Below are 144,179 nucleotides of genomic sequence, written 5' to 3' on the forward strand. Positions count from 1 at the left end.
AACTCCTATTAATTCTAAAGAATTGGTAGTTGTTCCTCAAAATAAATATGCACATGATGATGAGTGGTACAACACTTTTAACATTGATCATTATTAGCTTGATTGTGCACATGCACTTGAGGCAAGAAAACCATATATTCTTAAAGGATAGCAAATAACAAACAAAGGAGAAGTTCATCATGATCAAGTGCAGTAACAAGGTAACCCAGATGCTACTCTAATGAATTTTAGTAAAGATGAGGCTTTTATAGCAACAAATTTTGATTAAAACCAAGTTTGGAGACCTATATCAGTGGGAACAAGGTCAAAGACCCAAGCTACAAATGTACAACAACAAGTTGATAAGGAAAAAAAAATAGCAGGTTAATGCTGATAATACTCAACCAAGACCATCAAATGTGCAAAAAATGCAATATGTGCCAAAAGGATAGCAAGGACAACAAGTTCAAGCACAAAAGGCAAGTTTGCAGCCATCAGAATAGCCAAAGGAGCCTATCGTACCAAAAAACTAGTCTAAGGTTAGTACACAAAGTTTTAATATTGTTGAACATTTGAAGAAGACTCATGTTCCTGTTTCCATGTGGGACATTTTAGCACTCCCAGGTCAAAAGGATATGCTACAAGAAGCATTACAGTCACTTACCTTATCTGATAACACTTTAGCACAGCAAACTCCTATAGTTCTAATGGTTGCAAATGCTAATAAGTCATAACAACCATCCAAGATAGTAAAACTACCACCTTTTTACGTTATAGTCATAATAGGCAAGTACCTTGTTCATAATTGCATGACAGATTCAAGTGCCACTACCTCAGTTATGCCAAAGAAGATTATTGACCAACTAGGCCTTAAATATGAACCAATTGAAAAGGAGGTAGTTTAGCTAGATGGGACAACTATTGAGACAATTGGAGTTATAAAGAACACGGATTTGACCTTGCATGCTTGTCCTAGTTTTTTGGTCCCTATGGATATATACATCATCGACTTACGTCCCTATTTTTCCATATGTTTATCATGTAATTTCACTGCCAAAATAGGAGGTTATGTATCTGTAGATTGGTCTCATATGCTTTGCTGGACTAGGTATAGTACTAAGATAACAATTCCATTTGAACCTATTGCTAAAGATTGCCTTGAACATAATGTTGTTGCTACTAAAAATGAGATAGCAACTATTTCATTTGACCAAGAGGAAATTAATGTTTTAATTAACAGTAATAGATTTCTACAATCCATTTGTAAAATGCTAAGTTTTCTGGATTCGATTGTGTTTGTTTATTTCATCAACATTTCGGATCACACTACATGATCCATCATCAGGATTTAAAAAAAAAAAAAAAAAGAAAGAGTGCAGGATAGTAAGATATCTTACTATCCTGCACTTTTTTTTTTAATCCTAATGATTGATCATGTAGTGTGATCCGAAACATTGATGAAATAAACAAACACAATCAAATCCAGAAAACTTAGCACGAAATTAATGTTGTTCATGAGTCCAAAATGAAGATAGACAATGTTCCTAATATATTATTAGATGAGTGGGCTGCTGAAAATGTTGAAACTACAGAAGAACAGGTTGAAGAACCAAGTTTGGGCAATTATGTCATTCATGAAACTATTGATTTTCTGCCAAGTGTCATGAAAAGTGCAAATTTAAGTTCAGAATAGCAAGGCAATGAAGTGTGTAAACTATTTTTTGATGGTTCACATAGAAAAATAGGTGTGCGAGGAGGTTGTATGCTGATTTCACTAGCAAATAAAAGGTATTATGCTTCTTTTAGATTTACTTTTAGTTGTACCAATAATGTTGTTCAGTATGAAGTGCTTGTGAATGGTGTAAAATGGGCCATAAAGTGAGGTATCAATTGTTTGCAAGTTTATGGTGATTCTAAATTGATTGTTAACCAAGTTAGAGGCATTCATGCTACTAAAAATGATCTGTTGAAAAGTTACACATATGTGGTGTGGAATTTAATTGAAGGTTTTGAAGCATTTAATTTGCAATCTGTACCTAGAAATCAGAATAAGCATGTTGATAGACTTGCTGCAATTAGTGCACAATATGATATCCCATCTGAAATCAATAAAAATAAAGCAAATAATCATGTAAAAGTGACTATTAGGCCTGTTGTACTAAATAATGTTGAAAGTTGGCAAGTTTTTGAATTTGATAAATATATTGTTAATTTTAAGAGAAGAAGTTGAGTTTTATTAGTGTAACTAGTAGAAATTATAGGAACAATATGAGGACCAGATTATTCAATTAAGGACAAACAAGATGCCTAAGGGTTTGGTAACTTTAGAATTCATTTTTAATACTGATGATTAGTTTTAAAAGGATAAATCCAGCTTCCAAAGCAAAGAGGAACATTATGAAGAAATTGAAGTTGCAAAGGATAAGAACCTCAAAATTGGAAAGGTATGTACCCCTGAAGAGCGTCAAACTTTTGTTAATTTGTGTAATGAATTCCAAGATATTATTGCATGGAGTTATTCATATTTGAAGGGGTTTGATCCTAATATTGCTCAACACACCATTGAATTAGAACTTGGTGCAAAATTAGTTAAACAAAAATAGAGGCCAATAAATCCTAAATTAGAACCTCTTATGATCAAAGAGTTGAATAAGTTAATTGAGAGCAATATTATATTTCCTATCAAACATACTTCTTGGGTTTCAAATTTGGTCCTACTTAGGAAGAAAAATGCAGAAATCAAATTGTGTGTTGATTTCCATGATTTAAATAGAGCTTCATTGAAAGATAGACATCATTTTCCTTTAATGGAAAAAATTTTACAAGTTGTTTCAGGTTTAGAATGCTTCTCATTGCTGGATGGTTTCTCTAGTTATAATCAAATTTTGGTCAATGAAGAAGACAAATTTAAAACAATGTTTAATACCAAATGGGGAATTATGGCTTATCAAAAGATTCCATTTTATTTGTCAAATTTAGGTGCAACTTTTTAGAAAGTAATGGATAAAGCTTTCTTGAACTTAATGTATATCTTTGTGCTAGTTTATCTTGATGATATTACTATTTTTTCAAAGAATGCATCAGATCATTTTCAACACTTAAGGGTAGTATTCAAGAGATGCAGAGAATATCATGGTATATCATTGAATCCAAAGAAGAGTTCTTTTTTTGGTTCATGAAGGAAAACTATTAGGATTCATTGTATCTAAAGAGGGTATTACTATTAAACTTGAAAGAGTAAGTGCAATTCTCACTCTACTACTTCCAGCACATAAAAAGGGACTTCAAAGTTTCTTAGGTAGAATTAACTTTGTAAGGAGATTCATTTCAAATATTATTGAATTATTAATGCCATTAACAGCTATGCTAAGAAAGGATATAGTTTTCATCTAGACAAAAGAAGATAAACATAGTTTTGAGCTGATAAAAGAAGCATTAGTTGCTGCTCCTACATTGTTAAATCCAAATTTTTCAAAAGATTTCATATTATATGCCTATGAAAATATTGATTCCATTGTTGCCATGTTAGTACAATAGGATGATGAAGGTTTTGAATAGTCATTAGGATTTTTTAGCCAAAGGCTTAAGGATTATGAACTACATTATAGATTTTTTGAAAAGCATGTTCTTGTTGTTATTAGAAGTTTGAAAACATTCAGGCACATGCTCTCAAATAATAAGATCAAACTAATGGTTTCTCACCCTTCTATTAAGGATTTCCTACTCAACAAAGATCTGAATACTAAAAGAGCAGGTTGGATCACAAAAGCCATGGAATATGACATTGAAATCAATGTAACCAAGCTAGTAAGAGGCAAGGGTTTATGTGAATAGCTTGTTGGAAATGGAAATAATGATTTAAATCATGATGATAATGCTATTTTGACCCTATTAGATGAGGAACAACCTAATGTCCACAATATTCAAAGTGATTGGGTGGAAGATATGATAAAATTCTTACAAATAGGATGTTGTCTTGAAGGTTTGGGAAAGTCAAAATGAAGGTACTATAGATTGCAAGCCATTCCTTACTGTTTAATGAATGATATTTTATTTATGAAAGATTTGTAAGGTGTGTTGTTGAGATGTATTAAACTAGATAATATTGAACATATTTTGCATCAATTTCATGAAGGGCCAGCTAGAGGTCACTTCTCGCCAAGAGCTACAGCTCTTAAGGTGATGAAGGTAGGCTATTATTGGCCAAGTGTGTTTAAGGATGCACATATTTGGGTAAGAAAATGCAAGGAATGTTCAATTTTTCCAAGTAAAGAAAAGTTAGCAGCTCTGCGTTTATAGCCTATTCATGTGGACAAGCTATTTATGAAATGGGGTCTAGATTTTATTGGCATCATTAACCCACCATTAAGTGTAGGCCATAAGTGGGTTTTGATAGCTACTAATTATTTTACTAAGTGGACTAAAGCGGTAGCTCTTAAAGATGCAAATGAAACTATTGTTTTGAATTTCTATGAAGATTTAGCTTGTAGAATTGGTGTACCAGATTCAATTATTTTAGATAACACACTTGCATTCAAAGGAAACAAGATTGTAGAATGGGCTATTAAGAAAGGTGTGTATCTAAATACTTCATCAAATTACTACCCATAGGGTAATGGGCAAGTTGAATCCACTAATAAGAATCTGATTCGTATTATAAAAAAGACATTAGAAGGGAATTAGTGTTCTTGGCATGAAAAGTTGAAATCAGCACTATGGGCTGATAGAATAACTCCTATAAGATCAACTTGTATGTCTCCTTTTACACTAGTTTATGGTAAAGAAGCTAGATTACCTATCTCAATTGAGTTTCCAGCATTAAATTTTATGCATCAATTAGATATGATTGATGAAGAGCCTATGACTGTAAAGCTCGCTCAACTCACTAAATTAGAAGAGAAAAGAAGAGGTTCTTTACAAACAATTGAGCATCATCAAGCTCAAATGAAGAGGACATTTGATAAGAAATAATCTCCAAAAAAAAGTCAGCTACAAGACGTAGTATTAAAATGGGATGAATTGAAAAGTAGACCTGGAAAGCATACGAAATTCAATGCCATGTGGGCTAGTCCATATATCATAATGAGAAGCACACAACATAATGCTTTTCATCTATCTACACTTGAAGGAGAAGAATTAAAAATCCTAGTTAATGGGATTCACCTCAATTAGTGCTTTTGAGGTACTTTTTAGATTACAGTAAGTGCTTTGGCACAGTAGAATAGAGGTGTGATTTAGTTTTCAAATTTCAATAAGTGTTGCTTCAACACATTCATATTCAAGTTTTAGAATGTTAATTGTTAGTTGTTAGTTGTTAGTAATAAAATTGGAAACTACAATAGATCATTATCAATTGACCATCAATACATGAGGTGCATATCACACAAAGCATGGAATGAATTATGATGCCTTGAATCATACATACTCCATGGGTTCATAATAGGTTCATGATGACATGGTGTAGTTTTTAGCCATTCAACTCTAAGGAAATCAGAGAACATTCAAGCATACTACTAGTACAAATTCTTTTGCAATATTTTCAAAAAAAATAACAAGTATACATTTTGATTTTGAATTATGGTTGACTTGAATAGCATCTTGCCACACAATAGAAATATAATGTATTATCCACCATCATACTAGGTTGATATACCGCTATATAAAAAATAAAAATATGAAAAAAAATAGGAGGTATGGTCACTCCAAAATAGCTAGTATATCACCCTAGTACAATCATAAATAACACACCATATTGATGTTATGATGCAATGTACACATTCAAGCTTTGCAGTTGAAGTTTTGCAGTTGTTTTCAATAGTTTTTTAGCCAAATTTACAAGGTGTCATAACAGCCAGTAGCAATTAGTCCTCACAAGCATGATACAATTGTTTTGCCACATAAAAGAGATCATAAAAGAAACCATATTTATCTCTTTGCTATGGGGTTAGTGCAAGAAGTTGGGTCTCACTTTTGGCCAAAAAGTGGAAGTGTTTTTCCTTTTTTTGAAATTTTTTGTCAATTGATGTCAAAATTTGAGGTATTTAGAAATTGAATATAGAAAAACTCCAAAAATAAAATTTTTAGTGTTTGGAATCTAGTTTTTGAATATGTAATTTATTTGTGTACCCATATGATAGATTTTTTTTTGGTATGGATCTTTAAAAACCACTTTTTCAAAATGCCTATTTTAGGACCATACCACGCTCATGTACGAACATCATAATTTGACACAAATAAATGAATTTTTGCAAATCCTTTTAAAAAGAGTTACCTATTACACCTAAGATTGATGACAATTTTTTTTTAAAAATTTTTATTGAATAATTTTATTATTATTAATTATTAATTGGCTATAAAGGTAAATTTTAAAACCTCTCGTATACGGACCACATAATTTGATCAAAATCTCACTTTTTTCAATTTTTTTTTTTAAACATCAAAAGAATTGTATGTAGATTGATGACATATAAATTAATTTAAGAAAAATTATAAAATAAAAAAGTTATTAAAGTTTTAGTGAATGCCACTTTTCAACGTTTAGGAGATAGTTTTGATTAATAAATAATGGAAAAATAGAAAATAAACTAATAACACTATAAAATTTACATTTTTGAAATCAAAACAGTAAGACCTATAATGGGTTTTTGTCTCATCAAAAAATTCAATGAGAATGATTATAAAAAAATTACGACAATACCAAAAATTGTCGATTAAATGCCTTAGAAAAAAAAAGGATCATAAAGGCATGGCTTGGTGGGACCAATCCTATGCCATGCCTTTCCCCAAGGCAAAACCCCATGCAAAAGTTGGGAGCCATACCAAATTCCTACCCATGTCTCAAGAATCGGGCACCCGATTGCTTTCAACTATTGTACTTGGCTGTTTAAAAATTGGGTACCCATTTTTAATGTACCCATTGGGCCCCAAAAACTGCCCCACAGACCAAATTTCAATGATTGAATAAAAATTTCAATCTGCAACAACGAATTCTATCATGCTTATTCTATTTTCTTGTCCTCTTATACAATTTGCAAGCTACTGATTCAAATTCAAAATTGGTGCAAACATGGGATCAAAACAATGAAGAAAGAAGAAAGCAAAAGTTCTGACAGATGAGGAGATTGCAGCAAATAAAGAGAATGAAGCATGACATCAACGAGAGAGAAGATAGAGAATTAGAGACTTAAACAATGTTTCAAAGCAGAAAGACATTGAGGATACCATGATGGATGAAGAGGTCAAAGAAGAGAACCCAATACAAGAAAATTCAAGTGCACACTCTAATCATGCATTCAATACAAGTGTGTCTCCAAACCCTCAAATTTTCCCTCGTAATGAAATTGGTGATTTTTTAGAAGCAGGTTATGATTTAAATGATTTAAATTTTCTTCATGAGAAGCAATTGTCAAACAATCATGCACAAAACACTCCAATTGAAATGCCTGCCCAGAAAGAAATACCAAGAAAATTTGAAAATGATATTCAAATCTCAAATAATAGTGAAAATAGTAAAGTGTCTGAAAATAAAAATTGCATGAATGTAGACATAGAAACACCAACTACTGAACAAACATGTCAGGATGATAGTAAAGTGTCTGAACATAATTTTCATATTCCTAATGATGTGTTAGATAATCTTGAGGGATTGGTTTCATGGAGACAAATTAGGACACATGCTAATAGATTGTATAGGCATTTTTTTTTTAATAAGAAATTTTGGTTTCAATGTCAGCTAATGTTGCAACTAATTAAAATGTCTAAAATGTGAAAAGTAATGAGAAGATTGGGAATGTATGCAAAACCTAAGAATAAAAATGAGTCTTTAAAACAAGTTGTATCCACTGTTGGTAGTGTTGATGTTATCAGAAAGAGAAGTCAGTCTAAAGATAAGAATGTAGCACGACAAGCAATAACAACAACTTTAGTTAACAAATCAATATCTAACAAAAGATTGATTAGCAACATAAGTGGATATCTTAATGTGAATCGTAAGACTTCAGAAAGAGCTGTAAAGAGAAGGGTTAACTTTGAATGTGATTCAGCAAATATTATATGGACTTCTAGTGGTAGACTCCTGAGATGTGATATGAAACTTACTAGTGAAGTCAAAAGTTTGATTGAAAATTTTTGGCATGATAATAAAAGAGTATCACCTAATTCAAGAGATGTTCTTAAATTTATAATTGGGTCAAAAATACATGATCCACATCCTAAACACCTTTTGGGCATGACTCAAACTGAATTGTTTAAAAAATTGGTAGATGGTAAGGTATTAAATATTACCATTAGTTAAAGATCTCTTGAAAAGTGTAAACCATGGTATGTAAGGATTAACAAGGAACGAATCACATGTCATTGTAAAACTCATATTCAATTTCATTACCATTATGATGTATTTCGATCTATACATGGTACCATGCATAGTAAAAAAATGTTGCAAGAATGTGGTATAAAAATACCACCTCAAACTATAGAAGATTTCATATCAGGTTTGTTTTGTAAGCCACCTAATGATCAATACTTTCTTTTCAATGCATGTCTTTCTAGTACATGTGATATATGCGGCAATCTTTCTTTGTTAGATGAATGTTTGCATGAAAATGTTTTGACTACTTTTGGACAAAAATTAGTTGAGGTAAAAAGATTCAAAACTATTGAATATCCATTTAAGGATGGGAAGATTGGAAGAAGGTGTGATATAGTTACAGATAAAGTTAGTTTTCATGCATTTATGGATGAGTTTAAGAGTGTGATCATACCAAAATATGTTAAACACTCTCAATATTCTAGATGGCTTGATGGACAATTTTCCATATGTAAGAATACATTTCCAATTGGTACTATACTTTTAGTTGTTGACTTTGCAAATAACTACATGCTTGCACCGCCAAAAGAGGTACAACCATAATATTACAATTCAGTGCAAGTAACAATTTATGTTCATATAGTTTATAGGCATGCACCTGATAGTACAGAGGAGGATCAAAAAATATTAAGAGAGTACCATTTTTATTTAAGTGATAATAAAATCCATTCATCTAAGTTTGTCCAATATTGTTTCAATGTCTTTTATGATAATTTAAAAGAGAGACAAATTCAAATGACACAACATTGGATATGGTCAGATAATTGTACAGGACAATTCAAGAATTCTAGAATGTTCTATTGGTTGAGTAGGACACATAGGCAAACTAACATCCAACATGTGTGGAGTTTTTTTGAGGCTAGAAATGGTAAAGGAGAACATGATGGTGCTGGTGCATGTCTGAAGAGAGCCCTTAGTAGAGAGCAATTAAAATTTGAGGAAAAAGCTAAATTCAAAAATGCACATGAGATTGTCGAATGGTGTAACAAATATTTATACACAGGATCAAGCCAAAACTCTACAATCAAACATTTCTTCTACCTAGTTGAAGAGGATAATATCCCTTCAAGATATGATTGTGATACAATTAGTGGATCAGCTAAATGGCATTCATTTAGGAGTTCGGATTCTAACACTTGGACTATATGGACTAGGGAGCTTGCTTGTTTTTGTCAATTTTGTCTTGTAGGTGAATGGGAAGAATGTGAGAATATAGAATGGGCTGAAGATTGGCAACAAATATCATTAGCACCTATTGACATGCATTTTGAAGATGATATAGTAAATGAAGGCCAAAATGTTACTTTTGCATTAGAAGACTATGATCGTATTTCAGACCTCATAGTACCTGGTATGCACAATTTAATTAGATTTTTTTGTGATCTCATGCTTCAATTTATATAATTTGCATATGTACACTCATGTGATTAAAGTGTTTTTATACTTTATCTTATCTTGTAGGACATGTTTATGCTATTATTGCACCTAGTGATAATGATGAATAGACTGAGCATTGGCTAGCTAGATGTGTGGAACTTAAGAAAAAATTGACATGTCATCGAGTAGATGATGATGATTTTGAGTATCCAATCGGGCATGTCATTGTAGCTGGTACCTGGCTATGTAGATACCTAATAAGAAGAAATGGTTTGCTAGCATTTGAAGACTACCAAACCGAAAAGAAGATTTTACACTATTCTCATTTGGTTGTGGCAAAAAATATCAAATTTGAAAGATATAAAGGGAGACCTGCCAATAAGGTATTATGGACAATTTCAATGGATGAGCATGATACAATCATATGCATTGCAAAAAAGGGAGGATGAAGATGGTACAGTGGGATGACTACATTTAAATCAAACACATGTAAGTTTTTTCGTTATTGTATTATTTTTATATATATGTTCTTATATAAGTTAATTACATGTATGTTTGTGTTGTCAATACCAATTTAGAGAACTTATATACCTCTTATTTAGTTCTCAATTACAATTTATGCAAATTTAAATGTTAAAGTGGATCAAACATCAACATCTCGTGCAATTTCACATAGTAAGTACATACAAATTACACATATATTTACATAGTTCAGATACCTTGAATATTAATTTATGTGTTTATTAACATGTGTGTTTTTGTTTTATATTTTTATTTTATAGGACCTCATTTGAAGAGATGTGTTGAACCAATTTCAGTTTTGAGTTCACTAAACTATAAATATATCATTGAAATTGTCTTACATATATTGTGAAATATGTTGCACAAACTAATTCAAAAATGAGAGTTTACTTCTATTTGAAAGTTAAAGGTATGCACTTGATAAATTATAAATTAATTGTCAATTTAAGTAATGACCTCCTATTTTGTTCCATTACTTTTACATTCAAGCATGTTTAAATTAATGTTTGTTTGAAGTTTCAAATTACTATTGATTGTAATATTAAAACAAGTCACTTGCACATGATAATTTAAAGATCATTACTCATTGTATTGATTATATGTTTGATCATTACTCATTGTATTCATTGTATTGATTATATTTTACATTACCAAACAACACATTAAGATCACTTATGATACATCGTTAGGTACGTTATCCATACATGTGTGTCTTAAGGGGACATGGGAGTCCTAATAGGTCATTATGTCTATTATAGGTTATGATAGGTATTCATATGTTTACTACCACATAATAGGTCTTATTAGGTGATAATGAGTCTTACATCACCAAACAACACATTAAGATCACTTATGATACATTGTTAGGTACATTATCCATACATGTGTGTCTTAAGGGGACATAGGAGTCCTAATAGGTCATTATATCTATTATAGGTTATGATAGGTATTTATATGTTTACTACCACATAATAGGTCTTATTAGGTGATAATGAGTCTTACATTACCAAACAAAACATTAAGATCACTTATGATACATTGTTAGGTACGTTATCCATACATGTGTGTCTTAAGGGGACATGGGATTCCTAATAGGTCATTATGTCTATTATAGGTTATGATAGGTATTCATATGTTTACTACCACATAATAGGTCTTATTAGGTGATAATGAGTCTTACATTATCAAACAACACATTAAGATAACTTATGATACATTGTTAGGTACGTTATCCATACATGTGTGTCTTAAGGGGACATAGGAGTCCTAATAGGTCATTATGTCTATTATAGGTTATGATAGGTATTCATATATTTACTACCACATAATAGGTCTTAGTAGGTGATAATGAGTCTTACATTACCGAACAACACATTAAGATCACTTATGATACATTGTTAGGTACGTTATCAATACATTTTTTAATCTAGTAGGTCAATTTTACTTGTATGAATCTCAATGCATAAATTTGATGTGATATTTATCTAATAATTCTCTATAGATAGTTAAAATTATTGTATATATACTTACAAAATGTGTCATATGTTCATGAATAAAATATGTCAGAATAAAGAAAATAGTTTGAATATACTTAAAACATGGTGAAACATAATAATATATACTACATACACAAGTATGATAAGAAGTCATAAACAAATAGTACATGGTCTAACATACATCATAGCATGATCTATGAAGTGAAAAAATACATGGTCTAACATATAGTTTTAGCTATCCTAACACAAAGTGTGTACATCATTAATAATATACATCATAAAAATGCAATCTACAAATGCCAACAAGACCTAATCTATCTGATCAAATGTCCTCTTTACTCCATGCAAAGAGGAATTAGATGGATCATCATGTGTAATATGAGCCATCTCGTCATGTCGGACACCCTGTGAGGTAGATGGATCACCCTGTGTAACATGAGGCATGTCTCATCATGTACATGCTTAATTGAAATGGGTCTCAAAATCTAGCTTGAAAATAAATTAAATATTCACTACATAATGAAATAAATACCACATGAGATGGGTGTCCCTCAGTAATGGGAGGAGGCACACTATCAAAACTACCAAATGCAGCAGTAGTGAGGTCCTGTAATTTACAATACATACATTTTTTAAATTTGATTTTAGAGCATAATGAACTCTACATTATGTACATAAATCACAATACTGACCTCAAATGATGATGTAGGTACCTCCATCTGGCTAAGTCTTGTGCTCTTAGCAACACTCGTGGTGATGTAGTCCTAAAATTATGGATACATTTAAACGTTTAGTCAAAATTAAATATACATAAATAATTGCAAATTACATAATTTGTATACTACATTTTTTATAACTATAAATTTAACATGTATATATAATATATATATCATCCCTAAGTGGTAGCCAATGTCACAGATGTGTCTATAGGTATGCTAGCATGATAATCATAAGATGGAGTCAAAAATAGACTATACCAGGGCTTGTATGGATGAGTATGATATGACTCCTGTTCATCAAATCAAAACACATAAAATATATATACATGTGAGTCAAAATTGTTCAGATTATAAGTTAATAATAATGTACATACATAAAAATAATACAAATTATTTTTTTCAGTCAAAAGTTCATACTGCATGTATTTGAGGCTATGCCTCAGTAGTAACTAGAGTAGGACTTGTACTAACATCAATTTGTGTAGATGCAGACAATCCCTACAAAATTAGATAAAAAGAACATATGAGCACATGTTATTAAATTCAAATTTGAATGTACATTTTTACAGTGTAATTCAAAGTGCATACCATATAAGGGATGCCAACGTTTGTAGGTCTCAAAAAAAGACTAAACTACCTCCTAGGAGGAATAGTATCATCCATCCTCTATTATTTCAACATCCTCTATTATTTCAAAAGTACAAATTAATTTAGTTAATGCAATTACACATGTATGTAGAAAGTAAATAATTAGGTGTACTTTATATTTATATTAAAATTAAAATTTTACCTGCTGCTCTTGACTCTCTCTCCAGGCTCTCCTTGCTGCATGAGGTCAACAAATGATGACATGTCTATCTCGTCACTACCATCACCATGGGCAGCATATACATCATCATCAAAATTTTCACCCTTAGCATAATGGCCATCATGTGCTACATCAAGATCACTCTGGGGGCCTTACATATGCCTCCATAGCTAGTACAAACATGTCCAAGTGGAGGAGCATGAACCACCTGTGTCCACTGTTGTACTAAATTGCCCGAAAGGGCACTCAAATGGTTAAAAGCAGATGAAATTGCTTGATGATGGTAGGGAGTAGGCACAACATGCGTAGGAAGAGGTATAAGAGGCTTAGCTTGCTTGTGGTGTCTCATTCTATGATCTGATGAACGAATCTAGACTAAATGCAGTATTGAATGCTTAATTAAAAACACAACTCAACAGAAGTCTTGATACATTTAACATAAATGAAATTAAGCATCACAAACTCAAAAGCTTGAGGTGAAATAAATAGAATTGAGAGAGAGAAGAAGATAGAAAGTGCAAATAAAGTTTGATTTCGGAGTTCACCACAAATGTGACTACGTCTCTAGGTTGGCTCCAATAGAGTATGACCGATCTGATTAATCTCCAAAAATCAATTACAAATGCACCAAGTCCATTCCTTCGAGCACTTTGACAACAAAAAAACTCTGACATACAAGAATGGCTCAAAAATCTCCTTACAAGACCTCTCTATTCTTTCAAAACTTCACCAAAACCAATTTCTCTACAAGTCTCCTTCAAGAATTACAATAATTCTCCAACTTTGATTGCCTTCAAAATGACATCCTACCCCCCCTTTTTATACAAAATAATTTACCTAAATTGGCTCAAAACCAATTAATCCATAATTAGACATTTTAACCATAAGACACCTACGAATAACCCCTTTGCCATTTTTATATTTTGGCATTACATTCATATTTGGGGTTAGCTATTAATAGAATAACAAATAAATCCTATTTGAGAAGTGGGCAGTTTGATTGTTTCAAAAGTTAAATAAAAACTCTGCCAAATGTCCTTCAAGTCCAACGCATGGCACAATGGCAAGGATAATTTTTCTATACCTGCAAGGTCATGGGTTAAAAGCTTATCAAGTGCTTTGGCACAATCCATAGGTTAAAGAACAAATCAGCTACAAAGTTGTTAAATGCTCCATGTGGTCTAGTGGCAAGGAGGGAAAGTAGGGAATGAGAGGTTGAAGGTTCAAACCTCTTCAACAAATTTTTAAACCACCAAATTTGAGATTGAGGTGCCATGTGGCACTATTTTATTTGCTCATATTTTTGACATGTGTCATCACCTGAGCTGCTAATATCATGATGATGTCATCACTATTACATTTTGCTTCCAAAATTCACACGGCCATAACTTTCACATATGAAGTCCATTTTTGACAAAATGAACATCGTTGGAAAGCTCTCATTAGACTCTTCATTTTGAAATCCATTGTCGGCCACTTGTGAGATGGTTTGATTTTTCCCCTTATCTAGCCCTCTAGTCTACCTATTGACCAAAACTTTGACCGAGCTTAACTTGCATGAACGAACTCCTTTTTGCTCCGTTCAAGTTGCATTGGAATCAAGAGGCTGAGATCTTTTTGATGGTGCAAAAATCTAGAGATTTGAAGACACTTCAATTTTAACTAAAATTATCCACCAGATCAGGCCTCCCCACTTGTCTTGTAGCACCTGTACATCTGAATACTTGACTCACAAGCACAATGCAGATTGCAACAACATTGTTGATCATAAAAATTATTCTATCACTTCCATAAGCATCTACATCAGTTGTTATAGCCACTAACCAACAAACATTGACCAGCATCAAGCTGAACAATAATGTAGAAATGAAAGAGAATAAATCAACAACATATCGATCCTTCACAATAGGAACAATTTTACACAAGGAACCATCAATGCTTTCAATCATCATTCCCTCATGCTATACTATGGGTGCATCCTACAACATCTGGCCTTGGTTAGCTACTCCAAGTTCAAGTGTAGAACCACTTGTACTGATAGAAATAAGAGTTAACTCTTTACTTGCATTAATTACCCTCTTTAACTGCCCCGTGTTTGCAAAAGAACAATCAGTCTTAATCTTGTGAGAATGTACAATAAACTAAATGCCATCTTTAAACAAGTGATAATGATTCTTCTCCCTGTAGGAAATTTCTTTTTTGTCATAAAGATAAGGGCTACCAAGCACTATCCCACAGATATCCAGTGGAACCACATCAAACTGTACTTCATCCACAAACTTACTAGTGATTACGAATCTTAAGGTGCATTGTCTTCTTACTTGCAACTTATCATTTTCACAAATCTAGCCTAGTGGATAAGGTTTCTTATGTAATGTAGTTTTCAATTCCAAGTTTCTTATAATACTTTCAAAGATCAAGTTCACTTGAGAACCACTATCTATGAGTCCATCAATTTTAGTGTTCTTAGCAACAACCCTTAAATGAAATAGCTCATTCCTTTTCTTATCTTCAGATAAATCATTTCCTATAGAAGCACAACTAGCAATAGAAACACTAGAAATAGGAGCTTTACCTTTCAAACCCATAGCTGTTATCTTAGTCTCATCATTTGAATATGAACCAAGATCCATAACAACATTTTTTTCTTTCTCCTTACCTTTCTATTTTTGATCAAATTTCTGAGCCCACTTAGGCTTCAATTCGGGATGCGACTTCCAACAATGTTATTCATCATGACCCTTCCTATCACAATGAGTGCAAGAAATTTTCTCATCCTTCTTGACTATGGCTGCCTTCTTTCCTTTCTCTATCTCTACATTCTTAGAAGATTTCTTTACATCATTATCAAAGTTATCAATAAAAGATCCCTTACCCCTTGACTCTAAGTGTGTAGCTTGAACAGACACTTCATCCAAATTACAAGGGTTCAATACTAAAATAGAATGCCTAAGGTAGGCCTGAAGACCTCCTATGTACTTCAATGAAGTGTCATGGGTGTAGAAAGGAACATTCAAAGCAATAGCCCATTTCCTAAATTCATGGGTGTACTCTTGGATAGTTTGATCCTTCCCTTGCCTAAAAATTTGTCAATCCATCATTAACTATTGCATATGTCCTAGGGGATAAAACTACTTCTTAAGAGCATTAAAAAACTCTACCCAAGTTAAATTGACTCTACCATGCAATGAAACTTCTTCCTTAGTCTTATTCTCCCACCAAGTTAAAGTTGTACCTCCTAACCAAAGAGTAGCTAATTGAATCCTATCAACATAATCTAATAGGTTTTGGAATCTACAGTAGACTTCTACTTGCTGAATCCAATCATCCAATTTTTTAGCATTAAGTTCACCACTATACTTAGGCAAGTCAAATTTTACATCCAGTTTGATCTTAGGCTTATACCCACTCTTAAAAGGGTTGAAAGAAGTAAAATGAGGAGAAGATGGAGAAGAAGGAGAAGAGGGAGGAGAAGAAGAAGAGGGTGGATCTTGTTTCTTATCACCATCTCCATGATGTTTCCCTTTCTTGTCTTCATGATCTCCTTGCTTCAATGAACCTCCTTCACGTTCCTTTTGTTCTTGTCTCTCTTGAAAAAGAATGTCCACCTTATCCTTCATCTCGAGGAATGCTCTTCAAAATTATTGCTCACTGATCTCATCAGGAACATCCATTCAAAAATAGACATCTTTGGAAATTTTCTACGCTTCCCGATCTCAGGATTAAATTCTTCAAGCTTGCCTTCACCCTTCTGAATTTTGGATCTTGTTAGCATTCAAAAAAACAACTACAACAATAGTCAACTGAGCTTTGATACCACTTGATCTAATGGATGGATCTAGACTAAATGTAGTATTGAATGCTTAATTAAAAACACAACTCAATAGAAGTCTTAATACATTTAACATAAATGAAATTAAGCATCACAAACTCAAAAGCTTGAGGTGAAATAAATAGAATTGAGAGAGAGAAGAAGATAGAAAGTGCAAACAAAGTTTTATTTCAGAGTTTGCAACAAATGTGACTATGTCTTCAGGTCGGCTCCAATAGAGTACAATCGATCCGATTAATCTCTAGAAATCAGTTACAAATGCACCAAGTCTATTCCTTCGAGCACTTCGGTAGCAAAAAAAACTCTGACGTACAAGAATGGCTCAAAAATCTCCTTACAAGACCTCTCTATTCTTTCAAAACTTCACCAAAACCAATTTCTCTACAAGTCTCCTTCAAGAATTACAATAATTCTCCAACTTTGATTGCCTTCAAAACGACATCCTACCCCCCCTTTTTATACAAAATAATCTGCCTAAATTGGCTCACAACCAATTAATCCATAATTAGACATGTTAACCATAAGACACCTACAAATAACCCCTTTGCCATTTTTATATTTTGGAATTACATTTATATTTTGGAATTACCATATTTACTACACAAGGTAGGGGATACAATATTTAGCCCCAATAAGATAGATGTAGAGACATAAATCTTACTACCCGATACAAAGAAAAGAGGTCCAATTTGATCATTAAATGACTCATTTTGCACTCTTCTAGCTTAAAAAGAATACAAATATTATCAACAAACTATATGTTAGATACTTATTAATTATTTGGAGAGTAGATCCTCTAACTTTTAGAGACAACTGGTTACCTCTAAGGAGATAATGTAATGAGTCAACAACAATAAAAAATAAAGAGGATGCAAGAGGACACCCTTTCATAATTGATCTAGAGAGTCCTAAAAATTATGATCTAACCCCATTAATTTCTTTACTAAAACCCTGACACCGATCATAAGAGAGGACACCATTTGACATAATATTGGATGGAATCTTGGGCGTGCAACATCATCATAGTGAAACTCCATTCCACCCTTTTGTAGACATTTTCATAATCAATTACTTGAGCATGCCTACACTCTATCCTAGAAATGTTTTCCAATCCAAAGTCTTCCAATAGGTTATCAAGTTCTCCAATATGCATAAATATCCTTAACAAAACACTTTTGTGTAGGGTTAATGATTTTGGGTAGGATATCTTCTAGTCTAGAGGTTAAGACCTTGGCAATAATTTTGTATGATATGTATTTAGGAGTTTCCTGTCTCTAATTTTTAATGAGATTCTTATCTCCCCTTGGGGATCAATTTTATGATCCCTCCATTGATTACTTGACCTAGGGATTTTATGAGCCCTCCATTGATTACTTGACGTAGGGATTTCTCATTACTAATTTTTTGGATGGAGGAGCTGATTTATGATAGAAATGGGTTTATCAAGGAATAATGCATCTTCATTCTAGGAATGATGGTTATCATTTTATCCCTATCTTCTAAATCATTTTGAACTATCATCGTCTTCTAACCAAAAAAATTGATAGTAAAATTAGGAAAAAGATCTTACTATATATCACTAGGGGGTGGGTATTTCTTTGTATAGAATAAGGCAATATTTTGTTATGTGGCCTTCCATTCTAAAAAGGCAATAAACATTTAGGCTACCCATATAGGAAAATAGGAAACAAATAGGGGAATCTCCAATCTCCAAAAAAAACTTTTAGGCACGTCCAACCCAAGATAAATAGAAATTAGTCCACCCTAACATAATTATCTAGTTAGGGATTGGGGTTTTAGAGTGCTTCAATACCCTCCTAATTAGTTATTACATGATGAATACTCACTTAGGATATAAAGGTTTAGGCATCCAATGGAAAGACAAGTTATTCACTTCTTTAGATATATTCTTATGCATCCAAGGGTGTAGCCCAGGCTCCTACTCACACTGATGTGGACACCTCCACCTCTTGATGGTGAGGGAGGGTTACTTAATTAGATGCTTGATTCATTCAAGTCTCTTCTAAATTTTTTATGATGTATCATTCTGAGACCTTGATATCAATGTTTACTTAGTTTTAGGATTAGGGTTCAATTTGGTTTGTACTGTTTGATTAGGTTTACATGCTTAGGTTTCAATTAGGACAAGAGTTAATAAATTGAATTAAGTTTTAAAGTGATAAATTTGGTTTTAGATATAGAATTATAGTTAGAGCTTTTAGATTAAAAACCAACATTAATTCAAAAAAGTTAGGTTTGAATTTTTTTTTAAAGTATTGAATATATTATTGAGTTCTAGTTTAGGGTGATTTGGTTTAGTCTTAAGGTCATCATTTAACTTGGTTCAATCTTAGGATAACGGTTCAATTTGGTTAATGGTTGGGGAAAGGATTTAAGGTTAAATTCAAGGTTTCTACTATTAAGTTGGGATATATAATTAGGTTTATGATCATGGTTTAATTCAATTTGGTTTATAAGTATAATATTAATTAGTTAAGGGCCAGGGTTACCTTTCAATCTAGTTTGATATATTCAATTTGGTTTAGGGTTAACCCAGGGGTTAGTTTATTTTAGTGTTAAATATTAAGATATAATTCTTTGATATCACTCATTTTTTGATATTTTGATTATATCACCCCTATATATGTTGATAACTTATATGCGATGAATCTTACAAATATTATTTGATCTCATACATGTGTCATGGTAATTTTATTTAGTTTATGTACATGAGATGCTCCTATATATGGTGTTTTCCTTTTCTTATAATATATAGTGTTAAATATATATATAAATTTATCGAAGTACCCTTCTTGATTATCTATGATGGACATGTCATAAATGACATATCTCTATATGATTCTTTTGATATGATATGCATGGATAATATATATAATGAAAATTTTAAATCCTTCCTATGCAATAAATGATGTAATTAGATATGTACAAATGTTTTTAGATTCACATGTACATGACATGTAGATGTAGATATGATGCTCCTCTAGGATAATTTAGTTTAAATCATAAATAAGGTTACAATTTTAGGGTTTGACATTTATAAAATTAGTACTCAAGGTAAGAGAGGAAAGTTATTTAATTATTTATATATTACCTGGTGTAGGTTTTAGAAAATTAAGATTAAGGTTAAGATGATGGTAAGGGTTATGATTAGAGTTAAATTCAACACAATTTGACATTATAGTTAATCCTAAATGACGCCCAGCCAAGGGATCCAAAGAACTAATCAAAATTTTTACTAAGCAAGCAATAACATACATATAATAATTTACATTTATAAAAAACATAAGAGATTGCATTCTTTAATGAGCACATTTACATTTCATTTTTAAATAATTATAAGTACTAAAAGTAAAATAAATAACACATCCACATGAAAGAATATTAACTACTTTAGTTCGTTCCATTTAAATAATTTATATACATTTGTTCCAAATGCCACTTGGAAAATTAATTCGGAATGCACAATCATCCACTGTACATGTCACAGGGTATGAAAGGCTGAAAGAATATACATTTATAAAATAGTTTACATCATCCATTTTCGATCCATGAAACAAAGTACAATACAATTTAAGTAAAATCATTTTAAATACTAGAAGTTTTTAGTTTGGATCCCTTGGCGGGCTATTATGTGATTAAGTACTTAGTTATATATGTTTAGGGTTTATTGTACATAACTATATAGTTAGGTCGAGATTATAGTTTAAACAATGAATTTAGGTTGAGTTTATATGGTTCTAGGTCGAGGTTATATTTATTTGTAAAATTACATGTTTAAAAAATGAATTTACATCGAATCTAATCATTCAACATTGTAATAAATACATAAATTAAATACATTTCAAAACATCTAAAATAATAATTTTTTAAATAAACATTTACGAAACTATATTTTAATTAACAAATACAAAAATTTAAACATCTACTCATTAACAATGTAAATTTACAATTTTACATATATTAAAAATCAAAAAAATAATAAATTAACATACATATTAAATTGAAAATTGAAAAAAAAATTAAAATAGTACAAAACATATTAAAATACTTGGTATATCGAAAACTAGCAATAAGGGGGTGGTCGGAAATTGGGCTCCTGTATGCATCTCTAATCAGGCTCCCATTTTTGAGGTCATGAAAATGACCTCAAAAATGCCAAAAAAGAGGGTTAAGTAAAGTCTTCCAAATCAAGTACTTGATTTTTAAAAGTAATCAAGTGCCCGATATTTGAGTGCCTCGAGCACCTAATCTACTTTTGAATACTGGGTACCCGATTTTTGAAATTCAGCTCAGCTGCCTGACGCTTAATTTTACGAATGGGTACCCAATTTTTTTTAAATCGTGTACCCATTTTTTAAAAGATTGGGTGCCCATTTTTGAGAACTACAATTCTGCGGATCTGACTTCCATGGAATTGTGACCCAACTTCTTGCGGTCACCCTATGATACAATTCCATCCTAGTTATCAAAATGAATAGCTATGGGATCCTATGGAAACTAACAAATTTGTTTTCAGTTTCCAATTTTTAGTTTTTAGTTTCAGTTTTAGATTGGTGTGCTTAGGTGTGTTTATTTCAGCAATGTTTTTAGTATGGTAGTTTTCTAAAAATCTGAGAAGGTTCAATTTTCTAAGTGAAAGAAGACTATGTGCCCAATGGATATGGATAAGGTAGCTGATCTATTGTTGTTTGGTAGGCAAACATCCCTGAGAGGTCGCCAAAAATGTTACCAATTTAGTCTACACCTAAATTGCTAAGTACAAAGTTCCTTTTTGGATTAAACTCTATGTTTTCAATTGTAGATATTATACATTACAAAGTTATTTGAATGTTGAAATGTAACTACAAAAGTGTTGATGTTATGTAAATTTGATCACTATCAACTCAAAATTGATATACAGATATAAAATAGTATAAGAATGTTCAGCAAATATACAAAGTGTTCATATTTCATATAGAGAATTTTACAATACATTTAGAATCCACATAGCCTATGGTGGCATAAAACATATAAATCTGAATAAACACATTATACATGCATGAAATGGAGAAAAGATAAAGGGAAAAGTCTCCATTGCTTGAGCATGAGGTTGGTAGGCTAAACTTTGATGAAGACCCAAGCCTGCATCCAGCTTAGATATATCTTGCAAAAAACATGATAAGAGAGGGGTCAGTTCACATGAACTAAGCAATGAAGACTTTTCTATCTATCTCTACTACATGCCATCCAAGTACAACATGCAAATTCAGAAAGAACATTGAAAGATACAAGGAGAGTGAAGAAAAGAATAGAAAATAGTTGGTTTTTTATACTAATTAGGTTTGTTCCATGTGCAAATACAAGTATGAAGACTCAAGGCTATGGAAGGATCATGTGTAAATTACATGCATGAAGCCTTCTAGCTATTTGTTAAAGAAAAGACAAAAGATTTTGGGGAGACTATTGAGGGGGTATACACAAGTTTTAGGTATGGGACCTTCTAGTTAAACCAAAGTAGCTGATTGAAGACACTAAGGAGATCAAAGAAAGGACATGCATAAAGCACAAAGCATGAAACTTTTTGGTCAAATTAGTAGAGGTGAAGACTAAAGACAAATTCAGAGAGATATGAAAAGAACAAGTTTTAGCCAACTTGAAACATTTGGTTTTATTAAAGTACAAGAAGAAAAGTGCATTAGAGATATCATCAAAGGTGGTCTAAAGTATAATACTAACTATTTAAGCAAAAAATTCTCACTAATTTGAAACCTTACCATTAAATATAAGCCAAGCCACATAAAAGCATAAGTGGGTGAAAGTACAAGTGATGATAATTGTGTGCTGATGAGTGCAAAGCAAATGACAAGGCTGCCCATGGAACTTAGTTTTTTTCTTTTTTGGTGTTCATAAAAGTAGAAATTCCTAATGAGAAAGAGCTTAAAGCATTGAAACTAAGAAAGAAAGTTGTTCAATTTGCCAAGGAAGCTATTAATAAAAAAAGGAAACCATTCAAGAAATTTTATATCATTTTCAATACTGAAGGTTGTATGTTGTTTCCAAGGTTTTGTGTTGTTTTCAAAGTAAAGGTTTTATGCTATTTTCAAAGTGAAGTTCGAGCATGGGCTGTCAAAACCAACAACCCCATGGATAAATCTTAGAAATGTTGTTTTTATAGTAGTAAGGAACTAAGTTTTATTGTTCATCTAGTTAAAGACTGTTACTATTGTGCATATGAACAACTTGGTATGGTAATATATGAATCTAGGTTATTTGTTCTTAGGATGCTAGTTTTTACCTACTAGGGATGGTGTTCTAGTTGAGGTTTTTTCACAATATTCTTCAACATTTAATGAACTCTTCATAGCCACTATTGGGTATCAGCATAATAAGTCGGCTTACACAGTAATGCAAATAAAAACCTTATACATTATCATGTATACAAAACCCATGAAGGAGAATGTTATTTATAGCAAGTGTGAAAAGGAAACCCTCTACATTTTCATGCACACAAAGCCATCAAATTTTATGCATACCCATTAACCATTCTCATGGCATGAGGAGGGAGAGATAACAACATGTAAATCTCAAGCATTCATAATGGAGAAACCATGGTAAAAAAAACATGCCTATCTGTAGCCTCATGAAACCTCATTTCTCTCAACCATGGTCAAGCTCAGCAAGGCAATCATATATGCTACCAAAGATCCAAGGAACACACCCAAAATTGAAATAGGAAAACATTATGGCATCCAAGAAACAAACACCAATAAGCTTTCATGGAACATTCATGAAAATCTGCTACCATGAAAGGAGCTCATGCATACAAAAGTAGTCATCCAAGAAAAAAAAGTCATGTAAAATAGAAAAAATGACATTCCCTCAAAGATATGGCATTTGAATCATAAGAACTAGCAAATAATGGCATCCAACATCAATGGCGTCTAAAGCAAAGAAGACAAAAATCACAGGAGTAGGAAAAAATTGCAGCAAGTGAACGTATGGTGGCTAGGGTTTGAGAGAAACCTAATCCTCTTCCTTACATGAAAGCAAATGTCCAAAACTAAAACAAAGTCTGCCCTTTTTTCCTTCCAAAATCCCTTTGCTATATTTCATAAAATTTTGGATCCATGCAATAGGGTTGAGATTATTTATTTTTGAAAACTCCATTGTTCATAAAACTTAAGTTTCATATGCATTAAATTTTTATAATTAAAATATCATAATGCATTTTAATGCATATAAAACTTAAAATAAATAAAAATATTATCTCAGTGTTATATATATTAAATGAGTTTTACAATATTAATCATTTAATATATATAAAACTTATAAAATATACTTTAGTTTCCCTTTATTATATTTATTAATACTAATGTGTTTAAAATTAATAGAATTAACATTAAACACATTAATATTAATAAATATAATAAAAAGAAAAGTATCATTTTAAGGTTAATATATCATATGGTTACAATTATAAAACTTTTATTTTATTAATTAAATAAAGGGAATTAAGTGGAGTTAACAATTTTTTTACCTAAATGCAAGGGGAGTCTTTAATGTCTATTTTTAAACTCTAAGGGGACATTCAGTTAATACTTTCATAAGGAGCTATTTTTGGAGGTTAAGGGTAGTTCAAATTTCTCATGTAGTGATGGAGCATAATAGTGCTATTTTTAGTGATTTATGGAGTAGTTAAGGCCAATTTTGCATGTAGTTCATGATGAGAGCCTATTTTATGCATATTTTGCATAATTATGAGGATTTTTACACTATATTTTTGGGTTACTTAGGGGATCTGAATCTAGGTTTGATGCATGATTTTGAGGAGCTAGAGGCAGTTTTCTAGTTATCTATCAGTTGGGCAAATTGTTGAGGGTAGTTTTCAGAGACTTCTTCATAGTTTCTATTATTTTTGACTTATTTTTTCTAGGCATGATCCTGGAATCCAAATTAGGGTTATTAGTTCTATATATTGTATATTCACCTCATTATGAGGCATATTCTTTTGGGTTTAGATTTTTGCATTGTAGATTTTGAGTTGATTGTAAGAACAAATTTGTAGCTGAGATTTTTTCAGCATTAGTTATAGAGATTCAATGGTTACTTCTCATTGATTCTTCTGCAATATTGTACATTTTTTACTTTAATGTTGTGTTTTCCTTTATTTAAGTTACATTCCTTATTGCAAATTTGAATCTTGATACGTGTAATTACAAGTCGTTGTTCATGATCATTGTTCTTTTTGCAAAAAAATGGTAAAAGGGGTTTTCCTTCCAAAGCATAAGATCTCAGTCCTTGCATAGAAACACTTTTGTTATTGCATGTTTGTCTAAGTATTGTGAATCAATTATGTCTTTCATAATTTGTGTTGATTTGATTAAACAAAAATGCTTCATAAAGCATCCATTAATACTTGAAATTCATTACAATATTCTCCACATGGAAGAACTTCAAACTCTTATAATATAAGAGAGATTCCTCACTAAGGGCTTCCAACTAGAAGAGCTTACAACAAAAGAGCTTGTTCGCTACACCTTGAGAGCTTCCTTACAAGAGATTACATTCGAAGAGCTTACACTTGAAGTGCTTAATTACAAATGAACATAAGCCTTCCTTAAATAGGCACTTACCAACCAATGCATGATTTATCCACAACATTCTAGAATATCCACAACCTTCTAGAATTTCCACCTAAATACAACTAAGCACCACCATGTGGCCCAATTAGAAAATTACATTTCTTTTGTAGATCACAAAAAATATTAAATGCATGATTTAAGGAACTTTCCACAAACTTCTAAAATGCCACCTACACACCTCGATTAATGGAATAACAACTTTTTTTTTTTTCTATTTATGCCACCTATGCACCTTGAAAATAGAAATTCCTCTTTTCTCCTTTTTTCCTATTTTTCAATTTTTTATTATTTTCTTTCTATTTTTGTCACTTTCTCTCTCCTCCACAATTTATTTATTTATTTATTTATTTTTTAATTTTAATTTTTCCATGCAAGATGCTCCTGCATCAGACTCCCCTGGTAGATAGAAAAGTGTGTCCCACAATTTGATGCCAAAAGAAAGATATACAACCATCTTCATCTTCACTAAAGGCTTCCACCTCAACAAGGAAAAGAAAACCAACATGAAAATCTTTCCACATTTTTTTATTTTTTATTTTTTCTGATGCATGATGCTCCTGCATCCAACTCCCATGGTAGGAAATTTTTTTTGTGAATATAGATTCACAAAATGAAGTAGCCACTATTGACATTTTTTTTTTCTTCCTCCAACACATAGCTAGAACAAGTATCTGGTGCTGATATATTTCCTTCTTTCTTCTTTTCCAACACCTAGCTAAAAACAACTGTTTGCTGCTGAAAATACTCCTTCGCAATGAACTCTATCCAAGTATAACTCTCATCCTCATTCAATCTTGTTGAACTAATCACACCTGTAGTAAACCTAGCAACACCATACCAATCTTCCTTTGCATGCCACACATCACTAACAAGATTCTCATGCAAACCATATCTTTTAAACTCATCTCAAATTCAACATCATATAATTCATAGAAATTTACCTCTTTGACATAGTCATATTTGCTTGCCTCTTTCATGTCGTCAACAATGCATGTAACTACTTCACTTGCTTTATCTCCAATTAAGGCACTATACGTTTCCTCCATTGCTGCAATCTTCAAATTATCTTGATCTACTTTCGGTGCACAAATATGGTTATCTTCATGCTCTTCCTCTTCTCGTTCATCTTCTTCAACTTCTGGTTCACAAATAAATTCCTCTTCATCCTCTTGCTCTTCTTTTGTATCACATGTCTAATACTCCACTAGATCTTCTATCTTTTCTGCATTCAAGGAATTATCAACATCTCATTTCTGGTGACATGCTCTTCATTTTCATAACTCAACTTCTAACTCATTCACTTGCTTCTGCAAATCAACTAGCAATGACTGTTGATTTCTTGCTCTAAATTTCTCGATACTAGGAATCCTCAGAATCCATCCAATCAAAAAAGTCATCTTCTTCTTTCTCTTCTCCATAATCAAGTCTTTAGAAGACAAATCTAGTGCAACACAAGAACCTTGTGCAAAATGCCTCACAGTCAGTGATCTGTCGACACAATCAAGAACTTCTTGACAAATTTCACCCAACTCAATGTCCTGATGCAAATTGCCTCACGTTCGATGATCTGTCCACATGCTTAGGAACTCCTGCTCTGATAAACTTCACCCAACCAAGGTCCTAGTACAAACTACCTCACACTTCGGTGATCTGATTGTAAACTGAGGAACTCCTGCTCTGATACCACTGATGAAGGTATGCTCTACTACCATTGACAAAGGTATGCTCTGATACCACTGATGAAGGGCCAACACCACCCTTACAAACTCACAACCAAAAATGCAACAATATGGAGATAGAGAGATGACAAAAATGCTTTAAAGGGAAGAGAAAAATATTCATGCTTTGCCCAGTCATCAAGATAGGAGGACAATCCTAAGTGGAGATAATGCAAGGTCCATTATGAGCTAAGACAAATCTTTGTGCTTTATCATGTCAATAAAGATGGTTACAACTTAATGGAGTTCACTTTCCAAGTGCTTTATGAGTTGTAGTTGGATTAAAAAGAAAATACGAGTGAACCATTATGATAAAGTTGATGGGGAATGACTTTTGCAGCACTAATACACCTTTTTGAAGTGCTTTGAGGGGTCTCAAAAGTGGCCTAATTATGAAATTCGACAAAGGAAGTTAGTGCTCTGCCATATGCAGCTAGTTCAAGCTATAAATATGAGTGAAAGGCTCATTTGTAATTAGTTTTGGGTTATGCAAATTCACAAGACTTTGTAACCATTTTTTGGTCCTTTTCTTCATTTTCTAGTATACTCTTGTAACTCATTCTCATGATATATAGGAATGACCTTGGATACCATCTTTTGATAGTATTTGTTACCCTTCTTGTCATTTGCAGAATTGTGTATAAGTGTGATTTGATCAAATTGTTAGTGAAAAGTTTTATTTTTCTTCAATTATGTCTCACTGATTTGTACCTTTTCTATTATGACTATGTACATGTTATAGATTGTGTCTAGGTTTTTAGATCTTTCTATGAAATATTTATGTACATGCATGACAAGTTTAGCACTATTATTTCTTGGTATCTAGAGTGTTTTAAGTTTTGTTGAATATCACAAGTTACATTTTGGTGCATCACCCTATTTTCTTTTTGATCTCAAGTGATCCTTTAAATTAGTTTCTATCCCTTTCCCTCCTAGGTTTTATTTTCTATTTAAAGAGCAATAGGTGAGCATCATATAGGAACTGGCCTAGAATCTAAAGATCTACTCTATTTTTGGGTAACCCACAAACCTAGGAGTAGTTCCATGTTTCTCAGAATGATTGAATTTTTGAATTCAATCAAGGGTGCAACTCTTAGAGATAACAATTTTGGCATGCATGATGGGAATAGAAAAAGTTGTTTTTACTCTCTCTCTCTCTCTCTCTCTCTCTCTCTCTCTCTCTCTGTGTGTGTGTGTGTGTGTGTGTGTGTGTGTGTGTGTGTGTGTGCGCGTGCGCGCGCGTGTGCATGTGTGTGTGTGTGTGTGTGTGTGTGTGTATTGCTGATTGTTGATGTGTACAGTGACAAATTTAGGTGAAAAGTGTACACATCTAGTGACTCTAAACTATGGGAAGAAAGACTAGTGCATATGACTTATGAGAAGTGTGTAGACAAGGAGTAGTTCTACAAGTTTTGAATATAGGGACCTATCTCCATCTAGTAGGAGAGGTAGAGAAAATGAAAGAGTCTAGCAAACTCTAGCTCATACAAGGAGGGCCAGATCAACTCCTCCAATAGCAAGTCCTATTGTTGCTATAAGATGAATTACTATTTAAAGGAGAAGAAGAATTTTCCAAGCACTAATGGCAAGGAAATATGTATTTATTCCTTTTAATCAAGGAATTCCTCTACTCTTTTCTCAGCACTATGATATTCCTCTAGCTACTTTGAAAAGCTTACCATATTTTATTGGAGAAGGCCAAACAACAACATTTGAGCATATCAGAGATGTTGCAACATTGTGCAATGTACATCATTTTACTAAAGAAGATGTTGTTGTGAAGTTGCTTGCAACCTCATTCAAAGGAAAAGCTTTATAGTGGTTTCGAAGTCTTGTTGTGGGTTCAATTGGTTCATGGGATGCATTGGGAGATGTCTTGACAAAACATTTTGAAGATAAATAAGACTATTTTTCACTTAATGAGAAATTCACAACCATAAAGCATGCTCCTCATGAGCATATGATGGACTTCAATTATAGATTTCAAAGAACATGGAGCAGAATACCGATTTTGGTAAAACCTTTAGAAGACCATGCTTTTCTTTATTACTTGAAAAGTTTAAACAGTGATATTTATGTTATGATACAATCTATGGGGGGTGTTTCATTATCGCAAGGTTATGATATTGCTGTTAGAGCTGAAAATGGTCTTATTTAGGCTGGTAAAATTACACCTAGGCCTCCAATGCCGATATATCTAGATATCTAGCCCAATATACCTTTGGATATATCATCTTTTAATCCTTTGCTCGCTATTCCAAGCCAATAAATTGTAGTTGCAAATCCTTCACAAGAGTTGGAAGAAATAAGAAATGGACAACTTAAGATAGAAAACTTTATGCAAATTTTTAGCAATGAGCTAGTAAATAGTAAAAAGCAACAATACTAGGCTAGGCAACCATACCAAGCTCAAAATCAAGCTACAAATCAACCCTTCCAATAGCAAAATCAAGGTCAATATCAAGCAAATAGGTAGCCTTATCAAGCTAACATTTTCGATAGGCAGAATATTAACCAAAGACCTTTTAGGCCTTATGCTCATGTGCCTTTAAATGTTGTTAGAGATATTGTCCCTACTCAAAATTAATTAGCAACAAAATATGATTGATGTTATCCTTGCAATCAATAACACAATCAAGCTATGTGTTCTAATGGAATCATTAATCAAGCCTTAATGGTTCAAAGTGCTTCTAGGTTGCAACCTATAGCTGAAGTTGAAGCTAAAATAAAACAAGAAGTTCTTCCTATAGATGCTTCTTTCATAAATTGGCAAGAAGAAGAACATTGTGCTATAAATAGAGATGATGTCCCAAATATTGTTTATACTAGAACAAAGAAGAGAGCCCTAGATAATGAAATAGTGACAAATAAGGATTTATCAATTGAAAGGCCTTTTGTACCTCAAGGGTAGAAGGAGTAGCAAAGAAATCCTCCCATTGTCACTCAAGAACAGCAAATACATCTCATTGTTCCTAAAGTCCAATCAAAAGTACATGATACTGTACCATTTAATATTGTAGAAAACATGAAAAGGATGAGCATCACAATGTCTATGTGGGACTCTTTAGCTATTTTGAGGCAAACTGACTTGATGAAGGAGGCTTTATTAGTAGATGTTCCAAATCAAGTTGTTAATGAACCTTGCAAGGCCATATTCACAAATACTATGTTTCATTGATTATAGGGAATAAGTTGGTTCATAATTGCATGGTAGATAGTGGAGCCACAAGCTCTGTTATGCCCATAAAGATTGCAGACCAACTAGAGTTAAGATATGAACCTTTAGAAAAAGGTGTAGTTCAATTGGATGGTTTGTGTGTTAACATAGTGGGTCTCATAACAAATGCAAGTTTGACACTCTATGCATGTCGCACCTTTTCCATTCCCCAAGATATCTTTGTGATAGATCTACCTCAATATTTTGCTTTTTGTCTGTCAAGAGAATTCACAGCCAAGATAGGGGGTTACTTTTTTTTGGATTGGTCATAGATGTTATTTCAAACTAGGTATGGAACCAAAGTAACAATCAGGTCTGAATTATTTGCAAAAAACCACATTGAGCCCTATATTCCTAGTCCAATTAATGCAAGTAGTGTGGTTCTTGACTAAAAAGAATATGTTGATCTTGTGATTCCAAATACTCAAACTAAGGAGATTCCAAATAACCCGTTGTATGAATGGGCAGGCAGCAGAAAATGCTCATGATAGTCAAAGTAGCAATGTTAAGGATGTTGGCTTTGGCAATTATATGACTTTTGAAACTAATTCTTTGTTGCCTAACCTTGTTAAAGACACAAATCAATTTTCTAAATAGCAAAATTAGGTCTGAAAAATGTTTTTTGATGGATCCAAAATCTGAATTGGAGCAGGAGGAGTTGCAATGCTTGTATCCCTAGAAGGGGAGAACTATTATGTTGCATTTCATTTTGCATTTTCTTGTTCTAAAAATACCACTGAGTATGAAGGTTTGATATAGGGACTGGAATGGGCTAGGAGGAGACAAATTAAATGTCTACAAGTTTTTGGTGATAATGAGTTGATTGTCAATCAAGTGAGAGGTTTAAATGTTTCAAGGAATGATGTTCTAAAATCATATAGACATAGAACATGGGATGTCATTAAGGAGTTTGATGCATTCAACATACTCACTATCCCAAAGAGTAAGAATCAGCAAGTTGCTTAGTTAGCAACTGTAGGAGCTCAATATTATATTCCAAATAGCATAAAGGAAAGTTACAATTAGAAACACATCAAGATTATTATCACACCCTTAGTACCTAATAATAATATTAACTAGCAAGTTTTCAAAAATGATGAACAAATTTTACACTTAATGTTTGAAGAGGATGTTTTTGCTATATCAAATTAGGAAAGATATAAAGAACAATTTGGAGATCAAGTGCTGCAATTAAAAAATAATAAGTTGCCTCAGGGATTAGTTATTTTGGAGTGTTTTCAATTCAAACAATCAAGTTAAAACCGGTAAAGCTAGGTTGTTGGTCCAAGAAAACCAATATGAAGATTTGGAGATTGCACCCCAAAAGAACCTCAAAGCTGGAAAAATAAATTCAGTTGATGAAAAACAATCATTTCTTCATTTATTCCAAGAGTTTATGGAAATTTTGCAATATGTGTCAGGGGCCAAGTGCTTTTCATTGTTAGATGGCTATTCAAGGTACAACCAAATCTTGGTAAAGAATGAAGATCAATACAAGAAAACTTTCACTACAAAGTGGGGCACAATGGCATATAAAAGAATGCCATTTGGCTTGTCCAATGCTGGAGCAACTTTTCAAAAGGCTATGGATATGGCCTTTGGTAATTTAATGTATAAATTTGTTCTATTTTACCTTAATGATATCACTGTCTACTCCAATAGGGAAACAAATCATATTGGCCACTTAAGGAAATTTTTTGAATGTTTTCATGAATTTGGAATTTCATTAAATCCAAAAAAATGTGTCTTCTCTATTCATGAGGGTAAGTTACTTGGTTATATTGTATCTAAAGAAGGTATTACTATTGATCTTGAAAGAGTTGCAGCTATTTTGTAACTACCCTTACCATATCATAAGAAAGGGTTAAAAAGTTTCATAAGAAGAATAAGTTTTGTTAGATGCTTTCTACATGATATAGCTATTATTTTGAAGCCATTAACAACAATGTTAAAGAAAAATACAGTTTTCAGCTAGATTGTAGAAGGAAAGTATAGTTTTCAAAAGATCAAAGAAGATTTGGCATCAACCCCCATATTGGTAAATCCTAACTTTAAGAAGAATTTCACTTTATATGCTTATGGCAGTGATGATGTCATTTTGGCAATTTTAGTACAGTAGAATGATGAAGGCTTTGAACATCCTATTACCTTCTTTCATAAAAGCCTTGGGGTTTATGAGCAAAGATATAGCTTTATTGAGAAGCATGTTTTGGCTATTGTGAAAAGCCTAAAAAGGTTCAGACATTTGTTGTCTCATAATATGGTACACTTTCGAGTAGCCCACCCAAGTGTCAAGGAGTTTCTTCTTAGTAAAGACTTAAATGAAAAATGAGTTGGTTGGATAACAAGGGTTATGGAGTATGACGTGGATATCCAAGTGACTGAATTGGTAAGAGGAAAAAGTCTTTGTGAGAAAATTGCTAAGGTACCTATTTCAAAAGATAAAGAAGTGACAAAAACAACTCTGGTTATCCATGGAGCAGCGGTAAATGATCAAACAACAAGCTAGTTGAAAGAGGTCACTTATTTCCTGCAAACTAGAGAGTGTCCTCCTAACCTAGATAGAGCCATGAGAAGGTATTTTAGACTTCAATTTGTTCCTTATGTATTGATTGATAATATCCTATTTAGAAAGGATCACAATGGTATGCTACTAAGGTGCATAGATAATGATCAGTTTGATAAAATTCTATTTGAGTTTCATGATGGACCTTTAGGAGGTCATTTTTCTCCTAGAACAACAACATTTAAAGTTATGAGGGTTGGTTATTATTGGCCAAGTTTGTTCAATGATGTCCATGCTTGGGTTAGAAAATGTGTCAAGTGTGCTATGTTTTTAGGAAAAGAAAAGTTAGCTGCCTTACCACTGTATCCAATACAAGTGGAACAACCCTTTATCAAATGGGGCATTGACTTTATTGGGGTAATTAATCCACCATCTAGGATAGGCCATAAGTGGATAATCACTGCCACTGATTATTTCACACACTAGACAAAAGAAATAGCTTTAAAGGAAGCCAATGAAATTGTTGTTTTAAACTTTTTTGATGATTTGTTTTGTAGGTTTGGAGTTCCTGACTCCATTGTATCAGATAATGCATTAGCATTTGCAAGGGTAAGAGTTGCTAGTTGGGCACTAAAAAATGGTATTTATTTGAACACAAGTTCAAACTATTATCCCCAAGGAAATGGACTTGTAGAGTCCACAAATAAAAATCTGATCAAAATCATTAAAAGGATGCTCCAAGACAATCAAATATATTGGCATTCTAAGCTGAATGGTGCTCTTTGGATGGATAGGATAACACCCAAGAAGGTAATTGGTACATCACCTTATATGTTGGTATATGGAAAAGAAGCACGACTATCAATTTCAACTAAATTACCAACTTTAGATCTTGTTGTTCAGCTAGTTCTATTTGAAGAAGGGAATCCTTTACAAGTAAGACGTGCTCAATTGATGGAGTTAGTAGAAAAAAAATCTAAAGCTATGAAGAATATGGAATACCAACAAATGTTGACTAAAAAAATCTTTGACAAGAAGGCAAGGACAAGAGATTTCATGATAGGTGATCTTGTACTAAAATGGGACGCACTGAAAAGTAGGCCTGGACATCATGGCAAATTTGATAATATGTGGAGTGGACCATTCATAATTTCAGAATGTAAAGAGCATAATGCATATCAGTTGTCAACTATGGAAGGAGATATTATGCCTATCCCTATGAATGAGATACACCTCAAGTGTTGCTTTGAGGTATAATCTAAAAGTCTTACCCTGTATATAGTAGGAGTAGGTTTCTATTTTCAATAAAGTGTTGTTGCACTATAGTTTGGTCATTTTATGTTTCCTAAATACTGAGCCAATTACACAACATCAACGACTTGTGATTTTCAATCTTTTTTTATCAAATGTGAGTGGACTCTATAGCCCAATGGACTATTTAAGGCTACTAGTCTTGATGTCTAGCATGCAAACATATAGCATATGTCACCAAAAATATTACCTAAATTTTACCCCTTGCTAAATTTAGGTAGAGCTATAATTGTGTCAATTAAAGGGGTAGTCTGAAAAAACAAAGGCCTTCAAACATTAAAAAATTAGAAAAAAATGCATGGAAATGGTACAACCAAAGCAACAAAACCCCTTCATATTCTTCATAGCAGCAAGCTTATATGTTGACAAGAGAAAGAGAGATCAAAATAATGTAAGTTGCAGCCACAAAATGACATTAACAGTAGCAACAAACTCTATTTTTTCTTCCTTTATGGCAGCCCAGTAGGCAAAATGATAAAGTAAATGAATGAATAAGTCACAAAACATTCACTTATAGAATTTTTGAATGGAGATCACTCTTTTGAGTGGAGATCACTTTTTTGAGTGGAACTCTACTTTGTTGAGTGGAGTTGTCATTGTGATTTGTTTTAAGGGGAAGAGACAGATATTCATGCTTTGCCCAATCATCAAGATAAGAGAACAATCCTAAGTGGAGATAATGCAAGGTCCATTACAAGGTAAGACAAATCTTTGTGCTTTATCATGTCAATAAAGATGGTTACAACTCAATGGAGTTCACTTTCCAAGGGCTTTATAAGTTGTAGTGGGATTAAAAAGAAAATCTAAGTGAGCCATTATAATAAAGTTGATGGGGAATGAATTTTAAAACACTAATACACCATTTTGAAGTGCTTTGAGGGGCTCCCAAAAGTGGCCTAATTATGAAATTCAACCAAGGAAGTTAGTGCTCTCCCATATGCAGCTAGTTAAAGCTATAAATATGAGTGAAAGACTCATTTGTAGTCAATTCTAGTTTATGCAGATTCGGAAGACTTTGTGACCATTTTTCAGTCCTTTTCTTCATTTTCTAGTATACTCTTATAACTACTTCTAATGATATATAGGGATGACCTTGGATACTATCTTTTGATAGTATTTATTACCCTTCTTATCATTGGTAGAATTGTATATGTGTGATTTGATCAAATTGTTAGTGAAAAGTTTTATTTTCCTTTAATTTTGTCACACTAATTCATACATTTTCTACGATAAGGATGTACGGGTTATAGATTCTGTCTAGTTTTTAAGAAATTTCTATGAAATATTTATATACATGCATGACAAGTTTAGCACTATTATTTCTTGGTATCTAGAATGTTTTAAGTTTTGTTGAATATCACAAGTTACATTTTGGTGCATCACCCTATTTTCTTTTCGATTTCAAGCTATCTTTTAAATTAGTTTCTATCCCTTTCCCTCCCAGGTTTTATTTTCTATTTAAAGAGAAAATAGGTGAGCATCATATAGGAACCAACCTAGAACCCAATGATTTACTCTATTTTTGAGTAAACCACAGACCCAAGAGTAGTTCAATGTTTCTCAAAGTGACTAGATTGGTACAACTTTTAGAGATAACAAGAGCATAGTGAGTTAAAAAACAATTGTAGTTAGAACTTTGACTAGGAGCAATTGTGGTGATACATAGACTAGGAGCTTTGACTATAGCTTGTATTACCATCTCAAATTCACATAAAATAGTTAGAATTCCCTACTTTTGGAAGTCTTTGTATCTCAATGGTAAAGGTTATTCTTATAGAATAGGTTAAAGAAAGACTTAGAGACAAATTGGTATGCTTTTAATTAGCCTTTGAGGTGGTGTTGGTTTAATAGTATCACCATTTCTAGCTACTAGATAGAAGTGTAGTTAGAGGCTTCATCTTGCCCATTAGTCACTCTATGGGTAAGTGGATTCTTTCTTGAAAGTTATGATGAAAAAATATTGGTAACACCCCTCACAAATCTCTCAACTTCTTGATTCCCTTGAGTTGATCCAAGGAATGGTAAGAAGGGGGAGCCTTCCCTTTAATGTAGGATAGACTTTGTCTCATATGTTATTGTTGGTTTACATATTTTGTGGCTGGATTTTCATAAAAGTGTTGGTTGCAAAATATCCACCCAACACTTATATATATATATATATATATATATATTACAAAAATTGTAGGCTCCAACCTCAATTTTATGAGCACCAACTCACTATAAGTTACAACTTCACATTTGTCTTTGTTGCTTTTACAACTGACAATGGAAACTATGCTAGAATTTGTAGAAGGAAAGAACAAATGACAGGTTTTGTACCTTTCATACAAGTTATAGGTTTGTAGCAACAACAAAAATTTATTGTGTTCAAGTTTATAAAAATGCATACACAATAGCTGTGGATGTTTATTTTTAAGAAGTGAACTATGTGCTCAAATTTTCAAAGGGAGGAAGCAAGATCTATGTAGAGTTTCAAAGTAGATTTTTCAAAGATGTTAAATCTGAAAAGACTTAATAGAAAAATAGCAACCAAGGCCATAAAATAGAGCAGATTTTTACTTTTAGTATGAATCCAAAAGATAGTCTTACCTTTCTAAGCCAAGAAATAAGGGAAAGTTGCTGGGAAATGTCATCTTTCAACTCTTAAAAGGCTTTTGTTTGACATCTACAAGCAGTGGCCAAAGCTTCAGCATGGAGGATCAAAGCCAAATGCAAATGTGTGTTGTTGTTCAACCACAAAAATGCCCAGAAATTTGCTTGTTCAAGCCCACCAAATTTTCTTGCCAAAACCCTATTTCCAAAACCTCCATTTGGCAACCAACACAAATATCTCCTTATTTGTGCTCCTTATCTGTATACACCCACACACACTCACATACATTTAGTTTTTTCATCGTCTTTGGGGATATGTGTTTGTAGATTTTTATTATTTTTAATTATATCTTATGTAGCTATTTTTTATTCTTTTCTTTGTTATTATTCATTAATATTATCATGTTTTAATCTTGGTTTAATTCCTATTATTATTATTACTATTATTTGTGTTTAGTGTTATTATCATGTTCACACTTTCATTGGCTTATTCATTCATGTGTTGAGCTATCAATTGTTATTCTTGCTATATTATAACTTATGTATCTTTATTTGTTTTGACTTATTAGTTCCATTTTTAGGAGTGGTTTTCAATCAATTTTTTATATTTTTATAGGTCAGTGTCTTGTCTCATCACTTTGGTACTTTTTTGTCTCTCCTCACCCAAGCTTCTCCCCTTTCTTGTTTCTTTTTAAGTGTTTGCTAGATCTACAACTTATCATTCTTTGTTCTTCCTATTCTCTTGCATCTTGATGATGGATCATGTAGTATGATCCAGAACATTGATGGTAAAAAATTATGCACAATCTAATTCAGAAATTAAAACTCATTGTCATGGATTGTGGAAATCTTATAGATTTGATATCCAATAGTGTGCAAAGAATAGGACAAAAATAGCAAAAATAAATGATAATTGGTCCCAACATTAGCAAAAAATCATAGCAAAGTGCCTAGAAACTCCACATTCAGAGTCACCAATGGCTTCAAAAGTCTACATTTTCCACCCACCAAGTGCGGCCAACATGGGAAGGGTAAAAAATTAGAAATGAAGATCACAAAAATGCTACATTCAGAGCTAGGAGAAATGCCCATAATCACCTGAAAGCTTCTAGATTTCCATCTATCTTCTTTCATGGCAGGTAGGTTTTGTTTTTCCAATAAAGCATGTTTTCTCCATACTCATTATTGAAAAAATGAATATCTTCAGGTCCTATTAGGGTAGTCATGCCTAAGAATTTTCATGAACTTTCTCATGCCAAGTGTGGCTTGTACCAAAAAATGTCTAAGTTAGCCTTTATTGTGCCTTAGAGAAGTAGGAAATATAATAGTTTTGTAAATATTCTATTAGTTTTAAATAATATTGATTATTATATATATAGTTGATTTTTAATAAATGTTAAATATATTCATGATATTATTAAGTGTTATTGTTTTTTCACTTAAGTTAATATTATCATTAATATATTAGCATTTACTACAAATAAACTATAACTATTATAACAAATATTATTTAAAAAATTTCGAAGGGGTATTAAATGTCTTATAATTTATTTATCTAATTAATATTTATGATATTAAATAGATAAATCAATTACAAATCATTTAATATGTGCCAAAAAACATAAGATATTTATTTTTACCTTATATTTTTACCAAAAAAGTGATTTATAATTTATAGTTATTTTAAATAAATGTTATCATATTAATAATATTATTAAGGTAATTGATTCTAAGTTATTACTTATTAATATTACTAATATAATTAAGCATTTATTAAAATAAAATGAATTAAAATCATTTGATAAATATAATTAAGTATAAAATAGATATTTTATTTACTTTTAAAGAGGTCAAACTAGGATATTTTTTAGAGTTATGACAGAGTTCCAAGGATTGTAGTGATGGGATGAAAACTCAGATAGAGTTATTATTTTTTGAAGACTTTTGTGAGTCTTTTTGGAGATATGATAGCATTTATGTTAGGTCTTTATGATGATGTTTTGGGGCCATGCCTTTTGCACTATTTGTACACCTTTTTGAAGACTTTTTATTGGCTCAAAATTAGCCTTGAAGGCTAAATTCGACTAGGGAATTGGTTTTTACATTTATGATGTAGTTGGATGTAAACTGTATAAGTATGAGCTTGAGGATCATTTGTAAGGGTCCTTCATGATATTTTGCAAACTACTTTGTAACTAGTTTTGTGAGGATGTATTGTACTACCTTTGGAGCTTGAATAATAAATAGTTTGGAGGGCATTTTATGTTCACTTTCTTGTGTGTAAGTCACTAGTTTGATAACATTTTTGTGATTTGTTTTAAATCCTTGAGTTAATGTCTCAATTTTAACATTTGCAAGTGAATTTTGGAATACCCATATAGGTTATAAGTTGTAAAATTGTGCTTCATTTTAGGTTGTTAACTGTGAGTATCATTATTCCTATTAGCATCTTGTTTGAAGTCTATCCTTCTTGTAAATGTATGAGTTTTTTGAGATCAGTATTGTGCCAATATTTAATTTTTCAGTAAAGCTTCATTATGTCAAGTCAATAGTCTTCTTATCTTGGTGTTTTGGTGCATCACCTTAAGTTTTAGTTAAGTTTACCTTTTAGTATTTAAATTTCAAGCAAGACATCTTTCTTACCCTTTTCCAACCAAATATTTTACATTCTTGCATCAATATTAGGTGAAGTATCATATAGGAACCAGCTTAGAATCTGAAGATTTACTCCATTTTTTGGGTAACCCACAGATCCAAGAGTATTTCCATGTTTCTCATAGCGTTTGAGTTTGAGAGATCAATTAGGGTGCAACTTTTAGAGATAAAAATTTTGACACACTCGATGGGATAGTTCTTTTGGAACTGATCTTTACAACAATTTTATTTCATATTTTTGGTGCTTTTGATATGTTGTTAGTAAAAAATAGATCTATTTAGAGGTTATTTTACTACATATTTGGTGACTTAGACTCATGGTAATGAAGAGTAGTGTTGTGTGAGAAAAATTGGGAATTGAAGCTCAAAGTCTTTTGAGTATTTAGAACTTTCCTCACTAAAAAGAAAAGGAAAAACACTTTAGAGAACTCCTCGAGAGAGAGAGAACTTAGTCTACACCACCTGGCACAAGAGATAGACCCTTGTTGTCTTACAAAAGGAGAAGCAAGCATTTAGGCATTTAGCCTCACCATCTTTCAAAATAGGGTTCCTATTACAATTTGCTACATCAATTTCAGCAACACAAAATATTACACATTTAGCAAGTGTTGCTACAACAATGTTAAATCAACAAGTACTGGCACCACAAATTGCAATGGAAAGGTAGTTTGCCTTTGTGCCTTTTAACCAAGAAAACCCCTTAAATCTTGTTCAACATGATGATATTCCCCTTACAGCATTAAAAAGTTTACTAGAATATATAGGGGAAGGGAAAACCACAGAATTGGAGCATATTAGAGATGTGGCAAGCCTATGTTACACCCATCATATCACACAAGATAATGTAGCTGTAAGACTACTAGCAGCCTCTTTGAGGGGGAAAGCACTTCAATGATTCAGAGGACTAAACGTGTGTTCTATCACCCATGGGATGACTTAGGAGATGCTTTGAGCAAGCATTTTGAAGATAAGTCAGACTATTTGTCCTTGGTGGAGCAGTTGACTACTATCAAAAGGGCCCCTCAAGAACAAATTATTGATTTCAACATGAGGTTCCAAAGGACATGGAATAGAATTCCAACTCGAGTCAGGCCTTCAGCTAAACATACCTTTTTGCATGATTTAAAGAGCCTAAACACTGATATATCAGTTTTAATCTAGTCTATAGGAAGAATCTCACTACCACAATCATATAACTTAGTTGTAAGGGTAGAAAATTGCTTAATTTAGGCTCGAAAGATAGCACAAATTCCCCCAATGCCTATTTTTCCTAATATTGAGCCAAATATGCCACTAATCATTCCTCCTTTTGCAACAATACCAAGGACAACAACCTTACCAAGAAAAAAATCAAGGTGGAAATCCATATTATCAACAAGAGATAGGAGGACAACAACAACAAAATTAAGGTGTTAGGCCACCTATTAGAATAATTACCAATGCAATAGGTAGAATGTGAACCCAAGGCCATTTCAAACATATGCACCAACACCTTTGAATGTTTCCAAAGACATAATACTAGCTCAAAACAATTTAGTTGTTGAATATGAATGGTGCTATCCATGTAATTAACAACATAATTAAGCAATATGGTCTAATGGGGTCATCGATTAAGCATTAATGGTCAAAAATGTTGCAAATGCACAACTATAAATACCTGGAGATGTGACCAAACAACAACATGATCCAAATCTAATTGATACTACTTTTCTTAAGTGGCAAAGAGGAGTTTCATGGGCTGAATGGTGACACATCAATTGTAACTTATACTAGAGCAAAGAAAAGAGCTTTGGAAATAGAGCTAGCTACAAATAAAGGTAAAGAACCTATAATCAATGAGGCACCATCAAACCAAGCACATATGTCACAAAGAAATCATATCCTTCCAGCTAAATAGCAACTATAGTCACAATCAAATTAGGCTAATGTCAAGGCACATCCCAACATACTTCTAGCTATGCCTTACAACATAGTGAACAATATGAACAAAATGAATGTCACAATGTCTATGTGGAATTCTTTGGCAATCCTGGGACAAACTAATTTTTTGAAGAAAGCTCAATCTAGAGAAAAGAATCCTATGCAAGTGGTTGATGAGAACCCCAAGGTGGTTTTGACAAATGTTGTTCCAGAAGTTAGCTCTCAAGACAACAATAAAATTCAAGGTAAGAATGTGAAACCACCTACTTTTTACTTCTCTTTGATCATTGGAGATAGGTTAGTGCATAATTTTATGGTAGATAGTGGAGCTACCAGTTCAATAATGCGAAATAAGATAGTTGATCAACTAGATTTGGTTTATTAGCCTTTAGAGAAGGGGGTAGTATAGTTAGATTGTTCCACTGTAAATACTTTGGGAGTTATTAAGGATGCCAATTTGACACTCCATGCATGCCCCAACTTCTCCATCCCTCAAGATATCTTTGTAATTGATCTTCTTCCTTATTTTTCCTTGTGTTGATCTAGAGAGTTCACATAAAAAATAGGAGGATATCTTTCCTCTAATTGGTCTCATACATTGTTTAAAACCTACTATGGAACCAAAGTGAATAACAAATCTGAGGGACTCTCCAAAGATCACATTGAGCCATATATTCCTAGTGTGATCAATGTAAATTGTGTTGCATTCCTAATATACTCCTTGATGAGTGGGCAATGGAGGATGCATTTAGAGGTCAAAACAACATTGCTTTAGATGTTGGTTTAGGAAATTATGTACTTCAAGAAGTTGGGTCAGTTATACCAAACCTCATTAAGAGTAAAAATGAGCTTGATGATAATCAATGCAAGGATTGGGAGTTGTACTTTGATGACTCTAGAAGCAATAATGGTCTGATGGAGGACCAATGTTGGTATCTCCTCAAGGGGATAGGTACTATGCAGCTTTTTCATTTAACTTTGCATGTACAAATAATATAGTTCAATATGAGGATTTAATTCAAGGGCTAGAATGAGATAGAATGAGAGGTGTTAATTTCTTGAAATTCTTTGGAGATAGTGAATTAATCATCAATCAAGTTAGAGGATTGCATGTGACAAAAATGACACATTGAAGAGCTACAAGCATAGAGTTTGGAATGGAATTGATAATTTTGATGCTTTTAACCTTATTGTTATCCCTAGAAAATTAAATCAATGTGTTGATAGGTTAGTTGTTGTAGGAGCATAGTTTGATATAGCTAAAAATAGTGATAAAAAAATGTGTAATAGGTGCAACACATCAAAGTTATAGTCAGACCTTCTATACCTGATAATGATGTTAATTGGCAAGTGTTTGATAGTGATGAGCAAATTCTGAATTTTCTTCTTGAAGAGGATATATTCTTAGCGTCCAACTAGCATAAACTAAAGCAACAATACTATGAAAGTCCAACAAACTACCCAAGGGATTGGTTACCCTTGAATCTATCTTCAACACTCCAACAAGATCATTATGCAGATCTTGAAATTACAAAGGGAAAAAACTTAAACTTTGGAAAGATAATTTCTAAAGAAGAAAAATAGTCTTATGTTCAACTTTTTTTAGAATTCATGATATTTTTGCATGGGAGTATGTAGATCTTAAGGGATTTGATCACAGCTTGCCCAAAACACCATTGATTTAGAGCCAAACTCCAAGCCTATTAAGCAGAAGCAAAGACTTGAACTTTTAATGCAAAAGGAATTATTCAAGCTTATTAAGAGGCATAATTTTTTCTTTCAAACATAGCAGTTGGATATCAAACCTTATTCCTATTAGGAAAAAGAATGGGGAACTAAGGTTATGCATTGATTTTAGAGACCTCAATAGAGCATCCTTGAAGGATAGTCATCCTTTATTTTCCATGGAGAAAATACCCTAATGTAGGTTTTACCATTACCTATATATTCAGCTCATGTAGTTTAGTTGCAACTGCATTAGGCATGTAATTGTGAATAAAGTCAAAGTAGTTGATAGGATAAGGATGGGTGGTTAAGGTTGTTCCACTTTTTCCTCCACCTTTATCTCTTCATTTTTCATATATAAAGGAGAGATTTCATTGTAAATAATTATCTTTTTCTATAGATGAGAAGGTTGAGCTTGTGAGAAGAAGGCTTTGTATTTTTTGTTGCAAATTTTTGAAGTGAATATAGAAGCAAATCTTTTCCCAAACTTTGTGTTGAGATACTTGGAATTGATCTTTGTTTCTTATGTTACATTGATTCATTCATCTTTGTTACTTCTCTCTTTGAAAGTACTTGAGCTTTCATTAACGAGATTGATTTAGTTAAATAGTGGTTGCAAGTGCTAAGAATTTTAGACTTTGAGCTTAACTTCTTAGTATATTATTTCATATTTGTATCACTGAATGAAGAATTTGAGCTTTGTTTGTTTTCTCTTTTATTTCAAGAAGATTGTTCGTAGGAGACTTTGAGTTCTTTCTATCAATCACACTTGTCAAGATATAATTGTTTTCTTAAGGTTGTTCTTATGTTAACACTTAAGCCACTAGTATTACCATAGCAATTAATTCCTCTTGTCTAATTGCAAGTAGTAGTTGATAATATAAGATTATTCTTGAAGAAAGAGGAATTGATTTAGTGAACCACCTTGTTATTAATTCTAATTAGGTCTTTATTGTAGCCACCTACAGTAAGAAGGGAGCCTCCCCTATTTCTAAGAAAGGAGATTTATCTCACTACACCATTGCCTAAAAGTCTCATTTTGTAGGCAGTGGTCATAATGGCTTACCAAATATTTAGCCAACAAAACCCAATGCAGAAAAAACCACGACAATAAGTGTTTTTTATATAAACTATTCTTTTACAATGCTTATGAGCACTAACTCACTAGAACCTCCAACTCCCCCACTTTGCAAGCTCTGACCTATTGGTTGATAATGGTAAGAAATGGAAAGAATAAAAATGAGCCAACTATTGGGATCGAACTGATGACCATCGCATTACAAGTATCATGCTCTCACCTCTGAGTTAAGTAGGCTCATATTCATGTAGTATGTAGTCACACTATTTTGGAATGGTGGGGGGGCCTGCATACATGTGGAGGAATGAATAAAGCATTCTTCTAGTGATTCTTATGATGGATATACTCTCAACTTAAAATGATTGGTGCACCTTATTCATGTAGGCTAATAACTCACCCTAATAATTTGATAGTTGGGCACCTAGTTGAAACTATAGACCCATTATCAGGTAATTCATTATTCATGTGTAGGCGTCTAACCAATCCACTACGCACAAACTTCTCTTCCACCTTGGTACTTTTTCTTTACTTTAATTTTTCTAGTGACAAATATTGCTCTTATACTTGATATTTTTCATTTGTTATTTCACATTGGCAATCCTTAATTCTTGTCTTTCCATAACCAAACTATTATTACTTATTGGGTTTCCTTTGCATTTTTCTTTTTTCTCTCCACATTATCTAGACCCTACCATACACATCGCTATTCCCTAACTTGGTCTCCTTGTATTTATCATTATGAGAATAATGTTTAATTATTTCTTTGTTTAGTGTATGTATTGTGCCATCATTCATTTATATATTCATATTAGATATCATTTTTTGTGTTGGCATAGTACACAATATCTTTCTTGTCTCACAAGTATTCTATGTTGGTAAAGAAAAACAACTTCAAGACAAATTTGTGGATCTAAAAGAATTCTTTCTTTCTTGCACCATGATTATCACTTACACAAGGTTCTTTTAAAGTATGGTATCACTTTGATTTTTTCTTCTTAATATAGGTGTTTAACTCTTTCATTCATATTTCTTTTATCAACTTTATATTCATACTTCTTCATCATTGTTTGTTCCTTTGACATTGATGATGCTTATAGTTTTGTTTAGATTCATTAAAATTTTTGACATTGTTGACAATACTTCAATTGAAAAAAAAAAACAGCAACTCAACCAACTTTGGCTCAGTCTAAGTAACAACAAAAATTCTTGGATTACATGTCAAAAGATCATGCAAAACCTATTACATGTAATTGCACAATTTCATGCTATACATCCTCTTCAATCTACAAACTTCAAAAATAGATTGTTCTTAAGTGCCTTAAAATTGATAACAACATCACACACTATAGGAAGATATGAGATTTCCATCGTCTTTGATATAGCTTCTATTTTGACTGTGTCAGCATATGCTAATTTTATAACTATATAATTTTCCAAGAGAGAATCATGTAGGTGCTTTGTTAAGGTTTTTTACGAAGCAAACCTATTCATTGTGTGAGAATCAAAACCTTCAAAATCTAGACCAGCATTAACTTTGATTGCATATTCTAAACTCACCTTGTCTATTGCAATCAAGTTGTAATGCTTAGTAAGAACTTTACCTCCCATTTGTTCTAGGTCACACATTACCTCAGTTTTAATTGATTAGCATTCTTCTAAGGTTTCCTACAACTTTGTTATAAGTTTCCTCAATGTCTCTTCCTTGTAATCCATGAATCCATGACACCAATAAAAAATTTTGCAAGATGGGACATCATCACATACGACTAGGCCATCCAAATTAGAATTGATGATTTCATCCCAGTCACACAAAATTTCATTGAAGGTGTTAGCTTCCTAATTTAGAGATGCAAATAGATTGTGCAACATCTCTTCAATACTTTTGATATGTTCAAGGATTCTAATTGCATCTGTGATGGCCTAAACTCCCTCAAAGATAACCTCTCCAAACCAAGTTTTATCAGTACTAACTATGATCCTTGAAACGATCTTATCTTTTAAAGATTTAGACTTAGTTTTCTTAATAGGAAGATTATCTAGGGGTAGCACAACCTTCCTTCTCTTCATAGTGATCTTTCCCAACCAAGTAGGCAAACTAAAACCTTCACCTGATGAATCAAAGAAAGTAGGAACCATCGACATTGATTCTAATTGTATTTTCGTGGTGACTGAGCATGCTTTACTTTGTACAACTACACCGAGAGGTGGCAAGAAAACTAAAATATTTACCTAATCAATCAAAGAAAGTAGCAACCATTGACATTGATCTTGATAGTATTTTCATGGTGATTGAGCATGCTTCATTTTGTACAACTACACTAAGAGGTACTTGATGAGAAGATTTTGTTATGAATACTTCAAAATCAGTTATTGAAGTATCAAGTTGGGAAACTTGACCTTCCATGAATGTTGGGAAATCTTTAAACATATTCCCTAAAGTCTCAAACTACTCAACTATGAAAATAGGATGAGCCATTGAAGAGATAGGAAGCACCAATGTATTTACTTCAAAGGTAGGGATAGGAGGTGTTAAAATAGTGGAGAATGAGTCCACGTCATTATCTATGACACCTAGAAAAGGTGTTTCTAGAATGGATAAACCTTGTTGATTTATTGGTCATGGAGTAGATATGATCATAACCTCTCCTTCCTCTTCATTCTCCTTGTCAAGTTCTTCTCCAGATTTCTCCTTATTATGTTCTTGAGCTTGTGCAAGTGCTTGTGAGGGCTTTGATGAAGATTTAGATACCTTTCCACCTGACCCTTGTAATGTTCCACCCTAGGAATGTGATAGTTGTACAATCCAACTATAGAAATTTATTTGTTTGTAGGTCATAGAGTTGTATCCATAGAGTGGTAGAGGGTGTATCAAGTGGCTGTACGATGGGAGTTATATGTAGGAGAGGTATGAAAGAGCCCATATGGGAGTTGTGACAGTCATATGCTGGAAAAATGGAGTTTGTATGATATATAAAGAAGAGGCACAAGGACTGTACAATTTCAATTGGAGGGTGAGTCATATGGAGGTGAGTGGAAGTGAGGTGGTCATATGGTGAAGACACCTAGAGGGTCGTATAGTGGATCTTTCATACAACAAACAAGTGTAGGAAGTGTAGAAGGTTGTACAATCAAACTAGATGATCGTACGGTGGTCTTGGGAGGACTACATGATGAAGGAGTGATGAAATGGAGGGTGAGAATGTGAGGTTGTATAGTGTACAATGATGATTGGAGATGGATGGTCAAAATTCATAGTGTGGTGCATAGAGAGTTTTGTAGACTAATAAATAGTGTGAAGAAATAGCAAGATTTTATGTAGATAAACAACAAATAGATATACACTAAACAAAAGAGCAGATCAAACCAACATGGTAGATATTCACAATATGATGATGGTTTGACTTGCCAAATCTAGGTAAAGTGTTATAGGTGATGGAATAGGGTGAGGATTGAATCCCACTGAAACTAGACAAAACCAAATAGGGAAGGTCTTTCACTTCCAAAATGGTAATCAACAAAGAACTCTAGTAGGAATTCATAGTACATAGAAATAATCCAAAAAAAATTGCAAACCCATAGACTAACTACAAGCCATGCTTAAATACCCTTTGGAAAACTTTATGAGGCTATACAAAGGTAGTTGACAGCAACACAAACTATGGAAACAAAAATAAAAATGGGTTTGAGATATATTAAATCAATTGACCCATTAACAATAGTTTGATAATTTATTTATTTTATAATGGGAACATTATAGTCCTCCCATCCCAAATTTTGCTTGTCCTCAAGCAAATGCAATATCGAGTGCTAGAGAATGTGCTCACCCTCCCATGTCATGTCGTCCAATAGCAAGTGTTTCCAATGCAAAAAAAATTCCTTCACCGTGCAGTTTCATAGGCTCTTCTCACACACTTCGATGATCTCGACTGGTTCTAGAATGAGCTTGCCTTCTTCATTGAGTGGTGGAAGGTCTATGGCAACTGTGATATTCTGCCCTATGGCCTTCTTCAGGCATGAAACATGAAAGATGTTATGAATACAACTTCTCTTTGGAAGTTCCAACTAGTACACGACTTCATCAACATGATGAACTACACGATAGGGGCCATAAAATTGTGGCTTCAATTTTTCCTTACCTTTTTCCTTCAATGAGGATTGCCAATATGGCCGGAACCTAAGATAGACGAAGTCCCATACTTTGAAACTCCTCTCTAGTCTGTGTCTGTTGGCATACATCTCCTATTGATTTTGCACCCACTGTAAGTTTTCCTTCAAGCATCTCAATATGTCCTATCCCTCCTGAAGCTAGTTTCTCACCCTTGGTGCACAACTATCACCCAAAACTATGCCAATGAAGGAAAAGGGTTCATACCTGTATAGATCTTTGATTGGTGACATTTTAATGGATAGGTGGTACATGGTATTGTAGCAATACTCCCCTAGATGTATCCATTTGACCCATGCTTGTTGTTGTGCCAAAATGTAGCTCTAAAGGTAACCTTCAAGCCATTTATTCAAAATCTCTATTTATCCATTTGTCTAAGGGTGGTAACTAGTACTTGGTGACAATTATGTCCCTACCAATCAAAACAGTTCTATCTAGAAGATACTGATGACTTACCCATCCCAATCATGGACAATATTTCAAGGTAATCCATGTAGATGAAAATCTTCTCTAAAAAATAGATTGGCAACTTGTGTGGCCTAAAAATATAAGGTGATGGTGAAGAAGTGTGCATACTTAGTCAATCTTTCAACCACCACTAAAACACAATCCTTTTTGTTCACCTTGGGAAGCCCTATTATGAAATCCATTAAGATACTTTCCTACTTATGTTCTGGAATCGACAGAGGTTGCAGTAATCCAATAGGTAAATTATGTTTGGATTTGTTCTCTTGGTAGAACACACACTCTCTTACATACTACAGCACATCCCCTTTGAGTCCTTTCCATGCAAACCTCTCCTAGAGACTTTTGCAAGTTTTGAGAAAACTTGAGTGATTCCTTCAAGATTTTCTACTTCAATTTGGATTTTGGCAACAAAAATATCTAATTCTTATAGTAGATGATACCATCCACCACTCTGTACTGATCATCCTAGGTGTTACCATACATTAGCTCATAGGCAAATGTGTTTTTGGAGTGTTTTACCAATAGATGTGCCTTCTAGTTTGCTAAAATCTAGTTTAGTGAGCAGATGGTGGGTTTCCTAGACAAGGCATCGACAACCACATTGTTCTTCGCTTTCACATATTTAATGTCAAAATCAAAAGCCTGAACCTTGCTTACCATTTTTGTTTTGTTTTGTTCAAGTCTCGTTGCTCCAAAAAATATCTCAAACTATTGTGATCCATACAGTTGATAAACTTGGTACCCACCAGATACTACTGAAACTTGGTTGGTGCATGTACGATGGCCAAAATTTCTTTGTCGTAGATGGAATAAAAGCATTCTATTTGTGTAAGCTTCCTACTCTCATAAGCTATGGCATGTCTATCCTACATCAATATCATGTCAATGCCTTCTCTGGACATGTCGCACTCCAAAATTGATACAAGAGCATCCTAGGTGCAAGGGCAATCTTGCATCACCTAAAAATATTTCATTTTCAATCTTTTCTATTTTAATAAGGATTAGCAGACAAGGTGGTTACTATTTATGGGAACTTACTATTTTTAGTAAGTTTATCATATGAGCTCAGAATGTTCTCATTTTCTGTAGGAAGGTTCATTTTAGAGTTGTAAGCCTACCATAAAAATCTCATTGCTCAAATGAAAGTATCGAAGAAGTTATTGCAGATTTTTGGTGGAAAAAATTGTAGAAAAATCTTCAGGCTCACCATTGGAGGCCTTATAGTGCTAGGATGAGGTCTAAAAACTTGGCAAAAGGGCACTACCACATTTTTGAGTTTGTAGATCAGTTAGCATTTTTGAAAAGTGTTTATAATAGCCAATCACAGTAATGGTTTGTAAGTTATGGCCTTTCAAAGTTGGGCTACTCAAAATATCTAAAATAATTGTCAAAGATGTATTTGGCTAACTCTATATGTATTGTTAGGGAATGTCAGCCATAGGCATTAAGTTTCAATGTCTAGAACCTTCCTAGGTGGCATAAAATTGCCTATTTAAGAAAGGATCGAACATTGTCTAGGAAAGCTCTGGGTGATAGTTCATAGCTTGTCTTGCAGATTACTATAATAAAGGTTCCCATGTTAGTTAGCATATTGCATTTATGAATTTTATAATTCCACATTTGCGATGCAAATAAAAAGTTTATATTTTGTTCTCACATTTTTTGTTGTTTCTCTATTTCTATTATTAGTTTATGCTATTAAGGAGAATTCCCTACATCAAGTGATATCAAAGCTAGAGTTTTTGAGTGTGTGGATAGATTGTCGATTGTGAGGCAGTTCACACTAGGACTGTGGTTTGGGCTAAGCATGTAGATAAACCATATACTTTCTCTTTGCATAATAAAATAGAAATTAACATTTAATGATTCATAATACATCACTAAATATTAATTCTTTACATTATAAAGTCTATGCAAAGTAAAGTAAAAAAAATAAAACCTCCTCTTCAATTGCATTTAGGAAAAACACTATATGCAAATAAGAATAAATTTTTCCTAAGGCAAGGAAACATGAAACCTCACCCCACATTTAAAACACAAATGTTTTTTTTTTTTTAAACATAAAACCCTATATAATGCTCTACCTGTGGACTTCAAACAAGCTTTCAAAATGACAAAGGGGAGATAAAGGGCATAAAATGTTAAAAGAACCCTAAAAGATTTCATTTTTCACATTTTATATGAAGGGAGAATCAAGGGTTTCAATTCTTCTGTGCACCGCCATTGTTGAGGAATCCACTGGTTTGCAATGAAAACATGTGCTGGAGCTTTTCAATGAAGTTGCTATTGGTGGGTCTGATAATCTAATGGAAACTTTAAACAGAACCACCTTAACTATTATTGGCTCGTGAATGGTTAAGCTCGTAGGTTCAAGATGAATCCACCAAGGTGTTGAAGTCATTGCTTTCCAACTTGAACACTTGCAGCTGTAGGGGTTTCTTCTGATTGGTTTTTTACTATGTGTGCACCATAAATGTTGTTGTATATAAAATCTTTTGGATCATGGGTACCAAGTCTCAATCTAATGTTACATAACCTAGTTGTGCGGCTTCCATGTCCTTTTGGTCCAATAATAAGAAATGTGCATGATACTGAACTTCTCTTATTAGCTAGTGCCAAAGTTGCATTATACCATGCACCCCTTGTATTGGTACTCCGCAGGTCTCTTGAATTATTTCATTACTAATGGCTTTATTTAAGGCCTGCTACATTTATGGTAGACTTATAATCATCAAAAGAACTTACAATAGAACCTTCTATGATGCCAAGCAATACAAATGACACAATTTTTCTTGTCAATCTAGTTTGCCTGGATGACCCAGCTGAAGATGGAACCCTTCGTATGTTGTTGAATAAGACACTTGTGAGTACTCCTTTTCTTTCAATACTAGAGTAACATAGGTAAAATGGACTATTTTCATAATCCTGTGAGAAGTTCTCATGCTGATATCCATGGGTTGAAGCTTTTGTTCCAAACCTATATAATTTGATGTCTGAACAACAAGCACAATTGCTTTTCCTTTTCATTACATGGGTGTTAGTTTTTAAATAATATTTGCTTGATTGAAGCCAGAACTTCATTCTGGGTTTGTTGGTCAGATGCATAATCTTCAAAGTTGCCACTGTATCTATTATTTCAGTTCTTTATTAGTCCTCCATTGGTTGCAATCACTGCATGACATCCTTTTCTTGTAAGATCTTCATTCTTCCAACATACCTATTGTGACATCAGTGTAACTCCTGTTGTTGGCCCCTAACTACAGTTTGGTCACTATGATGAGAAGTTTATTATTTACAAGCTTTCTATTTAGCAATTGAAATTTAGATATTGCTTTATTTAGCATAAATGGCAAGTGAATTGATCATTGAATGATAATTGCAATTCTATAATTCATGTAGAACTGATTGCTTCAATTCCAAGTTCTTCAAATCTACACAAGTTGAAGTGGCATTTTGTTTAAGAAGAAACCATAGATTGTTAGGAACTCAAATTTGTGCATCTATTATCATCAAATAATTCTCAATTTCTCATGCTTATCACAATAAAATGATATTGTGTTTATCATTGCGTTTGAATTTATTCCATAATCTAAAGTACTTTTTCTGCTAATGCATTTTTTACTACCAACAGTCCATCTTATTGGTTTGAAACAACTTCCTCTTTTCAAGTCATAATTGCAGATGTTAAAATTGAAGTTGAGATATATTTTGTTGTTGATTTACAACTCTAGTTTCTTAAAAGCTTCATTTTAATTGCAATATTTATCTCGTAGAAAGCTTTTAGTAATACCTCCTCTCATACATCTACATCTTGAGGCTTTGTGATAACTTTTTCCTATAGCATACTTCCATTTCAATAAACATTCCTTAACTCTTAGCATAGCTTGAAGTATTTTCCCTTGATGATCTCTTATGCTTTCCTTCAATAGATACACTCTTGTAATCTATGATGTTAACTATTATTTATTGCTGTAATTCTATAGCATCTTACTCAATGAGGTTCGAGCATGGGCTCGTGACACACACAAAATAACTTTTATTTCTTTCTTTTGATTTTTTTCTCTTGTAACGAATTGCACCAATAGATAGAGTATGTAGTCATAGAGATAAGTAGTCATTGCTTAGATCCTTCAAGATCTAACATCAGTTGCTTTCATAATTTTTGCAGGTGTTGGAGATCATAGAGTTTGGAGCTAGATTCTACTGCACCAAGGAAAGAGTGCATAACCAGTCAAAGAAACAGGCAATGATTGGTTATCTCTACTCTTTATTTCTTTTATTCATATATATCTGTTTATGTATTTTCTTATGAAAGAAATTTAGTACATTGAGCTATATTCACAGCTTGTGTGAGATTTTTTCTGTTCAGAATATCATTTCATTTCATTGTTTGAAAACATCAATGTATATTTGAAAGTAAATAAATACAAAGACACTTCTATTGTTTGAATGAAATGAATGGCACTTCTGTACTTTTATTGCATGTATGATTAAAATTTTACACATGTGAAAAATTTTAGTAACATTTTTTGGCGACTTCTATTGTATGTCTACCTACTTGACATTTGACCAGTTGTTCTTATTTATTGGGCATAGAGTCTGATTATGCATTCCAAGCACCTAGACCTAACACAAAGCGACTTCTAAAGTTGCTAGTTTAGTTTTGAATGTATGCTTGTCAATTTAATAAGACTGGAAATTCTTATTAAATTGATGGGTATGCAGGGTCAAAACTCAAGCATCAACTTTAGAAGTTCAGCTGTTACAATTGACCATTTGATTGGCGTATGTGTAGATGTATGGACTTACAAGTATGTATCTATGCAGCGTATGCATGAATATGAAAATATGTATGGCTGACAGCTAGACATATTTAATGTCAATGATATGTATGTGTGTATGTGTGCCTATGTTGGATATGTGCGTGTATGTAGGCACACATATATATGCATGCATGAATGAAATGGGTGGATATGACAGCAAAACAATGTAAACCAACAACTTAACTAACCTAGACTACCAAACCAAAACAGAGCAGAAAACAAAACTAAACTAAATGCAGATGCATTTATTGAAAACAGGGAAACTAACATATTATATATACAAGGTAGGACTAAAACTCATACCTCAAAACATGGTTTGAGGTGGATCATGTTCATAGGGATCGATAGTACATCTCCTTCCATGGTAGCTAGCTGGTAAGCATTATGTTGTTTACACTCAGCAATCTGAAATGGCCTAGCCCACATGTGATCAAATTTATTGTGCTGGCCTGGCCTACTCTTCAAAACATCCCACTTTAGTACCATGTCACCAACATGGAACTCCCGAGCTTGAGCTCTTCTATCAAAGCTCTTCTTGATCTGCATTTGCTGATACTCCATAGTTTCCATGGCCTTTTTCCTTGCTTCCTCCAACTCCATCAGTTGAGCACACCACACTAAAATAGGGTCACTTTCCTCAAAAAAAACCAGCTATGTAGCAAGGTCAAGTGCAGGTAATTTTGTTTCAATGGATAATCTGGCTTCTTCCCCATAAACTATCCTATAAGGAAAGCTTCCAATAACTTGCTTTGGAGTAATCCTATCAACCCATAAGGTGGCTTTCAGCTTTGAATGCCAATCTCTCTTATTCTCTTGCAAGTTGCACTTGATAATCCTTATAAGATTCTTATTTGAAGATTCAGCCAATTCATTACCTTGTGGGTAATAATTTGAGCTGGTGCTAAGATAAATCTCATAATTAAAGGCCCAATCAGTGACTTTCATTCCAATGAAAGCGAGTGCATTATCTAAGATTATGGAATCAGGTACTCCAAACATGTTTACAATATCATCATAAAAATTTAGGACTATTGTTTCATTTGCATCCTTTAACACTACTACCTCAGTCGAACACATGAAATAATCAGTGGTTGTGATAATCCACTTGTGACCTGCACTTGATGGAGGGTTAATAGGCCCTATAAAATCAACTCCCCACTTTTGAAAGGGCTGTTCTATTTTAATTGGCTGCAAAGGAAAAGCTGGCAGTTGTTCTTTTCTCGCAAACATAGCACATTTAGTGCATTTTCTAACATGTGCATGACAATCCTTGAAGAAATTAGGCCAGTAATAGCCTGCTCTTAGAATCTTATAAGTTGTAGTCCTTGGAGAAAAGTGTCCTCCTGAATGACCATCATGAAATTCGTGCAATATTTGAGCAATCTGATCTCAATCCACACACTTGAGAAGGACTCCATTGAAATCTTTTCGATACAGAATGTCATTAAGTAGCACAAAAGGGATTGATTGCAAGTGATAGTATCTTTGCTTTGCTCTATCTAAGGTAGTTGGACATTGACTGGTTTTGAAAAAATGCATCATATCCTTTAACCAGCTTGCTAGTTGATTATTAGTTCTAGCAGCTCCAATCAGCAAAACTGTATTTTCTTGCTTCTCAAGTTCTGAAATATCCTTATCTACAATTTGTTCACATAATCCCTTTCCTCTAACCAGCTTAGTTATCTAAATATCTACATCATACTCCATGATGCGTGTGATCTAGCCATCTCTCTTTTCATTCAGGTCTTTACTTAAGAGAAACTCTTTGACACTTGGGTGTGTGACATGCACAATAACTTTGTTATGTGTCAACAGGTGCCTGAATTTCTTAAGGCTTTTCACAATAGCAAGGACATGTTTCTCAATGAAATTGTACCTTTTCTCATACTCCTCTAGTCCTTTTCTGAAAAATGTGATTGGCTATTCCAATCCTTCTGCATTTTGCTGTACCAACATGGCTGAAATCACATCATAGCCCCCATACGCATAAAGAATGAAATCCTTACTGAAATCAGGATTAATTAGGATAGGTGCTAATGCTAATGCATTTTTAATGGTTTGAAAATTATTTTTAGCCTCCTTTGTCTATGTGAAAACTGCATTCTTTTTAAGCATAGTTGTTAAAGGCTTGAGAAGTGTTGCAATATCAGGCAGAAACCTTCGCACGAAATTGATATGGCCAATAAAACTTTGAAGGCCTTTCTTGTGTTGTGGTAAAGGAAGCTCTAAAATTGCTACAACTCGTTCAGGGTCCACTGTGATGCCTGCCTTAGATACAGTGTATCCAAATAATTTCCCTTCATGCACAGAAAATATACTCTTTTTTGGGTTTAAAGAAATGCCAAATTCTCTACAGCGCTCAAAAATTTTCCTCAAATGATCAATATGATCTGCTATTTTTTGTGAGTAGATTGTGACATCATCTAAATAGACCAAAACAAACCTATACATCAAATTTTTGAAAGCCATCTCCATAGCCTTCTAAAAGGTAGCTCCAACGTTAGACAATCTGAATGGCATTCTTTTGTATGTCATTGTGCCCCATTTTGTTGTAAACGCTATTTTACATTGGTCCTCTTCCTTTACCAAGATTTGGTTATAACCCAAATAACCATCCAACAAAGAGAACCTTTCAGCCCCTGACACACACTGTAATATCTGCTCCATGGATGGAAGTGGATGCCTATCTTTCAATGAGACCTAATTCAAGTCTCTGAAATCTACACACAACCGTAATTCTCCATTTTTCTTCCTTACTAGGACCAAATTTGCAACCCAACTCGTGTTCTTGATAGGAAAAATTATCTTACTCTTGATTAATCTGAGAACCTCTTTGTGCATCAAGGGTTCCAGCTTTGGATTAATAGGCCTTTGCCTTTGACGCACTAGTTTTGTTGATGGTTCCAACTCTATTGTGTGATGTTCCAATCTTAGATTGAATCCTTTTAAATCAATATATTGCCAAGTGAACACATCGCTGAATTATTGGAACAAGTGAAGAAAATCTTATTTTTCTTTAGCTGAATTTACTTTACCAAATTTTAGGCATTTACCTGGTGCAATTTCTAGGTCTACATATTGGTTTTCTTTAACCAAAAAGTTAGCTTTTTCGGATTTGAGCTGATCATCTGAATTAAAAACACTCTCCAGGGTTACTAAACCCTTTGGCAACTTATTATTTTTTAACTAGATCACCTAGTCACCATACTGATCCTTATACCTTTGCTGATTAGAATTAGCAAAAATGTCTTCTTCCAACAAAAATTGTAAAAAAATTTCATCACTGTCAAAAACTTGCTAGTTAGTATCATTATCAGGAACTGAAGGCCTAGTAATGATCTTGATATGTTGCTAATCAATATGTGTAGACACGTTGTTAACAATATCATACTAGGCTCCTACAGCTGCTAGCCTATTAGCATGCTGATTTTTATGTCTAGGAATAGCCAGTATGTTAAATGCATCAAAATCTTCAAGTAAATCCCAAACACGATGCCTATAAGATTTCAAAATATCATTCTTTACAGAATTCAAACATCTTATTTGATTTACTACTAATTCACTATCACCATACACTTTTAAACACTTAATGCCACATTTTCTTGCCCATTCTAACCCTTGGATTAACCCTTCATACTCTACTGTATTGTTGGTACAAGAAAAACTAAATCTGAAAGCGACATAATATTTCTCATTATCAAGTGAAATCAACATGATACCCCCACTAGCACCTTGTCTACCTCTCAAACCATCAAAAAAATATGCTCCATAGCTGATCTTTGGACTTTGCCGACTGACTTGCTGGTTTGACCAAAGCTGGAATGACTTCATTTTGTTCATGGATAATATAGGTCCCTAAGTCAACATTTTTTATATGATAATATTTATTCTCAAAGGTTTGACTAGAGGCCCATTCGTCGAGAAGAATATCTAGAACGTTATCTAACTCGGTTTGATTTTCAGTAGCTGTATGACACTCCTCTTCATCAAATGCAAGTAGATTTGCATTGACAACACTGGGTGCATAAGGCTCTATGTGGTTTTTTGCAAGTAACTTAGATTTAATGGTTATGTTAGTGCCATATCTAGTCCTAAAAAGTATATGAGACCAATTAGATGACAAATAGCCACCAATCTTAGCAGTGAAATCCCTAGACAAGCAAATAGCAAAATACGGGGGTAAATCTATGACATATATATCCTGTTGAATGGAAAAATTAGGATAGGCATGAAGGGTGACACTTACATCTTTAATTAAACCTATAGTACCTACAGACATCCCATCAAGTTGAACAACACCCTTTTCAATAGGCTAGTATTTCAGTCCTAACTGGTCAGCTATCTTTTTTGGCATTATCGAGCTTCTAGCTCCACTATCTACCACAGAATTATGGACTAATTTATCACCAATGATCAAGGAAAGGTATAAAGGAGGTGGTTTTATTACCTTATTTGATTCCTTGGCAATTTTCTCACTATCATCCTTCTTTTCATCAGCATTGGTTAACACTGCCTTTGTTGAAACATTCATCACCTTTGCGAAATTTGCTTCACCCAAGAGAACCTTTTGCAAGATATCTGTTTGACCAAGAATATCCAAAGTCTCCCACATTAACATAGACACATTCATCTTCTTCATATTCTCCACTATGTTAAATGGCATAGAAAAGCATGATTTCTAATGTATCTTAACAGCAGCATGTTCTACTAGTTTGTGAATGGTTTCCTTGGTGACAAGGACGTGAGTGTCTCCCACCATGTTTGTAGCACTTGATGATGGCTTAGCTGTATTAGTTGCTTTACCCTTGTTTTTTGTTTGGTCTATTTCAAGAGCTCTTTTCTTAGCTTAGGTATTTTCTGATGTTGATGAGTCATTATTTACTGCGCAAAACTCATCTCTCTACTAGTTGAGGAAAGTAGTCTCAGGAGTTGGTACATCATGTTGCTGTTCAGGTGTATCATTTGTCACATTTTGTTGTCTTGCTACTATATTTTGCACCATTGATGCCTAATTTATAACTCCATTTATGCACATAGCCTAATTGTGTGGTTCATTATAAGGGTAACACCACTCAAAGTCCACTGCAAGATTATTTTGCATGGGCACTATGTCTCTCACTGGATTCGCAGAATTAAGAGGAACTGGATTATATGGACGAAAAGGCCTTTGGTTAATATTCTGCCTATAACCCATCACATTACCTTGAAATGGTAGCCTATTTCCTTGAGGTTGACTTTGATTTGGCTATTGGTAAGGCAGATTTATAGCTGGATTCTGCTGTTGGTAAGATGGCCTAGGCTGAAATTGTTGCTTTTTAAGATTAACCAGCTCATTACTAAAGGTTTGCATCATATTTTCAATTTTGAGCTGACTATTCTTAATCTCTTATAGCTCTGGAGAAGGACCTGTGGTATTTGAAGCGCCTGCCATGGTAATTTCTTGACTAAGAATAGCAGGTAATGAGTTAAATGGCAGAATTACCAATGGTATATTTGACTGAATGTCTGAAAAAATGGGCATTGGAGGCCTAGGGGCTATTTTACCAGCCTGGATAAGACTATTTTTAGCCCTAATAGCGATATCATAAGCTTGAGGCAACAAAACACCTCCCATAGATTGAATCATTACTAAAATATCGCTATTTAAGCTTCTCAAATAATAAAGAAAAGCATGCTCTGCTAAAGGTCTTACCACAATAGGAATTCTAGTCCAAGTCCTTTGAAATTGGTTATTAAAATCTATCATTTGTTCTTGTGGTGCATGCTTTATGGTTGTGAGCTACTCTGTAAGTGACAAAAAGTCTAACTTATCCTCAAAATTTCTTGTCAAAGCATCACCCAAAGCATCCCATGAGCCTATAGAGCCAATAGTTAGGCTCCTGAACCACTGAAGTGCTTCTCCTTTGAATGATGCTGCCAGTAGCTTGGTAGTCACATCCTCCTCTGTAACATGATGTACGTTGCATAAAGTTGCAACATCTCTTATGTGCTCATATGCTATAGTCTGATTTTCTCCTGTGAAATCATGCAGACTCTTTAATGCAGCTAGTGTTATATCATGGTGTTGAGCAAAATTCAAGGGACTCCCTTGATTGAAAGGCACAAAAGAATATGCCCTCGCCATTGGTGGAGGTTGTTGTACAGGCTGTTGTATTGGTTGCTGTTGTATAGGTTGTTGTTGAAAACTTGTATTGATTGTACTCGCTGGTATAAAACCAGTACTTGCTGAATTTTTAGTTGAATCAGTAGAAATATCAAAAGAATCAGCTCTTACTGATGGGCTTGTTGAATGTCTAACTTTTCTTTGATGTTTTCTGTTGTATACACGAAGACCAGGGGCTGAAAGTCGCTTCCTTGATGTTGGCTTTGTCCTGGATAAGCTCCTTCCATGTCTTTTTGGAGTTTTCAACTATAGATATTCAAAAGAAGTGGAACTTCATGTTTGAATCTTTCTCATAAATTCATCACCTTCTATTGGCTAGTTGAAAAATGACCTTCAGCTGTACCAACATAGTTATAAAAATGTGCTTGTGTCCCATGGGGCGTGCCAAAATTGTTAAGTTTCAGGATTTGCACCCTACTAAACTAGTAATGTTCAGTAACTCTTACTTAACATGAGAGTCATTTCATTATGTGAGACTGGATAATGAAATAAAACCTTCGGATTATAGGTTGGCTCCTATTAGATTTTCAGCAATAACCTCTAAAGCTTAAAAATATTGTTAGGGAAAAAGGAAGAGAATGTTGGAAGTAAACCTAAAACTTAAAGCTTAAACTAAGGAAAGGAGGTGATACACCAAAGTGATTATGAAGATGTAACTCATATGACAGAGAGGATTATATAGCTCTATAAAATACAGATAAAGCACATCTTCCTGTAAAGGCTTGCACAAGTGATTTATGATAAGGTTTTAATACTAAAACTACAAAAAGAGGATAAATTACTACCTCACTTTGACTAATTTCACCTATGAACACATATCATAACTTGCAAGTAGACTTACTTTTCCACAAAAAGGTGCTGAAATGAGATAGAAAATAGGGAATAATGGAAACATTCACAGGTTAACTTATCAAATCATTCAAAAACACACACAAAATTTGTAGAAGGAAAAGGGCTTAACAATTTACTTCATAAAACATAATCACACTGTTGTCACTAGCATTATTTCTTCAAAATGTACTCCAAAGATGTCTCAAAACTCTGTTATAAAATCAAAACCCCCTCCAAATGAGTTAGAAAACTCATTAAGTACAATGCCCAACTCCTTGGGTTGTATGTAGAATGATAACCCCAAAAAGAGGACTTAATAACTCACATAATGAAGTCTCATAACTGCTAAGACTTTACTAACCCATAATGAACCTAATGAGTCATTGATAACTGCCCTAAAAACACTCTAACAGCCAATAAATCTCCTCCAAATACCAAGGCAAAGTCAAATTCAACCCCAAAGCCTATATTCTCTCCTAGAAGGATTCCTAGTGTTTGCAAAAATAACTCTCCTTAAAGAACCATTGAACATATAGTCAAACCATATACTTTCTCTTTGCATAATAAAATAGAAATTAACATTTAATGATTCATAATACATCATTAAATATTAATTCTTTACATTATAAAGTCCATGCAAAGTAAAGTAAAAAAATAAAACCTCCTCTTCAATTGCATTTAGGAAAAACACTATATGCAAATAAGAATAAATGTTTCGTAAGGCAAGGAAACATGAAACCTGACCCCACATTTAAAATACAAATGTTTTTTTAATTTTTAACATAAAACCCTATATAATGCTCTACCTATGAACTTCAAACAAGCTTTCAAAAGGAAAAAGGGTAGATAAAGGGCATAAAATGTTAAAAGAACCCTAAAAGCTTTCATTTTTCACATTTTACATGAAGGGAGAATCGAGGGTTTCAATTCTTTTGTGCATCGCCATTGTTGAGGAATCCACTGGTTCACCATGAAAACATGTGCTGGAGCTTTTCAACGAAGCTACTATTGGTGAGTTTGATAATCTAATGAAAACTTTAAATGGAACCACCATTAACTGTTATTGGCTCGTGAATGGTTAAGCTTGTAGGTTCAAGATGAATCCACCAAGGTGTTGAAGTCATTGCTTTCCAACTTGAACACGTGCGACTGTAGGGGTTTCTTTTGATTGGTTTTTTACTATGCGTGCACCATACATGCTACTATATATAAAATCTTTTGGATCATGGGTACCAAGTCTCAATCTAATGTTACATAACCTAGCTGTGCGTCTTCCATGTCCTTTTGGTCCAATAATAAGAAATGTGCATGATACTGAACTTCTCTTATTAGCCAGTGCCAAAGTTGCATTATACCATGCACCCCTTGTGATTGGTACTCCTCAGGTCTCTTGAATTCTTTCATTATTAATGGCTTTCTTTAAGGCCTGCTACATTTATGGTAGACTGAAAATCATAAAAAGAACTTACAATAGAACCTTCTGTGACGCCAAGCAATACAAATCACATAATTTTTCTTGTCAATCTGGTTTGCCCGACTGACCTAGCTGAAGATGGAACCCTTCGTATGTTGTTGAATATAACACTTGTGAGTACTCCTTTGCTTTCAATACTAGAGTAACATAGGTAAAATGGACTGTTTGCATAATCCCGTGAGAAGTTCTCATGTTGATGTCCATGGGTTGAAGCTTTTGTTCCAAACCTGTATAATCTGATGTCTGAACAGCAAGCACAATTGTTTTCCCTTTTCATTACATGGGTGTTGGTTTTTAAATAACATTTTCTTGATTGAAGCTAGAACTTCATTCTGGGTTTGTTGTTCAGATGCATACATCTTCAAAGTTGCCACTGTATCTGTTATTTCAGTTCTTTATTAGTCCTCCATTGGCTGCAATCGCTGCATGGCATCCTTTTCTTGTTAGATCTTCATTCTTCCAGCATACCTTTCGTGACATCAGTGTAACTCTTGTTGCTGGCCCGTAACTACAGTTTGGTTACTATGATGAGAAGTTTATTATTAACAAGCTTTCCATTTAGCAATTGAAAGTTAGATATTGCTTTATTTAGCATAAATGGAAAGTGAATTGATCATTGAATGATAATTGCAATTCTATAATTCATGTAGAACTAATTGCTTCAATTCCAATTTCTTCAAATCTGCACAAGTTAAAGTGGCATTTTGTTTAAGAAGAAACCATAGATTGTTAGGAATCCGAATCTGTGCATCTATTATCATCAGATAATTCTCAATTTCTCATGCTTATAACAATAAAATGATATTGTGTTTATCATTGCATTTGAATTTATTCCATAATCCAAAATGCTTTTGCTGCTAATGCATTTTTTACTACCAACAGTCTATCTTATTGATTTGAAACAACTTTCCCTTTTCAAGTCATAATTGCAGATGTTAAAATTGAAGTTGAGATATATTTTTTTGTTGATTTGCAACTCCAGTTTCTTGAAAGCTTCATTTTAACTGCAATATTTATCTCGTAGAAAGCTTTTAGTAATACCTCCTCTCATACATCTACATCTTGAGGCTTTGTGATAACTTTTCCCTGTAGCATACTTCCATTTCAATAAGCATTCCTTAACTCTTAGCATAGCTTGAAGTATTTTCCCTTGATGATCTCTTATTCTTTCCTGCAATAGATACACTCTTGTAATCTGTGATGTTAACCATTATTTATTTTTGTAATTTTATAGCATCTTACTTAGTGAGGTTTGAGCATGGGCTTGTGACACTCACAAAATAAGCTTTATTTCTTTCTTTTGGTTTGTTTTCTCTCGTAATGAAATTCACCAATAGATAGAGTATGTAGTCATAGAGATAAGTAGTCATTGCTTAGATCCTTTGGGATCTAACATCAGTTGCTTTCATATTTTTTGCAGGTGCTGGAGATCATAGAGTTCGGAGTTGGATTCTGCTGCACCAGGGAAAGAGTGCATAACCAGTCAAAGCAATAGGCAATGACTGGTTATCTCTACTCTTTATTTCTTTCATTCATATATATCTATTTATGTATTTTCTTATGAAAGAAATTTAGTATATTGAGCTATACTCACGACTTGTGTGAGATTTTTTTTGTTCAGCATATCATTTCATTTCATTGTTTGAAAACATCAATGTATATTTGAAAGTAAATAAATACAAAGACATTTCTATTGTTTGAATGCAATGAATGGCAGTTCTGTACTTTTATTGCATGTATGCTTAAAATTTTATATATGTGCAAAATTTTAGTAGCAGTTATAATAGCCAATTGGAGCAACAATTCATGAGTTATGGCCTTTCAAAGTTGGGATACCTAAAATATCTAAAATAATTGTCAAAAATTTATTTGGCCAACTCTATATGTATTTTTAGGGTTTGTTAGCCCTAGGTATTAAGTTTCAATGTCTAGAACTTTCTCGAGTGGCATAAAATTGCCTATTTAAGAGAGACTCGAATATTGTCTAGGACAACTCTGGGTGATAGTTCGCAGCTTGTCTTGCAAATTACTATTAATGAAGGTGCCCATGTGGGTTAGCATATTGTATTTATGAATTTTATAATTCCACATATGTGATGCAAATAAGAAGTCCATATTTTGTTCTCGCATTTGTTGTTGTTTCTCTATTTCTATTATGAGTGTATGGTATTAAGGGGAGTTCCTTGCATTGAAAATGAATAGTCAAGTGAAATCGGGTAATGTAAGTATGGGACAAGTGCTCATTGCCTCTTTTAGTTTATCAAAAGTGATTTGTGCCTTTTTGTTCCACTGGAAAGACCACCTCCTTGTCAGATCCATTAAGGGTGCACTAAGCTGAGAGAATCCTTTAATGAACCTTGGTAATAACTGCACAGTCCAAAAAATCCTTGCAAATCTATGAGTGATTTTGGGGGAGGCCAATCAAGGATAGCTTGAATCTTCTCCTAATGCACTTGAACTCTATATTTACTGACAACATGCCCTAGGTACAATATTTCTATCATACTAAATTCATAATTGGATTTCTTGGCAAACAAATATTGTTCCTCCATGATACTTAGGACTTCATTTAAATGTTTCAGGCGCTCCTCCCATGTCTTTCTATAAATGAGAAGATCATCAAAAAATAATAATAATTGCTTACGTAATTGTTTGTTGAAAATGTGATTCATGCATGATTGTAATGTAGTAGGTGCATTGGTTAATCTGAATGACATGACCAGAAACTCATAATGCCCATATTGACAATGAAAGGCCATCTTTTCTACATCTTCCTTCCTCATGTGGATTTGATGGTATCTAGAATAGAGTTCTGTTTTTGAAAATTAGACTACGCCATACAATTCATTCAGCAACTCATCTATCTTTGGAATGGGATATCTATTTTTTATTGACTTTTTGTTCAACACACAGTAGTCCACACACATGCGCATTGTCCTGTCCTTCTTTTTTATCAATACCATAGATGATGCAAAAGGGCTAGAGCTGGGATGGATCCATCCTTTCTCTAGCAATTTCTAAATTGTCTTTTTGATCTGATCTTTGAATTTCTTGGGATGGCAGTATGGTGTGGTTATGACTAGCTTGGCTCTTGCTTCCAACTTGATAGTATGTTCAAACCCTCGATTAGGTAGTATGCCAAGAGGAATATCAATGAAAATTTTATCATGTTCACTCAAAATATCCTAGAGTTCATCCTTCGATAGAGGTGTCCATTGTCCTTTTATAGGTTTTTCCAAAATAAAATAATGTGTAACTCTCACAATGTCATCACACTGAAAAATTGCCTCCATCTGATGCATAGAAACTTCCTTCGGACCCTCATTTGGCATTCTGTGGAGAACAACCTTCTTTCCATCGACAACAAAAGTGAAATCCATCCATTTGAAGCTCTGAGTGTATTCATCAAGTGTCTCCATCCACTGTATGCCCAAAATAACCTCCATATAATCAAGGTCTACTATGAAGAAATCCTTGGTCACTATGTGATTCACCATTGTGATACTTAGTTGAGGAACAAGGTGTGTGTAGGATAGAAGAGTCCCTTCGGCAACCTTGTGCATCTTCATAGGTAGACCTATTCACTTTACCAGAGATGAGTTTATGAAGTTTAGTGTGGCTCTACTGTCAAGCATCACCATAACCCTTTGTCCTTGAAGGGTTCCCCATACAACAAAATGATGTGCCTTGAGCTACTAGCTAGGGCAATAGTTCCTCTATGCCATACCAAAGTTGTAATTCTCTCCGTACAATTTAAACTGACCATGTTGGTGTCATTGTGAGGTTGAGTGTTTTTGGCTGGCATTTCTTCCTGTTCATCCTCATCATTGGACATGACCTCAATGTAATAGATCTTCCCTTTTCTAAGGCCTCTGTGGCCAAGCTCCCAAGGTCCCTTGCAATTGAAACATAATTTCTTCTTTTGGAGTTCCTATTTGGTAGCTTTGTCCAATGATGGCTTCCTAGGTGGAGGTTTGTCCCTTAGAAACACCAGAATTTTGGAATGTGAGAAACTTCAAGAGGATGATTTTATAGTAAATAATTAATTATTTATTCTATTACTTAAGCTTATTTAGGTAAATGCATTTATTTAATATTTTGTATTTAATGCATGTAGTGGTTAGTTGTTGACAACACAAGAGTTTGTTCCCTTCTAGCATGTTCCACCTTTTGTGGATGTGTGGTGAGCTGTCATCCTTATCTTCTACCACCTTCTAGCTTGTTCTAAAAGCTTCCATGAGCTCTTTATAAGTAAGCTCCCTCATTGTATTTTCACCACATCACTTCTTGTATATTGTAAATACATTTTCATTGTGTTTGCATATATGTGGTCTCTCATGTCTGTTTAGGGTTTTTCCCTTGCTCCATGCTCTTCCTCTCCTTGGCTTCTCTTTGATAGATTTTTGCATGTAGGTGATCTTGAGCATCTTCGAAGTTGGATTTCATCAACTCCAACATGGTATCAGAGCCTTCCTGCTACTGCTTCATTGAAGATTTTTTGAAGCCATGATTTGAAGTCACAAACTCTAGTTTGTTTGTGCATTTTTTCTTCAAATCATGGGAATAACAATTTTTTGAAGCACATTGGAGTCAAATGGACATGGCCATTGGATTCGGAAGGCCATTTGTAGTCAGGATTCATATAAAGCTTTTTGTTTTTGGAGACAGAGCTCTGGGAGGCAAAAAAAATTTGCCCATAGGCCCTTCTGTACGGACTGTATGGACATTTTCGGCAATTTAAAAAAAAAATTCACAGTGCCACTAGCTCACCACCGGGTGGCCACCCATGCTCCACTCGTCAGCCACCTCAGCCAGTTGAGCAGCCGCTAGGCAGCCCCAACTCGGGCCACCCCAGCACTACCTATCACCGACGGTGCCTCCTGTATTCTGCGCCCTCCTCCTGCGCTCCACCACGGTCTGACGCCTACCACCAGTTCTCCACTCATTTGTGCCCAGTCTCTGCTAGCTTTGTCAGCGTGTACAACAACATAGTCAGTGCAGTTGAGCACTTGACACATGGCAAGTCTGCCACATGGCACATTGCCATGTGGCCCCTGCCACATCATCTCTTCCGCCACGTGTCGTCCACGTGGCACTGCCATGTGGTGTCCACGTGGCACTTCCATGTGGCTTATTTTTGCTGCAACGGCTGACGTGGCTATCAATTTTAATGCAAAAATTTGCTGATGTCAACATGATGTCATCAGACCTTGCTTGCACTCTCCTTCAAGATCATTTTGGACCTACTTTCAATTTTTTGGCCATAACTTGAGCATACGGAGGTATTTTTCCGATCCAAAAGAAGCATCGAAAAGCTGGTTTTGAGACGGAGACATTGGTTAGGTATTTTTAGGTTTTGATCCATTTTTATTGCCTATTTTTTCAATCAAAGTCCAAAGTTATGTTTTTGACTCCGGTAAGCATATCTTTTGCGTCCCATGCCCATTTTTTGAAAACTTTATATTTTTGGAAAGCTGGTTCTGTCACCTTTTTAAAAATGTGGTCCTTTTTTTTATTTTTTGGCCCATGCTATTTCTATCATAGTTTTGGATTTTTTGCTATATGGTGGATATTTTGAGTGTTTTAGGCCCAAGGATCATTTTCCTAGCACGGTTTCCTTTGTTTTGAGTTGTACTTTGTTTTGTATCAACTTGTTTTTAGTTCTGATCATTGTAGCTATCATTTTGAAGCACTTTTTTGTATTGCACTGAGATAAAGTGCCACTTTTGCATTCTGGGGATCATGAATGTTGTTTTGAGTCAGTTGTACATGCAATATTTTCATAAAGCACCATGGGAGGGATAGTTGTTTGTTGTTTTAGGCATTCTCCCTTTGTCAAGTGAGTGTCCCTTCTACAACATTAGCCCCATGTAGAGTCATTTTGACCGTGTCTTTATAGGTGTCTATACATCTTTCCCTCTCTCGTCGTTCTTGGTTCATCTATAGGAGACTTTGGCCCACCTTCTCAGTTGCTTGTCATCACACCCCATCTGCATTAAGGGGGGGTTATGTTGTTGTTCTAATGCATCTATGGTTCAATGGTTCAATAGTGTGAACTATGTATTTAGTGGTTGATCTTATGTACAAGGCAATTGCAGTGGCTGGCTACCTATGCATTTCAGTGAGATGGATCATCTACCATATAGACATGCTCGGTTCATGCCTTCTTCTTCCATGGAGATTCTTCAGATCAGCAGTTTGGCAGATTTTGCAGCTTCTTCATGCTTTAGTGATGCTTCTTCATGATCACTCCTTGTTCCTATTTTAAGATACATTTCCCTAGTTGGAGACTTCTTCAGTTCTTCACTAGGTTCTTACCTCTTTTTGGGGGAGGGTTTTTCCCATGTGGTTTTCTCTCTTTTCCCATTTTCAGAAGTTGCATCTTTTGCATTGTACTTGGGTACCTAACATGGCCTCGTTGTCGGGACCCATCTTGCATTTCATCTTAATTTTGCGAGCTTAAGGCATTTCCCTAAGTTGCACTTAAGGGGGGGTGTTAGAGTAAATAATTAATTATTTTTTAATTATTTATTCTATTACTTAAGCTTACTTAGGTAAATGCATTTATTTAATATTTTGTATTTAATGCATGTAGTGGTTAGTTGTTGACAACATGGGAGTTTGTTTCCTTCTAGCATGTTCCACCTTTTGTGGATGTGTGCTGAGTTGTCATCCTTATCTTCTACCACCTTCTAGCTTGTTCTACAAGCTTCCATGAGCTCTTTATAAGCGAGCTCCCTCATTGTATTTTCATCACATCACTTCTTGTATATTGTAAATACATTTTTATTGTGTTTGCATATATGTGGTCTCTCATGTTCGTTTAGGGTTTTTTCCTTGCTCCATGCTCTTCCTCTCCTTGGTTTCTCTTTGACAGATTTTTGCATGCAGGTGATCTTGGGTGTCTTTGGAGTTGACTTTCATCAACTCCAACAAATGACACTAATGATGATGCCATAGTCTATGCTTTATTGATAGCTGCTGATAGGGTGGTAGTATTGAACCACTTTACCCAACCTTTCAAAGCTTTTGTCAGTTTGTCCATGAAGAGCACTACTCATCTTCTTTCAAAAATTTTCGTAACCAAAATAGAGAGTTTCTAAAATTCCACAATGTACTGATCAACTAATCCAGTTTGTCTCAACTATGCCAAGTCTTTGAAATTGAGTTTCCTATCTTTACCATCAAATCTCTCTATCAATCTCTCTGTGAATCCTACATAAGTATTTATTTGATCATGCCCTAGTGTGATGTTGTCATGATGCCACCATTCATGCGCAACTCCCTTCTAGTGTAATGCCACAAATTTGATTGCTTCTTCTTTTGGCATAAGATTTAGCTAGAAGTAAATATCAGCCTTCATTACCCACGCTTGCACAGATATGGATCCAGATCCATCAAATGGAGATAGATTTAATTTACTCAACTTTCTTCTGAGATCATCGTTAAAATATCCTTAGTTTCCACCTCCTGAATATCTCATTCTCATATCTCCGTAATCTTTGTAGGATATATCCTCCTCAAAATTTGCATTCTTCCAATCTTCTCTTAGTTGTTCTTACATCTTTTCAAAGGTTGGTTGTTTCACTTCATGTAGTGCTTGAAAAGATAGCATGGAAGGTCAAGAGCATGTTGGATGAGGGTTTTTTTTACCCAACACTGAGTCCATGTTGTGACCATTTTGTTCTCAAGATATTTTATTGTCTACCAACTTCTTGAGAGTCTCTTCCATGAGTCGCTGAGTATCAGTGATCTGTGCTTGATTCTTTACAAATTCTCTCAGTAGTAGCACGAGTTCAGCAGTTGTTGGTTCTAGTTCGATAGCCATTTTATCAACAAAATGGGTTCTTTGTCTCTTCTGGCTATAAACTCTCATTCATTGTTCACAGGTTGGCATGATCAAAGAACTTTAATACCATCGTAATGTTCTGTCCTAGGAATGTGATAGTCGTACAATCTAATTGGGGCAATCTCTTTGTTTGTAGGTCACAGAGTTGGATATGTACGATGGTAGAGGGTGTATCAAGTGGCCATATGGTGGGAATTATATGTAGGAGAGGTATGGAAGAGTCCATACAGGAGTTGTGAGGGCCATACAATGTGTGTATAGTGGACAAATGGAGTCCATACGATATATAGAGAAGAGACACAAGGATCGTACAATTTTTATTGGAGGGTGATTCATACAAAGGTGAGCGAAGCAATGTGGCCATATGGTGAAGACACCTAGAGGGCCATATAGTGGAGTTTCTATACACTAAACAAGCATGGGGAGTATAGAAGGTTGTATAGTCAGACTAGATGGCCATACGGTGGTCTTGGGAGGGTTGTACATTGAAGGAGTGATGAAATGGAGGGGGAGAATGGGAGGCCGTACAGTGTACAGTGATGACTGGAGATAGATGGTCAAAATTTGTAGGGTGGTGTATAGAGAGTTTTGTAGACTAATAGATAGTGTGAACAAATAACAAGATTTTATGTAGATAAACAACAAATGTAAATACATTGAACAAAAGAATAGATCAAACCAACACAATAGATATTCACAATATTATGATGCTTCAACTTGCCAGATCCGAGCGAAGTGTTATAGGTGACAGAATAGGGTGAGGGTTGAATCCCACTGAAATTGGACAAACCCAAATAGGGAAGGTCTTTCATTTTCAAAATGATGATCAACAGAGAACTCCAACACGAATTCGCAGTACATAGAAATAATTCAAATAAAATTGTATATCCATAGATTAACTACAAGTTATGCTTAAATACCCATCGAGAAACTTTCTAAGAGTGTACAAAGGTAGTCAATGGTGGCACAAACTATGAAAACAAAAATAAAAATGGGTCCAAGATATTAAATCAATTGGCCCATTAACAATAGTTTGATAATTTATTTATTTTATAATGAGAACATTACACCACCTTTCACCTTAAACTTGAGGGATTTAGCTGAAATGGAAGATGTACTTGTTATCAATTTAGCCTAACTCCTAAATTGCTATGTTAAAATTACTTATATATTGTGCTATTTTTTTTAAGTTGTTGATCATGCATATTACATAATGGTTTGGATCCAAAATGTGAAGTATAAAAATCAATAAACAAGAGAAATTGATCATTTTTGTTCAAATTACATACAAGTGCCAAAATAGTACACTTTTATTGAAATATATTTCAGAACTATTTTATAAGGTACAAAATGTTCAAATTTTAGATAGTACTTGATACAGTGCATTCAGAGACCACACAAGTTGTGGTAGCTCCTAATACACTATCTAAATAAACAATTACATAAATAGAAAAGTACTAGAGAAATAAGAGGAAAAGCCTTGATTTCCTAAATGGAAGAGTTGTTGATCTGAATTTTGAAGAAGATTTGAGCCCGCATCTCCATCTTTGAATAGACTTACAAAATGTAAAGAAGAAGGTCAGTTCATACGAACTAAGCAATGGGAACCATTCCAAAAATCTCTGCACTACTTAGTGTTCTTACAATATGATTATTTAGATAAATGAATTAAAAGATGCAATGGCAAGAGAAATATTTGAAAGCAAAGCAGGTTTTATGCTAATAAGTTTGTTTCATATGCAGATACAAGTATAAAGACTTGACGCTATGGAAGGATTGTGTGTAAATTACATATATGAAACCTTCTAGCTAAGATTTGTAGAGGCCAAGACTGAAGACTTGAGGAGACTATTGAAGGGACATGCATAAACTACAGGTGTGGAACCTTCTGGTTAAATCATGTAGCGGCAAAGACCTTAGGGAGACCATTGAGAGGGTATACATATGTTACAAGTATGAGACCTTCTAGTTGAACCACAACAATTGACTGAAGATTTGAGGAGATTGTTAAAGAGATGTACATCAATTACAAGTATAAAACCTTTCAATCAAATCATGAAGCAGAAAGAGAACAATCACGAACAAAAGCATTAAAGCGACAAGTCATATTTGATTTGAAACCTTTTATTTTTTAATATCAGAGAAGTCAAACTTTAAAGGGACAAGTCAAATAGGCTTGAAATCTTTTGTTATAGCAAGTAATAATAGGGCTGAAAACATCAGGTTGCAGCAATGAATTAACAAGCGTGCTGAAAAGTGAAAGCCATAGGGGATCTGGATAAGTTCATAAAGAGTGGTGTTGAAATGGGGCATATGGAATTCTTAGTTTAAGAGTCTACAAGCTGAGGGAAAAGAACAGGCAGCGAATAGAGAAATTAGCCAGTCAAAGTTGAGAAAGCATTAGTAAAAGAATGTCTTTATTGCATAAAAAGTAAAAGATCTGAAAGTGTACAGCTACAAATGTAAACAGTAAGGCATACATGTGCAAACAAGTGAATATGAATGATAAGTATCTGATGAGTATCTAGAGCAGTCACTTATTCAAGTAATAACATTTTTATTCAATAGGAAGATGTTACAAAACTGAATAAATAAAAAAGTAGTTGAAGGTACACAATTTCTATAGTGAAACCTTTCAGCTATTTAGTTGCAAATTTTACACATAAGGATTACAGATTTTGGACACAAAGGTCTACATTAAGGCAATCAAAAGAACAATGAACAATGGCTTGTAAAGAACGTGCTACGATTACAATGATGGCTATAAGAATGAAATGAGATTAAGCGATCTTACTGGTGATAAGTTGATAACATAATATAACATCAAGAACTTACAAATGAAGAATGATAAGGAAGTGTCAAACAACCAAGCTTTCATAAGAAAGAAAATGTAGGATAAAGTAAATGTTGAAGATGCCACAACTATTGCGAAGGACTTGAATTCCTCATATAGCCTTTCATCGGTGGATGCCTCTTGGGTGGAATATCACGCATGATTAGTTCAGACCAGGACCTAGTGTTTCATGTTGTGGGCCTCCTTACAAAATGCTTTGGGTTCCTAGCTTAGTTTAAGCTCTTCCTATCCCCTGGAGATTGACAGATAGAATGGAAGAGTTGGCCCAGTTTTTCCTTGGTCCTTCGGATAGGGCATTACACTTAATGCTTTTCCAAGTCAAAAGCCTACGATAAAAGGAAACAGTCACAAAAAAAGTGCCTTAGGCTATTAACTATCATGCTTGTTAATTACTTATCCTAATGTAAAATGATTCTCTTTGGTGACTTTTGGACTGGCAATACTAGTTGGAGGAGTAATATGGGCAAATTCCCTTTCACTTTGTCCAATCATCTACCCATGGGTAAGGAATTGTGCAGTTTAAATTTCTCAAAGTACTGTTATCTTTAAGGACTATTGTAGGACTCTATTCGGTAGTGTTTTTCATGGAAAGGATGCAACTTAGATGGATATCTACATTTCATGAAGAATATTACAAGAAATATAATCCATGTAGTCTGACCTTATATAATAGGCTAAATATGATATATTTAGAGGCATTCATGTTGTATGTCATTTGTCAAGGGTTGTAAAATATTGTAATTTTCTATTTATAAAATATTATGACTTCGTCCATTGAGTTTGATTGACTAGTTGAAACATAATATTGCCAAACAAAAGGTCCCAATCAAAACAACAACATTACTAGGGTCTAAAATGCTTAGTAGAGTTCAACCACTGAAATTGTTGCTCAAAGGTAACCAAGGTCTCACAACTACCCTGGCAAAAGTAAAAACGACACTTACCTTAGCAGAAATAGGAAATGCAATCTTGTAGGGCCAAATTATGTTTAAGCATTTTAAGGATATAAGGCTGCAAGAGTCAACATTGATAAAACAGAACAATATTTAAATATGGGCAGATTTGTAATTTTCTAAACAAGTTACAAGATGCACAACATTTTTCTTTTAATTTGGATATTGACAAGAAGTTCTTGACTAAAAGAAATTCAGACTATCAACTCAAATTTTTTAAATCATGACTACTGATGTTCAAACAACTTATGATAAAAAACAAACTCAGTAACCAATTTCATACAAAATAACTTGCTCCAGTTGCTTTCTAAATGATTATCAAATGTAGATCTCCTCCTCTAACATGGGAAAATGAAAAAGATAATTATCCACAATCAACAAATCAATATTTTACAATTAAGTTATTGATATTAGAGAGGGACAATAATGTAATATGAAATAAATTTTTGATGCCATAAGAACTATGAATTGTGGATAGGGAGTTCTTTTTGGATTTAATTGTCATTTGTAGACAAGTTAAGATTCACCCATACTGTTGGGATTAAAATAAGACATAAAAACTGCAAAAGAAGAGAAAAATGATTAATATTTCTATGTGACAAATCATCATATAGAAAAGATTTCTGCGAGGCAAATGAAAATATCAGGAAAAGATGAGGCTAGTGTGTCCTAAGGCTAATACAAAATAAATTGTCAAAGTTTTCCAAAAAGCAGTAAAAAATGAGCAGGATTGACTGAAATGCGGATTGTATTTTCAAAATTTGTGAAAAAGTCTTTGATTTGCCCCCAAGATAGATTAAACCACACTTTGCTGACCAAAATGTTGGATTGACCAATTAATTGAAGAAACAGATGTTTTTGGCAAAAAAAAAAATGGTAGCAAGTATAATTGGAGATTAAAATAAAAAAAAAATTTCATCTTTTAAAGAAATTTGAAACTATGGAGTTCAATATGAGCTTCACCAGAATTTGTTTTTAAATGAGATGAAAGTTCATTAGTTTATGATGTTGGGAAATTAACAACAATATTTGAAATAGAGAGAATCCTAAAATCAATGCAAGGGGACAAATTATTAAATGTTAACAATTTACTCATGACAGGTTTTAATATAAGCTTTAGCCAAAAATGAGGAAAAATCTTGTTAATGATTTGTTTATGGTGCCAGCACTATGGAAACTTACGTGGCTCTGTCACATATACTTTCTAGTTGACATTAGGCAAAAAGTCAAAGAGCTAAATTTTACAGGTCTAGAAATTTCTTTTAAGTGAAGCTGATGTGCATTATGCATATATTCAAAGTAATGTATATTTTAACTTTTTAATTTTTATTGTGCAAGAGGAGTCCTTTCTGTACATCTGTGGGTTTTTGAAGGCTCCAAACTCTCGCTGTGTCAAATGGCTAATATTGTCATGGGAGAAAATTCCAGCTTTTGAGTTGGCGAGGTTTGGGATTTCAATTTCCTCATTAAATTTGTTTTCACGATCATGTTGTAATGCTTCTTATATTAGTGTTCTTTGACTGCCATTCACTGCTTACATGCAGGTGACATTATGAAAATTCTTTTTGAATCTCTGAATATTTACATGTAATTCAGGTTTGATTACTTTTCTTTTGACTTCACAGTTTCCAGGTTTATGCTAAGGTCTGACTGTGAAGTGCAGGAAAAAGAAAAAGAATGAGAAGAAAAGAGAAAAGATGATAGAATATATGGGGTGATGAAATTAAAGATGATGGTCTATCTAGAAAAGATCTTCATTTAGATTATATTAATGAAAGTGGATACAAACATAAATCAAAAAGTAAAAGAAACAATAGACATACTGAAGTTGGAGATGGAGGCAAAGATAGTAGTGAATGTTTTGCAGAGCAATTTTAGGAAAGAGGTTATAACCACAAATCCAAAAGAAAAGTAAATGCAGATTAAAGCCAAAGATGGTGGCATTGTTAGTAATGAGTCTCCTGCAGATCTTTTTCATGAAAGAGAACACAAGCATAAATTTTTTTTAAAAGGGGTTAATAGAGATGCAATTATGTAATTTTTATTTGTAAATTGTATGATGTCAGGAAATCACTTCAAGAGACCTCTGATTATTCCCCCCTTATTGTTTGATATAATATCGACATGATTTTGAGAATAAAATAATTTGAAGCCCTTTTGACATTCCTAGAGTTATGCTATATCATTAAGTTGAGGTAATCCTTGTAGCTGTAACTTGAATTAGTGGATTGGCATTTATGTTGTGATTAGGTCCTATCTAGTTGATAACCTTTTTTTTTTGTCTCCAAGTAGATAGCTTCATTTGTATTATTTCTATTGGAAAGGGTGGGCATACATAAAAATAATTATTATTATGCCTTAAATTTGCTATATAAAAGTTTATCAAGACAATTTTATGTTGATATGTATTGGCTTATAAAATCTGTATTTTCCTTTGCAAAGTGTCTCTTCCAGCTATCATATTTTCTTAACCTATATTTGACGTGCTAGGATGATGTATTCTAACGTTCTATTCATTATTATGCCAGAACCATATAAAATCACATGTTTGTCATAGCTTTAATAAAAAGGTTCTCAGACTAGTTAGAACTCTATCAAGCTACCTCGTAACCTTTGTAAAGTTGTACTTCTCAATTTGATTTCCCAAGTTCTTTGTAATGTTTCTCTTCCAGACCTTACCATTTGTCTAAGTCTAAAGGGGGAAATGTCTATTCCACATGGTGGAATGACTTTGTCATAGAGAGGAATGGATATGCCTAGAATTAGAACATCATATGGAGGAATGCATATGCCTGTATAGAGGAATGGAATGTCGTACGAGGGTGATCCCACAATAATGGGTTCCACTTTTTGACCAATTTTGACTCTGAAATCAATATTTTTGCAACAAACGTCACGTTCAAGTGACTATATCTCCAAAACTATAAATAATTTCAAGATGACATAAACTAGTGATTTTGAGTACTTTGTTCCTACTTTGTAACCATATTTTTTAATCTAAAAAAAAAAATTATTTATATCAATTTTTTTTATCTCCTCCAAAAAGTGGTACATAATAAAATTCAATATTTTAAAAAGTGATAGTCCGTTTGACACACATAACTTTTTTTCTAGAAATCATAATGAAGTAATTCTTTCTGCGTTGGATTTGTAGCATCAATATCCAATGTCTGCATTTAGTTTGATTTATTTTTGTTGAATATTGTATAGTTTATGAAGTTTTGAAGTGACATGAACTGTAATTCAAACATACGTTCCATTTGACACAGATAATTTGAAGTCAATTTATCATAAACATTTTTTTTTTTTGAATAGAAAGGTATCTCAATAAGCCAGTGCCTCCATATTTTTCAAAAAAAATTTGACCTAATTTACTAATTTTTCCAAGGTGTCAAAGTCGGTTGATGTTCAATCGGTAATGAACCTATAACGAGTTAAACTCATATTTGAAAGTCTTAATGATTAAATTATGTAATAAAATTATAGTTGTTGGAAAGCTTGCTTCGAGAAGCACATTTTGACATTTTTTATTTTACAGTAGGAGATCATTCTCCTACAATTATGGCAGTCAAAAGAGCAAAAAAAAGAAAAAAAAAAAAAAAAAAGGTTAAAATTTTTGTGATTTTGCATGTTCGTGTGAACATGGCGTTCGCGCAAACACGTTTACCATGTTTGCATGAACCTATGTTCGCGCGAACATGCAAATCATGTTTGCGTGAACATATATATCACATATGTTCGCGCGAACATACAAAATATGTTCGTGCGAACATGATTAAAAAAAAAGTTCGTGTGAACACAATAAGTGTGTTCGCACGAACATATTGTAAACTCAATTTTGAAATTTTGAAATTTTTTTCATTTTTGTTCGTCCCACTAAAGTGGAACCCATTATTGTGGGTTCACCCATGATGGAAGATAGAAGATGGCACATGGAAGTTGGCAAATGGAAGATGGCAGATGGAAGTTTGGAGATGGAAGATGGTGGATGGAAGTTGGCGGATGGAAGATGGTAGATGCAAGTTGGAAGATGGAAGATGGAGGATGGAAGTTGGTAGATGGAAGTTGGGAGATGGAAGATGGAGGTTGCAAGATGGAAGTTGGAAGTAAGGTGGCAGATGGAAGTTGGTGGATGGAAAATGGTAGATGGAAGTTCGGAGATGGAAGATGGCAGTGGAAGTTGGAAGATGGGAGATTGCACATGGAAGCTGGAAATTACAAGATGGAAGTTGGGAGATGGAAGATGGCCAGTGGAAGTTGGTAGATGGAAGGTGAAAGTTGCAAGATGGAAGTTGGGAGATGCAAGATGTGTAATGTTCTCGTTATAAAATAAATCATTAATTAAAATATTGATACTGGGCTAATTGACTTAGTATATCTTGGCCCCATTTTTGTTTTGTTTTCCTAGGTTTGTGTAGTCATGAGTTATCTTTGTACACCCTCGAAAAATTTTCCCCAATGGGTATTTAAGCACGACTTGTAGTAGCCGTAGGTATGGATTTTGGATTATTTCTTTGTATTGTGAATTCCCAATGGGATTCTCTATTGTTCGCTATTTCGGAGGTAAAAGATCTTCCCTACTTGGCTTGTTTGATTTTAGTGGGATTCAGCCTTTTAATGTTCCTCCTTCAAATTCAACCCAAAAATTTCAACCATAAGGTATGATACCAAACGAATGAATAGAGAGGAGTGGTTTGTATGGTGAGGAAAATAGTCCTACATAACAATGGATGATCTTGTATGGATGTATGGGGTACTTGTGAATTGTATGACGTGTGGAAGTCAGTTGATGAGGGCCATACAGTAAGAAACAATGAGCATCCAAATGTCGTACGGTATGCAATTGGTGATGGTTGTTCAGTGTGGAATTTAGAAGTGGATGTCATATGGATGAAAGCCATACGGTAGGGAGAGAGGATCGTACAGATGAGAGAGATGGTCATATGGTGGCTAGAGGTGAACCAAGAGACAAGGAAAGGTTGTACAGTAGGCCCAGATGGTCGTACAGTAGCTAGAGGTGAAGCAAGAGACAAGGAAAGGCCATATGGTAAGCCCAGATGGTTGTATAGGAGGGTGATGGGGAGATGTACGCTAATTATACTAGCCTAGAGTGGTGGATGATGTATGGAATAAAGGGGACAATGCTAATTTCTATAATCACCAACTTATGGATCTGAATTCATCAAATATATCCAAGCAAGAATAAAGTTTGCAACATGAATAACCTTCTATTGATATTTTCCAAGAAATGGTGCTCTAATTTTCCAAATTTGAGTGAAGTATTACATGCAATGACGGAATAAGGTAAGGGTCGAATCCCACTGAAATCGAAAATAGCTAAGTAGGGAAGGTCTTCCACTTTTGAAATGGTAGACAGCTAAAAATCCCAACTAGAATTCATAGTACAAAGAGATAATCCAAAAATGCATACCTAAAGACTACCTACAAGTCATGCTTAAATACCTGTCAGGGAAAACTTTTTGAGGGTGTACAAAGATAGCCGACGGTGACACAAACTATAGAAACAAAAAAAACAAGGGTCCAAGGTATATTAAATCAATTGGCCCATTAACAATAGTTTGATAAATGATTTATTTTATAACGGGAACATTACAGTCCTCCCATCCAAAAATTTTCTTGTCCTCAAGCAAATGCAATGTTAGGTGTTGGAGAATGTGTTTGCCTTCCACATTGTGTCATCCAATGGTAAGTGTTTCCAACACACCAATTATTCCTTCAACGTGCAATTTCACAGGGTCTTGTCACGTACTTCGATGATCTTGGTTGGTTCCAATATGAACTTTCCTTCTTCATTGAGTGGTGGAAGGTCTATGGCTACTGTAGCGTTCTACCCCACAGCCTTCTTCATGCATGAAACATGAAAGACATTATGAATACGGCTTCCATCTAGAAGTTCTAGCTCGTAAGTGACTTCTCCAATGAGATGAACTACATGATAGGGGCCATAAAATCATGGCTTGAATTTTTCTTTTCCTTTTTCCTTCAATGAGGATTGTCAATATGGTTGGAGCCTAAGATAAACCAAGTCCCCTACTTTGAAACTCCTCTCCATTCAGTGTCTTTCGGCATACATCTTTTGTTGATTCTATGCCTGTTGTATGTTTTCCTTCAGGTATCGTAGGATGTCTCGCCCCTCCTAAAGCTAGTCCCTTGCCCTTAGTGTGCAAATATCTCCCAGCACTGTGCTGATGAAAGAGAGGGGTTTGTACCCATATAGAGCTTTGAATGGTACCATCTTGATGGACATGTGATACGTGGTATTGTAACAATATTCTCCTAGGTGTATCCACTTGACCCACGCCTGTTGTTGTGTTGAAACATAGTTTTGAAGGTAACCTTCAAGCCACTTGTTCATAATCTTCATTTGTCTGTCTTTCTGAGGGTGGTAACTAGTAGTTGGTGATAATTTTGTCCTTGCCAATTGAAATAGTTATGTCTAGAAGATACTAATGAATCGCCCATCTTGATCACTAAAAATGTTTTAGGGTAACCCGTGCAAATGAAAGACTTCTCTAAAAAATAGATCGACAACTTGTGCAACTTGAAAATCTAAGGGGATGGCAAAGAAATGTGCATACATTGTCAATCTATCAACCACCATGAAAATACAATCCTTTCCATTCACCTTGGGAAGCCCTATTATGAAATCCATTGAGAGACTTTCCCACTTATGTTCTAGAATTGATAGAGGTTGCAGTAACCCAGCAAGTAGAGTACGTTTGGATTTGTTCTGCTGGCATAATGCACACTCTCTTACATACTGCAATACATTTTCTTTAAGTCATTTCCATGAAAACCTATCTTGGAGACTTTTGTAAGTTTTGAGGAAACTCAAGTGTCATGCCAAGGGTGAGTCATGTACCTCCTTTAGGATTTTCTATTTTAATTTAGATTTCGGTACTAAAAATATCTGACTCTTATAGTAAATGATGTTATCCACCATTTTGTACCAATCATCCTTGGTGTTGCCATCCATTAGCTCACAGGAAAATGTGTTTTTGAAATATTCTAGCAAGAAATGTGCTTTACATTTGGCTGAAATCTGGATTAGTAAGCAAACGACAAGTTTCTTGGACAAAGCTTCTGCAACCACATTGTTCTTTCCTTTTACAAATTCAAGGTCAAAATCAAAGGCCTGAACCTTACTTACCCATTTCTATTGCCTCTCATTTCCAAAAAATATCTCAAACTATTGTGATACATGTGGACAACAAATTTGGCACCTACCAGATACTATTAGAACTTGGTTAGTGAATGTATGATGGCCAAAATCTCTTTTTCGTAGATGAAATATAGGCATTCTATTTACGTAAGCTTCCTACTGTCATAAGCTATGGGGTGTCTATCTTGCATCAATATCATACCAATGCCTTCTCTGGATGCATCACACTCCAAAATGAACTATCAAGTAAAATGAGGTAATGCAAGTATAAGATAAGTACTCATTGCCTTTTTCAGCTTATCAAAAGTGAGTTGTGCCTTTTCATTCCACTAGAAAGACCCCTTTCTTGTCAGATCTATTAAGGGTGCGCTAAGATGAGAGAAACCTTTAACGAACCTCCAGTAATAACTACACAGTGCAAAAAACCCATGCAAATCTATGAGTGATTTTGGGGGAGGCCAATCAAGGATAGCTTGAATCTTCTCCTGATGAACTTGAACTCCATATTTACTAATTGTTACTCACATGGTCAAATGAAGTAAAACATACATGCTTATCACTTTCAAGTAATAGTCAAAATTGCATTAAAGGAAAGCATTTTATTCACATTGAAATAATATACAATGTTTGTATGATGGAACAAATCATGATGGGAAGAAGATGTCGAAAGTAAATTTCTCCCACGCATTTGATTGTGAGAGTAGTCCCTATTTGCTGATATGCATCTGTATTCTACTGAAATAAATAACATGAAAGAGGAGTAAAAGGAGAAAAAGGTCATGGGCACCAGTCATTTCCTATAATGACTGGTTGAGTGGCATCCATCTTTTTGATGTCCTAAATCTTGCCCTTTCCATGCTTCCAATTCTTGCATTCACAAAAAATAATAGGTTAGATCCAATGGATCTAAATAATGGTGATAACTCACTTCACCTCACATTCTGTCATGCCCAAAACTAGGGCAAACACACACCCATTTTTTTTTTGTTCACTACGGTTTAAGAGATGATTCGCGAGAGAAAGAATTAAGTTTACTAAATTCATTTTAAGTTTGTGATCATGAGGAGAGATACATCGAGAAAGTTAAACTCTTGTTATTAAATTGGTATCAACATTTGTTTCGTTATTACATTAATATTACAACAATGTATTAAAATTATTCTAATATCGATCTATGGAATATAAGTACAACTATTGCATAACCTAGACATCAAAGAACTAATTACTATGTTATCATGAAATAATTGTCTAACTACATACAAACTCAATTCTAAAACTAAATATAATTAAATTGATGATCTATTGAGAAACGATGATAACAATAATAAAAAAATATAGCTAAAAATTGAGTTGACTAGAATCTAAACTAAATTCAATAAGACAATTTATAATTGCAACTTAACCATTAACTTTCCTTACCAATGAGCACTAGAGTTACACTAATTAAACCTTTACTAACCACTTAATTTTAAATCTAAATTTATTAGAAATAAAAAGTTTCTAAAGGTAATAACAATATAAATTAAATTAACTACGATTAGATAATAAAATAAAACAAGCTTTTATAACCTACCAATCTAACATTTTTAATTTAAAAATGATCTCCAACGTACTTATAACAATCTAATTTATATTAATCTATCATTTACAATTAAAATTGAAGACTAAGATTAATTCAAATAAATCTATAAGTCAAACTAAACTTTATTTAAAACTATTATAAATTTAGGTCCAACATTTAAATGCCAATATTAAGATTAATCTAACCAACTCACAATAATATAAAACTAAATAATAATATAGAATAAAATTCAACTATAACAAGAGGTAACTTAAAACAAACAAACAAATTTAGAACTAACTTTATAACACTAACTAGCTACATAAGATTAACAAGCTAACCACATTCTAAAACCTATTTACTAACATCTACATTAAAATAAAAAAATATAATACTATTTTCTAATGCCATAAAAATAACTACTGATCTAATTATTAATTTTAAACTAATCTTATTTTAAAATATCAATACTATTAACTAATAACCAAACAGTCCTATACTAACCTAGACTACCTACCTATTCCCTAAACTAACCTATATAACTTACTAGCCAAGTGGCCTAGCCACCACTTGGCTTCCCTACATCTTATCCCATGCCACCCCATGGTACGTACATGCTGACCTAGGTCTATTAGCGCAGACTTGTCCCCTCTCTCTCTCACGCAAATTCTCTCTGACAAGGCAAAAGGGTGGGGAGAGAGAGTTTAAACAAAAAACGTCCACCCTGCGCCACTTGGCCACTTGGCCACCCTATCACTCCACATTCCCAAGTGCTTGGGCGGAACCCAAGACCCACGTCACTGCTTCCAAAGTCAAGGCACTTTCCAAGTGCTGTCACCAATTGCCATCTATAAGGTACAATGCAGAGAAGGTATTGCCAGGGCAATGAAGGTAAGGCGCAATAGTTTTAAAAGTCTTTGCTTAGCATGGTAAAAATGCTAAGATAAAACATGCTTCTCTCCCATCTAAGCCACACAGTCAACAAGGGAGGGCTACGAAATCAAGGTGGGGGTTCTCAGGTAATTTCCATTTTTAAAAAAAAAAACATTAAATGCATGACAAGATAAGCCTGCACGTAGGAAGTTTAGAAAAAGGAAGAAGGGTAAAGTGGGGTTAGGTGGGTGACATAGGAAAAAGGGGGGAAACATTTAAGGGTTAAAGTTTATTAGGTAGGACTTTTAGGATGAGTCTAGGATATTTAGGATTATTATAAAGCATTATATATATATATATTGAATTTAAATTTAAATTAAAACATCAATAAAGAATATTCTTTGTTGTCACATGAGACCAATTAATTTTCTTGCCCATACAAAATCCAGAGAGAAAAATGTTGCTGTAGGTGCACTTTTTTTATCAAGCCAAATTCTTTCTAAGTGTTGAGTGAATTTTGAAGTGTGAAGATTTTCTAACTAGCCTAATTTTCTAAGAGGCATATTTTTGCCTAATGGTATTTTATAATAAGGTGATGTATATATACATATTTTTTTTGTCAATTCTTTTTAATACAAGGAAGTGTATGTTGTCTTACTCCTTTCAAATTGAATTTGCCAAAATGCCAAGTTAACCAAGAAATCAAATAATGTGTTTAAGCAATAATACAAGATTTGTTTTATTTCTAATTAAGCATGGATTGAATCGAGAATTTCAACATAATATAGTTTAATTCTTTAGCAAGATTGAAGTTGTAAATGCGTAATTGATCATCATCATTCTATCTACTCATCAATGCACATATGCAAGAACAAAAATAACATAAGCTACAATGCAAGAAGTTTTTCAATACTTTCTCTCTATTAATCAACCTGGTTCAAGGCTCTATCAGGAAAGAACCAGTAAGAAAACTCGACCTCATTGCCAAATACATCAAAGTTTAAATACATTTCTTTTACATAATATTGCAATTCAATTGAATTCTCTTCTAGAGCTTTCACAAGAGATCATTTCCAATGTCTTCAATACATCAAGGGAACCATGGGAAAGACAAGGAATAACTTGAATGTAAAGGAACATATATGATGAACAATTCAAGCATGCATTCCCAACCCAATTTTGCACAAATGGTTCAACATTGAACCAAAATAGGGGGGAGGTGGATTTTCTTAATAGGAGACATCAATCACCATACCATAACATAGCCCTTTTGGGGCTAAAATTCAAGAACTTCCATTCTTCTACAAATGCCCTTTTAGGGCCAATATATCAAGGGTATTCATTCCTTCCCTTCTTCAAATTTTCAAATTTTCATACAAGGTATTGGATGACAAGTAGGGGCCCATACACCCTACCATCTTTTCCTCCTCTCACCATGAGAGGAGACTCTACACTATTGAGCTCCAACTAAGGCCCTTCCCTCATACATGGCCACTTCTTCCCTATCCAATGGTGAGTAATGCCAAAACAATCCCCATGAAATCCTCTCAAAACAAAACATCAAGACAAGCATAAGAATAACATCAAGAATAAGTTAAAATCCCTCCAAATCAATCCCAACACACAAGCAAGCAAAACAAAGAACAACACAATGCCTTATGCATGATTCAAGCATGAACAACATGAAAAAACAATTCAAAAGAGTGAAGAACTCCTACCTTCACAAAAAGTTATGGAAAAATGGTAAGTTGAGAAGAGCTTTTCATTTTCTTCCTTCAATCTTCAAACTTTCTCCAAAACTAGAAATGTTGGATAATTTTGTCCTTAATGTCACACAAATATCATATCAGTTATTAGTCTCAGCTAACGGAGTTTAGCTACAGTGTCAACCGAGCTCACTCGATCATCGAAGAAAATGAGGCAGATAGTATCAATCAAGCTCACTCGGTCATCGAAGAAAATGAACAGTCAGTATCAACTAAGCTCACTCAGTCATTGAAGAAAATGAAGTAGTCAATATTAACCGAGCTTACTCAATCATCAAAGAAAATAAGGCAGACAAGTGTTAACCGAGCTCACTCGGTCATCAAAGAAAATGAGGCAGATAGTGTTAACTAAGATCACTCGGTCAACAAAGGAATTTGGCAAAGATAGTTTCCACCGAGCTCACTCGGTCATCTATGGAAACTCAGTACTTACCGAGTTCTCTCGGCGATTGAAGGGTTATCACGGAGTTCGCTGTATTAACCGAGCTCAGTCGGTTAACACGTGAATTATTTTCTGAACAGTATTAACCGAGCAGGGTCGGCCAGTAAAGGGATTTGTTAGTTTGTAATTTTAATTATTTCTAGCCGACTATTGTATTTGTTTGATTATTGGTCAGTGATTTGAGCCAACTAAGATAATTTGAAAGGTATATATGATCACTCAAGTTGTAAATCAAAATAGCAGTGTGAAAAGTTATGAAGGTGCATTATAGTGTGAAATGAAAAGGTGAATGTTGAGAAAAGTCTGATGAAGGATCAGATGCGTTGAAGGAGCTGAAAAGTTGTATTTGATCAGTAAGGATTTGGTCAAGAATAACAAAGATCTGTAATCAGCAAAGATAAGTTGCATATTGTATCAGATCATTTCATTGTTGTTTTCTAACCACTGTAATAGTGAACTCAAAATCTCTTAACAGAGTTGGTTTAACAGCCATTCTATAAATCCTCTAACAAGGTGACAGTTCAGTTGAATTGTTCTAAAGACCTCTAGCAAGGCCACTCCTAACAGGGTGATTAAACCCTCTAATAGGGTCACACCTAACAGTGTGTTTTGTAACCTTTAATAGGGTTGGCTCCTAACAGGGCTTACTTCAGAAGAGTGAAAAACAATAACTAGTTACATTGGTGGTTTTTTCCATATTGGGTTTCCACATTAAATCTGGTGTCTCTAGTGTTCATGATTGCTGAATTGTTTTTGGTTATCAGTTCTTAATTATTATTATTATTTTCTGCATTATCAAGTTTCAGTAATTTGTAACTAAGATCAATCTTCTAGACATCTAAGGGACTGTGAAATGTTTTTGTGGTAACTGATTCACCCCCTCCCCCTCTCAGTTACTCCATTCTCATTTCCAACAATTGGTATTAGAGCTTTTGGTGCTTGCAGGAAAAGATTTCAAGGTTCTAAGCCAAAGATCAAGATGTCTTACAAAAGAGAAATTCCAAAACTTAATAGAGATAACTTCTCAGCATGGCAAGGATTGATGAAACTTCATCTGGCTACTGTTGGTGATAATGGACTGAAATACCTTGAAGAAGAATATGAAGAAACTTCTGGCACATTCTCAGTTAATGATATTGCTGAAAAGAAGACTCACAACAATATGATGATAGACATAGCATCTGCTCTCAGCTATGAAGAATTTGATGACATTAAGGACTGCAAAAATACCTTTGACATGTGGAACAAGCTAAAAGAGATATATGAAGGAGATGATAATGTGAGAAGAGCAAAAGCAAAAAGTTTAAGAGGACAATTTGATTAAATAAGGATGAGAGAGGATGAAAACATTGCAAAGTATGTTGAAAGAGTTAAAGCATGTGTAAGTGCAATCAGGGCAGCTGGAGCTGACATCAAAGGAGAAACAGTTGTAAGCAAAGTTCTCAAAACCTTGCTTCCCATTTATGCAATCAGAGTCTCTGCAATTCAAGAAAGAAGGTGTGAAGCAAATCATAAGATAAATCTTGAGGCCATAGTCAGAAGACTAATTGCATTTGAACTAGATAACTTTGACAACTATGTTCTAGCCTCCAAAAACATTGAATCAACATTTCAAGCCAAGCTCTCACTCAAAGAGAAAAACAAAAAGAAGATAGAATCACAGTCAGAAAGTGAAAATGAATCAAGCCAAAGTTCAGACAGTGATCTCGAAGTGATTGAAGCTCTACTAGCAAGGAAATATTCTAGAGGCAAAAGAAAATACAAAGGTAAAGTTCCTCTAATCTATTTTTCTTGTGATGAAATTGGTCATATTGCAGCAAGGTGCCCAAACAAGCAAAACAATGATGAAAAGAAAGATCACAAATGGAATGGCAAGAAAGACTTTAAATCATCCAAGAACAAAGGTAAGAAATCATGTTTCATGGCTGAAAATTCTAAGGATTCTGATAATAGTGAGGATGAAATTGTTTATATTTCTATTAAAGATGACTCTGACAGTGATGACGAAGATAAAATGGCTCTTATCTCTCATGTAAGTAAGAAGGATACATGGATTATAGACAGTGGTTGCTCACATCATATGACTAGTGATAAAACTAAGTTTGATCAGTTTGAAGACTATGATGGTGGCAGTATAAGGTTTGGTAATAATGAACCTCATTTCATAAAAGGAAGAGGAAGAATCTTTCTATCCAAAGAACTTATATGTAATAATGCCTATTGGGTTGAAGGTCTCAAACATAATTTGCTAAGTGTTGCACAGTTACTAAATACTAGATTCAAGGTGGAATTCATGCATGGAAAGGCAAGACTGTTGAATGAGCAAGGAAAACTGATAGGATCTGGCACCCAAACTAAAGGTAACTTGTTCTATCTAGAACTTGGTAAATGCTCATGTTTTATTGCTCAAATTGAAGAGAGTTGGTTATGGCATAAAAGGTTGTGTCATATCAATTTTGATAATTTGGTAAAAATAAGCAAATTCAAGAAAGTAAGAGGCATTCCTAACATTAAGAAACCTGAGGTTGGTCTATGCGAGAATTGTCAGATTGGTAAAATGGGAAAGACTAGTTTTAAAGGTAAAAACTATCAGTCTAAAGATATATTAGAAATTGTGCATACTGATTTATGTGGACCCATTGGAATAGAAAGCTATACTGGAGAAAAGTTTTTCATTCTTTTTGTTGATGACTATTCAAGAATGATGACTATCATGTATCTAAGGAATAAATCAGAAGCATTTGAGAAATTCAAATGGTATTTGGCAAGAGTAGAAAAAGAAACAGGGAAAAGGCTGAAATGTTTAAGGTCAGACAAAGGTGGTGAATTCATTTCACATGAATTCAATAACTTCTGCATTGAAAGAGGTATTAAAAGACAAGTTTTAGCACCAGGAACTCCAGAACAAAATGGAATAACTGAAAGAAGAAATAGATCCATTATGGATTGTGCAAGAACCCTGATGATAGAAAAAAAACATTGCTATCAAATACTGGAAGGAAGCCATCAACAATGCAGTTCATACCTTAAATCGAGTACAGTTGAAGAATGACTCATTCAAGACTCCCTATGAATTATGGTATGGCTACAAACCCAATGTAAGTTATCTGAAAGTATTTGGAAGCAAATGTTATATTTTGAAAGAATCTAGAAAAGGAAAATTTGATGTAAAAGGTGATGAAGGAATATTTTTTGGATATTCTTGCAAAAGCAAAGCATATAGATGTTTAAATCTATCCACTCACAAAGTCATAGAAAGTGCACATGTGAAAGTTGATGAGTTTGCAAACAAATCAGAAGAAGAAAGCAAAAAGATACCTGAAGACTACAAGAGATTTGTTTACATTGAACTAGATACTATACCAAGTATACCGTTCACTCAAGAATCCTCAACTCCTGAGTCTCCAGTAACCAAGTTGCAAATAGTTCAAACTGAGTCACAGCAACATTCAGACACTATCGAGCAAGTATCTACCGAGTCTGAAGCAACCAAGCCAGAACAGCCTGAACATAAAATTGAAGCACAAGCAGATATCAATGAAACTCATTCAAGAGGTAAAGAACCTGTATTATCTAAATATGTTAGAAGACATCATACACCAGATTAGATCATTAGAGACAAATCTAAAGGAAGTTAAAAAATACTTGTTTACTTGCTGATTTTGAACCTAGAAGTATTAAAGATGCATTGGCAAATGATAGTTGGATTGAGGCAATGAATGAGGAAATAGAATAGATAGAGAAGAATAAGACATGGACTCTTGTACCCAGGCCTAAAGACAAGAATATAATTGGAACCAAGTGGGTATTCAGAAACAAGTTGACTAAAGATGGTAATGTAGAACAAGAATCTTAGTGTGCAAAGAACATTAACATTAAAGCAAACATTCACAAACTAAAACTATATTCACATATGAGATAAGACAAAAGAAACAATTAAGGAATGCAAACCCAGAAAAGGAAACACTCCATGCTTCCTTGATTTTGTAGATGTGTCCTTTGATGTGGATGTATGCTCAAATGCTTAAAGTTGCTTCAATGGTGGAGATGGATAATAGCAAATTGGTAGCTTTGTGAGCTCTCAATTTGGCATTATAAGGGTATGGGTATGGCTTTTGGCTCTCAAAAGGGCATGGTAACTTTAGCTCCAAGATTGTTTATGAAATGGCTTGGGATGGGATTCAATTTATAGGCTAAGGGGTAGAGGGATGGAGGGCTTAGATGCAAGGATGGATGAAGGCTTAAGGAGGGCTAGGATGCACTCAAAGGAGAGCACATGGATTGTGCTTGTTTAGCACCAATGGGAAGGTGACACTTGTCACAAGGAGGATGAGTGTGAGAGGGTAGGGTAAAGGGTTGGTTGAAGGCATGATGAGTGGGGTTGAGTATGTAAGAGAGGTGTAAGAGGAATGAGTGTGGAAGAGGGAAGAGTGTGGAAGATGGATGTAAGAGTCATGAGTGGGCTTGTAAGAGTCTTTTATGGTTTGTAAGAGCACTCATGACTTGGTGGTTGGGATTTTTGAGGGGAGACTTTGATTTGGTTTAGGAAAGTCTTAAACTTGTTTAGGGAATGTGACAACATTAGGGGGTGGATTAGGCTTGGGTTTAGGATTAGATTAGGGATCTTAGAGATGTGCAAGTGGATGGCATTAATGAGGGTGGGTGAGTTAGTGGCTAAGCTTGGTTAGTATGGGTGGATGGGGTGGATTAGGCTAAATGGAGGATTAGAGATAGGTTAGGGTTTTTGAATTTGAGGTTTTCATTTATCAAATAGATTTATTTAATAAATGGGGATTTTTGGAATTAGATAGGAGAAAAGGATTTAATTGATAAATAATAGATTATTTGATTTATCAATTAGGACTATAGATGATTAATTAAATTAATCAACTAGGGATGGCAAAGGATTAATTAAATAAGAATTTAATTAATAATGTCTTTAGAGATGGCTAAATTAGATTACCAAAGCAGTGTAATAAAATTTAGGTGTCTACAGGTAAGGTATCTAGAAACAAAGCTAGATTGGTATGCAAAGGATACTCTCAAGAAGAAGGCATAGATTATGGGGAAACTTTTGCTCCTGTTGCAAGATTGGAAGGAGTCAGAACCTTACTTGCATATGCTGCTCACAAAGGATTCAAAGTTTATCAAATGGATGCCAAGTCAGCATTCCTCAATGGAATACTGGATGAAGAGGTTTACATTGAACAACCTGAAGGTTTTGTCGATCCAAATAAAAGGAACATGGTCTGCAAATTACACAAGGCACTGTATGGTCTGAAACAAGCCCCTAGAGCATGGTATGAAAGATTTCATAACTATCTTATTCAGATTGGTTTTCAAAGAACTAATGATAATAGTAGCTTGTATATAAAGGAAGGATCAGATAATGAGATTGTCTTGGCAGAAATATTTGTAGATGATAATGTTTTCACAGGGAATGATGATCTTTGCAAAGAATTTTCAGAACAAATGAACAAGGAATTTGAAATGTCTATGTTTGGTGAAATAAAATTCTTTTTTGGTCTTCAAATTCAACAAAATAAGAATGGCATCTTCATTACTCAATCAAAATACATCAAGGAGATATTGAAAAAGTTTGGTATGGAGGACTGTAAACCTATTGGAACTCCTATGTGTACTAGATTGAAACTTACCAAAGATGATGAATCCAAAGAAGTAGATCAAACATTGTATAGATCTGTGATTGGAAAGTTGCAATATGTAGTTCATACCAAGCCAGATATTGCTCTTGCATTTGGTATTGTTGCAAGATTTTCAGCAAAACCAAGAGAAACTCACCTAATGGCAATCAAGAGAATAATGAGATATTTGAAAGGAACTGAAGATTATGGACTATGGTACAAATTTGGAGGTAATTTAGATTTGAAAGTTTTTACTAATGCTGATTGGGCAGGGAATCTTGATGACAGAAAAAGCACAAGTGGAGGAGCATTCTTTCTTGGAAAGAGATTAGTTTCTTGGACAAGCAAAAAAAAAATTGTACATCCCAATCTACAGTAGAGGCAGAGTATGTTGCTGCAGTAGTAAACTATTCCAACATTGTTTGGTTTAAGCAGTTATTACAAGGAATGAAGATGGAAATCAAAGAACCAGTTGTTATGTTCTGTGACAATACTAGTGCAATCAACATATCCAAGAATCCAGTGATGCATTCCAAGACCAAGCATATTGCAATCAAATATCATTTTGTCAGAGAATTGGTGCAAGACAAGGAGATCAGATTGGAATATGTTCAAACAAAGTAACAAATTGCCGATATATTCACAAAGCCCTTATCTAAGGATGCATTTTTGTATCTTAGAGGTAAGTTAGGGGTCATTCCCATATCTGAAGTTCACTAAAATAAGTTTTAGTGATGCATCAACGCATATAAGATTGAAGATCTATCTGTTGATGCAATTTAATCAAAAATCATTGCATATGAATCAGTACTAAAGGTACATTGAAATTCACTTTACTTCTGTTATCTTTGGCATGTGTTGTCAAAGAGGGAGAGATCTACTGTCATATCCTTCAGAAATTTGTGAAATTTGAAAAATTTGCTATGAAGTTCCTTAAAAGAGGGAGACTATTAAAAGAGGGAGAAGTCTATTATCTTGTTGGACTTATTTCAAAATTTCATTCTATTATGACATGTTGTGTTTCCATCAATGCCAAAGAGGGAGATTGTTGGATAATGTTGTCCTTAATGTCACAAAAATGTCATATCAGTTATTAGTCTCAGCTAACTGAGCTCAGCTACAGTTTCAACTGAGCTCACTCGATCATCGAAGAAAATGAGGCAGATAGTGTCAATCGAGCTCACTCGATCATCGAAGAAAATGAAGCAGTCAATATCAACTGAGCTCACTCGGTCATCAAAGAAAATGAAGCAGTTAGTATTAACCGAGCTTACTTGGTCATCAAAGAAAATAAGGCAAACAAGTGTTAACTGAGCTCACTCGGTCATCAAAGAAAATGAGGCAGACAGTGTTAACTGAGATCACTCGGTCAACAAAGGAATTTGGCAAAGACAGTTTCCACCGAGCTCACTCGGTCATCTATGGCAACTCAGTACTTACCGAGTTCTCTCGACGATTGAAGGGTTGTCACAGAGTTCGCTGTATTAACCGAGCTCAGTTCGTTAACACAGGAATTATTTTTTGAACAATATTAACCGAGCAGGGTTGGCCAGTAAAGGGATTTGTTAGTTTGTAATTTTAATTATTTCTAGCTGACTATTGTATTTTTTTGATTATTGGTCAGTGATTTGAGCCGACTAAGATAATCTAAAAGGTATATATGATCACTCAAGTTGTAAATCAAAATAGTAGTGTGAAAAGTTATGAAGGTGCATTATAGTGTGAAATGAAAAGGCGAATGTTGAGAAAAGTCTGATAAAGGATCAGATGCGTTGAAGGAGCTGAAAAGTTGTATTTGATTAGTAAGGATTCGGTCAAGAATAACATAGATCTATAATCAGCAAAGATAAGTTGCATATTGTATTAGATCATTTCGTTATTGCTTTCTAACCATTGTAACAGTGAACTCAAAATCTCTTAACAGAGTTGGTTTAACAGTCATTCTATAAATCCTCTAACAAGGTGACAGTTTAGTTGAATTGTTCTAAAGACCTCTAGCAAGGCCACTCCTAATAGGGTGATTAAATCCTCTAACAGGGTCACACCTAACAGTGTGTTTTGTAACCTTTAACAGGGTTGGCTCCTAACAGGGCTCACTTCAGAAGAGTGAAAAACAGTAACTAGTTACATTGGTGGTTTTTCCCATATTGGGTTTCCACGTTAAATCTGGTGTCTCTAGTGTTCATGATTGCTGAATTGTTTTTGGTTATCAGTTCGTAATTATTATTATTATTTGCCGCATTATCAAGTTTTAGTAATTTGTAACTAAGATCAAGCTTTTAGACATCTAAGGGACTGTGAAATGTTTTTGTGGTAACTGATTGACCCCCTCCCCCTCTTAGTTACTCCATTCTCATTTCCAACAAGAGATTGGGTAACCACCCCAAAATTTCTCCAAAATGTCTCTAAGTATCATCCCTAACTCAACTAGGCTTCAAGTAACTTAAGATGGAGTTTGAGTCACCAACTCATGAAGGAGACAACTCCATTTTCACAATCAACCAAAAGTAGGGTTTTTGAGTGACCCTAATTAAAAGTCAACCAAGGAGGCTAAGAGGATGGAAAGTACTCCCCACCCCTACCCTCACCCCTAGGGTACTTAAATTTAATTTTTTTAAGCCTTAAAGACTTAATAGAACCCAAAAAAAGCTAGGAGAGTTTTTAAACTATATAACAACCTTCAAAGAAAGATAATGCAAAAATAGCACAAATTAACAAGGGGTTTTAGTTTCGTCTTTCCATGGGGTTTCCCGGCTAAATTCCTTGCACACTCATTGCACACATCAATAGTTCAAGAAACACATGTATATATATGTAAGAATATGTATCAATAAATTTATGTAAATTAAAACATCCATTTTTCTACAAATCAATTGTTTATCTCATTCTATTCATTAAAATTGGAAAAATCAAAGTGTTAGTTCTACATTCATTTACTTCATCGTCATACATGTTCATAAAGCATTAAATGACAAAATCAAATATCTGAAGGTAAAACATCACACAACATGAAATAACATAACATAATATGTTCAAAGTATCTGATAGTGTCTCGACATAAAGAGTCATAAGTATCAAAATAATAAGGTATCAACTATGCTACGAAGGGTCGAGACGAGGCCTCACATCCTCTCTCACTAGGCATGAACTTCCTCCTAGAGTTCATCAAAAAGATAAGGGTACTAAGATCACATCTATGCTACATCCTCCCATGAAGCTGTGACCTCATCATAACAATCCCACTGGACCCTAACCTAGTCTAGCTCTTGGCCTCGAAGTGCTAGGGTCTATCAGGCAATAATACAGATAGGCTCTAGTGCTAGCTACCTACCTCACTCCACCTATAGCCTCGATAACTGTTGCCTAATGCTCAGCTTGGCAGTTATCAACCACTGCAAAAACTGTGTGGGATCTGCCCATGTCACCAAATGTCGACTCTGAAAAAGCCCCTCTCTGACCACTGGATGACTATCCCTGCAGACACTCTCTAGCTATATGACCACATACCACCACAACTGTAGCATGATCCTCAGGTATAAGATCATGCATCCTATGATCTAGATTGTTGTGGGCCTCATGACCTACTAGACCCACTGTATCCACCCCTGGAAGACTATTGAGTCTTCTCTGACTGTGGTTGTGGGGCATGTACTTTCTTATCCTGCTGTGACTGCCACTGCTTGGGCTTGGAGCCCTGATAACCCTATGAGGGATCCTACTACTGCTACTGCTGAGACTATTGGCCCTTAGAGGACCCTAGTGAATAATTTTGATTCTCTTTCCAAGGGAGTTTCTGTGAGGTAGAGTTTTAGTTCTAAGACTGATCTTGTGACTCCTACCTACCTTGAGTATCCTTAGCAACTAGTGCTATCTCCACTACCTATCTGAAGGTGGTAGGGAAGGCCATACGAACTAGAACCTGAAGTGAGAAATTTAGACCCATGATAAAGCGATGCACTCGCAATTTCTTCTCCTTCATGTATTCAACATAAGGAAGGAGCTCGAGGAACTTGCTCTCATACTGAGCTACTGTAAGACCCCTTTGATATAGAGAATGAAACTCCTCTATTTGCTTCTATCTGAAATGCTCTGATAGGTATCTCTCTCAAAATCTCTCCAAAAATGACTCCCATGTGAGGGTATCCATCCTCACTCCTCCTATAATCTCCTCTTGATGCCACCAATTGGAGACATCTCCTCTCAGCTGATGGACTGCTAGACATGCCTTTAGATTACTCCCATAAGGATGTAATCTAAAGCACTACTGTAGGCTTTGTAACCAGGCCTTTGCTACTATCCCCTTAGTGGAATCGGTAAATAATGGTGGTCCGAGCCATATCAACTCTCTGATATCATCTCCTATATGCCTAGGAGGTCTGTCAAGTGGGGGTCCTCTCTGATGTATTGACTCACCCTCGTGCTCACCCTGTCCCTCTAACTGCCTCGATGGCGGACTCCTAGTCCTCTCTTGGACTCCAGGTCTACCTCCTCTAGGTCCCTCTACTTCCACTATGGGAATTTGCTGACCTGGTTGAACTACAAGTACTACCCTCTACTAAATTACACTAATCAAAGTCTAAAGTGCATCTATAATTTCCTAGTTCAGGTTCGGTGGTGGAGGTCATCCATCCTCCTATCCCGCTCTACCACCTCTCACCCTACAACCTCTACCTCGTTGTTTCCTTCAAGTAACAGGAGGCATCCTACACAATTTAAAGTTTAGTTTAAGTTTAGAAGCATAATGGTTTAAGGTTCCTAGTGTTGAAACACAGGCTCTGATACATTCATCATCCTAGCATCCTACTCATCTTAGCAAAATAAAAACGTACATTAACAAATAGAGAAGCCAATCATAAAAAGTAAAAGTATTAAAGGGACAAGTCATTTCAATTTGAAACCTTTTTCTTGTAATAATTGAAGAAAATAGGATAAGCGTAGGAAGTGGGATTGGTATGCATACCAGGATCATGAAAATGAATCATCAAAGGTACGAACTTAAAATTTTTGAAACCTTTTGTTTCACATATGAAAAAAGAATGAATGCTACAGTGGAGGTATGGTAGAATAATGCAATGTGAGAAGATAGATTCAACTATATTTATCAAGAAAATTCAAATAAAACTTTTAGAGAAATAGACTAGTTCTATGCCAAAGCATTACAACTCAATGTGAGTACGCTATATGCAGAATGGAGAAAATAATCAGATCTTTATGTTAAATTTTCTCAAAGATTAACAATGCTGGAAGACTAAAATGTAAAATCTTAATTTCATCACGAAATGACAATCACAATAGGAATACTGAAATGAAATGATATTATAGAAAATAACCAATTTCAGCCTACAGATGACTCATTAATTTCCTAGAATCAGTGACCAAAATGCATCAAAAAGGTAGTAGATGCCAGTCATAACAATGATAGAAACAAATAGTGTTCATTAGTTTTAGTTCATAAAGGAGTTATTAGACATAGTAAAAAATAAAATGCAACATTATATGGAGCTTTAAGATTGATTTCTGAATGTGCAAAGATAGAGCAACAAGTTCGTGATAGCAAAGGGATATTAAATACCAGTAAGATTACAATAGATATGAAGTTGATACAAGGAAATCTTTAATTTTATGATAGCTTACTGTTAAAATTTTTCTTGAAATAAGAAGAATCCCAAATCTAGAATAATAGTAACTCATAGTAGAATAGCCTTAGCTAGCATCAAAAATGGAGAACCCAACAAGAGGCCTCAGAAAGAGCATGGAGTCATGGTTAAAATAATCACATGAGAGCCCAAAATCAAAATTAAATCATCAGCATCAAGAGTGGAGTTCAAAACATTCGATAAGGTTGAGATAAAAATCTCAAAAATAAAACCATTACCTCTAGGCAAGAATAATCTAACAGTATCTACTAAAAACCCCATAATTTGTGCCAAAGAAGTAGTGGTGGCATCTAAGGTTCAGCTACAAGAGGAGCCATGAAATGTGAATATGAAAAATCATACGGCTGTGACCAAAGTTAATAAAAGGTATAGAGAGCCTTAAAAAAGGAATCATGCAACTTCCAGTAGAAACCCTCAAGAAAAATGTGGCATGAATGAGTTCCAAACGACATAAATCAGCAGAAAATGCTAAATATAACAACAAATATGGCACCCATATTATATAACTTTTAGGAAAAAACCATTACCTCCGAGCATCAAAAAATAAAGCAGAGATGGAGTTTCACATATCACAATCTACAGCTAAATATAATAGCTAATATGGCATCCAAACTAGCAGAGCTCAGCAAAAAAAGAAAACCCATCAAAAGAGCAGATTCAGCTTCAAAGTAGCAACAGATAACTAGTCAGTTTCACTCAAAAAATCACCATATTTCATACCAGGAACCTATGAATGCTCCATGCATCTAAATAGTAGCAAATGTCCAAGTATGCTTCCAACCAAGAAGAAATTATAGGACCTGTAGGGTGGCTAGGGTTTGAAAACCCTCATCTATGTCTTCTTCCCATTTTTTCTCTCACACATAAAACATTCAAAATGACCAAATAACTCTCGCATTCCCTTTTTTATTCATTCCTTAATTGTCTTCTATAAGATTTCAGGTCCATGAGTAATAAGGATGTTTTATATTTTATTAAAATAATCATATAGATTTTAGTCTTTTAATGTCTATGTTATTATTTTAATAAACTAATTATTATTATTGCATTTCATTTAAAATTATAAATATTATTATTTTTAGTTGATAAATTATAAATTAACTATTTAATGATAATAATTTTATAATGCAATTAAATAATAAGTTTAAAAGGGAAGAGTGAGTTAAAAAAGAGTTTGCATCATAATTTTAAGTTCAACTAGAAGTGTCAAACAGTCAAGAGGGAGTTTACACTTTTAATGCCAAATTTCAAGGTGGGTCTCAGTTGCTATTTTTAGAAGCCTAGTTCAAACTCAGGAGTTTGGAGTCCATTATGGAGTTATTTGTGGTAGTTTTGGGGTCTTTTTTAGACTTTTATATGCATGGGTGGTCAAGGCTTAGTTTGAGGTATATGAGACATATTTTTGGAGTTTTTAAGGGATCTTTGAAAACAATTAATTGATTATTTCGATCTAGACTTTCTATTTTTATGGAAGGTGGTATTGTTTTCTGAGATGGATATATACCCCTCTTGTTTATCAAGAAGGGGTTCAGATTTTGAGAGAAGAGGGATGCTTATGTGATTTTGTCCTTAATATCTTTTTTTGCATTATTTTGAGCTATTATGTAGAGATATTGTTATTTGGGCCTTTGATTGGAATACAATTTTCATTGAAATCAACTTTGGAGTAAAGGACTTGGTTGTATGCTTTGAGGTGATTGACATTATTAAATTGTGTTTTGTTGATAGACCTTCTGAATTATGTCTTGTCTTGCATCTTCCTTATCTGATATCTGTTTTCATAGGTTTTGAGTTGTGTTTTCATTATTGATATATTTGACTGTGATTAGTTTCCTTTCAAATATTTTCAAATTCTAACCTTCTCTTAAAATATTGATATGAAATAACAGTTCTTCCAAGCTAAGGTTTTGTGATTATCTATCAAAACTTTCATTGTGTTTTAATTTAAACAAGATTTTGTGTTATCAATTCTGGTGTATCACCTTATTCTTATCTATTAATTTTTCATGTTTAAGTTTGTCTTTACCCTTTTCCATACAATTTTTCATGTCTCCTTTAGCATAAGTAAGGTATCAAATATATCAGATAGGAACCGACCTAGAATTCAGAGGTTCAACCAGGTCATAGGTTATCCACAACTTCTGGTTGATCCAATGTTTCTCCAAAATCACTAAGGGTTTTATGACTTAAAGAAAATTAGGGTGCAGATTTTGGAGATAATAGTTTTTGGCATGCCCAGTGGGACACTTGCTTTATATTTTAAGGAAATTACTATTGTTTTTGATATGTGAATAGTAGGGTTTAATTATTGTTTGTTCAAGAAAATCTACATATCTGGCAACTCTATGAAAAAGAAAAGTGTAGATTAGTGATGTTAATGAGAAAGGTACAAACTAGAAGCTCAAATACATTTGAATACCTACAGCTTGAAACACCTAAAAGACATGGAAGAACTCTTGCTAGGACAAAACTAGCAAAGAGAAATAAAAAATCAGCATAGGGTACTCGAGTTTATCAAAGGAAAAGTCATAACACGCTTTCAACAAGTCCCAATTGGAGAACTAAGCCTTTTGAATCAAATTTTTTTGCATCTTTTAGAAATACAACAACAAGCTCAAGTTCAACAACAAATTTTTTTTCAGAACTAGTTGTAGTTTTAATACATTAATAGCAGATTAGTTATCAATCACCATTAATGGCACAACCAAGAGCTTTTACTTTTATTCCCTTTAATTAGGAGAGTACTTTAAATCTCCAACAACATAATGAAATTCCTTTGGTAGCCTTGAAAGGAGTGTCATACTTCACTGGAGAAGGCCAAACCATAGTGTTTGACCATGTTAGAGATGTAGCAACCCTATGCAATGTTCATCATGTGATCCAAGAAAACATAGCAATCAAATTATTGGCAGCTTCATTCAAAGGGAAAGTGTTGGAATGGTTCAGAAGTTTACTAATGGCTTCAATAAGCACATGGGATTAATTGGGCGATACAGTCACCAAGTTTTTTGAAGACAAGTTTGATCACTTGTCACTGGTAGAACAATTGATGACTATAAAAAGGGCTCCACAGGAACAGATGTCAGATTTCAATACACATTTTCAAAAGACATGGGATAGGATACATGTTTTTGTTAGACCAAGTGTTGATCATGCATTTTTATATTTTCTTAAGAGCTTGAACAACAATATTTTTGTCATGATTCGGTCTATGGGAAGTACTACACTGCCACAATCATTTTCCATATCAGTAAGGACAAAAAATAGCCTCTTACAAGTAGGTAAAATCACTCCTAGGCCTCCTATGCCCATTTTTCTAAATATGCAGCCTGATATGCCTTTACAAATGCCATCATTCAATCCATTACCAACTATTTCTAGCCAAGAAATAGTGGTCGCAGGACCTTCTTAGGAGCTGCAAGAGATTAAACAAAGTCAGCAAAAGATTGAAAACTTAATGCAAACATTCGGGAATGAATTTGTTAATCTCAAAAAATAGCAGTTTTAGTCAAGGAAACCTTTTTAAGCTCAAAATTTTGCTACAAATCAAGGATATTAGTAGTAGAATCAAGGTTACCAACATCATAATCAAGGTTATCAACAGCAAAACCAAGGGCAATCTTAGAATAGGCAAAATTTTCAAGAGTATAATGCTAGAAATAAACAAAGTATAAATCAGAGACCATATAGGCCTTACAATCTAGCACCCTTAAATGTTGCAAATCTGATAAAAGATATAGTACCTATACCAATGCAAAACAATATGGCTGCTAAATAAGAGTGGTCTCTTCCATGCAATCAACCTCATAGGCAAGCTACATGTTCAAATGGTGTGATCAATCAAGCTTTGATGGTACAAAATGCTACAAGTATGCAACATACACCAGAGGCTGAAATAGAGCAACAACAAGATATTCCTAAATTGGCAAGGGGATGAGTTCTATGGTTTAAATAGTGATGATCCTAAGATTGTTGTTTATTCTAGAAATAAAAAGAGAGCTTTAGACAACCAAAATGTCACTAATAAAAATAATATAAGTAATGTAGCCACTGTCGAACCATCTAAGCCAACTAATCAAGAAGTTCCATCAGCAACTCTTCTGCATACCAACATGGAACAACAACAAAAAACACAACCTATTGTTACAAAATCGCAACCTAAGGTACATACATCAATTCCTTTTAACATTGTTGAAAATATGAAGAAAATGAATGTATCTATTAGTATGTGGGATTCTTTGGCAATTCCTAGTCAAATTGATATGTTGCAATCTGAATTATCAAAAAGCGGTAGTGCTGGTGAGAATATGGCAAGTGCTGTATATACAAATAATGAAGAAAATAATAGCAAACCTACAATTCCAACTATCAAACCTCTTCCTTTTTATGTGTCATTGATTATAGGTAACAATTTGGTTCACAATTGCATGATTGATAATGGAGCTACAAGCTCAATTGTGCCTAAAAAGGTAGCAAACCAACTAGGATTGAAATATTAGCCTTTGAAGAAAGGTGTGGTACAATTGGATGGTCATATTTCAACACAATAGGTGTCATTAAAGATGCTAGTCTAACCTTGCATGCATGTCCAAATTTCTCAATACCTCAAAATGTTTATGTCATAGATCTTCCACCTTATTTTACATTATGTTTATCTAGAGATTTCACAGCAAAGATTGGTGGCTATTTTTCATTAGGTTGGTCTCATATGATCTTTAGGTCAAGATATGGCACAAAAATCATGATTAAGTCTGAAAAGTTAGCTAAAGACCATATAGAACCTTATGTCCCTATTGCATTAATGCAAAATTTGATGTCATTTGATAGTGATGAATCTGATGCAATAGATTCTAAAACATCTCTCAATGGTATTCTAAATATTTTACTTGACAAATGGGTTACTGAAAATGCTTTTAATAGTCAAAACAATGTTATCCATGATGTTGGTTTCAAAAATTATATGATGCTAGATCAAAGTTCTGGAATTCCAAATTTGGTCAAAGATACAAATCAAATTAGTGAATAGAAAAAACATGGAAGATGTATTTTGACAGTTCACGAAGTAAGGATGGCGATGGTGGGGGTGTGATGCTAGTATCACCTTAGGAGAATAAATATTTTGCTACTTTTCATTTTTCATTTGCATGTTTCAACAATGTGGTTGAGTACAAAGGACTGATCCAAGGTTTGAAATGGGCAAGAAAGAGGAAAATAACATGCTTGTATATTTTTGGGGACAACGAGCTCATTGGGAACCAAGTTAGAGGTCTAATTTTTGTCAAGAATGAGACTCTAAAGCTGTATAAAAATAGGGTATGGGATATTATCAAAGAATTCAAAGTTTTTAATATAATATACATACTTAGAGAAAAAAAATATTTTGCTGATAGACTTGCAACAGTAAGTGCATAGTTTGATATTATTGAAAATGTCACAAAAAAGAATGAATAGCATCATGTGAAGGTGGTAGTTAGACATTCAATACTAGATAACAACATAAATTGGTAGGGTTTTAATTCAGATGATCATATATTAAACTTCTTATTACAAGAAGATGTGTTTTCAGCTTCTAATCAGGATAGATTCAATCAACAATATGGTGATCAGGTTATACAACTAAAAACAAAAAAGTTACCAAAAGGTTTGGTTACTTTAGAAACTATCTTTAATCTGGATGATCAGGTGAAGAAAGATAAAACTAGTTTACTGGTAAAGGAAGAACCTTATGAAGAGGTAGAAGTTTTTGAGGGAAAATGACTAAAGGTTGGTAAGATAAAATCACCAGAAGAAAAATAGTCTTTTGTTAAATTATTTCAAGAGTTTAATGATGTTTTTACATGCGATTATTATGATCTGAAAGGTTTTGATCATAAGTTAAGCCAACATACTATAGAGCTCAAGAGCCTAATGCTAAACCTATAAGACAAAAACAAAGACCTGTGAATCCTAAGCTAGAACCTTTAATGCTAAAAAAGTTGAATAAGCTTTTAGAGGGAGAGATTTTTTTTCCTATAAAACATACTTCTTGGGTCTCTAACCTAGTACCCATAAGAAAGAAAAATGGAGAGATATGCTTGTGTATCAATTTTAGACACTTAAACAGAGCTTCACTAAAAGATAGGCATCCCTTACCCTCCATGAAAAAAATTCTATAGTATGTTTCAGGTTCTAAAAGGTTTTCTTTGTTATATAGATATTTTGGTTATAATCAGGTTTTGGTAAAGGATGAAGATTAGTTCAAAACAACATTCACTACAAAATGGGGAACTATGGCTTATAGAAGGATGCCTTTTGGACTAGCTAATGTTGGAGCTACATTTCAAAAAGCTATGGATATGGTATTTAGAAATTTAATGTATAAGATAGTTCTGGTATATTTAGATGACATTACTATTTTCAGCAAAGAGGCTAAAGACCATATTTTTCATCTCAAGCAAGTGATAGAAAGATGCAGAGAATTTGGTATTTCCCTTAATCCAAAAAAATTTGTATTTGCTATTCATGAAGGAAGACTTCTTGGATATATTGTTTTAAAACATGGTACTACTATAGATCTCGAGAGAGTAGAAGCAATTTTAGAGTTACCATTGCCCATCCATTAAAAGGGTCTACAAAGTTTTATTGGCAAGATAAATTTTGTAAGGCATTTCATACCTGATATTGCCAATATTTTAAGGCCTTTAAAATCAATGTTAAAGAAAAATAGTATTTTCAATTGCACCAAAGAGGGGACGTGTTGTTTTGAAGCAATTAAAGAAACCTTGTCTGCTGCCCCTATTGGAAATATTCAAGATATGATAGGTTACTGAGAGGGGAGGGGTGAATTAGTAACTTCAAAACCTTAAATAATTCAGCACTTTAACCATTCATCATTCATTCATCTAATCTACTGCATATATGAGAAATCAAACATCCATAACACATGAACACAATGATTTGGCGACCTAGAAACCTTCCAAATAGAAAGTAAAACTGGGGTGGGGATGATACCCACAAAACTTCATTACTGCAGTATGAAGTTGGCCTATTAAGGCTTACATTGACCACTTCTGGTGATCTGCCCTATTAGGAGCACAAAGGACTACTAGGTCCACCTTGTTAGAGGATTTATAAACATACACTTAAGTATGCACTCTGTTAGGAGATTTTTACAAAGACTGTTAAGTCTACCCTGTTAAAGGATTTTCAAAACTGATTCACTTGTTAGGATGAAACAATGGATCTACTTACAAACTTGATTTTTTGATTAGATCCTTGAAGTATATATCACCTTTTGTGACTGATGAATCATTCCTACTCCTTGTAGACCTTTCTAAATACTCTGCTCTTCTGTTGATTCACATTTAATCTTTTCAAAACATTATATGTCTCTCTTGATACTCTTTTCATCACATACATTACAAATGATATAATACATTACATATATATAACATTCCAATCATTATAATTACAAGGTCGACTAAAACACAAGTGAACAAAATATTACTGAGTCGGCCAATTAGTAAATAACTCGAGTTCATTGAACTAACTTGGTGACCTTCTGATACTCAGCGTCCACTGCATTACTCGGCATCGTCATGCACTCAATAGAAGTGAAGGCTCGGTCCATACTAATCACCTGATGTAGCTCTAAACTTGGTAACCATTGGAGACTCGATAGATGTAGTGTCACTCGGTAAAAATTGAATCCTTCATTTACCTTGCTTTCACTCGATAAATAGTGCACTTGCATCACTTGGTAGGCAATGTGCTTTCATCACTCGGTAGGCATTGTGCTTTCATCATTCAGTAGGCACTGTGCTTCCATCACTTGATAAACACTGTGAAGTTTGGTGAACACTATAAACTCGGTAGACACTGCTAGATTGCACATTCACTTGGTAGCTATACTCAGCTCGGTTAATACTTGAATGCTCAGTGTGAATTATGAAGCTTGGTTAACACTTAGAATGCTCAATGTGAATTGTGAAGCTCAGTTAACACTTAGAATGCTCGGTGTGAACTGCAAAGCTTAGTGTAAACTACTTAAGTGATGAATGTACAAGATAACCACTGAATTCTTGGTATACATTGTAGACTGAGTGATGAGCTCAATAGCTATATTGATATAGATAAGTGTTGTCACTAATGGCAATAATAACTTAATGCCAACAACCCCTACTTTGGTTAACCCAGATTTTACCAAAGATTTTATATTGTATGCTTATGGTAGTTTTGACACCATTTCAACAGTGTTGTTGCAAAAGAATGATTAAGGATTTGAGCAACCTATTGCATTTTCAGCAAAGGTTTGCAAGATTATGAACAAAGGTATGAATTTTTTGAGAAGCATGTTTTTACTGTCATTAAAAATCTAAAGAAGTTCAAAGACCTGGTTTCTAATAGCAAGATTCATTTAATGGTAACCCATCCAAGTGTGAAATAATTTTTATTAACCAAAGATTTAAATGAAAAAAGGGCAGGCTAGCTAACTTGTGTCATGGAATATGATGTTGATATCCATATCACCAAACTTGTTAGAGGTAAAGGATTATCTGAATAGTTGGTAGATGACAACATTCAAGAGGTGGAAAATAGTCAAAATTTACAATTGGTTAATAATAATCAAGCTGATAATGATCAACCAGCATGTTGGTTGACTAAAATGAGTCATTATTTGTGAACAAGGGAGTGTCCTTTGAAGTTGGATAGAGCAAAATGTAGGTATTTTAGACTTCAGTCAATTTCTTATGTTTTGGTTAATGATGTTTTGTTCAGAAAGGATCATAGTGGCATGTTATTTCCATGTATAAGTGTTGAACAGACCAGCAAGATCTTGGAACAATTCCATTATGAAGGGGATCACTTTTCCCCAAAGACAACAACTTATAAAGTATTGAGGGCAAGATTCTATTGGCCTAATCTATTCAAAGATGCGCATACTTGGTCAAGGAAATGTCAAAAATGTGTGTTGTTTTCTGGCAAGGAAAGGCTACCAACCTTACCTTTGAAACAAGTCTTGGTTGAGCAGCCATTCATGAAATGGGGAATTGATTTTGTAGGCCCCATCAATCCAAATTCTAGTGCAAGTCACAAATGGATTCTTATAGCTACTAACTAATCTACAAGATGGACTGATGAAGTAGTGCTAAGATAGGAAAATGAATCGGCTGTACTTAATTTTTATGATGATTTAACTACAAGTTTTGGGGTTCCTAATTCAATCATTTCTGATAATGTATTAGCCTTTATGGGAGCTAGAGTGACTAAATGGGCATTAAACAAAGGTATATATCTAAATACCTCATAAAATTATTACCCTCAAGGTAATGGTTTAGCGAAAAGCACAAATAAAAATCTTTTAAGGATCGTCAAAAGAACATTAGAAGAGAATAAGAGAGATTGGCATTCAAAGTTAAAATTTGACTTATGGTTGGATAGGATTACCCCTAAACGAATCATTGGAACATCTCCTTATGTTTTGGTATATGATAAAGAGGCTAAATTACCTATTACTACTGAATTTCCTTCCCTATAGCTCATTGATCAGCTGATATTATTTGAAGAACAGGATCCTCTCAAGTTAAGGTTTGCTAAATTGCTGGAGTTAGAAGAAGAAAGGAGCAAAGCATTACAAAAGATGGAATATCAGCAATTACAGATGAAAAAGACATTTGATAAAAAGGCAAGGGATCGAAATTTTAAAGAAGGATATATGGTACTCAAGTGGGATATCCTTAAAACAAGACCAAGGCAGCATGCTAAATTTGGTCATTTTTGTGAAGGCCCTTTTCAAATCATTGAATGCAAGGAACACAATGTATTTCAACTTGCTACTCTTCAAGGAGATGTTCTACCAATTCCTATTAACAGGATTCACCTCAAGGCTTGCTTTGAGGTATGATTTATTTATTTTTTAAAACTTTTTTTTTAGGTTAGTTTCATGTTTTCAATAAATACATCTGCATATTAGTTTAGGTTTTCCCTAAGTGTTGTCCAAGCGCATGTCAGTTTTCATTTTCTTTCCTAGAGTAGTTTCTTATTTTTTGTTCCTTAGGTTTTTAGTTTTGTCAAGTTGCTGGTTTGAGTTGTTTAATTTCATTTCATACCCACCCACCTCACTCATACATATCAATGCATGGATTGAATGCATACATATAAGTCAGTACACACATGCATATCCACACACCTAGAATTGTAGTCTGTTCATGTCACACTATCAGTTTCACACTTTCATACATAGCTATCAACCCTAACCATATGCATACACATACATCTACTAACCACCTACATCCATCCAATTCATACATTTACATACATGTTCAAAATGGATAATTATGAAATTTTGACTTCTAGTTGATGCTAAGTTCTGGTCATGCATGAAAATCAGTCTAGCAATAACCTGTTAGATCTCATTAGACTCATTTGCATACATCCCAAACCCAACCAACAACTTTAGAAGTAGTTTTAGGTCTCGTCAAGGTCTAGGGAATGCATGATTTTCAAACTCTTGTGCCCAATGGATGTCAAAAGCAACTGATCAAGTGTTTAGTAGGTAGATAGTCAGCAAAGGTCGCCAAAAATGTTACTAATTTTTTACACATGTTCAAATGGAGTAAAACATACATGCTTATCACTTTCAATTAATACTTAGAATTGCATTAAAGGAAATAATTTTATTCATATTGAAATAGCATACAATGTTTGTATGATGGAACAAATCATCATGGAAAGAAGATGCTGAAAGTAAATTTCTCTCACACATTTGACTGTGAGAGTAGTCCCTATTTGCTGATATACATCCATACTCTACTAAAATAAATAACATGAAAGAGGAGTAAAAGGAGAAAAAGGTCATGGGCACTAGTCATTGCCTGTAATGACTGGTTCAGTGACATTCATCTTTTTGTTGTCTTGAATCTTGCCCTTTCCATGCTTCCAATTCTTGCATTCACAAAAAAGAATAGGTTAGATCCAATGGATCTAAGCAATCCTAATAACTCACTTCACCTCACATTCATCATCCTAACATGTTGGTCATCTTAGCAAAATAAAGATGTACATCAGCAAATAGAGAAGCCAATCACGAAAAGTAAAAGTATTAAAGGGACAAGTAATTTCGATTTGAAACCTTTTGCTTGTAATAACTGAAGAAAATAGGATAAGTGTAGCAAGTGGAATTGGTATGCATACCAAGATCAGGAAAATGAAACATCAAAGGGATGAACTTTAAAGTTTTGAAACCTTTTGTTTCACATATGCAAAAAGAATGAATTCTACAGTGGAGGTATGGCAAAATAATGTAGTGTGAGAAGATAGATTCAGCTATGCTTATCAAGAAAAGTTAGATAAAACTTTTAAAGAAACAAATTAGTTCTATGTCAAAGCATTTGAACTAAATGTGAGTATGCTATATGCAGAATAAAGAAAATAATCAGATCTTTATGTTAAATTTTCTCAAAGATTAACAATACTGGATAATGTTGGAAGATTGAAATGCAACATCTTGATTTCATAACGGAATGGAAATCACAACTAGAATATTGAAATGTAATGATATTATAGAAAATAAAAAATTTCAGCCTATAGATGACTCATGAATTTTCTAGAATCAGTGACCAAAATGTGTCATAAAGGTAGCAGATGCTAGTCATAACAATGATAGAAACAAATAGTGTTCATTAGTTTCAATTCTTAAAGGAGTTATCAATCACAGTAAAAAATAAAATACAACATTATATGGAGCTTTAAGATTGACTTTTGAATGAGCAAAGATAGAGCAACAAGTTTGTGATAGCAAAGGGATATTAAATACCACTAATATTACAACAGATATGAAGCTGATACAAGAAAATCTTTAATTTTATGACAGCTTACTATTAAAAAATTTCTTGAAATAAGAAAAATCCCAAATCTAGAATAATAGTAACTCACAGTAGAATAGCCTTAGCTAGCATTAGAAATGGAGAACCCAATAGGAGACCTCAGAAAGAGCATGGAGTCATGATTAAAATAACTACACAAGAGCCTAGAATCAAAATTAAATCATTAGCATCAAGAGTGGAGTTCACAACATGTGAAATGGTTGAGATAAGAATCTCAAAACTAAAACCATTACCTCCAGGAAAGAATAATCTAACGATATCTATTGAAAACCCCATAATTTGTGCCAAAGAAGTAGTGGTGGCATCTAAGGTTCAGCTACTGAAGGAGCCACAAAATGTGAATATGAAAAATCATGCGACTGTGACCAGAGTTAATAAAAGGTATAGAGAGCCTAAAAAAAGTAACTATACAGCTTCCAACAGAAACCCTCAAGAAAAATGTGGCATGAATGAGTTCCAAACAGCATAAATCCACATCAAATGCTAAGTATAATAACAAATATGGCACCCAAAATATATAACTTTTAGGAAAAAACCATTACCTCTAGGCGTCCAAAAATAAAGTAGAGATGGAGTTTCACATATCATAATCTACAGCTAAATATAACAAAAAATATGGCATTCAAACTAGTAGAGCTCAAAAAAAAAAGAAAACCCATGATAAAGGGCAGATTCGGCTTCAAAGTAGCAATAGATAACTAGTAGGCTTCACTCAAAAAATCACCATATTTCATAACAAGAACCGATGAATGCTCCAAGCATCTAAATAGCATCAAATGTCCAAGTATGCTTCTAGCCAAGAAGAATTCATATGACTTATAGGGCAGCTAGGGTTTGAAGACCCTCATCTACATCTTCTTCCCATGTTTTCTTTCACACATAAAACATTCAAAATTATTAAATGACTCTCGCATTCCCTTTTTTATTCATTCCTTAATTGTCTTCTATAAGATTTCATGTCCATGAGTAATAAGGATGTTTTATATTTTATTAAAATAATAATATATATTTTAGTCTTTTAATGTCTATGTTATTATTTTAATAAACTTATTATTATTATTGCATGTCATTTAAAATTGGAAATATTATTATTTTTAGTTGATAAATTATAAATCAACTATTTAATGATAATAATTTTATAAAGCAATTAAATAATAAGTTAAAAAGGGAAGAGTGAGTTTAAAAAAAGTTTGCATTATAACTTTAAGTTCAACTAGAAGTGTCAAATAGTCGAGAGGGAGTTTATGCTTCTAATGCCAAATTTCACTGGGGAGTCTTAGTTGCTATTTTTAGAAGCCTAGTTCAAAGAGTTTGAAGTCCATTATGGAGTTATTTGTGGCTATTTTGGGGTCTTTTTTAGACTTTTTATATGCATGGGTGGTCAAGGCTCAGTTTGAGGTATATGAGACATATTTTTGGAGCTGTTAAGGGGTCTTTGAAAATAGTTAACTAATTATTTTGACCTAGACTTCCTATTTTTATGGAAGGTGGTATTATTTTTTGAGATGGATATATACCCCTCTCGTTTATCAAGAAGGGGTTCAGATTTTGAGAGAAGAGGGATGCTTATTTGGTTTTGTCCTTAATATATTTATCTTTATTATTTTGAGCTATTATGCAGAGATATTGTTATTTGGGCCTTTGATTGGAATATAGTTTTCATTGGAAACAGCTTTGGAGTAAAGGACTTGGTTGTATGCTTTGAGGTGATTGACGTTATTCAATTGTATTTTGTTGATAGACCTTCTAAATTATGTCTTGTCTTGCATCTTCTTTATCTGATATTTGTTTTCATAGATTTTGAGTTGTGTTTTCATTATTGATATATTCGATTGTGATTAGTTTCCTTTTGTATATTTTCAAATTCTAACCTTCTCTTAAAATATTGATATGAAATAGCAATTCTTCCAAGCTAAGGTTTTGTGATTATCTATCAAACCTTTCATTGTGTTTCAAGTATAACAGGATTTTGCGTTATCAATTCTGGTGTACCACCTTGTTCTTATCTATTAGTTTTTCATGTTCAAGTTTGTCATTTTGCCCTTTTCCATACAAGTTTTCATGTCTCCACTAGCATAAGTAAGGTATCAAATATATCAAATAGGAACTAGCCTAGAATCTAAAGGTTCAACCAGGTCATAGTTTACCCACAACTTCTGGTTGATCCAATGTTTCTCCAAAATTACTCAGGGTTTTATGACTTAAAGCAAAATAGGGTGTACATTTTGGAGATAACACTAATGACATGCCCTAGGTACAATATTTTTGTCATATTGAATTCACACTTGGATTGCTTTGCAAACAAAGACTGCTCCTTCATGATCCTTAGGACTTCATCTAGATACTTCAGGTGTTCCTCCCATGTCCTGCTATAAATAAGGGGATCATCAAAAAATACCAATAAATACTTATGCAATTGTTTGTTGAAGATGTGATTCATGCATGATTAGAATGTAGTGGGTGCATTTGTCAATCTAAATGGCATGACTAGGAATTCATAATGCCCGTAGTGACAATGAAAAGTTGTCTTTTCCACATCTTCCTCCCTCATACAAATCTGATGGTAACCAAAATGAAGATCTATTTTCGAAAAATAGACTGCACTATGCAATTCATCCAACAACTCATCTATCCTTAGAATGGGATATCTATTCTTTAATTTTTTTTTGTTCAATGCACGATAGTCCACACACATGCACATCATCCTATCCTTTTTGACCAATACCACTGATGACATGAAATGGCTAGAACTGGGTTAGATCTTTCCTTTCTCTAGTAGTTCCTGAATTGCCTTTTTAATCTCATCTTTGAATTTCTTGGGATGGATATACGGTGTGGTTATGACTGGTTGGCTCCTACTTCCAATTTGATAGTATGTTCAAACCCTCGATGCAGTGGTATGTTGGGGGGAATATCTACAAAAACATTATCATGGTCGCTAAATTTTTTTGAAGATCATCATCCTAGGGATGTGTTCATTTCCCTTTTATAGGTTCCATCGAGAAAAAACCATGTGCAGCCCACGCAATGTCATCACATCAAAAAATGCCTCCATTCGATGTGCAAAAACTTCCTTCAGACCTTCATTTGCCATTTTGTAGAGAACAACCTTCTTTCCATCAACAACAAAAGTGAAGTCCATTCATTTGAAACTCTAAGTACATTCATCAAGTGTCTCCACCCACTTTATGGCTAGGATAACCTCCATATCATCAAGATCCACTATGAAGAAATCTTTGGTCACCGTGTGATTCACCATTGTAATACTTAGCTAAGGAACAAGGTTAGTGCAGTGTAGGAGAGTCCCTTCAGAAAACTTGACCTAAAATCTTGCATGTGTCTCCATAGGTAGACTTATTCATTTCACCAAAGAGGAGTTTATGAAGTTTAGCATAGCTCCACTATCAATCATCACCATAACCCTTTGCCCTTGAAGGGTTCCCCATACATGAAACACTACACACCTTGGGCTACTAGCTAGGGTGATAGTTCCTCAACGTCATACCAATGATGTTGTTGTCAATCAAGATTGCACTTATAGCAAGATGCAAAATCTAGCCATCCTTTTGAAACATGGAAACTCTTTCGGATGGTGGATTGTCCTAAAACAAGAGATAAATCTTTAGAAGCTAGGCCGGTCCTATATAGTGATCACCTAATCCTAAATTATACATGAGATATGGGATGAGAAGTGAATGACAAATAATGAATACTAACCTAAATGAGGTGATGCACCGATGATTTTGAATGTAACTTTAATTAAATCAACATGAATTATGAAAGACATAATTGATCCACAATACTCAGACAAACATGCAACCACAAAAGTGTTTCTATGCAAGGATTGGAATCTTCTACTTTGAAAAGAAAACCTAGGTTTTACCAATTTTTTGCAAAAACAACAATGATCACAAACAAAGACCTATAATCACATGTATCAAGATTCAGATCTGCAATAAGGAATATAACTTAAATGAAGGTGAACATTACATTAAAGTAAAAATTTCACAATATTGCACGAGAATCAATGAGAAGGAACCATTGAATCTCTATAACCATTGCTGAAAAAATCTCTGCTGCAAATTTACTCTTACAATAAACTCAAAATTTGTAATGCACAAAAGTCTAAATCTTAAAGAAGATCCCTCATAATGAGGTGAATGTACAATATATAGAACTCATAACCCTAATTCGAATTCCAAGATCATGCCTAGAAAAAATCAGTCAAAAATGATAGAAACTATAAAGAAGTCTCTAAAAATTGTCATCAACCACCTACCCAACTAATATATAATTGGAAAACTACCTTTAGCTCCTCAAAATCATGCTTAAAAATCAAACTTGGATCCCTTAAGTAACTAAAAAATATATCATGTAAAACTCTTCATAATTATTCAAAATATGCATAAAATAGGCTCTCATCATGAATTGCATGCAAAACTAGCCTTAACTACTCCATAAATCACTAAAAATAGCACTATTATGCTCCATCACTACATGAGAAACCTGAACTGCCCTTAACCTCAAAAATAGACACTAAAGACTCCCCTTGCATTTAGGCATTTAAAATCATTAACTCCACTTAGCTCCCTCTATTTAATTAATAAAATGAAAGGTTTTATAATTGTAACCATTTGATATATTACTTTTACAATCATAACTTCTTTTTCTTATATTTATTAATATTAATGTGTTTATCATTATATTTATCAATTTTAAACACATTATTATGAATAAGTATAAGAAAGGGAATATATAAAATATATTTTATAAGTATTATATGTATTAAATGATTAATAATACATCACTCATTTAATATATATAAGGCTTATAAAAATATCTTTATTTATTTAAGTTTCATATGCATATAATGAGTTATATATTCTCATTATAAAGTTTAATGCATATCAAGTATAAATCAAATAAATAATGGAGTTAAAAAAAGAAGGTTAAACTCTTATGCATGGACCCAAAAGTTTATGAAATATGGCAAAGGCCAAAGAAGATATCAAAGGAAAAAGGGCATTTGCTTTGTTTTGTTCATTATTTTTGGCGTTCATGTATGGAAGGAAGAATGAGGGTTTTTTAAACCCTAGCCACCATGGATTCTCTTGCAACAATTTTCTTCTTTTCTTTGGACACCATGATTTGCAACTTTTGTGTTAGCTTGTTTGGATGCCATGATCTCTAGTTTTTGGCACGAGTTTCTTCCTTACATGGACGCTATTATTATTGGATTTTTATGATGTTGCTATGAGATATGAGAGCAGCCATTGGAGTTCTTCATGGATGCCATCAAAGATTCCATCTTTTGGTATTTGGTTATGATTCAACTGTTCTTACCTGGCGAGTTCTATGGCCATGAATTTGCTGATATGGGTTTCCTTATTGGGTGGCTTGGGCTTTCTCCATATGCTAGCCGTGAGTCTCTTCCATATTCTCGTGAGTTATTTTATGGCTACTATAATACTTTTATCTATTGGGTTCCATGTTTTTCCTGAGATATAACTCCATTCATGTTGTGAGGTTTATCATTATTTGCATGTAGATCAGTATAGCATTTATAATTGGAATATGGTATCCTTTTGCTGAAAGTCTTCATTTGTCCATTTCTTTTTAATAATGACATCTTGTAGATATGGAAATAAGAGTTTCTTTACCTTATGAATACTGTGAGTTTCTTTGATTATTTGTATTAATGGTATGAGCTACATATTCTTAATAGTACTGGAGTTATGATCATCATGTGCAATTCTTAGTTTTTTTTTTTTTTTCTTTTAGCTGGTTGATCTCTTCATGTCTTCTATCTTGGATGCCATCTTAGATTTAATTCATGCTTGGTCAGTTGTTATCTTTGCTTCTAAATGGATTTGATAACCTTCAATGGAAAGTCCCTTAATTGTACCAATATTTTCCAAGAAATCATATACATCTTCATGCTTCAAGGGTATATATGAAGGCTCACTAGAAGCTTGCTCATTATTATTCCAAAAAACTTTGAAATTCCCACCAGTGCCTACCAAAAGTGTTAAATTGTCAGCTTGTGAGACTTGTATTGCTTAGAACAACTTCTTGATATACAATTAGAATATACTATGGAACAAAGTTCTCTGATGGTGAATAAGGTTACTGAGATTGTTTTAGATGAAACCACTAATCTACCAAAGCATCCACTTGAAGACTTATTAAATTATGTGTTCAGTGTGTGTTTGGAGATCCGTAGAGGTAAACGAATATATATGCAGGAAGACAAAATAGAGAGTCTCGACTGATAGCCATGACTTATGATCATGTTAAACCTGAAATATTATATGGTGGAATATATCATATGTTTGAACTATTTTTTTAAACCCGGCATGTTAAACCACTAATACAAGTTAGCAAGGTTAATGATGTCATTTACTTTGATTATCATAAATTATTCTATTTACATTATTAAAATATATATGTAAGTTCAATCAGCATATATATATATATATATATATATATATATATATATGATTATATTTTAATATCTAAACAATAATAACATAAGTATACATAGGATTCATAATTAAATCTTTATAACTAATCTATACATTAACACTCCCTCTTAGATTAGTAATAAAAATACACAGAAGAAGTCTTTGATTAGAAGACTTCTTAATGTCAGATATGGTTGATTCATCAATGAAATGATATTCATCAACTTATAATTGACATTGTATAACATGAGAGTTGGTGTATTAGAATATCTTCAATATGATATTCACCAAGCTCTCGAGAGTAACCGTCTATCAGAAACATCAATTTAATGATAATAACCAAGTGCCCAGAATGGTATTGGCCTATCAGAATATCAAGGCAAGATATATGCCAAGTACCAAAAATATATCTATACAAGCAACTTGTAGATAATCAAATTAATGATAACAACCACCTAGTTGTTGATTTATAAGATAAAGCCTTTACATGAAATAATTTTGCAAAAAATGAATCATGCTACAAGTTATTCTAAGGATGTCCCTTTACAACAACTTCTCCTAATACAACTGATAATCATTTAGAAGTTGTCACTTCTTCATGATGTACACAACGGACAAGCTCATACATGTATGATATCAAAAGTTGGCATGAATTCTCCATGAATACTATCATGTGGTTTTGTCACAACATTCGCCATAAAACATATCAAAGAATATAGTTTCTCCCTCTTAGTTTGATATCAGCTTTTCTGACCTCTTAGCACAAGTTTCTCTCTAATGAAGTATCAAACTTCCTCTAAATCTGTTATCATCCTTCTAACCTCTTGGTAGTGATTCATGTCATGCTTCCCTAGTTCAATGGGTATCTTGATAGCATAAGGGCTTCTAGCCTACATACATAAGACTTTATCCCATGAATCATAGTCCTCTAGCTGTTATAGTTTCTAACTAGTATTGAATCCATCAACAAAGTCTACTCCTTCTAAACCAAGATCATCAAAAGTTTGATTGAAGCATTTTTATTTTTTGCTCCCTCTCTTTCTCTAAGATTTCCTCTAATTATTGTCACACTCCCTCTCATAATGTTAATCATCAAGGATATTCACTTCAAGAAACTCACATTATCCAACCTAATCATCAGATGATTCGTGAATCCTGAATCATAGCTTTTTTGGAGCTACTGTCATAAGATTGAGTCTACACAATATTTGGTAGCATGCCTAATGTTCCAATCTTCTTTCTTGCAAGAACATTCTTAGAGACAAAGGAAAATATTAAGGCAAATGACTCTTTATAGAAAATATAGAAGTACAAATAAGAGAGAGACTACAGAGAGTAGATAAGTGTAATACTAAAAGATGAGAAATACTTATCTACACATGAAGGTCCATAAACATTTGAGAATGAAACATCTCTTCTCTAAATATGGTTCAAGTGGGAATGGAACATTGTTTATTATTTCCTCCCACAATGTAAAATTCCCATTAAATTTTTTTTTTTATATTGTTTGAACAATTCAAGAATCACATGAAATATGACAAACTTCTTACATTTAGTGCTCAACCAATTTCTTGGATAATGTGAGTTTATGATGTTTCAGATATCTAATGAGTAGCTAGATAATCAAATCAAATTGTTTAATCTAAGTCCAATTTATTCCAATATGAAACTTCTTGTTTCATATTCCATCTGATAATACATGATATTTAATTTTGCACACCTTAGCCTAGAGACATCACATGATCTCTAATTACTCACATTTCTTAAGTGTTACTATATGTCGAGACTTATAGTGTGAAACAATATGTTGTGCCAACATTCATGATATTAACCACAAACCACTATAATAGCTTTTGTCAACAAAGATAATTTTCACAATGGCCATAATAAGTTTGACTTGAGAAAATAGAATTATTATTAGTCATGGCTTTTATAGAGACTCAATATTCATGGCACCTCCCCTGAACTTCACTTGGTATCTCTAATCTATATTAATTGACATCTATGATTTAATTCTTCTATATCAAGGTACTAAAAACTATCTATATGAACCATAAATTCCTTCATGCTATGAAACAAATTCTGTGGAGTTCAACTTCACAAACACTAATTTCAATCACGTAAAGATCCTCAAATATCTCTAAACAAATAAAGTTTTCTTGCAATTTTATTTTCATAAGCATCTGTCAATATTTATATTTAGATTGAATTTACAAATCCATTGTTGATACACAAGAGTGATTCACAAATTATTACATATACAAAAATCATTGGAGATGAAATGATTCACATAGACTATCCTTTTCACAGTCATAGAATGCTTTTTCTTTCTCCTTAATCATTGTTTCAATGTCAATATTTATTGTCCAGTGTTATCTGATATTGCTATCAATAGATGGTGTTAGACAATAAGGGGTCAGACCAATGATTTTCTCATATATTACCTTAGGTTTCTTCCAAGTTCACCAATCATTTTCTTTTCCCTTTGTCAAACAACGTTAGAATACTTGCTCGACTAGTGGTGGGATATATTTGTGTGTTTCTTCTTGTCTGAGTATATTGTGCATGAAGCCTCAATATTCATATTTGGTCCTATCCTTGCAGGTATGTGGACTTATGTACAACCTTTTGTTTTCCCCTTAGGAATGATATGCATTTTTTGTAATATCCATGCTTGTAGGAAAAAGTATATTTGAAACTCTTTGACACTTTCATCTGTCAATGTGGGTGTCTTTATTCCCTAGTTTATATCCATGTGAATAATCAAATTATATATATATATATATATATATATATATATACATATAAAATATTTTTTTAACTCATCCATTCATTGTGAGGTATGTTCACCCGATAAATTTGTAGAACCCACTTACTATCCATCCTCAAGTGTTATCAACAGTCATGCATATTGACTTATGGTGCTTAAGAACAACTCTACACATTACATTAGATTTGAATTTGTTACACCAAATTAGAGCCTGATCTACATATCATCTAGCATGTAGGTCAAATTTAGCAAGCTTGGCACTTTCAAATCTATGCACATGGGTCCTATAGTTTTATCGATCCACCATTGGCCCTTACATATTAGCAAGCCCATATTTTATAGTTATCAAGGATGAGATCCTTTCTACATTTAGGAATTGCAGTTATCATAATTTGTAGAAACCTATCTCTGATGGGTAGTCTTGGAGAAAGTGATTTTGTCTCTACCCAAAATGGTACAACATAGGAATTAGGTTAGAATATGTGCCCCAATCAAAGCTTGATTTTAGGATATCGGTGAAGAATAACACCTTCACTATTATGCCCAAGAATATTTTTGATCTTCTCAAACAATGAAGGATCCAATGGATGATTTTGACAATGCCATCTTGGAATGATCCCATCCCTAGTCAAACCAAAAGTAGCAAGAACATTTCTGACATAGCATAAATATGATAGCTTATCTTTTCGACAAGAGATGTTATCTAGTTGTGAGAATACTAAATCAACATTTTTAGTGACTGAAGGTTGTGATCTTGATATAGAAGATGTAACAGGTTGTGATCTTGATACAAAAGATGTGATGGGTTGTGATGCAGAGTCACAAGGCTTTTCACTCAGTGTGTGAACTTCTTTTCAATCATGACCATCAAACATTACACTATCCTCTTGTAAAAGGTTATCATCCTTAAGATTTTGTCTATCAGATCTATCAAACTTCAACAGGAGAATGTGTAAGTGATAAAAAGTGATAAAAGTCCCAAAGATTGAATGTGCTCTGATACCATAACCTATTAAAGTATCAGACTGTGAGACTTGTATTACTCAGAACAACTTCTCAATATACAGTTAGAATATATTGTGGAACAAAATTCTTTGATGGTGAATAAGGTTACTAAGATTATGTCAAATGAAACTATTGATCTACCAAAGCATCCACTTGAAGACTTATTAAATTATGTGTTCATTGTGTGTTTGGAGATCCGCAGAGGTAAATGAATATATATGTAGGAAGAAAAAATAGAGAGTCTCGACCAATAGCCATGACTCATGATCATGTTAAACTTGGAATATTATACAGTAGATTATATCATATTTTTGAACCATTATGTTAAACTCGACATGTTAAACCACTAATACAAGTTAGCAAGGTTAACGATGTCATTTAATTTGATTATCATAGATTATTTTGTTTACATTATTACAATATATATGTAAGTTGAATCAGCATGTGTGTGTGTGTGTGTGTGTGTGTGTAGGTATGATTATATTTTAATATCTAAAAAATAATAACATAAGTATACACATGATTCATAATTAAATCTTATAACTAATCTATACATAAACAAAAAGAAACTAGCCCCAAAAACAACAACTAAGTGCACTAGAAAGTGCATCTTCTTGACTTTTTTTAGCGGTATTTTCAAAACACTTTATAGATCTCCGCATTCCAACTTTAGTAAATGGAACTAACAATCTCAAGATTTGAAGTACATCTTGATAGCCAGGATCGATGAATACAATAATTTTCCTAGAGAAACACATGAAATTAGAAATTAGTATCACGTGTTCCTTATAGACATGGCTTTCAATTGAGTTAACTGAATGACAGAGTCTTTGAAGTAAAATATGATAAGCAGTTGAAATACCAAAGCATTTGTATGGTTCATTGATTTTGTATGGTATGTATCTATTAGTATCTAGCGAACCCAATAAAGGTGAGCATATAATCTTCCATGCATCACTAAACTGCTTCACTTCACTTTTCTCAACAACTGCTTCTAGAATTTACTTCCATACAATTGTAAACTTTGGCCTAGTTTTAATTTATGGAAGTGTCATTGGATGGCTTTTTCACCTCATAGAAAGTTGGGTAAAATAGTGTCCTCAACAGATTCTTTAAAGTCATTGCATTTGTATATTGGTGACACATTTAAAATATGCAATGAAGACACATGACATAATATATGAGAGCATACCTAGTAGTTTCTATCATTCAAAGCATATATTTTTCAGTACACACTCAACTATTGCAAGCTGAAATAAACCTCTAACTAGGCTATCAAATGATTAAATTTTTCTACACTAACCCCTTCGTAAAATGTTTGACTATTTATTTTAATTTCACCCTTCAAGATTGAAATGTTTGAACTAGAAGTACATTGTTCTTAATCTTGTTCTTTTCCTTTCAGCTCTTTTCCCTACTCTGTATCTATTGCCATCACTCTCACTACTATATTCCATTCTTGGTACTAACCTTGGGCTCAAATGGATTGAAATCATCACCCACCAGAGTTTTCATAGGTGTAACCAAATAATCTGCTACTATCGCATGCTTCACATAACCCAATCCTCCATATGATATTTCTCCCCAACCTTTCCAATCACATTCCTAGTTCCTATAACTCTAATTATTGTCATCAACTCCTCCATTTAGTCTTTAAACTATTCCATAGAAGCAACCAAGTCTTCCAATTTTATCATTACATAGTTTGTCTAATCCTGAGAACTGTTGTTCTTTATCTCATACCAATTTCTTCCTGTATACTTGTAAAGCTCTAATCCCTCTATCTTGTAGAATAAGAATTTCATACACCCTCCATGATTAGACTGAAAGGTTTCATACCTATAACACATGTATGTCCCTTTAACAATCTCCTTGTGTCTTCAATCTCCTGCTATGGTTCAACTAGAAGTTCCCATACTTGTATTTTACATGTGCCCCCTCAAAAGTCTCCCCATGTCTTTAGTCTTCACCTCTACATGATTTGACTAGAAGGTTTCATGCTTGTAATTTATGTGTGTCCCTTCGATAGCCTCCTTAGTCCTTCGGTCTTGGCATCTACATGATTTAATTGAAAGGCTTCATGCACCTAATTTATGCAAGATCCTTCAACAACCTCAAACTTCATACCTGTATCTACACATGGAATAAACTCATTAGCATAAACATATTTTATTTTTTAAATTTCTCTCTTTCCTTCTTGTCTTTTAATATAGTTATCTAAATAACCATATTGTAGGAATAGTAGAGTATAGATGACTGGAAAGATTTCCATTGCTTAGTTCATATGAACTAACCCTCCTCTTCTTTCATTTTTGCAGGGCTATTCCTAGACAGAGATGTGAGCTCAACCCTTTGACATTCAGGACAAAAAATCTTCTGTTTAGGCAATGGATGCCTTTCCTCTTATCTTCTTCAAGACTTTTCTAGTTTGTACAATGTCTTTATTCAGATATTATGTTAGGAGTTGAGGATGCTTGTGTGATATTTGAATGCATTGTATTTAACTACTATGTAAAACTTGAACACTTTGTACCTTATCAAAATAGTTTTGAATATTTCGATAAAAAAATATACTATCTTGGTACTTGTATTTTGAATAAAAGTGATCAATTTTTTTTTTTTACTAATTCATGTACTTTACTTTGTGCATTCTTTTCATTTTGTAATATGTATTCTCAACAACTAAAACATATTTAGCTCAGTATATAACATAGCAATTTAGGAGGTATATTAAATTGGTAACATTTTTTGGTGATCTCTCAGGGTTGTTTGCCTGCTAAACAGTAATAGACCAGCTACCTTATGAAAATCCAATGGGTACAGAGTCATCTTCAGCATTTAGAAAACTAAACTTTCTCAAAATTTAGAAAATTACCAAATTGAAAACATTGCTGAAATAAACACACCTCACCTCACCAATCTAAAACTAAAACTGAAAATTGAAATCTTAAAACTGAAAACAAATCTATTAGTTTCCATAGGATCCCATAGCTATTCATTTTGATAACCAGGATGGAGTTATATCACAGCAAAGAGATAAGTATGATTTCTTTTTATGATCTCTTTTCTGTGGCATCACAATTGTATTGTGGTTGTGAGGACTAATAGCTACTGGGTGTTATGAAACCTTGCATATTTGGCTGAAAATTTTATTGAAAACAACTACTAAGCTTGAATCTATACCTTGCATCATAACAGCAATGTGGTGTGTTATTTATGATTGTACTAGGGTGGTATACTAGCTATTTTGGAGTGACCATTCCTTCTGCTATTCAATATTTTCATGTTTTATACAATAGCATATCAGTCTAGTATAATGGTGGATAATACATCATATTACTATTGTGCAGCAAGATGCTTATTCAAGTAAACTATAATTCAAAATTAGAATTTATACTTATTTTTTTTCTGAAAAATATTTCAAAAGAATTTGTACTAGCAATATGCTTGAATGTTCTCTGATTTTTTTGTAGCTGAATGGCTAAAAACTATACCATGTCATCATGAACCTGTTATGAACCCATGGAGTATGTATGATTTAAGGCATTGGAATTCATTCCATGCTTTGTGTGATATGTACCTTATGTAATTATGGAAGATTGATAATGTTGTGTTGTAGTTTCTAGTTTCATTACTAACAACTAACTTGTTGAAACTTGAATCTGAATGTGCTGAAACAACACTTATTGAAATATGAAAACTAAACCACACCTCTATTATACTATTCCAAAACACTTATTTAAATTTGAAAAAATACCTCAAAAGCACTGCTTGAGGTGAGTCTCATTAATCAAGATTTTTAACTCTTCTCTTTCAAGTGTAGACTGATGAAAAGCATTATGTGGTGTGCTACCTATTATGATATATGGAGCAGCCCAAATGGCATCAAATTTTGTATGCTTTTCGAGTCTACTTTTCAATTCATCCCATTTCAATACTATGTCTCCTAGCTGGAACTTTTTTGGAGATGTTTTCTTATCAAATGTCCTTTTCATTTGAGCTTGGTGATGCTCAATTGTTTGTAAAGCACCCGTCCTTTTCTCTTCTAATTTAGTGATTTGAGCTAGCCTTATAGTCATAGGCTCTTCATCAATCATATCTAACTGATGCATAAAATCTTGGAAACTCAACTAAGATAGGTAATCTAGCTTCTTTACCACAAACCAATGTATAAGGAGACATACAAGTTGATCTTATAGGAGTTATTCTATCAACCCATAGTGTTGATTTCAACATTTCATGCCAAGAACGCTAATTCCTTTCTAATTTCTTTTTTATAATATAAATCAGATTCCTGTTAGTGGATTCAACTTGCCCATTATCCTGTGGGTAGTAATTTGATGAAGTATTCAGATACACACCTTTCTTAATAGCCCATTTTACAATCTTGTTTCCTATGAATGCAAGTGCGTTATCTAAAATAATTGAATCTGGTACACCAAATCTGCAAACTAAATCTTCATAGAAATTCAAAACAATAGTTTCATTTGCATCTTTAAGAGCTAGCACTTCAATCCACTAAGTAAAATAATCAATAGCTATCAAAACCCACTTATGACCTACACTTAATGGTGGGTTAATGACGCCAATAAAATCTAGACCCCATTTCATAAATGGTTGGTCCACCTAAATAGGCTATAAAGGTAGTGCTACTAACTTTTCTTTACTTGAAAAAATTGAACATTGCCTACATTTTCTTACCCAAAGATGTTCATCCTTAAACACACTTGGCCAATAATAGCTTTCCTTCATCACCTTAAGAGTTGTAGCTCTTGGCAAGAAGTAACCTCCAATTGACCCTTCATGAAATTGATGCAAAATATGTTCAATCTGATCTGGTTTAATACATCTCAACAACACACTTTGCAAATATTTCTTAAATAGAATACCATTTATTAAACAGTAAGGAATGACCTGCAACCTATAATACCTTTGTTTTGACCTTTTCAAACCTTCAAGACAATGTCCTATTTGCAAGAATTTTATCATATCTTCCACCCAATCACTCTAAATATTGTGGACATCAGGTTGTTCCTCATCTAATAGGGTCAAAATAGCATTATCATCATGATTTAAATCATTATTTCCATTTCCAACAAGCTTTTCACATAAACCCTTGCCTCTTACCAACTTGGTTACATTGATTTCAATGTCATATTCCATGGCTTCTGTTATCCAACCTACTCTTTTAGTATTTAGATCTTTGTTGAGTAGGAAATCCTTAACAGAAGGGTGAGCAACCATTAGTTTGATCTTATTATTTGAAAGAACGTGCCTAAAAAATTTCAAACTTCTAATAAAAACAAGAACATGCTTTTCAAAAAAATTATAATGTAGTTCGTAATTCTTAAGCCCTTGGTTGAAAAATGCTAATGGCTATTCAAAACCTTCATCATTCTACTGTACTAACATGACAAAAATGGAATCAATGTTTCCATAGGCATATAATATGAAATCTTTTGAAAAATTTGGATTTAACAACGTAAGAGCAGCAACTAATGCTTTTTTTATCAGCTCAAAACTACGTTTACCTTCTTTTGTCCAACTAAAAACTATATCTTTTCTTAGCATAGCTGTTAATGGCATTAATAATTCAACAATATTTGGCATAAATTTCCTTACAAAGTTAATTCTACCTAAGAAACTTTGAAGTCACTTTTTATGTGTTGGAAGTGGTAGAGCAAGAATTGCACTTACTCTTTCAAGTTTAATAGTGATACCCTTTTTAGATATAATGAATCTTAATAGTTTGCCTTCATGAATAGAAAAAAACACTCTTCTTTGGATTCAATGATGTACCATATTCTTTGCATCTCTCAAATATTACACTTAAGTGTTGAAAATGATCTACTGCATTCTTTGAAAAAATAATAATATCATGAAGATAAACCAACACAAAGCTATTCATTAAGTTCAAGAAAGCTTTATCCATTGCTTTCTAAAAAAATTCACTTGCATTTGACAAACCAAATGGCATCTTTTGATAAGCCATAGTTCCCCATTTGGTAGTAAACATTGTTTTAAATCTATCTTCTTTGACCAAAATTTGATTATAACTAGAGAAACCATCTAGCAATGAGAAGCGTTCTAGACCTGAAACTACTTGTAAGATTTGTTCCATTGAAGGAAAAGAATGTCTATCCTTCAATGTAGCTCTATTGAAATCACAAAAATCAACACACAATCTGATTTCTCTATTTTTCTTCCTAACTGGGACCAAATTTGAAACTTATTCAACTCTTTGATCATAAGAGGTTCTAATTTGGGATCTATTGGCCTCTATTTTTGTCTAACTAATTTTGCACTAGGTTCCAATTCAATGGTCTGTTGAGCAATATTAGGATCAAACCCCTTCAAATCTGAATAACTCCATGTAATGATATTGTGGAATTCATTGCACAAATATACAAAAGTTTGATGCTCTTTAGGAGTACATACCTTTCCAAGTTTGAGCTTGTTATCCTTTGTAACTTCAATTTCTTCATAGTGTTGTTCTTTGATTTGCAAGCTAGATTTATCCTTTTTAAACTGATCATCAGTATTAAAAATGGACTCTAAAGTTACCAAACCCTTACGCATCTTGTTTGTCTTTAATTGAATAATTTGATCCTCATATTGTTCCTATAGTTTCTGCTATTTAGACTGAGATAACTCAGCTTCTTCTCTTAAAAAATTAACAATATGTTGATTAGAATCAAAGGCTTGCCAACTTTCAACATTATTTGGTATAGCAGGTTTGGCAATAACTTTTACATGGTTTTTTCCTTTATTTTTACTGATTTTAGATGGTATATCATATTGTGCACCAATGGCAGCAAGTCTATCAGCATGCTTATTCTAATTTCTCATTACAAATTACAAATTAAATGCTTCAAAACATTCAATTAAATCCCACACAACATGTTTATAACTCTTCAACAAATCATTTTTAGTAGTGTGGATGCCTCTAACTTGGTTAACAATAACTTTAGAATCACCAAAGACTTGTAGATAGCTAATACCTCACTTTTTGCCAATTTCAATCCATTTACAAGTGTTTCATATTCAACAACATTATGTGTATAGGTGAAAGTAAATTTGAAAGAATCATAATACCTTTCATTTGCTGGTGAAGTTAGCATACAACCTCCTCCCACACCTATTTTTCTATGTGAGCCATCAAAAAATAATTTCCACACTTCATTACCTTGTTGTTCTAAACTTAAATCTGCAATTTTCATGACATTTGTCAAAAAATCAGTAGTTTCATGAATGACATAATTGCCCAAACTTGGTTCTTCAACTTGTTTTTTTGAAATTTCAGCATTTTTAGCAGCCCATTCATCTAATAATATATCAGGAACATTGTCTATCTGTATTTTGGACTCATGAACAACGTTAATTTCCTCTTAGTCAAATAAAATAGTTGTTGTCTCATTTTCAGTAGCAACAAAATTATGTTCAAGGAAATCCTTAGCAATAGGTTTAGATGGAATTGTGATCTTAGTACCATATCTAGTGCAGTGAAGCATGTGAGACCAATCTATAGATACATAACCTCCTATTTTGGCAATAAAATTATGTGATAAACATATGAAAAAATAGGGAGGTAAGTCAATGATGTATATATCCATAGGGACCAAAAAACTAGGACAAGCATGCAAGGTCAAATCCATATTCCTTATAACTCCAATTGTCTCAATAGTTTTCCCATCTAGCTTAACTACCCCCTTTCCAATTGGTTCATATTTAAGGCCTAGCTGGTCAACTATCTTCTTTGGCATAACTAAGCTAGTGGCACTTGAATCTATCATGTAGTTATGAACAAGGTACTTGCCTATTATGACTGTAACATAAAAAGGTGGTGGTTTAACTATCTTGGATGGCTATTATGACTCATTAGCATTTGCAGCCATTAGAACTGTAGGAGTTTGCTACGCTAAAGAATTATTAGATAAGGTAAGTGATTGTAATGTTTCTTGTAGCATATCTTTTTGACCTGGGAGTGCTAAAACATCCCACATGGAAATAGGAACATGAGTCTTTTTTAGATGCTCAACAATATTAAAATTTTGCATACTAACCTTAGACTGGTTTTTTTGTACAGTGGGCTCTTTTTGCTATTATGATGGTTGTAAACTTTCTTTTTACACTTGCACTTGTTGTCCTTGCTATCCCTTTGGAACATATTGCATCCTTTGCACATTTGATGGTCTTGGTTGAGTATTATCAGTGTTAACCTACTATTGTTTTGCATTATCAACTTGTTGTTGTACATTTGCAGCTTGAGTTTTTGATCTTGTTGCTGCTGATACAAGTCTCCAAACTTGGTTTTGAACAAAATTTGCTACTATAACAACCTCATCCTCAGTAAAATTCATTAGAGTATCATCTGGGTGACCTTGTTGCTATACTTGATCATGATGAACTTCTCCTTGAGTAGTTATTTGCTATACTTTAAGAACATCATGTTTTCTTTCCTTAAGCACATGTGCACAATCAAGCCAATAATGATCAGCGTTACAAGTATTGCACCACTCCTCATCATGTGCATAGTTATTTTGAGGAACAACTACCAAATCTTTAGAATTGATAGGAGTTACATAATTGTAAGGCTGGTTAGTTCTTTAACCATAATTCCTTTGCATTCCTTAAGGTTGCCTTTGTTGATTTGATCCTGAAGCTTGATTGAATTGCCTATTTTCCTGATAGGATGCTTGATTAGGCCTATTGTATTGACCTTGTTGCCTTTTCAAATTTTTTATTTCATTTCCATAAGTTTACAATGTTCTCATCATATTGTCACTTTTCTCAATTAAGTCCAGATTTTTCTCTTTTAGCTCTCTAATATGAGGTGTAGTAGTGTGTTCTTCTATTGCAACTTGCACATTAAATGTTGGTAATGCTGACATAGGTGGAATTACAGCTAATAGTAGTAAAATAGATGGTACAATTTGCTATATTTCTACAAAATAGGGCATTGAAGGCCTAGGAGGTAGCTTATCGGCTTGTATTAAGTTGTTTTTAGCTCTTATAGCAATATCAAATGCATCTAAAAAAGTATGTCCTCCCATAGATTATATCATAACTGAAATGTCACTGTTAAAAGCCTTTAAATAAAATAAGAATGCATAAACATTAGAAGGCTTAACAGATGCTGGAATTCTATCCCAAGTTCACTAAAAAAAAAAAATTAAAATCAGAAATATGTTTATTAGGATGCCTTTTGATGGTAGTCAACTATTCAACCAAGGAAATATTATCAAACTTATCTTTGAACTTGCTGATTAACAAGCTTCCCAATGCATTCCATGAGGCAATTGAATTTACTGCTAAACTTTTGAACCAGATTAATGCTTTTCCTTTGAAAGAAGCTACTAATAATTTTAAGACCACATCCTCATGTTGAACTTGATGTAATCCATAAAGGGTAGCTATATCCTTGATATGTTCCACTACTGAAACATGATTTTCACCAATAAAATATGGCACACTTTCTAATGTTGTTGGTAGAATATCATGATGAATAGCAATTTGTAAAGAGTTGCCAGCATTAAAAGATACAAATGGAAAATTTTGGGCCATTTGATGAACTAGTGGTACTTGCTACTATACTATAAATGACAATAAAGGCTGGGTAGGCCAATTTACCTTCTGCTAATAAGTTTTTAGACTCTTAACAATTGTTGTAGTATCACTTATGGATGTTGAAAAAATAAATTGATCTTTTGTTAATTCCCTAAAAATGGGCACTTCAGATTCAGAATGGTCATGAACACTTAAATCTTTAGAAAAACCAATATCTTCAATAACTATCTCAGATTCTTGAGAATTTTCTATCTAATCTTCAATTATAGGATATTCAAATGCTGAAAAATATAATCTAGATGGTGAAACATACCTTCCTCTTATAACAAGTGGTGTTCTTCTTCCTCTTATTAACCTTCTGGGAGTTCTTCTGATTAAGAAAATCACCAAAACTACAACTATATCTACAATAAACCTTCAAAATAGAGTCGCTAGGTGTTAATAAAATAGCTTCAAAAAGGCTGAAATATTGTTGTTCACACCAAAATAGTAGTAAGATCTTGTAATTCAGAGAACTATGAAGCAGTTCATTGTCTAACCTAGCATGCCAAAAACTATTATCAATTAGGATTGTGCCTATAGCTAGATGCAGAATCTAGCCATCCTGTTGAAACATGGAAACTCTCTCAAGTGGTGGGTTGTCCTAAAATGAGAGGTTAATCTCTTCAAGCTAGGCCGGTTCCTAAATAGTGATCACCTAATCCTAAATTATACATGAGATAAGGAATGAGAAGTGAATGACAAATAATGAATACTAACCTAAATGAGGTGATGCACCGATGATTTTGAATGTAACTTTAATTAAATCAACATGAATTATGAAAGATACAATTGATTCACAATACTCAAACAAACATACAACCACAAAAGTGTTTATATGCAAGGACTAAGATCTTCTACTTTGACAGGAAAACCTAGGTTTTACCAATTTTTTACAAAAAGAACAATGATCACAAACAAAGACCTATAATCACACATATCAAGATTCAAATATGCAATAAGGAATATAACTTAAATGAAGGTGAACACAACATTAAAGTAAAAATTTCACACTATTGCATGAAAATCAATGTGAAGGAACCATTGAATCTCTATAACCAATGCTAAAAAAGCCTCTACTACAAATTTGTTCTTACAATCAACTCAAAATCTGCAATGTGCAAAATTTGAATCTAAAAGAAGATCCCTTATAATGAGGTGAATGTACAATATATAGAACTCATAACCGTAATTTGGATTCCAAGATCATGCCTAGAAAAAATCAGTCAAAAATGATAGAAACTATGAAAAAGTCTCTAAAAACTATCATCAACCACTTGCCCAATTGATAGATAACTGGAAAACTGCCTCTAGCTCCTCAAAATCATGCATAAAACCCAAACTCATATCCCTTAAGTAACCCAAAAATATATCATGTAAAAATCCTCAGAATTATGCAAAATATGCATAAAATAGGCTCTCATCATGAACTGCATGCAAAATTGGCCTTAATTGCTCCATAAATAACTAAAATAGCACTATTCTACTCCATCACTGCATGAGAAACTCGAATTTCCCTTAACCTCAAAAATAGCTCCATACTTTATATGAAAGTGTTAACTGAATGTCCCTTTAGAGTTCAAAAATAGACACTAAGACTCCCCTTGCATTTAGGCATATAAAATTGTTAACTCCACTTAATTCCCTTTATTTAATTAATAAAATCAAAGGTTTTATAATTATAACCATTTGATATATTAATTTTACAATCATAATTTATTTTTCTTATATTTATTAATATTAATGTGTTTATCATTATATTTATCAATTTTAAACACATTATTATTAATAAGTATAAGAAAGGGAATATATAAAATATATTTTATAAGTATTATATGTATTTAAATAATTAATAATATATCACTCATTTAATATATATAAGGCTTATAAAAATATCTTTATTTATTTAAGTTTCATATGCATATAATGAGTTATATATTGTCATTATAAAGTTTAATGCATATCAAGCTTAAATCAAATGAATAATAGAGTTTTTTTTTAAAAAATTCAAACTCTTATGCATGGACCCGAAAGTTTATGAAATAGGGCAAAAGACAAAGAAGATATCGAAGGAAAAGGGGCATTTTCTTTGTTTTGTTCATTGTTTTTGGCGTTCATGTATGGAAGGAAGAATGAGGGTTTTTAAAACCCTAGCCACCATGGGTTCTCTTGTTGTGATTTTCTTCTTTGCTTTAGATGCCATGATCTTCAACTTTTGTGTTAGCTTGTTTGGACGCCATGATCTCTAGTTCTATGCACGAGTTTCTTTCTTACATGGATGCTATTTTTGTTGGGTTTTTATGATATTGCTATGAGATATGAGAGCAACCATTGGAGTTCTTCATGGATGTCGTGAGAGACACCATCTTTGGGTATTTGGTTATGATTTGGCTATTCTTACTTGGTGAGTTCTATGGCCATCAATTTGCTGATACAAGTTTCCTTATAAGGCAGCTTGAGCTTTCTCCATATGCTATCCATGAGTCTCTTCCATCTTCTCGTGAGTTATTTTATGGCTGCTATAATACTTTTATATGCTAGATTCCATTTTTTTAATGAGATATAACTCCATTCATGTTGTGAGATTTATCATTATTTGCATGTAGAATATAGCATGTATAATTAGAATACGGTATCCTTTTGCTGAAAGTCTTCATTTGTCGATTTCTTTTTAATAATGACATCCTGTAGATTTGGAAATAAGGATTTCTTTACCTTATGAATGTTGTAAGTTTCTTTGATTATTTTTATTAATGGTGTGAGCTGCATATTCTTAATAGTATTGGAGTTATGATCATCATATGCAATTCTCAATTTATTTTTTCTTTTAGCTGCTTGATCTCTTCATGTTTTCTATCTTGGATGCCATCTCAAATTGCCTTCATGCTTGGTCAATTGTTATCTTTGCTTCTAAATGGATTTGATAAACTTCAATGCCAAGTCCCTTGATTGTACCAATATTTTCCAAGAAATCACATACATCTTCATGCTTGAATAGTGGATCTGAAGGTTCACCAAGAGCTTGCTCATTATTATTCCACAAAACTTTGAAATTCTCACCAGTGCCTACCAAAAGAAACTGGCCCCAGCAATAGCAACTAAGTACACTAGAAAGTGCATCTTCTTGACTTCTTTTAGCAGCATTTTAAAAACACTTTACAGATCTCCCCATTCTAGCTTTAGCAAATGGTGTTAACAATCTCAAGCTTTGAAGTACATCTTGATAGCCAGGATCAGTGAACCCAATAATTTTCCCAGAGAAACACATGAAATTAGAAATCAGTATCGCATGCTCCTTATAGACATGGCTTCCAATTGAGTTAACTGAATGACAAAGTCTCTTAAGTGAAATATGATAAGTAGCTGAAATACCAAAGCATTTGTATATTGCATTGATGTTGTATGATATGCATATGTTAGTATCCAACGAACCAAATAAAGGTGAGCATGTTTCATGAATAATCTTCCATGCATCACTGAACTGCTTCACTTCACTTTTCTCAACAAATGCTTCTAGAATTTACTTGCATACAATTGTAAATGTTGGCTTGGTTTTAATATATAGAAGTGTCATTGGATGGCTTTTTCACCCTCATAGAAAATTCGGTAAAATAGTGTCCTCAACAGATTCTTTAAAGTCATTGCATTTGTATATTGGCGACACTTTTAAAATATGCAATGAAGACACGACTCACACTATATGAGAGCACACCCAGAAGTTTCTATCATGCAAAGCATATTTTATTCAATACACACTCAACTATTGCAAGTTGAAATATCAAATGATTAACTTTTTCTACATTAACCCCTCCATAAAACATTTGACTATTTATTTTAACTTCACCCTTCAAGATTGAAATGTTTTTACTAGAAGTACACTGTTTTGAACCTTGTTCTTTTCCTTTGAGCTCTTTTCCCTACTCTATATCTATTGCCATCACTCTTACTACTATATTCCATTCTTGGTACTAAGCTTTGGCTCAAATGGACTAAAATCATCACCCACTAGAGTTTTCATAGTTGTAACCAAATAATCTATTGTTGTTGCATGCTTCACATAACCCAATCCTCCATATGATATTTCTCCCCAACCTTTCTAACCAAATTCCTACTTCTTATAACTATAATTGGTGTCATAAAATCCTCCATTTAGTCTTTAAACTATTCTATAGCAGTAACCAAGTCTTACAATTTTATCAGGACATAGTTTGTCTGATCTTGATCATTGTTGTTCTTTATCTTGTACCATGTTTTGCCTGTATACTTGTAAAGCTCTAATCCCTCTATCTTGTAGACTATGAATTTCATACACCTTCCATGATTAGACTAAAAGGTTTTATACATGTAACACATGTACGTCACTTTAACAATCTCCTCGTGTCTTCAATCCCCTGCTATGGTTCAACTAGAAGGTCCCATACTTTTATTTTATGTATGCCCCCTCAACAATCTCCCCATGTCTTTAGTCTTCACCTCTACATGATTTTACTATAAGGTTTCATGCTTGTAATTTATGTGTGTCCCTTCGATAGCCTCCTAAGTCATTTGGTCTTGGGCTCTACATGATTTGGTCAAAAGACTTCATGCATGTAATTTATTCAAGATCCTTCAACAACCTCAAACTTCATACCTATATCTACACATGGAACAAACTCATTAGCATAAGCATGTTTTATTTTTCAAATTTCTCTCTTTCCTTCTTGCCTTTTAATATAGTTATCTGAATAACCATGTTGTAGGAACAATAGAGTATAGATGACTAGAAAGATTTCCATTGTTTAGTTCATATGAAGTGACCCTCCTCTTCTTTAATTTTTGTAGGGCTATTCCTAGATGGAGATGTGGGCTTAACCCTTCAACATTTAGGATAACAAATCTTCTATTTAGGCAATGGATGTCTTTCCTCTTATCTTCTTTAGTACATTTTTTTTTATAAAATGTGTTTATTCAGATATTATGTTAGGAGCCGAGGATGCTTGTATGATATCTAAATGCATTGTATTTAAATACTATGTAAAACTTGAACACTTTGTACCTTATCAAAATAATTTTGAATATTTCAATAAAAAATGTATTGTTTTGGTACTTGTATTTTGAATAGAAGTGATAAATTTTCATGTTTACTGATTCCTGTACTTTACTTTGTGCATTATTTTCATTCTATAATATGTATTCTCAGAAACTAACACACACTTAGCTCAGTATATAACATAGCAATTAGGAGGTATTTTAAATTGGTAATAGCTACAATTCTTTCTATATAGTTCATACTAACCATGTTGGTGTCATGATGATATTGGTTGTCTTTGGTAGGTATTTCATCCTATTCCTCTTCATCCTCGGATACATCTTTAATGTAATGGATATTCCCTTTTTTGAGGCATCTATGGCTAGGCTCCCAAGGTCCCTTGAAATTGAAACATAGTTTCTTCCTTCAGAGTTCTTCCTTTAGAGTTCCTATTTGGTGTCTTTTTCTAATGAAGGCTTCTTGGGCGGAGGTTTATTATCTCTATCCATTAGAAACATTGACGGTTTGGAATGTGAGTAACTTCATGAGGATGATGCCATACTTTGTTCCTTCTTAATGGCCTCTGATAGTGTGGTAGGATTGAACCCCTTTACCCAACCTTTCAGTGGTTTTTTCAGTCTTTCCATGAAGAGCACTATCTATCTTCTTTTAGAAATGTCCCTGATCAAAATAAAGAATTTTTGAAATTCTGCAATGTATTGTTCGACCGATCCAATTTGTCCCAACTATGCCAAATTTTTGAAATTGAGTTGCAGATCTTTACCATCAAATCAATCTATCAATCTCTTAGTGAATTATGCATAAGTATTTATTTGATCATGCCCTAGTGTGATAGTGTTGTGATGCTACCATTCATGTGTAACTCCCTCCAAATGCAATGCCGCAAATTTGATTGCTTCTTCTTCTAGCATGGGATTAAGCTTGAAGTAAGTATTGGCCTTCATTACCCACACTTGCATGGATATAGATCTGGGTCCATCAAATGGAGACAAATTTACTTTACTCAACTTCCTCTTGAGATCATCATTAAAATATCCTTTATTTCTGCCTCCTGAATATCTCATTCTTACATCTGTGTAATCTTTGTGGGATATATCTTCCTCAAAATTTGTATTCTTCCGGTCTTCTCTCAATTGTTCTTGCATTTCTTCAAAGGTTGGTTTCTTCCCTCTAGTTGGTGTCTAAAAAGATGACATGAAAGGTTGAGAGTGTGTTGGATGAGGGTTTGTTTTACTTGACATTGAGTCCCCATTGTGATCATTTGTTCTCTGGATATTTTATTGTGTGTCAATTTCTTCAAAGTTTCTTCTATGAGTTGTTGAGTATCATTAATCAGTGCTTGATTCTTTGCAAGTTCTCTTATTAGTGCCATGAGTTTGGCAGCTATTGGTTTTACTTCAACAACCATTCTATCAACAAAATGGGTTCTTTGTCTCTTCTGGCTACAAACTCTCATTTACTATTCGCAAGCTAGCAGGATGGAAGTGCTTTAATACTAATGTTCCTCCTTCAAATTCAACCCAAAAATTTTAACCATAAGGTATGATACAAGACAAATGAATGGAGAGGAGTGGTCCATATAATGAGAGAAATGGTCGTACATGACAATTCAGTTTGATCCTATACATATGTGTAGGGTACTTATGAATTGTAAGACATGTGGAAGTTAGTTGATGAGGGTCGTCTAGTAAGAAACAATGAGCAACTAGATTCTGTATGGTATGCAATTGGCGATGGTTGTATGGTTTGGAATCTAGAAGTGGATTCCATACGAATGAAATTTGTACAGTAGGGAGAGAGGTTCATAAGAATGAGAAAGATGGCCATATGGTGGCTAGAGGTGAAATAGGAGACAAGGAAAGGTTGTATGGTAGGCCCAAATGGTTGTACAATGGCTAGAGGTGAAGTAAGAGACAAGGAAAGGTTGTACAGTAGGCCCAAATGGTTGTACAAGAGGGCGATGGGGAGATGTACACTAATTATGCTAGGGTACAATGGTGGATGATGTATAGAATGAAGGGGAAAATGTTAATTTCTATAATCACCAACTAATGGATCCAAATTGATGAAATATATCCAAGAAAGAATAAAGTTTGAAACACAAATAATTGTCAATTGATATTTCTCAAGAAATGGTGCTCTGATTTGCCAGATCTGAGTGAAGTATTACATGCAATGAAAAAATAAGGTGAGGGTCAAATCCCACTAAAATTAGAAATAGCCAAGTAGGGAAGATCTTCCACTTATAAAATGGTGGACAATAGAGAATCCCAACTAGAATTTGCAGTACAAAGAGATAATCCAAAAATGCATACCTAAAGACTACCTACAAGTTGTACTTAAATACCCGTCAAGGAAAACTTTTTGAGGGTGTACAAAGATAGCTAACAATGACACAAACTATGGAAACAAAAACAAAAATGGGTTTGATGTATATTAAATCAATTGACCCATTAACAATACTTTGATAAATGATTTATTTTATAATGGAAATATTACAACCCTCACCCTATTTCGTTGCATGTAATACTTCACTAGGATCTAGTAAATCGGAGCACCATCTTTTGGTAATTATTAATTGATGGATTATGTGTGTTCAATCTCTTGTTTGGCTTTATTTCATGAATTTAAATATGTAAGTTTTGTTGCATGATTGAATCTACCTTCTATTGTACACCATCTATTACCCTTGGTTTGGTGCAACACATAGTGCATATGTTTATGCTACAACATTACCATACCATATGGTCGTCTCTACTTGTACTATAACATCTCCATATTGTATGGTTCTCTAAGCTACTATACAACCAATCAACACCAATGTCCATACTCCATTTTAAGCTATTGTACAACACACCCCAAAAAGTTTGTACATCACTATTCACTCCATTCAACTATACTGTATGACCATCAAGTAACTACCTATTAGGCACATAGGAACAATGGATAAGTGGCCATCAGACACACATGACCAATGGATAAGTGGTCATCAGGCACATGGGACCAATGGGTACCTACCCATTAGGCACACAGGACCAACAGGTTATTGGTCATCAGGCACATAGGACCAATAGGTAACTGGCCATCAGGCACATGGAACCAATGGGTAAGTGGCCATCAAGCACACAAGACCAACGGGTGACTAGCCATCAGACACATGGGACCAACAAGTAATTGGCCATCAAGCACATGGGACCAATGGGTAACTAGCCATCAGGCACACGAGACCAACGAGTAACTGGCCACCAGGCACACATGACCAATGGGTAACTGGCCATTAGGCACATAGGACCAATGGGTACTTGCCCATCAAGCACATGAGACCAATGGGTAACTAGCCATTAGGCACATAGGACTAGTGGGTAGTTGGCCATCAGACACATAGGACCAATGGGTAGCTGGCCATTAGGCATATGGTACCAACGAGTAATTGCTATTAGGCACACAGAATGAACAAGTCATTACAATTGTATTAGAGCTTCAATCCTATCAGCTTGCCAGCTAGAAGAGAAGAAGATCCCATTCGATTGATAGAATGGTGGTAGAACTAGAACCTACAAGTATTGAACTTTTAGTGCAGCTAAAAGAACTTGTGAGGAATCAGGTGTACATCAATGATACTTAGCAAACAGAATAGTCACAATGCGAACTCTACATTGGGTAAATAAAACGCTCATTTAGCACACTCACGGTCTTCCATGTCATCTTTTCCCCCATTGATGGAAGTAGCCAAATTTTGAGGAAGTTCAAGAATAGTTGAGAGAGGATTGGAAGAATGCAAACTTGGAGGAAGACATATCTTACAAAGACTACACAAATCTAAGAATGAGATATTTTGGAGGTGGAAATTGAGGATATTTTAAAAATGATCTTAGAATAAACTTGAGTAAAGTAAATTTATCTCCATTTGATGGATCCGGATTGATATCTACACAAATGTGGGTAATGAAGGTCGATACTTACTTCTAGCTTAATCCTATGCTAGAAGAAGAAGCAATTAAATTTGTGGCATTACACTTGGAGGGAGTAGCGCAAGAATGGTGGCATCACAACACCATCACACTAGGGCATGATCAAATAAATACTTATGCAAAATTCACTAAGAGATTGGTACATCAATTTGATGGTAAAGATCTGTAACTCAATTTCAAAGATTTGGCACAACTAAGGCAAACTGGATTTGTCAACCTGTACATTATGGAATTTTAGAAACTTTTTATTTTTGTCATGGACATTTCTAAAAGAAGACGGATAGTGCTCTTCATGGATGGATTGATAGAACCTTTGAAAGGTTGGGTAAAAGGGTTCAATCCTGCCACCCTATCGGAGGCCATTAAGAAGGCACAAAGTATGACATCAGCATCAACATCATCCTCTAAAAGTTACTCACATTCCTAACTATCGGTGTTTATGAGGGACAAAGATAATAAACCTCCACCTAGGAAACTATCATTGGGCAAAGCTACCAGATAGGAAATCTAAAGAAAGTAAGTATGTTTCAACTACAAGGGACCATGGGAACCTAGGCATAGATGCCTTAGGAAATGAAAAATCCACTACATTGAGGTCGTATCTAATGATGGGGATGAACAGGAAGATATACCCTTTGAAGACAACCAACACCACGAGGACACAAAAATGGTTAGTTTGAACCGCACAGAAAGATTTATGATGTGGAGGAACTATCACCCTAGTTGGTAGCCTAAGGTGCATGGTATTTCATGTACAAGGAACCCTTCAAGGATAAAGGTTATGTGATGCTCGATAGCAAAGCCACTCTAAACTTCATAAACTCATCTTTGATGAAACGAAGAGGTCTATCTATGGAGAGGCACACAAGATTTTAAGTCAAGGTTGTAGGAGAGTGATGGGCACACAACCCAAGAATAGAATGGACACAAAAGAAAAAGGGAAAATTATATTGACTGAGAAAATAAGCTAGTACAAATAGTACAGAGAAAATAATCTTCAAAACATGCCCTAAGGGCTTACAATAGCATAAATTTGGAGATAATTTCTCCTTTCAGTACCTCCTCTCAAACTCCACTTCGAACTACCTTTTACAATGCCAAAAATCTCCTTAAATAGACCCCAGAGGGTTAAGGACTAGGAGTAGATTCTAGAAAGTGCTATTAGGCATCCACCGACCAAATAGAAGGTTCCAAAAGCTGCGTTAGAAGTCAATGCAAATCTAGAAGAATCCAGAAACGGTAATCGAACTTCTAGGAGGCATAACTTTTGAACCGTAGCTCCGATTGATGAACTGTTTACATTTTTGGAAAGCTCTCAAAGTGCTCTATAGCCTTATGGACAAGCTTCACTCGTCCCCCATTTTTTGGTCCTTTTTGGGGTCATTTAATGCCCCTAACCTGACTTTGAAGCATTCTTAGGAGGTCTCCAAAACCCAAAAAACTCCAATAACTTTCAAACCGCGGGGCCTTGTGACCTGATTCTTTTTTTGGAATGCTCTAAATCACAATTACATTCATCTAGCAAATTCACACCTTCTAGCTCACTAAAATGATGGCCAAATTGCATACTCCTATTTTTTCAAGATTTTCTAGCACACTGATAGTTGAACTGTGAGAGTTGGAACCTTTATTTGACCCAAATGGGTATCCAAAAATGAAAAGACATGAAACAAAAACTAAGTCTAAGTACATTTTTTTTTGGGTGACGCAGGATTGCCCTTATACCTCTGGATGCTCCTACATCAGACACCCAGGGTAGATTGAAAAGTGACCCTGTCACTTTATGAATGGTAGAGGAAATCCCAAATGGGAAACCTCAGTTGCTGATATCCAAGTTGAGTCCTCGATTGGTCGTCCTTTCCATTTGACCAAATACTCTTCATACTGCCTGTTTCTAGTACTCCTACCCACACGATGATCTAGAATGTCTTCTATCTCCTCCTTCTTAGAAGCAGGAATTGGACATGGCTCTAACACCTCATCTACACCATCATCATGATACTCTGTTAAATCTACAATGTTGAAAATGGGATAAATGTGAATACCATCTGGCAGCTCCACCTCATATGCATTTCCTGAGTCATGTTTCTTTAAAAATTTGCAGGGGCCAAATTTCTTCATTTTTAGCTTGTTGTAAGTACCGGCTGGAAATATTTCTTTTCGTAAGTGTACCATGACTAAATCTCCTACTTGGAATTCCTTATGTCTTCTCCTTTGATCAGCCCTAGCTTTATACTCTTGATTCATCTTGGTAATGTGTGCTTGAACCTCCTCATGTAGATGCTTGATATGTTCAGCAAATTCCTCAGCTTCAACACTTGTCCTCTCCCCTTGTTCTAACTTCCTCAATTCTGGTGCAGTCCTTGGGCTATTCCCATATACAATTTGGAATGGTGATTTTACAGTACTCCTATTTATAGAGTTATTGTAAGCAAACTCTGCTTGTGGTAGAATCAAATCCCATCCCTTGGGCTTATCCCCAACTAAACATCTCAGCAAATTGCCCAGACTTCTGTTTACCATTTCTGTTTGGCCATCAGTCTGTGGGTGATGCATGGAACTAAATTTCAAGTCTGTTATCAACTTTTTCCACAATGTCCTCCAAAAATACCCCACAAATTTAGTATCTCTATCAGAAACTATACTCCTTGGAAGACCATGTAGTCTTACCACCTCTTTGAAAAACAAGTCTACAATATGGACAGCATCATGAGTTTTGTGGCATGGAATGAAATGTGCCATTTTGGAGAACCTATCAACCACCACGAATACTAAGTCATTACCCCTTTGTGTCCTTGGCAATCCAAGAACAAAATCCATACTTATGTCCTCCCATGGCCTTGATGGAATAGGCAATGGCTGATATCGGCCAGTATTTTGACTAAACCCCTTGGCAACTTGACAAACCTGGCAACTCTGTACAAACTTCTTCACATCCTGTGAAATTTGAGGCCAAAAATAATGTTCTCTAAGAATGGAAATGGTCTTATCTCGACCAAAATGTCCTGCCATTCCTCCACTGTATTTCTCCTTGATCAGATTTTCCCTCATGGAACACCTTGGAATGCACAATTGACTACCCTTGAACAACATGCCATCCTGAATGAAATAGTCTAACCACTTGGTTCTATCTATAGCAACAGGCTCTTTACAAGCTTTCCATGCTTCAGCAAAATCAGGATCCTCGGGGTACAAATTCTTGAGTTCATCAAATCAAACCCAACTACTTAAACCTGCATTACTGTAAGCAATGATTGTCTCCTACTTAGTGCATCTGCAACCCTGTTAGATTTTTCACTTCTATGCTTCAACACAAATGTATAACTCTGCAAGAATTCTACCCACTTCATATGCCTCTGATTCAATTTACCTTGGCTATTTAGGTACTGTAATGCCTGATGATCAGTATACAAAACAAATTCCTTTGACAATAAATAATGCCTCCATTTCTTTAAGGCCTGAACTATTGCATAGAATTCTTGACCATAAACATAATACTTCTTCTTTGCATCATTCAATTTTTCACTAAAATATGCAATAGGATTATCTTCTTGGCTTAATACAGCCCCAATAGCGTTGCCACTGGCATCAAAATCTATCTGGAAAACCTTTCTAAAATTTGGAAGTGCCAACACAGGCTGTTCTGTTACCTTCTTCTTCAGCAATTCAAAACTTCTCGCAGCTGCTACAGTACATTTGAACTCTTTTCTATTCCCTCTTATTGTATCAATTAGGGGTGCACATATGCCACTGAAATTCTTAATAAACTTCCTGTAAAAACTAACTAGACCATGAAATGATCTTACCTCAGTAGCAGACCTTGGAGTAGGCCATTCCAAGATGGCTTTTACCTTCTCCAGATCCATTTTGAGACCTTCGAGTGATATAACAAACCCCAAATAGACTAACTCCCTTTTTGCAAAGATACACTTCTTCAAATTAATTAACAGTTTCTCTTCCCTTAGCCTTTCAAGGACACTACGCATATGCAGTAAATGTTCTTCCAAAGTCTTGCTGAAAATTAAAATATCTTCCAAATAAACAATAACAAATTTTCCCAAGAACTTCTTAAGTACCTCATTCATGAGCCGCATGAAGGTGCTTGGGGCATTCATCAATCCAAAGGGCATGACTAACCACTCATAAAGACCCTCCTTGGTCTTGAAGGCTATTTTCCACTCATCTCCTTCTTGAATCTATATATGGTGATAACCACTCTTCAGATCTATCTTTGTGAAGTACTGAGCTCCACTCAAGTAGTCCATAAGATCATCCATCCTTGGCAAAGGAAACTGGTACTTGATGGTGATCCTATTTATAGCTCGAGAATCTGTACACATCCTCCACTCTCCATCCTTCTTTGGTGTGAGTACTACAGGTACTGCACATGGACTTAGGCTCTCTCGAATCAAGCCCTTCCTCAAAAGCTCCTGAACCTATCTATTTAGCTCCTCTGTTTCAGTAGGAGTCATTCTGTGAGCAGCCTTGTTAGGCAAACTAGCTCCTAGAATCAGATCTATCTAATGACTAATTTGCCTTACTGGTGGCAATCCATCTGGAACATTATCAGAGATAATATCTCCAAACTCCCCTAGTAAATCTGAAACTTCAAGTGGCATTTCACTACTACCTTCTTTATCTTTCCTAGGAATCAAAGCATAGCACATATGCTGATGTTTCATGCCATCTAAAAACTTTTTTCCATCAACAAGACAAATCCTAGCACTGCTACATACCTTTTCACCTTCTTTTTTCATGGGCTTCAATTTGTGGTGAACTCCATCCTTTGTCAAAGAGTATGTGTTTGCATGTCCATCGTGTACTGCATGTCTATCAAACTGCCATGGTCTACCCAACAATAGATGGCAAACATCCATCGAAATAACATCACAAAGAACTTCATCATGGTAAATCCCAATTTTGAATTTCACTAAACATTGTTCACTTACTAGGACCTTATGATCATCTTTTACCCAAGCAATCCGATAGGGCTGGTGATGTTTCTCCCTCTTGAGCTTCAACTTAGAGACCATCTCTTCTGATACCAAGTTATCAGTGCTACCACCATCAATGATCATGTCACAACATTTATCCTCACACTTGCATCTGGTACAGAATAGACTCCTCCGTTGTCCTGGTTCAATCTCACCACTTAGTAGGACTCTTTCATTTACCAAGGTCTCTCCTCTTTTTGCATCCTTTGAATGTGATGATTGTGCATCCTCATCCACATGAGCAACCCTAGCTTGGCCCTCAGCTCTCCTATCTGAACTTCCTTGTCATTGAGGGCATTCAAAGGCACGATGACCTTCTTCATTGCAATGGAAACAGGTACCACGGAAGCCTCCTCTTCCTTGTCCACATCCTCTACCTCTTCCTCTTTGATTTCCAAAGTCTTGGTCATGGGAGCGATTGAGACCCTCATTCCTCTGGTTCCTGTTAGTACCCTCATCTTCACTTTTCTTTTCGGTTTCATTGGGGCCTCTAGATGACCTACTGCTTCCCCTTCCTCCTTGACCATGCCCTCTTTGTCTTCCTTCAAACCTTTTATTTAGCTTCTCTTCAACTCATAGGGCAAATTGGTATGCCTCTTCAATGTTGGTCATTCTTACTAGACTTAATTCCTCCTGGATGCTAGGTCACAACCCATTGATATAACGAGCAACCTTCTCCTTATTTGCTTTAGCATGCCCTGCTCTAATCAAGAGTCAGTAAAATTCGTCTATATATTCTTGGACTGATCTTCCTGATTGCTTTAACCCATGCATCTTCTTAAACAAATCAAGCTCGTAGTCCACAGATTCCAAATTAACCTCTTGCCACCAGATTTTGGCATGGCCTTTCAATTTGGCCTTTGCAGACTTAACCCTATCTGGGTCTCTGATATCCTCATACTCAAAGTATTCTTCCAGTTCATTGATCCAATCGATCAACTCATCTGGTTTCAAATTTCTTGAAAATACACCCACTTCAATTGTAGGTCTTTTCCCAAACTTAGTAATGGCCCTAAAATGCCTTTCCTCTGCATGATTCAGAACTTCCCCATCAAATTCCTCTTCTGGTCCCATTACTTCTTCTTCATTGTCATCCTCACTGTTGTCACTTGCGGCAACATTTGCTCCTCTACGGAGCTCCTCTTGCAATGCCTGCACCTGACTTTGGAGGGCTCTAACCTCCTCAACATTAATAGCTCTAGTCCTTCCACCACGCTCTCTTTATGGAGGCATCTTCTAACTCAAACCCACAACCACACAGTCCTGGTGCAAACTGCCTCATAGTCGGCGCTCTGTCTACACACTCA

This window comes from Cupressus sempervirens, chromosome 4 (assembly GCF_028749045.1).
Source record: "Cupressus sempervirens isolate cs-2001-9-10 chromosome 4, ASM2874904v1, whole genome shotgun sequence".
In the NCBI taxonomy this organism is placed as follows: Eukaryota; Viridiplantae; Streptophyta; class Pinopsida; order Cupressales; family Cupressaceae; genus Cupressus; species Cupressus sempervirens.